The sequence below is a fragment of the Cupressus sempervirens genome, chromosome 6 (genome assembly GCF_028749045.1).
Source record: "Cupressus sempervirens isolate cs-2001-9-10 chromosome 6, ASM2874904v1, whole genome shotgun sequence".
Classification (NCBI taxonomy): domain Eukaryota; kingdom Viridiplantae; phylum Streptophyta; class Pinopsida; order Cupressales; family Cupressaceae; genus Cupressus; species Cupressus sempervirens.
Window position 1 is genome coordinate 399,983,673 of NC_143123.1, and position 144,179 is coordinate 400,127,851.

The 144,179-nt window shown below is 34.5% G+C and overlaps 2 protein-coding genes and 1 non-coding gene across 4 annotated transcripts; 2 read left to right on the forward strand and 1 right to left on the reverse strand.

Moving 5' to 3' along the window:
* Nucleotides 1-64,519: 64,519 nt before the first annotated feature.
* Nucleotides 64,520-104,110, reverse strand: LOC149552747 (V-type proton ATPase subunit D-like). Its single transcript, XM_089788291.1, has 2 exons — nt 103,187-104,110; nt 64,520-64,935 (listed from the first exon to the last, which is right to left on the reverse strand). The coding sequence occupies exon 1, from the start codon at nt 103,977-103,979 to the stop codon at nt 103,191-103,193; it is 789 nt and encodes a 262-aa protein (XP_089644417.1). The 5' UTR covers nt 103,980-104,110; the 3' UTR covers nt 64,520-64,935; nt 103,187-103,190.
* LOC149552748 (uncharacterized) lies at nt 69,851-72,230 on the forward strand. Of its 2 annotated transcripts, XR_016352966.1 has the most exons (3): nt 69,851-70,041; nt 70,242-71,990; nt 72,087-72,230. XR_016352966.1 is itself a non-coding variant. In XM_089788292.1 (2 exons), the coding sequence occupies exon 2, from the start codon at nt 70,267-70,269 to the stop codon at nt 71,053-71,055; it is 789 nt and encodes a 262-aa protein (XP_089644418.1). In that variant the 5' UTR covers nt 69,851-70,041; nt 70,242-70,266; the 3' UTR covers nt 71,056-71,996. The 2 variants fall into 2 exon arrangements, 1 of the variants encoding a protein (XP_089644418.1); XM_089788292.1 differs by lacking the exon at nt 72,087-72,230 and having other exon boundaries at nt 70,242-71,996.
* A 2,938-nt stretch (nt 104,111-107,048) lies between the features above and the next one.
* Nucleotides 107,049-107,143, forward strand: LOC149552749 (small nucleolar RNA Z152/R70/R12). The gene has a single exon (XR_016353510.1). It is a non-coding gene; the product is annotated as a small nucleolar RNA Z152/R70/R12 (small nucleolar RNA).
* Nucleotides 107,144-144,179: the final 37,036 nt, after the last annotated feature.

Sequence of the window (144,179 nt, forward strand, 5' to 3'; positions counted from 1 at the left end):
GGACCAGCTTTTCTCATCCCCCATTTTTTGGCTATGTACAAGGCCATTTACTACCCCATATTTGACTTTGAAGTGCTCATAGGATGTCTCCAAGGAAATTAACACTGCAATAACTTTCTAGTCATAAAGCCTTTTGACCTGATTCTTTTTCTAGAGTGCTTTGAATTAAAAGTATAATCATCCCTCCAAATTAAACCCTCTAAATCATCATAATTTTGATCTATTACAAAATAATCCATTTTTTGCATTTACACGTATCCCAAGGTGCTTAAAAACTCTAACCTAGAAAACTAATAGTGGAACTGTGATAGTTGGAACCTTTATTTGACCCAAATGGGTATCCAAAAATAAAAACACATGAAATAGAAACTATCTCTAAGAATTTTTTTTTGGTGATACAGGATTTCCCTTACACAAGGTAGAGGTTAACGTCTTATCATAATTTAATCCTTAGCAATTTCCAAATTGTTACCATGATTAATTTTCTATTATCTGTTTAGGGTGTTCAATTCAGTTTTTAGTAAGTAATAATACTTATTACGAGTTGATTTCCTAGGAGGCATATCTCCTTTTGAAATGTGGTATTATGATAACTTAAAATTGTACATTCTCTTTATGGATTCATTAACACCCAGTATTGTATAACCTAGGGCTCTGATACCAGAATTTCATGCCCTAATTTTACCAAGGCAAAACACTCTAAAAAAAAAAATTATCATATTATTATTATTACCATTATTATTATTAGGATTATCTTTACTAACTATAACCAATTTGATGTCTTTTGACTTAGCTTTTCAATTTATTGAAAATTACTTATGTCTCTAAGTTTTTATAATGCTACTCTTAGATAACCCTAATATTTTATTTAATGTGTGCTTAATTTTCATCAAATAATAAACATATTAAATTGATCTTCCGCATGTCTCCACTTAACATATTATTATTCTTATTATTTATGATTATTAATATTATTACTTAAAATCACTTATACCTACCATTTTTAATTTATATCTTTTATTTCATCATTCACATTATGATTATTTGTTAACATATTAAAATTACTATATTTACTAATAACATATAATTTATTATTTGATAATACTATCATATAATCCTATATCTTCCTCTCCTATAAGACATCCCATCTTACTTGTAATGCATAACTTCATTCTACTATTATAAAGTAATGGTTATTTAAAATGAACGAGATAGATGATTTCCACAAAATACTTAATCCCTATATTTAAAATTAAATTCTCCCTTATCACTTGATAATTATTAATTGCATAAACTAATATCATAAATAAATATTTCAAAACTTAAATATGAGTCAATTCCTTAACATAATTTGTTAACTTAAATATGATTAAATTATAAATTTGAAGTATTAATACTAATTTTCTTAACCCCTCTTCATTTAATTAATTTTAAATTTTATTTTTACTTTTTTCATTATTTTGTTATTATTATATTTACCACTTTATACTTTTTTTTTTAATATTTTTGTATTTTTTTATTCTTTTTAAATTATATTTAATTACTAATCATGTGTTATTTATATTTAGACAAGGCTTCATGGCATCCTAATCTACCACCCCATAACACTCCTCTAAATTTGTTTAAATACACATGCTTAATATATATATAACAATCTTAAAAAGAATTAAATTAGCATCCCATGAAGAATTATCATGTTCATATGCAAAAACAATATTCATAATAATAATATTAACCCCACAACCTATATTTATAAACAAGCCCCAAAGATAAAACCATTTACTAGTCTTAATCTTACAACTTGCTCTTGCAATAAGTCAAATCATCTCTTCCCAAAATGGATGCCTAGAGAACATATCTGACATCATGTCAGATGCTAAACAACTTCCTAATAAAAAGTTATGCCTAGCTACCCTTTTAAATCCTTTGAAACTTGGACATCATCATAACACTAAGTCCAAGAAACAACTTTGTTGATCTAAGGTGGGAGCTCTTGGGAAGGTAGACAACATCAAGTCATAGCCCTGATAGTCACATGCATTTTTCCCAAGTTATGAAGGAAGAGTGGACGTGAGGAGTTGGGTCCACTATCCATTAGCCTCCCTTTCTTTGCAGTTTATTAATAAGGAGGGAAGGCCACCTAGGTTAATGGGAGGGAATAGGTTGGGAATAAATTATATGGGTTTACTTATTTTAAATTTCTTTTTTTGTCATGTATGGATGCCTTTTATAAGGTACTTCCTAGTTTTCGTATAGGGAGTCTAGGATTATAATTTTTGACTTGACATTTCTTTTTTTGTTTATATTTATTTTATTTTCTTGAGTCCTATCCCATAACCAAGGCATTGATTAATGTATTTCTTATGCTCAAGTATACAAGAATATTCTCGATCAATTAAATATTGAACTATAATAGACATCTTCACATTTTGGTCCTCCTCATACATTTTCCAGAGAGTTAAATAGGCACCTAGAGCAAGTTTATACTTATACATTCATTTCAACCATTTGATTTTCTATCCTTATAGTCTAAGGTATACTCGATATTTTATTTCAATGATAATTTGGAGTTACTCAATATACTATATATGATCTAGATTGTTGAATTTACTTAATCATTTTGGCCTATAGATTCAATGTAAGGATAAATAAATATCATGATAGGATTATATATGAAATTAATTGATTAATCTTATCTATGAATAATGAATTTTAGATACCATTGGCTCAAGAATTAATATTGTATTCTCATGCAGATATTTAATTCGAATATGCATATACATCTACTATACAATAGAGTTGAGATGATAAAAATGTTCAACAAAGAAAATCTTCCTATCATTATAGTTTCTTCTAAAATAGTAAATTTAATTTGGAAATCTTTTGCATGCAACTCAAGAATCACCAAGTATCCTTCCTTAGCTTCCATGATTCTTCCCTCAAACCCTAGGTGTCTCTATAATTAGAGAGTGGGTGAACAACCACTAAGTTTAGCACAAGCTCCCTAAAAGACCTCCACTTCTATCCTCGCCTACCCCTCTTACACCTTTGTACCTATCTACCAATAGGAATTTACCCAAGTGGAGGAATGAGAACAGAAATCATGTGACACTCAAATTTCGAATTGGCTTGCAAATTGCTAGTTTAGAGGGTCTCCTAAGTCCCCTAGGCCAACTTATGATTATATTTAGACCCCCAACCTATACTACTACCATTTGAGTGGCTTATTTTCACCAAAATAACACTTGGGAACTGCTTTTAGACTCTCTAAAGTTCCTATCAAATTTAACTTGAATTCCATCATGAAGGTGACTCATCTAACACTCTCCAAGGTGGATTAACTTAATTTCATAATCAAATTAAGTTTAGTTTAAGTGACATCATGCCCAAAAATCCTATATGACATGTCATTTACACATAGACAACACAACTGTCAAATCACACACACACACACACACACAAAATACTTTACACATCATGATGACATGTCACTAATTAATCATGATCTTTAAACTTAGAACACTCATTTGCAGTCACATTATGAAATAAACACAATACAATGAGGTTTTGAATCTTCCAAAGATTCACCTTGGCTTTATCGTGTTCACATATGTTTGAACTTTGTTTCCCCAAATAATTTCCATGGTTCAATTTTCCTGCACACTCAACTTAAAGATCAGCAGCCCAATGAAATATTATAGAAATACATACAGATAAGTGCAGAATGATCCAATATCACATAATTTGCATTAACATATGCATTTAACTTTCATCTAATTATTTCCATAAAATATTCAAAACATTTCAATATCAAAATATGGGTATCAACATTTACCTTTCTTAACATAATGAAATTACCATTCTAATCACTGTTACAATACTTGTCTATCATAACCATGAAACACTGAGGTCATATCTATTACATCATTAAAATAAATAAATGGATCCTAGTATATGTCTTAAGTGGTGATCACTAATATGGGAACATGTAACTAATGTCTTTTTAGTCAAGTTAAACATAACAATATTCCTAGCAATACCCCCTTATTCCATTACAAGGGTATGTGTGTTCTAGGGTTAATTCCTCAAGCCATTAGAATGTTCCAAAATTATTTCATCATGATTTAAAACAATCTACGAATGCAATCATTTATGTTTTGTCGTTGTTATAATCTACATCTATTGTTATTTCTTACGAGATAAAATTTTAATTCATCTTTCCGAATTTGGCTAGTGAATCATTCTATGAATCCCTTGATCGAGTCCCTAGCTTGAACATATCAAGTTTTATTTTCATATGATCTTATCTATTCAACCTAATGTTATTCAATAGGTATTACACTTATAATAACCAAAATTTGCTTTAGTCTCTAATAGGATCTCATAAATCATTATTAGTAACAAAAATTTCAATCATAACTTAATTAACTCCTAATCATATTTATTTCATCAAGATCTATAATAGGGTACTAGTGTGGGCCTTACGTAGATAGGCAAACAACCCCAACTCACATGCCTTGTAACTTAATAGTCATCAATTCAATATTTTATCACTATGACAGGAAATAGATTATGAGGTTGTTCAAAATGTTAATCTAATCATGTTTCATAAGAATCAATATTGATATGTAGGGATTGGTATTTTAATATTTTGAAAGTTTTATAAGAAAATGATTAGAAAAGGGAAAGTTAATTGGAAATGATGAAATATGCAAGCCTAATGTTGAATGTGAAAGTGATTTATTGCATTTATTTATATATTGCTTATATGATTTTCTTGGACTATTGATGCTCAAGTTTAGTGTATGGGAATTTGACCATGGCATTTTGTTGGAAATAGAGATGGAGTAACTGAGAGGGGAGGGGTGAATCAGTTACCACAAAATATTTCTACAGACACGTAGATGTTTTTAAAATACAACTGTTGATGACACTCGGTAACCACACAAATAGATGTTGAAACTTGATAGATGTTCTGTTAACTTTATTAAGCATTTAAAGTGATTAACATGCATGCATAAATAAATAACATGAACACAAGAGACACCAGATTTAACGTGGAAACCCAATTTTGGAAAAAACACCAAGTAACTAGTTACCAATTTTCACTCTTCTAAAGTGAGCCCTGTTAGGAGCCAACCCTGTTAAAAGTTACAAAACACACTGTTATGTGTGACCCTGTTAGAGGATTTTATCACCTTGTTAGAAGTGGCCTTGTGAGAGGTCTTTAAAACAATTCAACTGAATTGTCACATTGTTAGAGGATTTACAAAAATGGCTATCAAACCAACTTTGTTAAGAGATTTTGAATCACTGTTACAATTATTAGAAAGAAACAATGAAGTGATCTGAGATATATGCAACTTATCTTTTCTGAATACAAATCTCTATTCTGCTTCATTAAATCCTTACTAATCGAATGCAACTCTGCAGCTTCATAGAGATGACAAGTTCTTCCTCAACATTCGCTCATGTAATTGCTTATACATTCGCACTTTTATGCATCCACACGCTTCTACATCTTTTGAATTCACAACTTGACCTTTCATATATACCTTACAGATTGTCAAGTCAGCTCAATTACAAGTTTACAAAAACTAGAAAAACATAAATCAGTCGGCTGCACAAAACAATTAAACTTAATTCTTTAGAATCATAAAATTCTTTGTTGCTTGACCCAGCTCGGTGACCACTGCTTCAAAATGGTTTCCCTGTGTTAACCAAGTGAAGCTCGATAAACACTACAAACCTTGTAACTTCCTTCGGAGACTAAGTTAACTCAATAAATACTAACCTTCCTTTGTTTACCGAGTGAGCTTGCTAAAAGCTAACTTGCCTTTGCTTATCGAGTGAGCTCGGTAAAAGCTGACTTGCCTTTGCTTACCGAGTGAGCTTGGTAAAAGCTAACTTGCCTTTGCTTACTGAGTGAGCTCGGTAAAAGCTAACTTGCCTTTGCTTATCGAGTGAGCTTAGTAAAAGTTAACTTACTTTCGTAATGTTTAGGAATGCTCGATAGTCACTGTAAATTGCTTTGCTAACCATCTGAGCTTGATAGACTCTGTCTGATGATTGATATGACATTTGTGTAACATCAAAGACAATACACAATTAACAATTATATCCAACAATCTCCCTCTTTGGAATTGATGGCAACACAACATGTCATAGTAGAAATGAAATCTAAAAACAAGTCTTTTACTTATATGGCAACACAGCATGTCAATATGACAATTCTCCCTCTAAGATAGAAAACTCTTCCTCTTACAGTAATCTCCTTTTGTTTTGAACAAATTTCAGAGAGATATGACAGCAATAAACTCTCCCTCTTTGACAACACATGCCAAAGACAATTCAAACTCAAATGAATTTTAGTGTACCTTTAGTACTGATTCATATGTAATGTTTCCTAGTTATGTTGCATCAACTGATAGATCTTCAATCTGGTATGAGTTGATGCATCACTAGAACTTTATTTTAGTGAACTTTGGATAGGGGAGTGACCCTTACCTTACCTCTTAGATACAAGAATGCATCCTTAGGTAATGGTTTTGTGAATATGTCAGCAATTTGGTCCTTTGTATGAATATATTCCAATCTAATCTCCTTATCTTGCACCAATTCTCTAACAAAATGATATTTTATTGCAATGTGCTTGGTTTTGGAATGCATCACTGGATTTTTAGATATGTTGATTGCACTTGTATTGTCACAGAACATAACAACAGGTTCTTTGATTTCCATCTTCATGCCTTCCAACAATTGTTTAAAGCAAACAATGTTAGAGCAGTTTACTGCTGCAGCAACATACTCTGCCTCTGCTGTTGATTGAGATGTACAATTTTTCTTTTTGCTTGTCCAAGAAACCAGCCTTTTTCCAAGAAAGAATGCACCTCCACTTGTACTTTTTTTTTTCATCAAGGTTTCCTGCCCAATCAGCATCAGTAAATACTTTCAAATCCAAATTTCCTCCAAACTTATACCATAAACCATACTCTTCAGTTCCTTTTAAATATCTCATTATTCTTTTGATTGCCATCAAGTGGTTTTCTCTTGGTTTTGCTGAAAATCTTGCTACAATACCAACTGCAAGAGCAATATCTGGCCTTGTATGAACTACATACTGCAATTTTCCAATCATAGATCTATACAATATTTGATCTACTTCCTTTGATTCATCTTCCTTGGTAAGTTTTAATCCGGTACACATAGGAGTCCCAACTGGTTTACAATCTTCCATTCCAAACTTTTTCAATATATGTTTGATGTACTTTGATTGAGTAATGTAGATACCATTTTTATTCTGTTGAATTTGAAGACCAACAAAGAATTTGATCTCACCAAACATGGACATTTCAAATTCCTTGTTCATTTGTTCTGAGAATTCTTTGCATAGATCATCATTCCCTGTGAAAACAGTATCATCTACAAATATTTCTGCCAAGACAATCTTATTATCTGGTCCTTCCTTAATATACAAGCTACTATTATCATTAGTTCTTTGAAAACCAATCTGAATAAGATAGTTATGCAATTTTTCATACCATACTCTAGGGGATTGTTTCAGACCGTACAATGCCTTGTGTAATTTGCAGACCATGTTCTTCTTATCTGGATTAACAAAACCTTCAGGTTGTTCAATGTAAACCTCTTCATCCTGTATACCATTGAGGAATGCTGATTTGACATCCGTCTGATAAACTTTGAAACCCTTGTGATCAGCATATTCTAGTAAGGTTCTGACTCCTTCCAATCTTGCAACAGGAGCAAAAGTTTCTCCATAGTCTATTCCTTCTTCTTGAGCATATCCTTTGCCTACTAGTCTAGCTTTGTTTCTTGATACCTTACCATCTTCATCCAACTTGTTTCTGAATACCCACTTAGTTCAAATGGCATTTTTGTCTTTAGGTTTGGTTACAAGAGTCCACGTCTTGTTTTTCTCTATTTGCTCTATTTTTTCATTCATAGCCTCAATCCAACTATCATTTTCCAATGCATCTTTGACATTTCTAGGTTCAAAATCAGCAAGTAAACAAGTACCTTTTATCTTATTCCTTTTCATGGTTCCTTCAGATTTATCTCCAATGATCTGATCTGTTGAATGATGTCTTCTGACATACTTGGCTAATATAGGTTCCTTTCCTTTTGAATGGATTTAATTATTATCCTTTTGCATTTCAACTTCAAGCTCTTTCTATTCTGGCTCGATAGATATTTGCTCAGTAAATACTTGCTCGGTAGATACTGAGTTTAACTCAGTTTGTTGTGGTTCGATTTGAACTTCCTGTAACTCGGTTACAGATGACTCAAGAGTAGAAGTTTCCTGATTCTCTTATGTAATTGGTACTATATCAGGTTCACTGAAGACAAACCTTTTATAATCTTTTGGTTCCCTTTTGCTTTCTTCTTCAGTCCTTTCTGCAAACTCATCAACTTTCACATGTGCACTTTCTATGAATTTGTGAGTAGACAAGTTTAAACATCTATATGCCTTACTTGTGCATGAGTATCCAAGGAATATACCTTCATCACCTTTTACATCAAATTTTCCTTTTCTAGATTCTTTCAAAATTTAACATTTACTTCCAAATACTTTAAGATAACTTACATTAGGTTTATAGTCATACCATAACTCATAGGGGGTTTTGAATGAGTCTTTCTTCAGCTGTACTCGATTCAAGGTATAGACTGCAGTGCTAATTGCTTCCTTCCAGTATTTAATAGCAATGCTCTTTTCAATCATTAATGTTCTTGCACAATCCATGATGGATATGTTTCTTCTTTCAGCTATTCCATTCTGTTGGGGTGTTCCAGGTGCTGATACATGTCTTTTGATTCCTCTTTCAATGCAAAACTTATTGAATTCTTGTGAAATGAATTCTCCACCTCTGTCTGATCTCAAGCATTTTAATCTTTTTCCTTTTCTACTCTGGCCAAATACCATTTGAACTTTTCAAATGCTTCTGAGTTATTTCTTAGATACATGACTGCCATCATTCTTGAGTAATCATCAACAAAAAGAATGAAGAACTTTTCTCCAGTATAGCTTTCAATTCCAATAGGTCCACATAAATCAGTATGCACAATTTCTAATATGTCTTCAGACTGATAGTTTTTACTTTTAAAACTAGTCTTTCCCATCTTTCCAATTTGACAATTTTTGCATAGACCGACCTCAAGTTTCTTTATGTTGGAAATGCCTTTTACTTTTTTGAACTTGCTTATCTTTACCAGATTATCAAAGTTTACATGACACAACCTTTTATGCCATAACCAACTTTCTTCAACTTGAGAAATGAAACATAAACATTCACCTAGTTCAAGATAGAACAAGTTACCTTTAGTTTGAGTGCCTGATCCAATCAGCTTTCCTTTCCCATCCAGTAGTCTTGCTTTACCATGCATGAATTCTACTTTGATTCCATTATTGAGTAGTTGTGCCACACTTAATAGATTATGCTTTAGCCCTTCTACCCAATAGGCATTATCACATATAAGTTCTTTGGTTAGAGGGATTCTTCCTCTTCCTTTTATACAACAAGGTTCATTGTTACCAAATCTTACACTACCACCATCATAGTCTTCAAAGTATTCAAACTTAGTTTTGTCACCAGTCATGTGATGAGAGAAACCACTATCTATGATCCATGTATCATTTTTGCTCATATGAGAAATGAGTGTCATTTCTTCATCACTATCAGATTCATCTTTCACAGCAATATAGACAATCTCATCTTCTTCTTCATCATTAGAGTCATTAGAATCTTTAGCCATAAAACATGTTTTCTTACCTTTGTCCTTGAATGATTTGAAATCTTTCTTGCCATTCCATTTTTTATCTTTCTTTTCATCTTTATTCTGCTTGTTTGGACATCTAGCAGCAATATGACCAACTTCTTCACATGAAAAATAGATTAGGGGTACTTTACCTTTGTATTTTCCTCTGCCTCTAGAATATTTCCTTGCTAGAAGGGTTTCAATTACTTCAAGATCACTATATGAACTTTGGTTTGATTCATCTTCACTTTCTAACTGAGATTTCTTTTTGCCTTTCTCCTTGAGTGAGAGTTTGGCTTCAAATGTTGATTCAATGTTTTTGGAAGCTGAAACATAGTTATCAAAGTTGTCTAGTTCAAATGTAGTCAATCTTCCAACTATAGCCTCTAGATTTATCTTATGATTTGCTTCACATCTTCTTTCCTGAATTGTAGAGACTCTGATTGCATAAATGGGAAGGAGAGTTATGAGAACTTTGCTTATAACTGTCTCTTCACTAATATCTCCACCAGAAGCTTTGATTGCACTGACACGTGCTTTAACTCTTTCAACATATTTTGCAATGTTTTCATCCTCTCTCATCCTTATTTGATCAAATTGTCCTCTCAGACTTTCTACTTTGGCTCTTCTAACATTATCATCTCCTCCATATATCTCTTTCAACTTTTCCCACATTTCAAAGGCAAATTTGCAGTCCTTGATATCATTAAATTCTTCATAACTCAGAGAAAATGCTATATCTATCATCATAATGTTGTGAGTCTTATTTTCAGCAATATCATTGACAGATAGTGTACCAGCTGGTTCTGTATATTTTTCATCAAGGTACTTCAGTCTTGTATCACCAATGGATGCTAGGTGAAGTCTCATCAGTCCTTGCCATGCTGAGAAGTTATTTCTGTTAAGTCTTGGGATTTCCCTTTTGTAAGACATCCTGATCTTTGGCTTAGATCCTTGAAATCTTATCCTGCAAGCACAAAAAGCTCCGATACCAATTGTTGGAAATAAAGATGGAGTAATTGAGAGGGGAGGGGTGAATCAGTTACCACAAAATATTTCTACAGATCCTTAGATGTCTTTAAAATACAACTGCTGATGACACTCGGTAACCACACAAATAGATGTTGAAACTTGATAGATGTTCGGTTAACTTTATTAAGCATTTAAAGTGATTAACATGCATGCATAAATAAATAACATGAACACAAGAGACACCAGATTTAACGTGGAGACCCAATTTGGGAAAAACCAGCAAGTAACTAGTTACCAATTTTCACTCTTCTAAAGTGAGCCCTGTTAGGAGCCAACCCTGTTAAAGGTTACAAAACACACTGTTAGGTGTGACACTGTTAGAGGATTTTATCACCTTGTTAGAAGTGTCCTTGTGAGAGGTCTTTAAAACAATTCAACTGAATTATCACCTTGTTAGAGGATTTACAGAAATGGCTGTCAAACCAACTCTGTTAAGAGATTTTGAATCACTGTTACAATTATTAGAAAGCAACAATGAAGTGATCTGAGATATATGCAACTTATCTTTGTTGAATACAGATCTCTATTCTGCTTCATTAAATCCTTATTGATCGAATGCAACTCTACAGCTTCATAGAGATGATAAGTTCTTCCTCAACATTCGCTCATGTAATTGCTTATACATTCACACTTTTATGCATCCACACGCTTCTACATCTTTTGAATTCACAACTTGACCTTTCATATATACCTTACAGATTGTCAAGTCGGCTCAATTACACGTTTACAACAACTAAAAAAACATAAATTAGTCGGCTACACAAAACATTTAAACTTAATTCTTTAGAATCATAAAATTCTTTGCTGCCCAACCCAGCTCGGTGACCACTACTTCAAAATGGTTTCCCCGTGTTAACTAAGTGAAGCTCGGTAAACACTGCAAACCTTGCAACTTCCTTCAGAGATCAAGTTAACTCGAAAAATACTAACCTTCCTTTGTTTATCGAGTGAGCTCAGTAAAAGCTAACTTGCCTTTGCTTACCGAGTGAGCTCGATAAAAGCTAACTTGCCTTTGCTTACCGAGTGAGCTCGGTAAAAGCTAACTTGCCTTTGCTTACCGAGTGAGCTCGATAAAAGCTAACTTGCCTTTGCTTACCGAGTGAGCTTGGTAAAAGCTAACTTACCTTTGTAATGTTTAGGAATGCTCGGTAGTCACAGTAAATTGCTTTGCTAACCATCTGAGCTCGATAGACTCTATTTGATGACTGATATGAAATTTGTGTAACATCAAAGACAATACACAATTAACAATTGTATCCAATAGATTTAACGAGGGACCAAGGCTCAAATCCATTCGAAACATGACATGGCCAAGGTTGGATCTATGCAAGGATTCAAACCTCTTTGTAATGTGTTTTATTTTGTTATGTGAATGGCATGTGGGTGATAGTTGAATGCATGTATTATTGGAGATAGGTCATTTTAAATGTAATATGTTGTGTTTGTGTCACTTGACACTTGTTTTGTCCATGTGGAAATGACTTAGAATTTAGGGTTTTGGGAAAGTAGCCTAACCTAAACATAACCCTAGCATAGTATCCAAGTTAACCCCACATTTAAAAGTGTTAAGATAAGTGTAAGGCCCACACTCGTACCCTATTATAAACTATAAGGAATGAATATGATTAGGAGTTAGTTAGGTCATGATCAACATTTTCATCATTAACAATGATTTATGAGATCCTATTAGAGACTGATGTAGATCTTGATTATTATAAGGCTGATACCCCATCCAATAACATTAGGTCAATAAGATAGGACCACATGATAATGAGACTCAATATGTTCGAGCTGAGAACCTGGTCATGAGATTTAAGGTATGATCTACAAGGAAATTAGGAAAGATAAATTAACATTCACTCTTATGAGAACAACAATGAATGTAGGACAATAAGACATATGGTTACATTTGGAAATTGGTTTTAAAGTATGATGACATAATTATGGAAAAATTCTAACAGTCTGAGGAAGTAACCCTAAAAACTCACACACAAACCCCTTGTAATGTGATAAAGGGATATTGCTAGGTATGTCTCTATGTTTAACTTGATTGAAAAGTTACTAGTTAACTAGTCTGCACATTAGTGATTTTCACTTAGGACATATATGTTAAGATCCATTTTATATGTTTTCATGTTTTACCAAAGAGGACTTTAGAGTTTCATTGTTATGTTAGAAAGAGTTGTGATAATATTTAGAATGATAATGAGTTATGTTAAGAAAGATAACTATTGATACACATATTTGATATTTCAATGTTTTGAATATTTTATGAGAGTTATTAGATGAAATTTAATTGTATATGTTATGTGAATTATGTGATATTGGATTATTTTGCACTTATTTGTAGGTATTTTTATATTATTTCATTGGACTACTTATGTTTAAGTTGAGTGTGTAGGAAATGTTCAACCATGGAAATTATTTGGGGAAACAAGGTTCAAACCTATGTGAACATGGTAAAGCCAAGGTGAAACCTCGTTGTATTGTGTTTATTTTGTAATGTCATTGTGCATGGGTCTTATAAGTTTAAAGATCATGATTAATTAGAGACATGTCATCATGATGTGTAAAGTGTTTTAATGTGTGTGTTTCATTTGACACTTGTGTTGTCTATGTGTAAATGACATGTCATATAGGGTTTTGGGAATGAAGTCACTTAACCTAAACTTAATCCCATTATGAAATTAAGTTAACCCACCTTGGAGAGTGTTAGAATGAGTCACCTTCATGATGGAATTCAAATTAAATTTGATCGGAACTTAGAAAGCCTAAAAGTGGTTCCCAAGTGTTATATTGGTGAAAATAAGTCACCCGCATGGTATTAGTATAGATTGGGGATCTAAATATCACCATAAGTTGGCCTAGGGGACTTAGGAGACCCTCTAAACTAGTCATTATCAAGAAAATTCGAAAATTAGAGTGTCACATGACTTTTGTCCTCATTCCTCCACTTGGGTAAGTTCCTATTGGTAGAAGGTACAAGGGTGTAAGAGGGGTAGGTGAGGATGGAAGTGGAGGTCTTTTAGGAAGCTGGTGCCAAACTTAGGGGTTGTTCACCAACTCTCTAATTATAGAGATACTTAGGGTTTGGAGGAAGGGACTTGGAAGAAAAGAAGGAAGATCTTCATCACCATTTCCATAACCATAGCTTAGAATTAGGTTAGTGCTTCATAATCTATTTTCTCTCATCTCATGAAAGTTGAAGAATGAAAATTGGAAGAGTGTTCTTGTAAGATTTATATGTTTGCATTTGGTGAATGTAGTAGTTTTTGTGTATGTAAATGAGCATGTTGTATTTACTTACATTTGATTTTGTTTCTTGATTTTGTTGTGGTGGATTGAATGTTGTGCTAGGTGTGAAGGCTTCACTCACCCTTGGGAGGGAAGAGAAGCCTTGGGGTGAAGGGGTTAGTTGGGCTTGGCATTGGAGTTGAGAAATCCTTCTCCTGGAGAGGGGATAGTTTTTTTCTTATGGAGTATGGGCTCCAATGAAAGCCATATGCCGTTCTATTGTTCTATGGGAGGTATAAGTGAGGATATGTGAAAGGAGCAAGTATGGATAGCCTTGTTGAGGCATGTGATTGTTTATATCCTTGTATGGCATGTGTTTCTTGGAAGCCTTGTTGGGCATATTGCAATTGCAAGATTTGTTTATGCATAAGGATATGGCATTCTCCTCCTTGGTAAGCCCACCTTCACCCAATGTTTATGATTCCATTTGTGAATCATTGTGCAAACTTTGGTTGGGGTTGTAAATGTGTTTCAAAAATGTTGTGTTAATGTTGGTGCTTGTTTGAGATGTTGTTTGGATGTATCCCATCTGAGCCTTGTTTCCCCTAGCACAGTGAGTGGCCTCCTTGAGGCCTAGGTTGGGAGGTGAGCCTCCATGGTTCTCCATTGTTATCTCTCAAATATAGGTCTTATTTGATGATCTTGGAAACTTGGAGCTCTTGTCTTTCCATGTGCATAGGAGGAGAAGACATTATTGCATTGTGATGAATTAGAGACTAAACTCCATCTTGTTATGTCAGTCTAACCGTATTGTAAGAGGAAGCTACTGTCTAGTATAACTGTCAAGTGGAGAGGTTGTGAGTTTTCATGTGTAGTAATGAGTATTTCCAATGTGTATATTTTTATATGTTGATTCCAGCACCTTTTTTGTATCATGAGAGTGTCATGGAAGAGAAATTATTGTAATAATATTATTGTTTCAATGTCTTGTATAAGAATATAAATAAGAGATTTTTAAAAATATTGATGCTACATAATGTGGCCCCCATTTCCACTAGGCGACCTTCATTCTAGTCCCCACCTTGGACATAGAAAAAATAAAGATTATGACTCCTTTTCTGACTCATGTCAACAACTCTCCCCTAGGCACCTAGTACTTGGAAAATGTGAAAAGTTTTTAAGTTACATTCTTCACCCACCTTGGGAAGAGAAAAGGAGTACACGAGTTCAAATGGAGGGAGTAACATACAAACATTAAAAATATATAAAATCATCTTGAAATTATAAAGAACAATTTTGGTTAGTGGGTTTTCTTAAAGGAAAATGGGTTCGTTGTTTGAAAATGCTCCCCCATCCTTCTAGGCATGTATGGAAACTTCAGCCATGCTTTATGGTCTAACACACTTCCTAGTCAATTTTCCTTTGAAAGGAAGTATGGAGGATACCTTAGTTTTAGTGTTTGGGGTGCAGAAGTCATCTTGGGGTAGGTGTTAGGAGGGGACAAGCAAGCATGAGGATGTCTTGTCATGGAGGCTAGGCATCTTGTCTAGGTAAGGTGTCATAATGGTTAGTGTTAAGTTTGGGGTTGGTTGGTAGTTGTGATAGGTGTTGGGAGATTGGGATGTATATGTCAAGTTTGGAATGGGTACATATGTTTTGTAAAATTATAGTGATAGGATGAAAGGGGGAAAACTAGGCTAGTAAATATCTTGGGCTTAGGATAATGATAGTGTTTTGTATGATTATTTATTTATGTAATTTAGTTTAGGTTTGTATCAAGGTGGTATTGGTATTAGTGGGCTTATTTAGGCATTTAAATGTTAAGGGTAAAGAAGCATGTGATAGTATTGTGGAGGGATTATTTGGAAGTAATGACTTGAAATGTGTGTGTGGTTTTTTTTTTTATAAAGAATTAGGATATTTAGGGTAGATTTTAATATGATGTTTTAATAGTCACAAAATAATTTAAGAGGGTTGTGTTAATATTGTTTAATAGAGATTGGTCATGAATACCTTGTATAAACTTTGGATTAGAGAATTATATTTTAGACTAAACTTAATAATACCGTATAGTAGGGTTTAATTTAGAAAATTAAAAAGGATCATAATAATCATAATAAAATGATTAGAAATAAATAAAGACACAAATGATATATCAGGAGTTCATTTAGGGGATACATACATACATACATACATACATACATACATACATACATACATACATACATACATACATATATATATGCAATTATTTGCAAATGGAAAATAAATGAGGAAGGAACATATATGGAAGGGAAACTCCTTTCGAACCACATTTAGACAATTTAGTAAACATCTATGCATTTCTAAAACTTAGAACCAATGATGCTACATCAGTACGATAATTGAACTTCACTTACCTTTGCGAAGTGCTTGAATTAAGAGTAAGGAAGGTGAAGGGGATTATATCCAATATATCAGTATTGTGACCTTGGAAGTCATCAAGGTGTTTCCTCATAAAACACTTATAATCTAAATTTTGATTGAAACTAATTTTGTCTCATCGACTAACTCTACCATATCCAAATTTAGTGGAAATACACATTGACTAGTCACTGCCCAATAAGAACATTCTTAATTAACCTTAGATATTTTCACAGAATGTATAGTATTCCTTAAAAGATAATAATAATAATTTAAAAAAAAAACAAAAAACAAATTGTAGTTGTGTTATTGAATGTAAGTTTAGGCATGACAATAAGTCACTATACATTGAAATTCGAATTCCAACCTTCCATTTACTTTTGGGGATCAAAAAGTGGTCCTAGGGGGTTACCATGGTGAAAAATAAGTGCCCACATGATAGTCGTATGGGTTGGGGGTCTAAATATAACTTTTAGTAGGCCTAGATGGCCTTGGGAACCCTCCAAACAAGTCACTTTCAGAGAAATTCGAAAATTGGAGTGTCACATGATTTCTTCCACTCTATTAGTTGGTCAAGGCTAAATTTCTTAGGAGACAAGGGTGTCAGAAAAGGTAGCTCATGTTATGACCATTTTTAGATAGTGGGAGTTTTGGGATCCTTTTTAGAGGATTGGGGATGAGATTAGTGGTTTGTCTACCCATTCTCTAACTTCAGAGACTCTTAGGGTTTGGAAGCTAGGAGGGAGCTCTTCTACAACCTTTCATGTCCATTTTTCAAAAGGGTTCAAGGTTGGTGTTATTGTGATGTAGATAGTTTGCTTCTATTTTGAAGTTGAATCTTGGTATTGCATTCATGAGAATGTAGATAGGGAGAATGTCATTGTAAGGTAAATGTGTGGTATTATCTTGTATTATGTTGTGTTGTTTTGTGATGAGCATGAAGTTTAGATTTCCATTGTTTTCCTTTTTTTTTTAATATTCCATTATTTTGTGCATGAGTGTTGTTATAGGTGTGAGGGCTTCACTCACCCTTTGGGAAGGGAAGAGAAGTCCAAGGTGAAGGGGTTAGTTGGGCTTGAAAATGTATTGAGAACATTGGAGTATAGGCTCCATTATATTCCATAATCATTCATATCTTGCCAGGGTTGATAAGGGAAGTATGTTGAATAAAGAAATTTTTGGTGGAGTATGGGCTCCAAGAGAGCTACAGCTAATGGTAGTGTGTATGAAAGATGTTGTGAAATCCCTAAAAGGGCATTAATTTTTTATGTGGTGGAAGCCCTAAAAGGGCATAAAAATTGTTTATTGCAGGTATTGTTTGATATGGCAAATCTCCATTTTAGAAGCACACCTTTTCCCTATGTTTATGGTTCCATAGGTGAACCATTTTGATTTATCCTTGGGATGGGATTGATCAAGCTTTGAGATGTAATGTATATATTCTTGTCAGATTGTATGTGAATCTTGGTTTGAGCCTTGTTCCCCTAGCGCGGGGGTGGTCTCTTTGGAAGCCTATAGTTGGGTGGATAGCACCCATGGTCCTTGTTGTTTTGTTTAGATGAATTTTCATATTTGTGTTCAAGGGAGCAATGGAGAAAGGCTTGGAATGATTATCTTGTAGATTGTTGCTTGAAAGAGAAAACTTGTCATTGTGCATTACACTTGTGATGGAGTATTCTCCATATTATTCATGTTGTTTTGATACATGATTTGCATGGTAGTGATGATGGAATATTGAAGGCATCATATGTAATTGTTCCATTAATTTTCATTGGATGTACTTGGATGTAGTGAGCTTGCAAGCTGAAGCTTTAATATGGATAATATTGGAAATGTTCATGGAATTATTTTAGGCAACTATTCAATAGAAGCTAATGTCGATTGAAATCAATGTGAATTATGTTTTGGAAGCTAAATTGTACTCATATCATGGTTGACAATGTCGATGTTTTCAATCAAGTAATTAGTTCAATATTAAAAAGTTTCATTGTGAGAAGAGAAAAATGAAGTTAGTAGATTTCACAGTAGATCTTGTTTAGGTAAAACAAAAAGGGGACTTAAATTGTGTTGATGACAAGTGAGTAAGCATGTAGTAGTTCCTTAAGTTCATTTTTCAATGAGTTTCAATGAAATGATTCTTTGGATACACTAATTAAAATGTTAGTTCCCCATTAAAATCAACACTAGAAATAGAATTCATGTATATAATAATCTAATTTGAGTGAAACCAAATAGGTTTAAATCGATGCAAATATACATACTTGAACCAAAATAATAAGCTAAGAGAGTGTATTTAACTCTTTGGAAAATGTATGGAAAAAGAAAATAATGTCTTTCCAAGAATATAGACTAATAAAAAAATAAGTAATATACTTGATACTGTAATCAACTAAAAATGGTCATCTAGACTTGATGGGGACACAACCCAAGAACAGAATGGACACAACAGAAAAGGGAAATTTTATTAACTGAGAAAATAAGCTAGTACAAATACTACAGAGAAAATAAACTTCAAAACATGCCCTAAGGGCTTTGAATAGCATAATTCTGGAGATAATTTCTCCTTTCAATACCTCCTCTCAAACTCCACTCCGAACTGCCTTTTACAATGCCAAAAATCTCCTTAAATAGACCCTAGAGGAATAAGGACTAGGAGTACATTCTAGAAATTCCTAGTAGGCATCCACCAACCAAATAGAAGGTTCTAGAAGCTGCATTAGAAGTTGGTCCAAATCTAGAAGAATCCAGAAACGATAACCGAACTTCTGAGAGGCATAACTTTTGAACCGTAGCTCCGATTGATGAACCGTTTACATTTTTGGAAAGCTCTCAAAGTGCTCTATAGCCTTATGGATGAGCTTTGCTTGTCCCCCATTTTTTGGCCCTTTTCAAGGTCATTTAATGCCCCTCACCTGACTTTGAAGCATTCTTAGGAGGTCTCCAAAACCCAAAAAACTACAATAACTTTCAAACTGTGGGGCCTTTTGACCTGATTCTTTTTCTGGAATGCTCTAAATCACAATTACATTCATCTGGCCAATTCACACCTTCTAGGTCACCAAAATGATGGCCAAATTGCATGCTCCTATTTTTTCAAGATTTTCTAGCACACTGATAGTTGAACTTTGAGAGTTGGAACCTTTATTTGGCCCAAATGAGTATCCAAAAATGAAAACACATGAAATAGAAACTAAGTCTAAGTACATTTTTTTGGGTGACACAGGATTGCCCTTATACCTCTAGATGCTCCTGCATCAGACACCCAGGGTAGATTGAAAAGTGACCCTGTCACTTTATGAATGGTAGAGGAAATCCCAAATGGGAAACCTTAGCTGCTGAAATCCAAGTTGAGTCCTCGAACGGTCATCCTTTCCATTTGACCAAATACTCTTCATACTACCTGTTTCTGGTACTCCTACCCACATGATGATCTAGAATTTCTTCTATCTCCTCCTTCTTAGAAGTAGGAATTGGACATGGCTCTAACACCAGCTCCTCATCTGCACCATCATCATGATATTATGTTAAATCTGCAATGTTGAAAATGGGAGAAATGTGAATACCATCTGGCAGCTCCACTTCATATGCATTTCTTGAGTCATGTTTCTTCAAAATTTTGCAGAGGCCAAATTTCTTCATTTTCAGCTTGTTGTAAGTACCGGCTGGAAATCTTTCTTTTCATAAGTGCACCATGACTAGATCTCCTACTTGGAATTCCTTATGTCTTCTCCTTTGATCAGCCCTAGCTTTATACTCTTGATTCATCTTGGTAATGTGTTCATGAACCTCCTCATGTAGATGCTTGATATGTTCAACAAATTCTTCTGCTTCAGCACTTGTCCTCTCCCCTTGCTCTATCTTCCTCAATTCTAGTGCAGTCCTTGGGCTATTCCCATAGACAATTTGGAATGGTGATTTTCCAGTACTCCTATTTATAGAGTTATTGTAAGAAAACTCTGCTTGTGGTAGAATCAAATCCCACCCCTTGGGCTTATCCCCAACTAAACATCTCAGCAAATTGCCCAAACTTCTGTTTACCACTTTTGTTTGGCCGTCAATTTGTGGGTGATGTGTGGAACTGAATTTTAAGTCTGTTCTTAACTTTTTCCACAATGTCCTCTAGAAATACCCCACAAATTTAGTATCTCTGTCAGAAACTATACTCCTTGGAAGACCATGTAGTCTTACCACCTCTCTGAAGAACAAGTCTGCAATATGGACAGCATCATGAGTTTTGTGGCATGGAATGAAATGTGCCATTTTGGAGAACCTATCAACCACCACGAATATTGAGTCATTACCCCTTTGTGTCCTTGGTAATCCAAGAAAAAAATCCATACTTATGTCCTCCCATGGCTTTGATGGAATAGGAAATGGTTGATATAGGCCAGTATTGTGACTAAACCCCTTGGCAACTTGACAAACCTGGCAACTCTGTACAAACTTCTTCACATCTTGTGAAATTTGAGGCCAAAAATAATGTTCTCTAAGAATGGAAATGGTCTTATCTCGACCAAAATGTCCTACCATACCTCCATTATGTTTCTCCTTAATCAAATTTTCCCTCATGGAACTTCTTGGAATGCACAATTGACTACCCTTGAACAACATGCCATCCTGAATCAAATAGTCTAACCACTTGGTTCTATCTACAGCAACGGGCTCTTTACAAGCTTTCCATGCTTCAGCAAAATCAAGATCCTTGGGGTACAAATTCTTGAGTTCATCAAACCCAACTACTTCAACCTGCATTACTGTAAGAAACAACTGTCTCCTACTTAGTGCATCTGCAACCCTGTTAGATTTTCGACTTCTATGCTTCAACACAAATGTATAACTCTGTAACAACTCTACCCACTTCATATGCCTCTGATTCAATTTACCTTGACTATTTAGGTACTGTAATGCTTGATGATTAGTATACAAAACAAATTCCTTTGGCAATAAATAATGCCTCCATTTCTTTAAGGCCTGAACTATTGCATAGAACTCTTGATCATAAACAGAATACTTCTTCTTTGCATCGTTCAATTTTTCACTAAAATATGCAATAGGCTTACCTTCCTAGCTTAATATAGCCCCAATAGTGCTACCACTGGCATCACAATCCACCTAGAAAACCTTTCTAAAATCTAGAAGTACCAACACATGTTGTTCTGTCACCTTCTTCTTCAGCAATTCAAAACTTCTCGTAGCTGCTGCAGTCCATTTGAACTCTTTTCTATCCCCTCTTATTGTATCAGTTAGGGGTGCACATATGCCACTGAAATTCTTAATAAACTTCCTATAAAAACTAACCAGACCATGAAATGATCTTACCTCAGTAGCAGACCTTGGAGTAGGTCATTCCAAGATGGCTTTTACCTTCTCCAGATCCATTTTGAGACCATCGGGTGATATAACAAACCCCAAATAGACTAACTCCATTTTTGCAAAGTTAGACTTCTTCAGATTAATTAACAATTTCTCTTCCCTTAGCCTTTCAAGGACACTACGAATATGCAATAAATGTTCTTCCAAAGTCTTGCTGAAAATTAAAATATCATCCAAATAAACAATAACAAATTTTCCTAAGAACTTCTTAAGTACCTCATTCATGAGCCGCATGAAGGTGCTTGGGGCGTTCGTCAATCCAAAGGGCATGACTAACCACTCATAAAGACCCTCCTTGGTCTTAAAGGTTGTTTTCCACTCATCTCCTTCTCGAATCCGTATCTGGTGATAACCACTCTTTAGATCTATCTTTGTGAAGTATTGAGCTCCACTCAAGTAGTCCATAATATCATCCATCCTTGGAAAAGGAAATCAGTACTTGATGGTGATCCTATTTATAGCTCGAGAATCTGTACACATCCTCTACTCTCCATCCTTCTTTGGTGCAAAAACTGCAGGTACTACACATGGACTCAAGCTCTGTCAAATCAAGCCCTTCCTCAACAACTCCTGAACCTGTCTATTTAGCTCCTCTGTTTTAGTAGGAGTCATCCTATGAGCAGCCTTGTTAGGCAAACTAGCTCCTAGAATCAGATCTATCTGATGACTGATTTGCCTTACTGGTGGCAATCCATCTGGAACATTATCAGAGATAATATCTCCAAATTCCCTTAGTAAATTTGAAACTTCAAATGGTATTTCACTACTACCTTCTTTATCTTTCTTAGGAATCAAAGCATAGCACATATGCTGATGTTTCATGCCATCTAAAAACTTTCTTCCATCAACAAGACAAATCCTAGCACTGCTACATACCTTTTCACCTTCCTTTTTCATGGGCTTCAATTTGTGTCAAACTCCATCCTTTTTCAGAGAGTATGTGTTTGCATGTCCATCATGCACTGCATGTCTATCAAACTGCCATGGTCTACCCAACAATAGATGGCAAACATCCATCGAAATAACATCACAAAGAACTTCATCATGGTAACTCCCAATTTTGAATTTCACTAAACATTGTTCACTTACCCAGACCTTATGATCATCTTTTACCCAAGCAATCCGATAGGGTTGGGGATGTTTCTCCCTCTTGAGCTTCAGCTTAGAGACCATCTCTTCTGATACCAAGTTATCAGTGCTACCACCATCGATGATCACATCACAACATTTATCCTCACACTTGCATCTGGTATGGAACAAACTCCTCTGTTGTCCTGGTTCAATCTCACCACTTAGTAGGACTCTTTCATTTACCAAGGTCTCTCCTCTTTCTGCATCCTCTGAATGTGATGATTGTGCATCCTCATACACATGAGCAACCCTAGCTTGGCCCTCAGCTCTCCTATCTATCCTTCCTTATCGTTGAGGGCATTCAAAGGCACGATGACCTTCTTCATTGCAATGGAAACAGGTACCACGGAAGCCTCCTCTTCCTTGTCCACGTCCTCTACCTCTTCCTCTTTTATTTCCAAAGTCTTGATCATGGGAGCGGTTGAAACCCTCATTCCTCTGGTTCCTGCTAGTACCCACATCTTCATTTTTCTTTTGGGTTTCATTGCGGCCTCCAGATGATCTATCGCTTCCCCTTCCTCCTTGACCACGCCCTCTTTTGTCTTCCTTCAAACCTTTTATTCAGCTTCTCTTCAACTCGTAGGGCAAACTGGTATGCCTCTTCAATGCTGGTCATTCTTACCAGACTTAATTCCTCCTGGATGCTAGGTCGCAACCCACTGATATAATGAGCAACCTTCTCCTTATTTGCTTCTGCATGTCCCGCTCTAATCAAGAGTTGGTAAAATTTCTCTGTATATTCTTGGACTGATCTTCTTGCTTGCTTTAATCCATGCATCTTCTTAAACAAATCAAGCTCGTAGTCTACAGGGATGAACTGCTTCTTCAATTTGTCCACCATGCGATCCCATCTTGTGATCTTCTCCTTTCCTCTTCTATTTCTTTCCAATTGGACCTCTTGCCACCAGATTTTGGCATGGCCTTTCAGTTTGGCTTTTGCAAACTTAACCCTATCTGGGTCCCTGATATCCTCATACTCAAAGTATTCTTCCAGTTCATTGATCCAATCGATCAACTCATCTGGTTTCAGATTTCCTGAAAATACACCCACTTCAATTGTGGGTCTTTTCCCAAACTTAGTAATGGCCCTAAAAAGCCTTTCCTTTGCATGATTCAGAACTTCCCCATCAAATTCCCCTTTTGGTTCCATTACTTCTTCTTCATTTTCATCCTCACTATCGTCACCTGCGGCAACATTTTCTCCTCTATGGAGCTCCTCTTGCAATGCCTGCACCTGCCTTTGGAGGGCTCTAACCTCCTCAGGATTAATAGCTCTGGCCCTTCCACTACACTCTCTTTATGGAGGCATCTTCTTAACTCAAACCCACAACCACACAGTCCTGGTGCAAATTGCCTCACAGTCGGCGTTCTATCTACACACTCAGGAAAACCAGCTATGATACCACTTGATGGGGACACAACCCAAGAACAGAATGGACACAATAGAAAAGGGAAATTGTATTAACTGAGAAAATAAGCTAGTACAAATAGTACAGAGAAAATAAACTTCAAAACATGCCCTAAGGGCTTCCAATAGCATAATTCTGGAGATAATTTCTCCTTTCAGTACCTCCTCTCAAACTCCACTCCGAACTGCCTTTTACAATGCCAAAAATCTCCTTAAATAGATCCCAGAGGGTTAAGGACTAGGAGTACATTCTAGAAATTCCTAGTAGGCATCTACCAACCAAATAGAAGGTTCCAGAAGCTACATTAGAAGTCGGTGCAAATCTAGAAGAATCCAGAAACGATAACCGACCTTCCGGGAGGCATAACTTTTGAACTGTAGCTCCGATTAACAAACCGTTTACATTTTTGGAAAGCTCTCAAAGCGCTCTATAGCCCTATGGACTAGATTTTCTTGTCCTCCATTTTTTGGCCCTTTTTTAGGTCATTTAATGCCCCTAACTTGACTTTGAAGCATTCTTAGGAGGTCTCCAAAACCCAAAAAACTGTAATAACTTTCAAACCGTGGGGCCTTTTGACCTAATTCTTTTTCTGGAATGCTCTAAATCACAATTACATTCATCTTGCCAATTCACACCTTCTAGGTCACCAAAATGATGGCTAAATTGCATGTTCCTATTTTTTCAGGATTTTCTAGCACACTGATAGTTGAACTTTGAGAGTTGGAACCTTTATTTGGCCCAAATGGGTATCCAAAAATGAAAACACATGAAATAGAAACTAAGTCTAAGTACATTTTTTTGGGTGACACAGGATTGCCCTTATACCTCTAGATGCTCCTGCATCAAGACTATGAGCCCCCTTTCTAGCATTTTTCCATAATTTATCTAATGGTTATTTTTTATCAAATTCTCAAAAACCTATTTATTTGATTATAACCTATGGTATGACCACTTTATCCCAAGTTCATATTTAATTAAAAGAACATGTCCCTCTTTTTAATTAAATAAAATTCCCCACTCATCTCTTATCCTGAGTGTGCACACATAAAGCATTATTCCTATTTTAGAAATAAAAACAAAAGGCATTTTTGTCTACACATGAATGCACAATTTTCTAAATGAGTGAAATCTTCTATTTTTAAAATAACTTTAATTCTCCTCCACACATTTCAAACCCTCTCAAAAGTCAACCATTAATTGTAATTGGTTGAGATGCTTGCACACATGGATCACTCCCACTTTCAAACTCCACCCTTGATTATAGTCATCTTGCCTCTTAATCTCTACCATCTATTTTTCTTTAAAAGGGAGGGCTCTCTTCTCATTCAAAAAATCTTAGTCTCTCATGTTATTGTTATGCTGCAGGTTTTCTTGGTGATTTTGGAGACTTGGAGCTTTCTTGCATTTTTGCATTTTAGCTTAACTCTCATTCTACTTACATTATGGCATAATTTTTATCTTAGTTTAATTTATACTTTAGCTTAGTTTTCTTTGCTAGCTTGCATTGCATTTTATTCTAGATTCTTAGATATTGGCACTCTTGCCTCTACTCTTTCAATCTCTCATTCTATGGTGCACCTTGCAAGGGTTGCATAGTTTGATTCATTTGAGAGTCACCATCTCATAGCCTTTACACATCATAGTTAGAGAGCTATAAGCTGGCTCTTGAAACTCCCTCTTTCATGGGTTCTCTCAAGAATAATAGTTTATAGAAGTGTGACACTTTTATGCACACATTTTTTGGCACCCACCATGGGGGTAGAACAAGTTTCTAGATCTATTTTCTTGCTTGCATTTTGGTTACATTATCATTTCTAATTTTTTTACAGAAACTTCTTGGATCTAATCAAGTGGTTCATTAGAGTTCTCACTTTGGTTTTAAGGCTAACCCGTATGCAAATTGGTTTGAAGGCCAAAATCCTAGATTTTTGAAGATTTGATCATATCTCCTAAACCACTTATATTTTGGTTCTAAAATTTATTTTGTAGGTTTACTATGTGTCCAAGATGTCTCATTCTAATTTTTAGATAATTTTGACTTGATTTGCATTAGTTATGAAGTTTTCTTTTTGTTTCATAAAAAGTCTTTTTTGATCATAAATCAGTGAATTTTTCAGAAAAGATTACATTTTCAAAAAATTTATTGAATTTTATATGTGGTAATTTCTTTGTGTTTTTAATTTTGAGGTAATATTAAGGATCAAAAATTTGATTTGATAAATCTGGTATGTTTTGACAAAATGGGTCCCTAGGACACAAATAAAGAGATTTTTTTGAATTTATTGCATTTTTGAAAATCTCTCTAATTTTTACTAGGGGTATCTTCTTTCCATTTCTATTTTTGGATCCAAAATCATAGGAAAAAAATCCAATCTTGTTGACTAGGTTAAAAGGAAAGAGTAGAAATGAGAATATTTGTGATTAACTTGCACTTTTTTGCATACACTTGGTTGGAAGATAACTTGAATATTTGAGGCAACTAACCACTTTTTTTTTGTAAGTCTTACTTGGTTATCATTCCCTAACCTTGGTTTCTTTGTAGGGAGTTTCTCATTTTCATTGCTAAAAAGATCGCATGTCAAAGCTTCAAATGCACAAGGGCTACTAACAATTCTTTACAGGGCTGCCCAATGCGTAAGAACCCAAATTGATTTTTATTTTTTTCATGTGCAACATCTACTAGTTTGTTATTTTTTTAGGCACATTAAACTTTCAATTGGAATTCTTTGGTGATAGGAGAGTATGCTCTTCACCTTTGTAGTGAATCAAAAATCTTGACCCACCTTTGGATTTCAAAAGCAAGCAAATAATTGAAGCTTCTTGACATGTTTGGGGGAAGCAATCAAGATAGAAAAGTATTCTCTTCACCCTTGAGGTGAATCAAAAATCTTGACCTTGAGAGTGGATCCATTTTGTGGCAATTAGGATCCTTTAGAGGGCTTGCTCTCGGACAACTTGAGAGAAACAACCCAAGTGGGGACAAGCAAATTACTTGGCTCTTCCAAACCACTATAAACTCAAGGCTATCAAGGACACAAAACCTTGGTAGACACAGTGTTTGTCTTCACTTAGTGTGATTGCTTATGGGATTTTGACCATAAGGAGATCACTAGGCATGAATGCTTAAGGTGCTCTTGTAACCACGAGGTTTGCTGCCCACTACAAGGTGGAATGTCCCTTAATTGAGTGAAAGAGGAACATTATGAATAGAAGCCCTTTCTAAACACCCTAGGTTAGTATCTACCCTATTTTTTCACTCAACTTCTTGGTACTACCCGGATCACCCCAAGATCTTACACTCGCCATCTGTGTTCCCTTGGTTGTGCTTATGGCACTTCTATAACAAAGTTAATATCTCTTGTGGGCAACCACTTGGTGTGAGGTGAAGGAGCATCAAGCGTGGGCCAAGTTTTTGAGTAATGAACCATGACTTTTGGGTAGATATTTCTTGATGTGTTCTCAAAAGTGCTAGACTTGTGAAAGTCTTTGGAAGATAGACATGAAAATAGTTCTAAGGATTTCTTTTAAGACCTCACATATGCTTGTATCATGAAAGGTTGCTTTGTCTCTTGTTTGATTGCTTGAAGACTACTCCATGTGTCACTATCTAGCTTGAAAAAAAAAAATTAATTTTGAACATCAAACTTGTTGTGCTATCAACTATTTTCAAACTTTGTCAACCAAGTCAAAGCATTAAGTCTTAACATTTTTCTTATGGTGCTTGCTAAGAGGAGTCTCATCATTTCATTTTTATTTTCTATGTCTCTAGTGCTTGAACATGCTTAAAGTGGCTCTTTGGTCTTAGTGCTCTTGGTCTTTCTATCTTCATGGTCTATGTCCTCTTGCTAGTTATCATTTTGCTGAAATGGTAACCTTGATTTCTTAACTACACTCTTATGTTGGGAAATTTGTTCACTTGTCACCCCACTTGCTCTATATACTTGGCTATTTGGATTCTTTCCTAGATCTTGACTTGATTCACTAGTGTTGTAAGTTTCTTGGACACTTTCTTGACAAGTCACTTTACTCTATCTTTACTATTTTGGCAAGTGAACACTCTACCTCTTTAGTTTGGACATCAAGTTATCTTGTGTCACCTTATTAGCTTCCTCTAGTCTCCATCATGCTTGATTATCTATCTACCTCTATGGAATTAAAACCTTGTGCTACCAAATCTAGATGATCATGATATCCTCCATGCCACTAAAGAGTTTCAAGATCTATATGCTCAATACAAAGAACTAGAAGAGACAAATGATCTTTCTTACCTTCATTTCTCTAAGTGCATGATAGAAATGAATTCTAAACTTGAGAAAAGGTTAGAGGAGAAGATTTCATTCTTAAATGATTCTCCCTTAATACCTTTACATACACATGGGTCATTTTCTTCAAGGTCTACATATTCTACTCCAAGACATCAGATGTCTACATCTTCTAGATCTAAAGACCTCCTTACATAGAAAGAAAGTGATACCTGCTTTAAGCCTATTCCAAGGAATCATGATGGGCCTATCTTTGACCAAGACAATGATGAAGACATGGATTCATACCATTCACTTGAGAAACAACAAAAGGACTCTAGATATACTTTTGATAGAACTTTTTCTCCCTTAGAAGATTCTTATGATGACACTTTGTAAACACTTCTTGGCACCAAGCTCATCATGTTACCTAAGTCTAGCTCATATGGAAACCTATTTTTGGATATCTATTGTGCTTATCATCGACATAATGAACATAGTACTTCAGTATGCATTGAGCTAAAACATAAAATCTAAGATCTTATTGATAATAGAATTATTGATACCTCTAATGACTCATGTGATGAGGATACTTTTTTTGAGAAAGATCATATTATTAAACCTATGTCTAGTGATGGTTTCCTTGATACCTCCACTTCTCAACACTCATACACCTCCCAATACTCAAATCTTTCCATCATGCCTCTATCAAATAAAGAACCTAATGCTTTTCATGTACACTATGCCTATCCTCAAGGGCTACCTCTAAAAGAAACTCAAGCTAACCTTCACTTGGCTGCAAACCTTTTCCATGCTACTGAGCCTAAAGATCCAAGCACTACTCCATTCACTCTTCATTCTTCCTTGTCCTTATAAGTGGCTCCATGTCAAGAGGAGTCCCAAAAATAAAAAGCTATAAATGTCAAGAAAGATTAAGATCAAGCACACTTTCATCTCCTTCAAAATTTCACCCCTCTGTATCCCATGTCTTTTCCATCCCCCAAGTATGATGAAGATGCCACTTCCATTATCTCCCTTGAGCTTACTGAAAATTATGATAAAAGTTCTCTTCATATGCTATCCAAAGCTACTTGTCAAGATCAAAGCATCCCCTCATGTTCTACTTCTCCATATCCACTTCAAAATTATGCTCAAGCTTCAAGTGCTCCTATTAAAAATGTTATTCCTATCAAAGCTACTTGTGAGTCTATTGATGGCTTTGACCATGTTGCTCACTCTAAAGATGTTAATATCCCTTTCCATTATCCATTTACATATCCTAATTCTATCCTTGGTCCTCATCCATCAAAGCTAAAGCCTTCAAACCTTCCATCTATATTGGAACCTAATGTTCCTTCATCTCCTACATTTTCCACTCCTAGCTCTCCCATCATACCTAAAGATCAACAAATACATTCATCCTTGATGAATTTCCACCCATCTATCTATCTAAACTAGTCATATCGTCCTTATTCATTCACAAATCCCAAGTCCTTTGGAAGTGAGAATAAACATAAGAATCCATTGAAAAATAAAGATCACTATGTCCCATCTAATCGACATGTGAATGCAAAAAATAAATTCAATAGACCACAAAGGTCCACAATTAAAAAAGCTAAATCAAAGAAAATATGGGTTCCTAAACCCATTATTGAAGAAATGTGTTTTGAAGTATCCAAAGGAAAATCTAAAGCTATATGGATTCCAAAGTCTCTTTTAAAAGACTTGAATATTGAAAATACTTCAAAGTTGACATTAAAGCTTCCAAAGGCTTCCATTTCATCTTCTTCCAAAAAATATTTGTAAAAATATTGCAAAGCCTTCCACTCCACTTTTTGCCAAATCTGTTCTAACACCTCATACATCTAAACCTCAAGCTATTTCATCCATGATTCTTCCATCATTCCAATACTCTTCAATGTGTGTGTCAACATTGATCTTGTTCAATATTTTAGCTACCCTCATGAAATCCTCTAAAGCTTACACTTACTTTCTATACATGAACTCTTATCCTCAATATATTCTTCCTACTACAATTTCTCTTTCATCACCCTATCAACATCTTTGAGCATACCTTTCTATGGTCTTGGCTTATCATGACTTATATTTACTATAGGAGTACTATCTTGGGCTCTTTCTTAGAAATTAAAAAGAAAAAAAAATTTTAAAAATAAAATAAATGAAAATGTGCCTTGGTGAAAACCACTTCTTGTGGCACCATGGTAGCAATAGTAAAGAGAAATAAAATTCATCCTATGGTGGAAACCACTTCTTGTGGTACTTTGGATAGGTACTATGATGAAAACCTAGAAAATAGGCATCATGTGTAATTCTTCCATCATCCATCTATCCCCTCTTCTCTCTTTGATCTTGACAATGTTGAGCTATCTTTGCATATTGGCTATCTTATCCACAAGATTTTCTATTGTGCTCTCTCATTCACTCATAGCCTCCATCTTGAGCTTTATTCTTATTTCTCTATCCCATTACTATCCTATCTAGTTAACCCCTTATTCTTGATCACAATAAATAAAACATGGTTCTCATAGGTGTCTTGATATGGATACTCTTTTGGACTACACGCTTCATGCTATCTCACTTGTTGGCTTCACTGCTTATCCTACATGCTATCTTTCTCATTACTTCCATTGTTTATCCAAAACATACTTTGTCTGACTATTTTACCTATTTCCCCAGCTTGGGTACTCTTGAGGAGTCAATCCTTCAGGATCACTTTCACTTGCTTCATACTCCTTTCTTATATGTCTTTTCTTATCTACCATCTCGTTGCTCCATCATGTCCTATACCTTGCTAGACATTGGAAGAAAATGATATGATCTCACTTGAAATCTTTAAAACATTCTAAAAAATCCAACAAATCATATATGATGCTGAAAAAATCCTAAAAATTAGAAAATGCCCTAAAAAAATGATCATCTTAGTGAAAACCTAGCAATAGGCACTTTGATGTATCACCAAAAAAATACAAAAAATATTAAAAATTTGAAAAAAAGTATTGAAAAAATGTGCCAAGTACTGAAAACCTAAAAACTAGCTTGGCTTGAGACCCTTGCACCTATGTCTATCAGTCTCAATCATCCACTTCGCTACACATTTTCTAGCTCAGGATTGTTCCTTGTCCTCATCTCAAGGGCATAGCTACTTAGTCTATTGAGGTTTTCCTTGTGCATTAGGGTTTCTTTGTAAACTCACAAAACAATGTTTCTCAACACTACCCCTTTGACATCAAGTGTTATTAAACACTTTTCAGATAGTTTACCTATAGTTTAGGGTGCTACAATATTTCTCACTATTAGAATCAAGTCTTGAAGAAATGGCCAAGTGACTTACACACATGCGCTCAAACATTTAAATGACTGAGATATGATGGACTTTATCTTCTTTGTGTGTTGTCTATGATGATTTCTTTCCTATGTGTTCCCTCCCTAATAGTCTTTCAAGGATGTCATAGACTAGAAGACTGGGGACATGGGGCATATTTTCTTGATTTCTGCTTGTGGGTATAATTTATTTGTCTATAGTATTTTGAGCGTTCATGCTTATCCTACGTAATACTTTGGACTTACAATGTATCATCCTTGTATTTTTTTGCAAGACTACACTCAGGGGTTATCGTGGCACTTATGCCTTGATACAAGTGTAATCTTGCTATACTAAACTTAGGAAATCTAATTGTATAAGTGATCTTGACTTACATGTCTCTGGTGCTTAGGTTGGATTCTCATATTTCTATCTGACATAGATCATATTCATATTGTCATAGTTTTACTAGTGATGATTGTATGATCTTATGATGTCCCTAATAAGACTCGATGATAAAAACTAGGACCTACTTATGTAACCCTTGCAATTGCACCTTTTCATACTAGCTTGCATTCTAGGGTTCATTCTAGCTTAGGTTTGCATTTTGCATGTTGAGAGAGCTCTCTTCTTTATCTTACATGGACGTGTTAGCTAACTACATTCATCCTTCTCTTACTTCTTCTCGATCTTATCTTATCTCTTCTTTCCTATTTCTCGCATCTTTTCTATCTTACCATCTTATCTATGCTTTTAACCTATCTTTGCTAATCTTGACATGCTGGATCCATTTTCGAGATTTAAAACCAAATTTAGGTTCATCTTACTACTCAAAATTTCTTCCTTCTTCTATGTAGTTGGCTGACCTATTGAGGCTTAATCTTTGAATATTGTTGGTGAAATCATCATTTCTTCATTTCTACTCTCTTCCATTTGACCTAATTCTTATGCTTTATCTTTCTTGGTCAAAGTTAGTCAAACTGGGGCATATCTTCATTGCTTGGTGGTCACTCTTTGGTTCTAATCCTCTATCTATCATCTTGGACATTGTTATATATTGATTTTCTCATATCTTTCTCATTTTTGCATCACCTTATCTCATTTTGATTTTGATCCCAAGGGGGCAAAAATATTCTATCATCACCTACTGCAGCTATCTATTTCTTAGGAGCATTTTTTTGATCTATTCATTTTCTCTCGATCTATCTACTTTGCTAGGTGTTAGCATTCTTCTTGAATTTTGACATCATATTTTTTCTAATGTTTGGTACTATCACTATTAGGTTGTACATTCAGGATGTGCTATCTCTCTCTGTATGTTGTTCTTTGGAATTAGATATCTATATCTATCGTTGCCATCTTGGCTTCTTTATTCTTTGACATCATGTGTCCCTAGATTGATCACACATTAGTCAAAGAGGGGAAAATGTAATCAACTAAAAATGGTCATCTAGACTATGAGCCCCTTTCTAGCATTTTTCCATAATTTATCTAATGGTTATTTTTTATCAAATCCTCAAAAATCTATTTATTTGATTATAACCTATGGGGTGACCACTTTATCCCAAGTTCATATTTAATTAAAACAATATGTCCCCCTTTTTTAATTAAATAAAATTCCCCACTCATCTCTTATCCTAAGTGTGCACACAAAAAGCATTATTCATATTTTAGAAATAAAAGAAAAGGCATTTTTGTCTACACATTAATGCACAATTTTCTATGTGAGAGGAATCTTCTATTTTTAAAATAACTTTAATTCTCCTCCACACATTTCAAACCCTCTCAAAAGTCAACCATTAATTGTGATTGGTTGAGATGCTTGTGCACATGGATCACTCCCACTTTCAAACTCCACCCTTGATTACATTCATCTTTCCTCTTAATCTCTACCATCTATTTTTTTTAAAAGGGAGGGCTCTCTTCTCATTCAAAAAATCTTAGTCTCTTATGTTATTGTTATGATGCAAGTTTTCTTGGTGATTTTGGAGACTTGTAGCATTCTTGCATTGTTGCATTTTAGCTTAGCCCTCATTCTACTTACATTATGGCATACTTTTTATCTTAGTTTCATTTATGCTTTAGCTTAGTTCTCTTTGTTAGCCTGCATTTCATTTAGAATAGCTTGCATTTTCATTGCATTTTATTCTAGATTCTTTTATAGTGGCACTCTTGCCTCTACTCTTTGAATCTCTCGTTCTATGGTGCACCTTGCAAGGCTTGCATAGTTTGGTTCATTTGAGAGCCACCATCTCATAGCCTTTGCACATCATTGAAAGAGAGCTATAATCTAGCTCTTGAGACTCCCTCTTTCATGGGTTCTCTCAAGAATAATGGTTTATAAAAGTGTGACATTTTTATGCACACGGATACTCCTAATAGGCCCTATAAGACTTAGGGGTTATACTAGAGGTTGGTTAACACTAGGTCTACGTAGTCTTTTCCAAAGTCACAAGACTTCTACAAGAGACATATATACATTGGTACTAAATCAAAGTAGGGTACAAATAAAATAAGAAAAAATAAATAATAAAAACAAGGTTAACACACTAATAAACAATTAATGAAAATTCAAAACATAGGCAAGGGATGAATCAAATCTATATATATATATATATATATATATATATATATAATAACCTTGGAATGGGGTAGTGGTCTCCGCAAAATGCCCCCTTCCCCCCTTAGAAACTTATGTTTAAAATGCATATAATTATGCTTGATCTGACCAATGTCAGACCTCCCCTATCTTGGCGCCCATCCCTTGAGAAGGGTGAAAAAGTTTTGTTGCAAACACATTTAAGCCCCCCACTTATCCTATCAATCATAGCATGCCGAGGAGGGAGGAGACAAAAGTTTTGGGAAAATTTTTATGTCTAATTTGGGATGTCTCAATCACCCAACATTGGGATTCGTGATTACCACCTTGTCATAATGACTTCTAGGTGTCTTATCTTACCAAGTCTTGGGCTATGCAAAAAGAAATGATAGAGTCCTTTTGTTCTAACATGGAACAGACCCTTGTATGGCACCTAGCAAGTTTTGAAAGGGATGCAAAAATAAAATAAATCATGCCTTGACTTCAAAGAGTAGTCAGACATTGGGAAGCTAGCCATGTCAATGTATGCCTAGAATTAATGTTAGATTAGAAGGAGAATGGGATAAAGTGGTTTCGAGATAGGTAAAGCAACCCCACCTTGGGAGAAGAGATAGGACATGTGATTCTAGGGTTTAGGATTGAAGAGAATTCTCTTGGAGAGAGATAGTGAAGATTTAAGGTGTTAAAAGTGAGTTTTTTTTTTTTTGTTTGGTTATTTCATGTGCAGTGTTAGGAAGGTGGCTTAGTCAAGCTTTGAACCTAAATATATGTAGGTGTGGTCATAGGTACTAGCTAGGTTTACAATGTTAGAAAATGATTATTACATGAGTCAATGATGTTAGAAAACTTGGACAAATTAAATAGGATTATGGAGGTTTAATAAAGCAATGATGTTGGGATTAAATATAGGATTATTTAACATTAATATTGTTAAGATTAAATATTTCTGATTTGATTTAAATTAAATAATTAATAAGGGTGGTAATGGGATTAGTAAGTATTACATAGAATTTAAGTATTAAATTTAATTTGAGTAAGTTTTTAATTAGTTCTTTATCAAACAAAAATAATAAAGTTAGTAATAATTAGAGGTTAGTAGTATTGTAGTTAAGGGGTGAAGTATTATAGTCAAGTATATTATGATGTAACAAATGACATCTATAATAAGTATATCTTAGATGTGATTTGTTATATGAGTGTTATAATATTGTAATAGCATATATGTAGGTTAATATAAATATACTTATATCATGTGATTTAGTATTACGTGAATTGAATAAATATATATACTTAGATCACATAATTATAGTCGACATAGATCTAGGTAAATTTCAATATAAAAGAAGTGTTGTATGTTAGAGATTTGTATGAAACACAATTAGAAATCAGCGGGTTAAAGATCCCTTGAAAGAGAGGTAAAGATAGTTGTTACCAAATAGTTAAGTTATGCAATGTGAGACTAACAACAATTTAGTAATTTAAAATAGGTGGTGGTAGGAATTTGTTCATAGATTAGTTTGGAGATATTTGATAGTTAAGACAATTGAACCTAGTAATTACAAAGCATTAAATGAATAGTAGGTACTTAAAATGGTTAGTTGATAATTTCATATAGTTAATGGACCATGTTTTAGAATTTTGGTTAGTAAATGGGAGAACAAATGATGGATAGCTTGGAAATTAAAATAACCCTATTAATCTATGTGTTTAGTTATAAAAGTGAGTATTAGTAAAGGGGAATTTGGTGGTCGTTGCTCATTTGAAGACATGGATAGTTAGTTAAAGGTGGATTATCTAGTATATAATTTATGGATGGAGTAGCTTAAGTATCACATGTAGTTCCATACATACATACATACATACATACATACATACATACATCTTTATATATATATATATATATATATATATATATATATATATATATATATATATATATATATATATATATATATATATATATATATATATAGAAATACTTCAAAATAACTAAGAGGGGGGGTGAATCAATTATTCAAGGTCCAAATGTCCTGATAAAGCTTTCTCATCAAGTAAAGTGACCCCATTAAACTGTTCATGCATCCAAGCTTAAACTTTCCTACTTAGCAAGTTACTAAAAATCAATATACAAGGATAGCACATGAAAGATCAACACATAACACAATGATTTATGTGGAAACCCAATTTGGGAAAAACCACCAGTAACATGCTACTCAATTCTCACTCTTCTGAAGTGATGCCTTATAAAAGGCCTACCCTGTTAAAGGCTACAACACACTATTAAATGTGACCTAGTTAAAGGATTTAACCACCCTATTAGAAGTGGGCCTGGTTACAGGACTTTAGAACATTCACTTGGAATGCCACCCTATTAAAGGATTTATAAATGGTTGTTAAACCAACCTAAGTCCATAGGATTTTACCCTAACTACTGAAATTGTTAGAGAGTAACAACAAAGTCTTTTGACCTGATACAACTCACAACTTATCTTGCATATTCCAGATCTCAGTTGAGCTCTTCATAATTTTCCTGGCTTGCAGTCTCTATAGCTCTGATAGCTTATTCTCCTTTCAAGCTTTGTCTCCTTGAGTCTCCATACTCGATGTACCAATGCAATCTCCTATATGACCACTTATCAAAGTAGAGTCTTTGTGCTCTATTCTTCCTTCTCAATGCCTTCTGCTTGACACCCTCCAATAACTTCACAATTTGGCACACCAGCAACTCTAGCTTCTTTCCCTGTAACTCCTTAAATAGAAGTCTAGAATCCTCTTTCCCACTCAATTCTTCCTTCCTTTAATTTCAGTTTGAATGGATTAGGTAGAATTTAATGAATCTAACCCATATCTTGTCTCTTCTATAAACATAATGAAGAATCCTCTTGAATTCGCTCAAAAATGGTTTACCTAAAATTTTGTGCCACTGGCTCAGTATCCTTATCCTCCATCTAGCTCACAAAATTCAAAGTAACAAACTTGTCAGCTCAGATTTGGCAAATCTTTGACTTTTCAAATAATACAGTAGCTTGGCACTATTGAAATTTTGGTGCTCGACACATATTGTGTTACTCCTCACCAACTACATTTTACTGATGCTCGACACCTACTATGAATTCACTCAACATCCACTAAATATTTTGATGCTCAGCACCTATTACTTTACTCGGCTCCTTCTATATCACTCGGCACACACTAGATTTTGCATTTTCTCAGCACTAACTAAAAATATGCTTGGCATGAACTAGCTTGCTCGACATCCACTAATGAACTTAGTCAAACTTTGCAGAAATCCTTGTTACAATTTATTCTTCCAGTGTTTCTAAGTGTGGTCAACCTTTGTATCTTCAATTATATTTTCAATACATCATTTTACCAATATCTTAACTAATCCTTGTACTTCATTACAAAACCATAACTCAACCTTTCCCTTAGGTGCTTTTATTACATCTTGTTGATTAAATCCTCTTCATCGATCAACTAAGTGATAGTACTTGGATCTTATAAGTAATTGTCATTCTAGCAAATAGCAAGTTTGACATCAGTGACAAAAAAAATGATTGAAAACATCTTTTATCAGCAATCTCCCTTTTTGCAAACAATCTTTCTCCATTGCAAACAATGTGATCTTTTCAATCAGATTTCCAACAATCTCCCTCTTTGGCATTGATGGCAAACCAAATCAATCAACCAAGTTATCAAAATTCTAACTATGTTAAAATAGTAAATCAAATGCCAAAAAGAAATTGTGTTACCGTCAATTTTCACATCTCACATCTCCCTCTTTGATCTACTATCCTGATTTCTTTGCTTATGCTTCTCCCTCTTAGTTGTTGTTTCATTTCTCTTTCCTTTCTACAATTTCTTATTCTTCTGCATGTCTAATTAGTTCCTGTATGACTCCCATAACTCCCTTTGTAACTTACTATTATTTCTCCCTCTCACATTTTATTCCTTTAAATGTGCCTGTGGCATTTCTCCCTCTGCACAATATTTCTTCCTCTGTATGAATTGATTAGTTTCTACTATTTCTCAATTTTTTCTATTTCTACATATATTCATCATTTTCTATAATTCTGGTATCAGCTACTTCTCTATCTATCCATTTGATCTTGTAGATTTGATCAGTTTCTACTATTTCTCCCTCTTTGACAACAATGCCAAAGACATATTATTCTAGCATCTTATCATGTAAGTGTAGAATTTGCAGGTACTCCAATTTCTCCCTCCATCACCTTGCTTGTAATTGATTTGGAACTTCATCACTTTGATTACTTTAGGAAAAATTCTAAAGTAAATATCCTCTACACCAATTTGCAACATTTCATCATTCTACTCATTTGATGCAAGGCAATTTTGTTGTTGCTCAAACAACCTTGGCTAGGGGTATCACCCCTAACTTACCTCTAAGATAATCAAATGCATCTTTAGGTAATGCTTTTGTAAAGATGTCGGCAATTTTTTCCTTTGAGCTAACATATTCCATACTCACTTGCTTATCTTCCGTTAATTCTCTTACATACTGATACTTAATTGTGATATGTTTTATTTTGGCATGCATCACAAGATTCTTTGATATGTTGATGGCACTTGTGTTATCACAATAGAGTATCATAGGTTTAGTTACCTCTTCCTTCATACCTTGCAGTAGATGTTTGATCTATACAATGTTGGTGGAGTTGATAGCAACAGCAACATACTTAGCTTTTGTTGTGGACTATGAGGTACAACTTTGCTTTTTACTAGTCCAAGTGACTAACCTTTTGCCTAAAAAAAGTGCTCCTCCACTAGTGCTCTTTATGTCATCAATATTACATCCTCAATCTGCATCAGTGTAATATTTCAACTCAAACTTTTCACTCCTCTTGTAGTATAAGCCAAAGTCATATGTTCCTTTTAGGTACCTCAATATTCTCTTTATTGCCATCAAATGATTTTCTCTTGGGTTTGCAAAAAATCTTGCCACTATTCCAACAGCTAATGCAATGTCTGGTCTACTATGCACAACATACTGCAACTTTCCAATCATAGATCTGTACATTGTTTGATTTACTTCAGGTGATTCATCATTCTTGGATAACTTATGTCTTGTTACCATTGGTGTACTGACTGGTTTTGAGTCTTCTAAGCCAAATGTCTTGACTATCTCCTTGATGTATTGTGATTGGGTCACAAATATGCCATGCTTCAATTGATGTACTTGCAATCCAACAAAGAATTTAATTTCTCCAAACATTGACATCTCAAACTCATGTTTCATTTGATCAACAAAATCTTACATAGGGCATCTTTTCCTCCAAATATTATATCATCAACAAAGATTTTAGATATCAAAATGTCTTTACCTTTTCCTACCTTGATATATAGGTTGTTGTTGTCATCTGTTCTCTCAAATCCTATCTTCACAAGATATTTGTGCAGTCTCTCATACCATGCTCTAGGTGCTTGCTTCAAACCATAGAGTACTTTATGCAATTTACAGACCATATCCTTGTTGTTGTCATCAACCAATCTCTTTGGTTTTTCTATATAGACTTCCTCTTGTAGTATACCATTTAGAAAGGTAGATTTTACATCCATTTGGTAGACTTTGAAACCTTTGTAAGTAGCATATGCAAGTAGTGTTCTTACTCTTTCCATCCTTTCAATAGGGGCAAATGTTTCCCCATAATCCAATCCTTCTTGTGCATAACCTTTGTAGACTAGTCTGGCCTTATTTCTTGTGATCTCACCATTCTCATCTAGCTTGTTCCTAAACACCCATTTGGTAACAATTACATTCTTATTAACTGGTCTTGGAACTAAGGTCCAAGTTTTGTTCTTCTCTATCTAATCTATCTCTTCTTCTATAGCTTTATGCCAATTATCATCTTGTAGTGCATCTTTCACTGTTTTGAGCTCAATCTTGCTTAGTAGACATGATTCATTTCTTAGTCTATTCCTTGTCATTAATCTTTCTTCCTTGTCACCAATGATTTTTTCTACAGGGTGATGTTTTCTCACATACTTGGATAGTCATGGTTCTATCCTTCTTTCTATGTTTGATCCTCCAGCTTCAGAGTCACTATGCACATCTCTTTCTAGTATTTCATCGTCTCTCTCATGTGTACTGAATTTTAGATTCAGAATATGCATTTTCTTCATTCTACAACTCAGCTTCTGAATGCAGCTTGGCATTCACTGATTATGACTTGGCTGATACTAAAATTTGTTGTTGATTCCTAGCTTGATTGGTAGCTTCTTCTTCAGTAGGCATCCCTTCATAGAAATATATAAAGGATCTATACTCCTATGGCTTCTTAGATTCATCAGTCTGAGCTTTTGCATAATCATCAAAATTCACATTTTCATTCTCCACAATCTTGTTAGTGTTACTATTCAAACACTTATATACTTTACTTCTAGTGGAGTATCCAAGGAATATGCCTTCGTCACTTTTTGAATCAAACTTGCCATTTCTAGAATCTTTAAGAATATAGCATTTACAACCAAACACTTTGAAATGTTTTACATTAGGTGAGTGACCATACCATAGTTCAAAAGGTGTTGCATTTGTACCTTTCTTGACTTGAACTTGATTCCAGGTGTAGACAGCAGTACTTATTGCTTCTCTCTAGCACTTTAGAGCAATATTTTTCTCCATCATTAATGTCCTAGCACAGTTTATCACTGATCTATTTCTTCTTTCTACAATGTCATTCTATGGGGGAGTTCTTGGTGCTGATGGTTATCTCTTAATTACTTTGCCATTGCAAAATGTCTCAAATTCTTTTGATGTGAACTCTCCTCCTCTATCTAATCTAAGGCACTTTAGACTCTTTCTTGTTTCCTTCTCAACCTTGGCCAAATACCACTTAAATATTTGAAATGCATCAAAAATTTTCTTTAAGAATATGATAGTCATCATCCTAGAGTAGTCATCCACAAATAGCATTTTTTATATGTCTCTTTGGTAGCTTTTCACTTCTATTGGGCTACATAAATTTGTATGGACTATCTCTAATACTTCTTTTGAAGTTTAGGTTTTTCTTTTGAAACTTGACTTGGTCATCTTTCCTAGTTGACATTGTTTACACATTGTATTTTCAAACTTCTTCAACTTGGGAAAACCTCTGACTTTCTTCTTTTTGTTGATGCCAATTAGATTATCAAAGTTGACATGACAAAGCCATTTATGTCATAGCCACACATCATCAAGTTTTATAATAAGATAGGTTGCATCTTCCATATCTAGGTAAAATAGATTACTCCTAGTTTAGTGACCTTTTCCTATCAAATTTCCATCTATGTCATAGATCTTGGCAGTTTTGTTTTCAAATTCTAGTTTGCAACCTATATTACTTAACTGTGACACACTTAGTAGATTGTAGTTTAATCCTTCAACATAGTATGCATTATCACATGAAATTTTCTCTATAAGTTTAATAGAACCTTTTACTTTGATTAGACATGGAGCATCATTTCCAAATCTAACACTATTTCCATCATATTGAGTAAAGGTAATAAACTTACTTTTGTCTCATGTCATGTGATGTGAGCATTCACTGTCTATGATCCACTTGTCATTTTTGTTTACACAAGTTACCAGTGTTGTTGCCTCATCTTCATCTAATTCATCCTTTATGGCTACATAGACTACCTCATCATCATTTTCATCAGAGTCTTCTTCTTAAACAATGTAGCACGTTTTGCCTTTGTCTTTGTAATCTATGTTATCATCTTCTCTTATGTTCTTGTTCTTGTTCTTGTTCTTGTTCTTGTTCTTGTTGCCTTCTTTGTGGTTCTTTTTCTATGTGCACCTTGTAGCAGTATGTCCTACTTCATTGAAATTAAAACAAATGATAGGGAGCTTACCTTTGAATTTACCTTTGCCTCTATGAAATCTTCTAGCTAGCAATGCTTCCAATTGTTCCACATCTTCTTCATCTGTATTATTGTCACTAGATGCATACTTTACCTTTTTTTTTTTATTCTTTGGTTTCACCTCCTTAGTGTCTTTTAATGATAGCTTGGCTTTGAAAGTAGATTCAATATTCTCAAGTCTGTAGTTATCAAAGTTGGACAACTCAAATGCAGTGAGTCTTCCTATTATTCCTTCAAAAGTTAGCATGTTTCCTGGTACACATCTTAATTCTTGTATGGATGAAACTCTAATAGCATAGATGAAGAGCAAGGTTCTTAAGAATTTTATATTAGCAGTGTCATCTTCTAAATGACCACCCAGACTTCTTATTACACTTACTACTTCTTTCATTCTAGAGGCATATTGAGCAGCATTCTCACCTTCCTCCATTTTCATGTCATCAAACTTTCCTCTGAGGCTTTCTCTTTTTGCTCTTTGAACATTTTGATCTCCTCAATAAATATCAGTCAAGGCTTTCCACATCTTGAATGCAAAGTCACATCCTTTGATGTCATCAAATTCAGCATAGTTGAGGGCAGAGGCAATCTCCAGCATTGCCTGATTGTGCTCCTTTTTCTTCATATCTTCTATAGTGGGTACAGCTGGGTCAACATGTTCTACTTCAATTGAGGTTTGTGCATGGTCACTTATTGATCCAAAGTGTAGCTTCATTAACCTTTGTTATACAATGAAGTTATCTCTGTTGAGCTTGGGAACTTCTCTCTTGGACATCTTGATCTTCCTGCTTCTAACACATTTAAACTAAATCAAAAAATGGCTCTGATATCAGTTGTTAGAAATGCTTTAGAATAACTAAGAGGGGGGGTCAATCAATTATTCAAGGTCCAAATGTGCTAATAAAACATTTTCATCAAGTAAATTGAGCCCATTAAACTGTTCATGCATCCAAGCTTAAAATTTCCTACTTAGCAAGTTACTAAAAATCAATATGCAAGGATAACACATAAAAGATCAACACATAATATAGTGATTTACATAGAAACTCAATTTGGGAAAAACCACCAGTAGCATGCTACTCAATTCTCACTCTTCTGAAGTGATGCACTGTGAAAGGCCTACCCTATTAAAGGCTACAACACACTATTAAATGTGACCTTGTTAAAGGATTTAACCACCCTATTAGAAGTGGGCTTGGTTAGAGGACTTTAGAACATTCACTTTGAATGCCACCCTATTAAAGGATTTACAAATGGTTGTTAAACCAACCTAAGTCCATAGGATTTTACCCCAACTATTAATACAACAAGGGCTTTTGACCTAATACAACTCATAACTTATCTTGCAAATTTCAGATCTTAGTTCATCTCTTCACAATTTTTTTGGCTTTCAGTCTATGTAGCTCTAACAGCTTGTTCTCCTTTCAAGCTTTGTCTCCTTGAGTCTCCATGCTTGATGTACTAGTGCAATTTCTGATATGACCACTTATCGAAGCAGAGTCTATGTGCTCTATTCTTCCTTCTCAATGCATTCTGCTTGACACCCTCCAATAACTTCACAATTTGGCACACCAGCAACCCTAGCTTCTTGCCCTGTGAATCCTTAAATAGAAGTTTGGAATTCTCTTTCCCGCTCAATTATTCATTCCTTTAATTTCAATTTCAATGGATTAGGTAGGATTCAATGAATCTAACCCATATCTTGTCTCTTCTAGAAACATCATGAAGAATCCTCTTGAATTCACTCAAAAATGGTTTACCTAAAATTCTATGCCACTAGCTCATCATCCTTATCCTCCATCTGGTTCACAAAATTCAAGGTAACAAACTTGTCATCTCAGATTTGGTGAATCTTTGACTTTTCAAATAATGTAGTAGCTCGACACTATTGAAATTTTGGTGCTCGACACATACTGTGTTACTCAACACCAACTATATTTTACTGATGCTCGACACCTACTACGGATTCACTCGGCATCCACTAAATTTTCTAATGCTCGGCACCTGTTACTTTGTTGGGCTCCTTCTATATCACTTGGCACACACTAGATTTTGCATTTTCTCGACACTAACTAAAAATCTACTCAGCATGAACTAGCTTGCTCGGCATCCACTAATGAACTTAGTTAGGCTTTGTAGATAGCCTTGTTACAATTTATTCTTCCAATGTTTCTAAGTGTGGTCAACCTCTATATCTTCAAGTATATTGTCAATACATCATTTTACCAATGTCTTAACTGATCTTTGTACTTCATTACAAAACCATAACTCAACCTTTCCCTTAGGTGCTACTGTTACATCTTGTTGATTAAATCCTTTTCATCAATCAACTAAGTGATAGTACTTGGATCTTATAAGCAATTGTCATTCCAGCAAATAGCAAGTTTGACATTAGTGAGAAAACAATGATTAAAAACATTCTTTATCAACAATCTCCCTTTTTGCAAACAATCTTCCTCCATTGCAAACAATATGATCTTTTCAATTAGATTTCCAACATGTGTGTGTGTGTGTGTGTGTGTGTGTGTGTGTGTGTGTGTTTGTGAATACATCCATGGCTATCCATGTATGCTAGCATTAAAAATCTTGGAGAATTGAATTTTCTTTTATATAGGGTAGTATTCATCTGAAGTATTCTTTGACTTTTGATACCATTTCATGATGCACCTTCAGCCAACTTAGTATGGACCACTTTGGTTAGGGATTTCATAGTATGTTGCAACACCTTAAGCATGACATATATTCATTCACATCTTATGTAAGAGTATCCCTTCATCGTAACCCTACCCTTGATGCAAGATGAAGTTCATACTAAGTAAATGACATGACTTGATAGCTAGTTAAACCTAACATATATAGTGGCATCAAGAGCATAGAGGAGATTTATTTTATCTCATATAATCATGATGATGTATCTGTAAAACTACTCCCCTTTGTCTTGAAGAAAAGTAGAGATGAACCTTCATTCTACCTAGCAAGGATCACTTCTGTTAGGAAATGGTAAGTATGTTGCAACCTTATGAAAATGAATGTTAGATATTTTGCACTCTTGGTCAATCACTAACCTAGTTGACAATGTATAGTCCTTGTGAGAGATTCTTAAGAATTACCTTTCAAAAAAAATTTATAGTTGTCTTTTGCCCCAAAATTTGGGCATGACATGAACTAAACAGAGATCTAAAACTGCAGAGTGAGTTCTAATCATATAAATCAAACCCTATTTTTTTCTTTCTAATCATTGTAAAAAGTTTGTATTGAAATCCTTTTAATCAAAGGTTGACCTAACAGTCAATAAGGACTTAACACTCTATGTAAATCCTTTAACCGGGTGACATTCTAAAAGAATGTTCTAAAGTCCTCTAACAAGGCCACTCTTAATAGGGTGATTAAATTGTCTAACTATGTCACATTTAACAATGTGTATTATAACTTTTAATAGGGTTGGCTCCTAATAGGGCTCACTTCATAAGAGTGAAAAAGTAGTGACATGTTGCTAGTGGTTTTTTTGAAATTGGGTTTCCACGTTAAATCCTAGTGTCAAACTTGTGTTGAATTTTTTTATGGTGTTTTACATTTCAAATGTTTACATTCATCAAGTCTATTATATTAGGATAGTAAATATTATTATTCAAACTACAGTAGAGACTGAGTTGTAGCATAAGAAGAATAGAAAAGTGTTTGATTGTTTGATTGTTTATGATACTAATGGACCTTGGGTAATTGATTCACCACCACCCCCCCCCCCCCCCCCCCCCCCCCACTCAAAGATAAATATTATGACTCACAAAAGGGAGGTACCAAATTTGAACAAGGAGAACATTCCTACATGCCAAATGTTGAGGAGGCTACATATATCTAGTATTGGTGATGCTCCAATAAAATTTGTGGACAGTGAATATGTAAAGATAACAATTGTTCCTCTGACTTCTCAACAAATAAATGAAAAGAAAGAACATAATCAGACAATGTTGGAGATTGCTTCATCCCTAATATATGTTGATTTTGATGACATAAAAGATTGTGATAGTGTAAAATAGATGTGGGACAAACTAAAGACCATATGTGGAGGAGATGGCAATGTTTTGAGAGCCAAATCAGAAATCCTGAGGGGAAATTTTGATGAAATGAGAATGAGGGAAGGTAAGAACATAGTGCAGTATTGGAAAAGAATCAAGGAAGTTGTCAATGTTATTTGAAGTGTAAATGGAATGAATGAGGATGAAAAATGATAAGAAAGGTATTGAGAACTCTACTTCTTGTATATGCCATTAGAGTTTATGCAATACAAGAGTTGATATGCACTTTAGGTCAAAATTTGAGTTTGGAAGGTGTAATTGGTAGACTTACTATGTTTGAGATGTCTAATTTTGATAACTACACACCTGCTACCATTGAATCTACTTTTAAGTCATAATTGGTTCTTAGCAAAAGAAAAAACAAACTTATGAAGAGTGACAGTGACACTTTTGATGATGAACTTGAAGCACTTATTGCAAAAATATTTGGAAGAGGTTGAGGTATATACAAAGGTAAATTACCTATAATTTGTTTTTCATGCAACAAGGTTGATCATATTGTTGCAAGATGTCCTAACAGAGAAGACAAGGATGAGAGAAAGGAAAGCAAGTATAAAGGAAGGAGACATGACTAAGACTACAAGAAGAACAAGGATGACAAAGGTAATAAATCTTGTTACATTGTTGAAGAAGAAACTAACGCTGAATCTAAAAGTAATGATGATGAAGTTGTCTATGTTGCTATGAAAGATGAGTTTGATGAAGATGAGAAAACTGCTTCAATTTCATATGTGAACAAAAGTGACAAATGGATAATTGATAGTGGTTGCTCTAATCATATGATAGGTGATATGTATAATTGATTTGTACACCCAGACAAGAAGAATATGATATGTAAATAGCACAAAGCTCTATATGGATTGAAACAAGCTCCAGGAGCATGGTATGAAAGACTGCACAATTACTTGGTGAAGATTAGTTTAGAAAGGACAAATAATAACAGTAATCTATACTTGAAGACTAGTAAGAACAATGAGATATTACTATCTAAAATTTTTGTTGGTGACATTATATTTGGAGGAAAGGAAGCATTATTCAAATCATTTTCTAATGAAATGAAAAAGGAATTTGAAATGTCAATGTTTGGTGAAATCAAATTCTTTGTTGGCTTACAAGTATATCAAATGAAATTCGGTATTTTTATTACTTGGTCCAAATATATCAAGGAGATACTAAAAACTTTTGGAATGGAAGAATCAAGACCAGTGAGCACACCTATGTCTACAAGACATAAGTTATCTAAAAGTGATGAATCTGCTGATGTGAACCAAACACTATACATATTAATGATTGGAAAACTTCAAAATGTTGTTCATAGTAGACCTGATATTGCATTAGTTTTTGGGATAGTTGCTATATTTTTAGAAAATCCTAAGGAAAACCACATGATGGAAGTGAAAATGATATTAAGATATATGAAAGATACAGAAGACTATGGATGGTATTACAAGAAGAGTGGTAGATTTGAACTGAAGGTATTCACTGACTCTAATTCGGCAGAAAATATGGATGCCAAAAAAAGCACTAGTGGAGATGCATTCTTTCTAGGAAAAATATTGGTGTCATGGACAAGGAAGAAACATAATTGTATTTCCCAATCAACAACTGAAGCTAAGTATGTGGCAGTTGTAGTTAATTGTTCAAATATTATGTGGACCAATAAATTATTGAAAGGATTGAAGGAATAAATTATAGATCCAGTGGTTATCTATTGTGATAACACAAGTGCTATCAATACATCAAAGAATCTTGTGATGCACACAAAAACAAAGCACATTGCTATCAAGTATCACTACTTGAGAGAACTAGTTCAAGACAAAAAGTGAAGTTAGAATATGTACACACAAAAGAAAAAATTGTTAACATATTCACTAAAGCCTTATCTAAAGATGCTCGTGAATATATTAGAGGTAAACTAGGGATAATTCCCCTAAGAAAAGAAACTTAAAGAAAGATGGTGATATGCATCAAATGTGCTTTTCAGGTTACCTTACACATTGATGTAGATAGATCTACTTTAGGAGGTGCCTAAGATAGTCAAGTAAAGTAAAGAAGAAGAATAACATAATAGATTAGTCATAGATAGATGATAGATGATAGAATTCAGCCCTAACATGTAATTATCTACATAATCAAGGTTTATGAAGAAAATCAAGCCAAGAGAGATAGCATCTTTTGCATTGTTTTTAAAGAGGGAGAGTATGTATAAAAGATAGATGAGGAAGTATATACATAAAGAGGGAGAGAAAGATATAAAGGAGATTGTATACAAGATATAAAAGGGAAAATTTATAAATGTAGACTGGCAGAAATATCTATGACAGATGGAGTTTCTAAGATTGCATGGATGAGAATCAGAATGAAACTAAGGATGTTGGTTACTCGTGGAAGTGAAATATTCTTTTGGATTGCATGGTAATGAAGAGGGAGATTGTATTCATAAAATCAAATATTTGAGGATTTGTATCAATGCCAAAGAGGGAGATTGTTGGAAACTACAATTAAAATAATTGTTATGTTGTCATTGATGTCAAATATACTAATGAGACATGTTGTCTAATCTAAATGTCATATCTATTTGATTGATGAAGATGATTTGAGAAGTTTCTCATAACCAAAGCACCTAGAGGGAAGGTTGAGTTATGAAAAGGAAGCTACAATGGATGTTTGATTAGTTAGACTTTGACAAGATAATTTGCTTGTTTACATTATGAATACATGAGAAGAGATTGACATATTGCATAAGCTTGGTCGAGGAATATAGTAAAACATTTAGGAACTTGAATTTCATGCCCAGGGATGTTACTGCTAACTAAGCACTAGAACAGAGAATGTTGAGTACAAGTACAAGTTGAGTGAAACTTAGTGTTGACTGAGCATTAGTATTGACTGAGTAAATAGTGTAAGTGTCGAGAAAGTGATCCACTGATGACCGAGTGTCAGATTATAGTAATGACCGAGTGATAGTATTTTGAATGTGTATGAGAAATTGTGATTTCTATCTAACTCAATTAATTTCTTGGGATGTGGAAATTGTGTTGAAGATAAGGATTGATGCATTGGATCATTTAATTCAAGGAGAGGATTAGGTAAGATATCTAATGAATGAATTCCATGAGAATTTTCTAGAAGAAAAGGAGATGAACAAATACAATGAATATGTTGGATTAGATCACAAACCCTAAGATCTACGGTGATTATGAGAAATAGAAAAGGACTAGAATTATCTATTTAAGGAGGCACAGAGGATAAATTTCATTGTGAAAACAGAGATGTGAAAAAGAGAAGAATGTAGAGAAGTTGTGCGTGTTTGAAAGATTTCTAGTAAGATGAAACAAAGTTGGTGAGGTTGATAAGCAAATCTAAGCAGAAGGCTTAAGTTTGTTTTGAAGAGAAGGGTGAATGTTCGAAGGGTTGCCAAGCAAATCAAGGATAGAGGTGACAAGGAAGGCTTATCAGGGAATCAGCACATGAACTAAACAAAGATCTGAAACTGCAAAGTGAGTTGTAATCATATAGATCAAACCCTACTATTTTCCTTCTAATCATTGTAAATAGTTTGTATTGAAATCTTTTTAATCAAAGGTTGACCTAGCAATCTATGTAAATCCTTTAATCGGGTGACATTCTAAAGGAATGTTCTAAAGTCCTCTGACAAGGCCACTCTTAATAGGGTGATTAAATCCTCTAACTAGGTCACATTTAGCAATTCGTATTATAACCTTTAATAGGATTTGCTCCTAACAAGGCTCACTTCAAAAGAGTGAAGAATTAGTGACATGTTGTTGTTGTTTTTTCCCAAATTGGGTTTCCACGTCAAATCTTAGTGTCAAACTTGTGTTGAATGTTTTTATGGTGTTTTACATTTCAAATGTTTCAATTTAGAAAGTTTTTTATATTAGGATAGTAAATATTGTTATTCAAAATATAGTAGAGACCGAGTTGTAGCATAAGCAGAATCGAAAAGTGTTAAAGTGATTGGTTGTTCAATTGGTACTAATGGACCTTGAGTAACTAATTCACACCCCTCCCCCCCCCCCCCCTCATCTCAGTTACTCTAAACATTCCAAGAATTGTATGTATATACAATGTGGTGAATTGTGTCATTGTTGAATATATTGTATAATTTAATAAGGTGGCCTTTTCAATAATGTATAACATCGTTGGTTTCCATAAAATGAATCTCTTTAACCTTTTCCTCTATCAATCTATGTGAACCTATTATACTCATTCTCCTCAAAAAAAATTGCATTGAGCATCCTTTCTCTAATAGGATGTTCTTTGGTCACTTTACCTTTACATTCTTGGTCTAACAGAGGTATTTTGATTGGACAATGCATGTAACTATGGTCACACATCAATAGATTAGAAATTGGGATAGCTTGTTCATTTTGTTTAGGTGCAAAGAAATTATTAACTTTAGTTAGATGTGAATAAGAGTAGTCTCAATTGATGGGATAAGTATTTCTAGATGAGAAAGTGAGTGGATGTATTGTCATTTAAATAGAATAGATAGTGGTTTTATTTATTTAAGATGTTATAGCTAATAAATAGAAGATATTATGGGTTTAGAAGCATAAACTAAAGCTCAATTAAGATATATGTGTATGTTCTAATCTATCTACATAGAGAATTTTTATTGTGGTTATGATAATTATAGATTGCATCTTTCAAAGGAGTTAAAACTTATGAAGATCCAGGATTGATATAAAAAATGAGAAAGGATATTTGGGGAAAGGTCAAGGTAGACTTTTTAGATACATAAAGGCTTGATGATGAGTAATTGAATAAGACTTTGCAATAGGAAAAAATTCATCATTTATAATGGATGAAATGTAAAATGCTTATGATCTACCTTGTGGACAACAGGAAGTTTGTAAATATTAAAGACTATGTTTATCTTATATATTTCTAGGGAAAGACTAGAGCTTTTCTCTTCTAAGCTTTTTCCTACTGATGCCCCTAGTGAGTTAATCTATAATATATTTTCATTGTTAATAAAATTATTTGTCTTTGACCTATTACCTATCAAAAAAAAGCATAAAATAAATATTATTCAATTATATATTTTAAATATTTTATATTTAGATTACATTATACATAATTATTATTACTATAGTGATGTTTGAGATAATAGTAATGTTTAAGAACAATATTGTCTAAAGAATAATATAAAAGTAATATATATTACTATTCACAAAAATATAATAAGTATCACTAGGTTTCTCCCACGATCAAGAAAACTCCTCTTGCAATTAGCGTTTACTCTCTAAAAACTTTGCTCCTTGCAACATTGTGCATTATGTTGGCAACAGGCTTTGATTAGATCCTAAGACTAGTGGAATTGATGTCCCGGTGTCTTCTCGATTAGCATATGTAGGATCAAATGGCCGTTTACCTTTGGCATGTTCATGTTGTGTCTTGTTTTCCCCTTGCAACTGCTACTTTGAATGAGACACATGCAACATCTCTAGGGCCCTCTATCTGTGTTCGCTTGTCATGGGGGGATCTTTGGAGGTTCTGTGTGTTCATAAGTTTTCTACTAAGGTTGCAGATTTTGCAACAAGATAGCATGGGGATCTTTGATAGCGTGATTATGAAATAGTTTGTTGATAAAGGTCCTTTATCTATCTCAAAATCCATAGCCATCACATTAGAAGTGGAGAGATAAAAAGAAAATGATCATTATATTTCTCTCTTTTTTTTCCTCCCATGGTGTGATTTTCTAGTCTAGGGGTTTTTGGCCTAGTCTTTTGGAGCTACATGTATGGATCTCTCAACATTGGGAAACCACCATTACTAGCATAGTTCAGAGCTCCTATGACAAAGGGTTTTTTTATTAGTAAATTTGAGAATTCTTAGGATAGAAATAAGATTTTGTGTGATTATTTTCTTAATTTGGGAAGATAGTGTTAGCTAATGGTTAAACCGTGACACCCTAACTTCATCCATTCTTCTAAAATGTTGAACAAGGTTCCTATTTGGGTTCAGCTTCCCTACCTCTCCCTTAATCTATAGGTTGGTTCTCTTTGGGAGGAAGTGGAGATGTTATTGGGGACTTTTTTATGGTAGATGAGGAATCATCTAAAATTTGTTATTCCACCTTTGTTGGTACTTTTTGTGGATTTAGATTTTTCTAAGGGGCTACCTATGCAACTTAAACTAGAATCTTCTAAGGGTTGTTGGATTTAATCTTTAGACTATGAAGGGATTCCTTTCAGGTTCAAAAAGATGTTTTAAAATGTGTCAAATGGAAGATTTATATGGATTAGAAAAAATGAATAAGTCTTCTTCATTGTGAAAAGATGCTCCAATTTAGCATTATATGGTTGAGAATAAAATATTCCAAAGTAGTTTCTCCCAAGTGGTTACACAAGATCCTCTTTGTCATGTATCTTATTCTTAGGTTGATATGTCTTCTAATACTAGATGTGTTTAGGCCAATTGTCACAATATTTTTATAGTGAGGTTCCTTGCTAATATGTGGAATTGAGGTGGAGGCTCATTTGCAATCTCACTTCCTTCATGTTATTTCTTCAAATGTGTAGAACTAGGCACTTGGTGACTACGCCATCTAAAATTTATATGGTTGTCAATTCTAGTGACATCCTTGGTCAAGTTGTGACTATTAGCAAGATATGGGAAGATGATATTGGCCATTTATCTCAAGATAGTGATGTTCCAATTTTGGGCTTGTTGGTTTGGAACGATTCTTCTAGTAATGCAGAAGAGGATTGGATTACTATAAAAGGAAAGAAATCTAAGATGTATATGCCCTCTTTTGACATGACTCTCAATCCCACGAGGGTAGTGCTAAAGGAATTTTTTGCTAGCTCCTTGTTGAGGCTATTTAGACTGGAGTTCTCTTTGGTCCTCTCTTTGGTTTTTGGTAGCTTGATGGCTTTTTGTGCAATTTTTGTCTTAGTTTGTAAGTTCTGACAAAACCCCTTTTAATCTTGTTTCATTCTTTTTTTGTTGAGTGTGCTTGATATTTCTTGTGTAATTCTTTTGTAAAGGGTTTTGAGTCCTTTCAATCCCTTATTTTTCCTTAGTCAAATAAATAAAAACATGACTATTATATATATATATATATAAACAAGTAAGAATATTTTATATTATATTGTATATTAACTACAAATCATTTAATTTTTAATTATAAAAAAAACGTGCAACTGAGTATGGTTTCACCTACTCATGAATTAAAATTTATAAATTATTTCTACAAATGTTCCCAATGTTCTTCTAGTATTATATAGCTTCTAATGAAATATATTTTATATTTTATATTTTATTAATTAAAAAATATTGTATATAATTATATTATATATGTTTATTATACAATACAAATCTAATAAGGAAGCATCACATTGCTTTAAAAATGAAGCACTCCTTAACTTTTACCAACTATGTTGTCTAGGCTAATTTTAGGAAATCGGTCATGATTACAAATTTCACCTATTAATTACACATAAATTAATAAAACCTATTAATATTTTCATTATAAATTCTAAACCAATATATATATATATATATATATATATATATATATATATATATATATATATATATATATATATATATATATATGTTGGTGTAAATAATTATTCACTATTTACACTTACTTAAATCTACTTAGGTTAACGCATATTTTTTATTATTTATTTATTAGCCACCTACGAGTATTCATACTCTTGTGAGTTGTCATGTTGACAACACAAGAGTCTGCACCGCTTTTATGCACATGGTGTCTACAACACAGGAAAGCACACTAATTAAGCACATGGTGTCTACAACCTTGTCGCTCTTATCCACTCATCTAGAATGATGGATAAGGCATGTGCTTAGTTGTCATAATTCTTATCTTATCTCTTGGTTCTTTCTAGAGACATTCCAAGTGCTTCCTAAGAGGCCTTTATATACAGGCACTCCTAGTGTGTACATACATCACATATTGAACTAAGCAATGTATTAGGGCATACTCTGATTAATTGATCATATCCATTTTTGGTCTACAGTTGTGCTTGTGTTTGAGTTCTTAGTTCCTAGGTGAATTTTTTTCCTAAGGCAAATTCTTACATGGTGTCAGAGCTATACCAAATTCTTACATGGTATCAGAGCTCTTGGAGATTTTCTCATCACATAGTCGTTTGAGACCATTGTTGTTTTAGCACCTCAACCCAAATTTGAAGTACTATAGAAATTAGGAGCATCTAGAGCCAAATCTGACCTCGCCATTCCGTCTGAAATGCTAATTCGGTGAAAATCGGCTATAAAGTTGCCTACCCTAGGCCAAAGTTGATTGTGAGGCAAAAAAAATTGCAAACTGGCACCCGAAGGACCGATTTGCAGCATTGGTATGATCATTTCAGATCTATACATTTAATTTTCAAATCTGCATTTTTTCATCTACAACTCTGCCTTGTTTTTTGGATCTACATTATTTTTCTGAAATTTTTTGGCCATCGAGCCATAGGAGAGATTTTTTGCAGGTGAAGATTGAAACTTGCTAGTGCAAGTTAGATATTTGCATCACATTTAGAAGGTCCAAAAACCCCCAAACTAGATTTTGTTTCATCCAAATTGGACATCTGAGGCAAATTCTAGAGCCATTTAATTTTTGAAGGCACGGCAACGATTCAAAAAAAAAAACAGCAGCAATGATTTTCAAATAGCGATATCTCCCTCATACGGACTCCTTTTTGTGAGCAATTTTTTGTGTTTTGGGGTAAGATTTCATGATCTACAAATTGGTGTAGGTGGTTTGAGATCTCTATTCCTGAATTTTTCTACAACTCAAAAATCCCAATTTTTGCCACTTCAAATGCTTGGTACGAGCTCATCTAGAGTCCAAATCAGGTTCCGTGTTTTTTGAAAGTGCATTTTTTTGTCTACTTTCCAAATCTGCAATCAAATTATAGGTTATGTGGACAAAAATACTATTTTCAAAAATAGGCCCTAAATTGGCATGTGGCTATTGCTCTAAGTGCCTAAATAATACATTGGGGGGGGTTCTCTAATTCTTTGGAGGTTACATTGATCAGTCCATCATGGTATTGTTTCACATGTCAGCATGGCATTAGACCCAGGTTGACAAATTACAACTATTAAACATGGATGGATACACTTCTTGATCATCTTAGAAGAGAGCACAAGGAAGTATTTCCTTATTTATGTTCCAATGACTTGATCATTGATTAATCAAAGGAACCTATTGGTAGACTGATTTGTATCATTCTTACCTGTCTCTCTTCTTCTTATTATCGTAAGCTGGTTGCCAAGATATGGCCTCCACATGATTATTGGATGTATCTTTGGGAGAAGTATGGAGATTCAAACATTCCTCCATTTCTAGAAGATATCTTACCTCCAGTTGTTGTTGCATCCTCTTTAGATGAGATCACACCTCTAGCTCCTATTGCTCCTATTGATCCTGTTCTAGCCTTAGATGCTTCAGATTTAGTGCAGCAGGACCCTTTATCTCTTCCTACACTACCTTCATGTGATGACTTCCTTCTTGCCCTTGCAGGCCTTTTCATGGAGTCTCAAATTGAAGATGTGGGAGACACTCTTGAGGATATTCGTCTTCTCTTTGAGGCAAATAATTCATTCCTTGCCATAGTGACAAATTCATGTACTTCAACACAACAGGATATACATTTTCTTCCAGGTGATGACTTCTTGACAAACATTTCAGCTCTGTTCATGGAGTCACACACAACAAATTTGGAAGACTTCTTTGATGATCTACCGCTTCTCTTTGCGAAGGATGACCCTTCTCCAGTTATTGTCCATGCTCTACATGATCAGTCTTTCCAGGCTAATGTGATTGTGGATACTTATGTACAACATCTGCAGGAGGTCTCTTTGTCATTTGAGAAGACTGTTGGTTTTTTGAAACAGGTTCTACATCATTCCTTGTTCGATCTGCACTTCTTTCTAGTAGTTTTGGAGGAAGCCACCATCAGTATCGACACAGGGACACTTGAACAGGTTTCAGAGATACCGTTCATCATAGAGATTCCTTCTCCATACATGGGACACATATCCTTTGCACCCTTACCTTTGTTTCTTTCAAAGGGGAGGAACATCATTCAAAGGTCATGGATCAACTTCTACATTGGAGCATTTCTCATTGATCAGCATACTACCTTTAGGGGGGGGACTACCTCGTCTCCTTCTTCTCCTTTTTTGGGGGGGACTTTTTCCTCTTAGGGGATTTTTTCCTTCTCCTTTTTCCTCTTGTATATACTTGATGTATGTCATAATGGAGGGGTCTTGATTACTCCATCCATCCATGCATCCCGTTTTATCTCTCTTTTTGGGGGAGGGTTTTTCCCATGAGGTTTTCCCTCTTTCTTTTCCTTATGAGAGATTTACATCTTCATTATGTACATAGGTACCTAATATGGCCTCGTAGCTGGGACCCATCATGCACTTCATCCTAGTTTTCGTAAGCTTAAGGGCATTCCCCTAAGTTGCACTTAAGGGGGGGTGTTGGTGTAAATAATTATTCAATATTTACACTTACTTAAGTTTACTTAGGTTAATGCATTTTTTTTTTTTTAAATTAGTCACCTAGGAGTATGCGTACTTTTCTGAGTTGTCATGTTGACAACATAGGAGTCTGCACCTCTTTCATGCACATGGTGTCTACAACACAGGAGTTAGCACACTAATTAAGCACATGATGTCCACAACCTTGTCATTCTTATCAACTCATCTAGAATGATGGATAAGGCATGTGCTTATCTCCTGGTTCTTTCTAGAGACATTCTAGGTACTTCCTGAGAGGCCTTTATATACATGCACTCCTAGTGTGTGCATACATCACATACTGAATAGAGCAATGTATTAAGACATACTCTAATTAATTGATCATATCCATTTTTTGTCTACAGTTGAGCTTGTGTTTGAGTTCTTAGTTCCTGGGTGAATTAATTGAGGAAGAGTGCATAGTCTAGATTTGTGAAGAAGGATAGTCTAGATTTCAATCTGTAATGATTCTTTTATGCCTATTCTATAAGTTTGCACATTGTTAACCAATTTTAATTGAGTTCACGATAATGCAAACATATGATTTTGCATTATTTCGATTCCTTATCTCTATTGTGTAACTCTCGCTTCACGACCTAGACTGTTCTCATTGAGGATCCTCCCACCACGATTACGTCAAGTGGTATCAATGCAAATTTACATTCTTGAGATAGAAGATTTTCATTCCTCAGACTATGAAGCCCTAGAAGTGTTTCTTGTGGGGTGGTAGAGTAAAGATGTAACCTTCTATTGTAGAGGACTTGTGCAAAGGCGTCTCGAAGAGGGAATGCTAGTAGTGGAGCACAGAGAGTTACAGATCCAATCGTGATGGATACATTGAGACGGATTATAGCACAATTGGAAATTGTTGAAACGGCTCGAAGAAGAGGTTTGACATGTTGATGATATGAGTGATAAGAAGAAATAATGGAGGAAGAACCAGAGCTCGAGTAGGGAGATGAAAGACTCCCAAGATCCCTAACAAGGGTAAATATCAAACCACAATTTAGTCCACTTGACTATGATGGTAAGTTGGATTCAAAGAAAATGCTTGATTGGGTTACAGAGATGGAAGGACCCTTTGGCTTTGAAGGTACAATTAAGGATAAGAAGGTGAAGTAGGTGAAGTATGCCTGCACAAAGTTGAGAGGGCATGCATCACTATAGTGGGAACATTTGAGGACTAATGGGCAAAGAAAAGGAAAAGAAAAAATTAAATATTTGGATAGGATGGTAAATAAACTGAAGGCAGAGTTCCTACCTACAGATTACCTAGTAAATTTGTTCAAGAAGTTGCAAAACCTAAAGCAGAAAGGATCTAGTGTGAAGGATATACAAAGAAATTCTACAACTTTGACATCAAATTCAGACATACTAGGGGTGATGTTGAACAAGTTGCAAAATATCTTAATGGTTTGAGAATGTCTATATAGGATGAGACTAATGTGATCAAGTTGCAGAGTGTGGAAGACATTTATCAATAAGCTTTGAAGGATTCAAAAAATATGATCAAAAGGGATGAGCAAAGACAGAGAGGAAGAGGAAGATATCAAATAGGTGGATCCTTTGTTCGAGGAGGAAGGTCTTATATGAATTAAAACAAGGGCAAAGCAAAAAATTAAAGAGGATAATTTACACCTAAAGGGATTTTTGAAATTTCCATAGGGATGGTGGACAAATGGCTATAGGAGAGATGATAAGAGGATGTTTAGAGGGACTTGTTTTAAGTATAGTGGAGAAAGAGACCAAGCCTTTAAATGTACTTTAAGGGAATTCAAATAAGAGGATAGATATCAATGAAAGGATTGTATTTGATGAGAAAGGACCTACTAGAACTCTAAACCAACCTGGAGCTAGAGAATCTTTAATGATAAGGAAAGCTCTATGTCATAAAGAGATGGAGCAAGAGCCACTACAGAGAAAAATTTTGTTAAGATATCAGATTGAAGGTAAATATTGCAAAGTGATCATTAACAGTGATAGTTTAGATAACTTAGCCTTAGACGAATTGGTGAACAAGTTGAAGTTGCAAAGATTTTAGCACACTAAGCCTTTTCAAATAGCTTTAAATCAAGGTGATCTTAAGGTACAGATAAGTAAACAATGTTTGGTGAAATTTAAGACCGGACCTTATCATCATAAAGTTCTATGTGATATTATGCTATGGAGGTATGTTATATGTTGTTGGGTACACCATAGCAATTAAAATAAACAAGCATTCCATTATGGTAGAAAGAACATATATACTAGTGTTGCAAAATGAAATGAAACAAGTGTTGTTGCCTTTGGAGGAGACTCCTAAGAGTGAGGTTTGTACATGTGTTATGAATGCTCGTCGAAGGAAAGAAATTCTTGAATGGTTTGAGAAATGAGAGTATGTGTTTGCTTTAATCTCTAAGAAGTCTTATTTTGAATCAAAAGAATCACCAAGAAGATAAAGGAGTTGTTGAAAGGATACCAAGACATAGTTTCTGACTATGTGCTTAATAGATTATCACATGTGAGAAGTATTTGTCATTGCATGGATCTATAATCACATAATTTTGGTCTAGAAAACTATATGCACGTGTCCTTGAATAATTAAATTAAATAAATGCTAGACCCAATTATGCATTGGAATTGAGTTTGCATATGCAATTCATCAATTAATCTGCAAATCAAATGTATCCTAAAGTTTGATCACCTAAAGTCTATTACTTAGTTAATTAAAAGAACACTCACCTTTCAATTAGACAAAGCCATCACCTAAATGTGCACACATTAATCAAATTTCTAAAATCAAAAATAAAAGAAATTAGGCTCTACCCAAAGTGTGTGTATCTTTTGGGAAACTTCTAAAAATGAGAGCACAAAGATTGAGAATGAAAAATCTCCACCATTACTCAAGTTTGCATCTCAACCATATGTCTAATTCTCTAAAGTCTATATAATGAGGCCTCTTCCCTAGTTCAAAGGATCGTGACTTTTACATTATTGTTATGTTGTGGCTTCAACTTTCGAGCATTCTAGTATCTAGCATTTAGATTTATTTGATCTACTCTCTCATTTTAGCTTAGTTGCATTTGCATGTTGAAGTCCTTGAGAATCTTGCAAATCAATTGCATTATATCTTATCGAATCTTTCATTTTGTTGTGCACCTTGTGAGTCTCATTGCTATTATCTGAGAGCGAATAAGCATAGAACTCACACGCTTCAAATAGGAAGTTGTAAGTTAGCTTTTGGGTTCTATTTTATAATATATTAGATTTATTTTGGTCCTAGATACAATGGCTTATAGAAGTGTCGGTAACCTAATTAATATCACATTATACTAATACAGGATCTAATTCTTGGAGCTAGTCTTCCAAATAATGTTGCACACCAGACGACACCTACACAAAATGAAGAGTCGAATAGATAAGTACAAGAACTATTAAGGAAGAGTTTGATCAATAAGAGTCTAAGGCTTTGTGCACCTCTAGTATAAGCATGTACAAAAAATGGGGATTGGAGAATGTGTCCTAATTCTAGAGTCATAAACCTTATCATTGAGAATTATAGATTTCCTTTACCTATGATGGATGACATAATAGATTGTTTGAGTGGAGATAAATTGTTTACAAAGATAGACTTGAAAAGTGGATATTATTGTATCGCGATCAAAGAAGGTAATGAATGGAAAATTGTATTTGAGACAAATAAAGGCTTGTATGAATGGTTGGTGATGCCTTTTACACTGACCAATGCACCAAGCACTTCCATGAGATTGATGAAGTATTGAAGAAATTATTGGGTAGGTTTGTTATTGTGTATTTGGATAATACTTAGATTGTTAGTAAAATAAAATGGGATCATTTGTTGCATTCGAGGCAAGTGGTGCAAAGGTTAAGGGAGAGAAGATTTTGATAAACAATACGAAATATAGTTTCATGGAGAAAGAGATGGTTTTCTATGATTTTTGATATCTATGGATGGATTGGATATGGATCCTGAGAAAGCATAAAAAAAAATTGTTGAATGGCCTACACCTAAAAGTGTTGGAGAGACAAGATCACTTTATGGATTGGCTAGTTTCTACCAAAAGTTTATTAGGAATTTCAATTCAATTTGCAGCCCTATAATTGTGAGAATGAAAATGTGAAGAATTCAAGTAGACAAATGGAGCACATGGAAGCTTTAAGTTGTTAAACATAAGGCGCTTGAACAACCAAAGTTAGCCCTACCTAATTTCACTAAGGTATTTCAAGTTGATTGGGTTGCAAAGAAAAGATATCAAGTATATGATCAAGGGCTATATGTCATCATTCAAGTCTTGAAGTGGAGATTTGTTGCCTAAAGAATTTGTGTTGTATGCAAATTGTTAAGCATTGCAAAATTTCAACAATCAAGATAAGTTGAATCAGAGACACGTGAGATGGGTAGAGTTCTTGCAAAGTTCTTTGTTCTAAAGCATATAAGTGGGAAGTCAAGTAGAATTTGTGATGCATTGAGTTGCAGAAGGAATTTGTTGACAGATAGGAAAATTGATGTGCTAGATATAATGAACTATAGACCTTGTATAAAGACATGACTTTAATTTTGTTAAACCTAGTAAAGCTTGCAAAGAACGTCTTGTAATGAACTGAAGCAAATGGTTGGTTTATATCATTCAATATGAGTTGTTATTTAGGAGAACTCAATTGTGTATACCTAGATCAATGAAAGGCAATCTAATTTAAAAAGGCATTGTGAGAGATTAGCAAAACACTTTAGTATTGACAAAACAATGGCTTTCGTAAGTGAATTATTTTTAGCCTCAGATTCATAAAGATGTAGACAAACTTGTTTAGAATTATAAGATTTGTCAAGTTGCAAAAGGAAGTAATCAAAATGTGGGATTGTAAGAACTTCTAACAGTACCAAATAAACCTTAAGAAGACATAAGCATAGATCTCATACTTGGATTGCCTAAGACACAATGAGGGAATGATTTCATATTTGTGGTAGTGGATACATTTTCTAAAATGACATTTTATACCTTGTAAGAAGATAGTGGATGTAGCACATGTACCAAACCTATTGTTCAAAGACGTGAAATTGCATGGATTACCTAAGAGTATTGTTTTGAACGAAGATACTAGGTTTGTAGGTTACTATTGGAAACCATAGAAGAAGATGAAGACTAGCATGAACCAGACGTGTAAGGGGGGAGTGGTGGGGGGGGGAGAGAGAGAGAGAGACTTTCAAATTGGGGATGAAGTGAAGACATATTTGAGAAAGCGAAGATTCACAGTTGGAATACAAAACAAGTTGAAGATGAGTATGTTGAGACCTTGTAAGATCTTAAGAAAAATTAATTTAGGATAATGGATATGATGTTGAGTTACCAAATATGGATATATCACCCATATTCAACATTGCAGATCCATATCCTTATCATGAGACACAATTAAGTGATGATAGTGAACTAGATTTGTAACATCAATTTCACAAAAAAGCAATTGGATGACATTGAAGACACTGTGGATCACAAATTTGTAAAAGCATAGGAGTTAGACAGTACTTTGAATGTCTTGTGAAGTGGAAGAACAAACCAATTGAATATTCATCTTAGATATCTCAAGCTAAGTTAGACCATCTTGGTTTTCCTTTAGCCCTAGCAAAGTGAGGGACTCACTATTTAAATAACCATGAGTGTTTGATGGAGGAGCATCCTTCGAACTTGACAATCTTGCATAATCCCTTCACTATAGGAGGCAACAACTCCCCAAAGGGTATCCAAAACATCTTCCGAAACACACCCAATAAGTCAGAAAGTACCTACTATCTGCCCGAGCAAGTTTTCTAAGGTCGTGCAATACTTTCACTAAGGTCGTGCTATAGTTTCACTAAGGTCGTGCAATACTTTCCAGTATTGTATAGTACTATTCACTACTACCCTACGATACTTTACCAATATCGCGTGATACACTTTACTACTACTATGCGATACTTTCCAATATCGCACGATGCTTTCCACTAGTATCATGCAATACTGTTAGAATAGTTGTTCTTGGGTGTTCCTATTTCAGTTCAATTTTTATGTTTCTTTTGATATATTTTTGAGTTTGCTTGTTTGCTCTTGAGAACCTTACAGCATAATCTTAGCATCATGTGTTGTCTTAATCTTTTGCAATCTTGTTTGGACTTGTTTGATGATCATGTTTCATGAATAGTGAGTTTTCCAATCTTGTGAACCATTCTCATAGTTTGCAAAGTTAAGTGGCTCGATGTTCAATGTTTCTAAACTCTTGGCCGACCTACCTATGGCTTCGCACTTCATTTTAGATCATGGTTGAGTTTTTCATGATTTGGTCTCTAACTAATATTTGGTAATATATTTTCCTCCCCTTGGAAAATGTGATCTTCCTTGGGGAACTCAAAAGTATTTGAATTCTTTATACGGTGATGTAATTGATCTTTGTTTGGTATCTTGATGGAAGAGTAACTCTTGAAGGTTTGTAGAAGGTGGTATGGATTTCAATTTGTAATTAGCCATGTATGCCTATTTTGTAAGCCTACATGTTGTTGGCCAATTATAATTGAATTCATGATGATACATTGAAACTTTCATTATCTAGTTCCTTGTTTCCATTGTGTTAACTCTTGTTGCACAGCCTGGACTGTCCTCATCAAGGATCCTCCTATAATGAACGAGACAAAGTTCAGTGATGACAGTGGACCAAATTTGGAATAGCAGTTTCCTAAAAAGCAATTGGATGAGTTTGAAGACATTTGGATCACAAAGTTGGTAAGCACATGAGGTAGACGATACTTTGTGCATCTTGTGAAGTGGAACAGCAATTTAGTTGAAGATTCATCTTGGTTATATTAAACTAAGGTAGACCATCTTGGTTTTCTTTTAGCCCCAGCAAACTGGTGAACTCACTTTTCAAATTACCTTGGATGTCTGATGTAGGAGCATCAAATCCTTATCCTATTACTCTTTTAATAGTGACCATTAAATATCATCCTTTTGAGATTTGAATTTTAGATAGAGGCAACTAACCACAACTTCTCATACAACATTTCAGATGTAGCTAGAATCAATCTAAATACAAACATGACTGCGTTACTGGTGAACGAAGACATTCAAATGTAGGATGAAAGTACAGTTTGCAGAGTTCTTTGGGGCAAACAAATTAACCAAAAAAATCTGCAAACAGCGATAATAAATAAGAAAAAAATAATCCACATGCATTTTGTGCTTTATAAAAATAGTTTTGGTGGATTTTATGGCTCCTAGATTTATTCTTCATTTAATGTCCAGAATATTTATGGCCACGGATTAACATAAAGCAGATCAAAAAGTGTAGACAAATTTAAGAGTAGTATAAGGGTTGGTGGCTGCGATTGTAAGGAGAGTTGTAGGCAACACTAACACAGTTTCTACAGTAATGTGTACAGCCCATTAGGAATTGTCTTCATCGCCCTTGGGTTATTAGAATTCTATATATCGTATATCCCATTGAGAAACAAAATATAAGGACAAAAAGAGGGGCAACAATTTTATTTCTGAATGTTAAACTAACAGAGCAACACAAGAATGAAAGGTTGGCATTTTATTTCTAAATGCAAGATCAACAACATCCAATCTTCCCTGGAAAGGCAAAGAGCAATAAGCTAGCATAAGACTAATTAACACCAAGTTCAAAAGAAACAAAATAACAATGGTTATAATGAAAAATTACATATGAAATCGGTCAGTCACTCTCCAGGCATCATGTTCTTGCCAGCATATATAGTTCTTGCCTGCATAGACAGCTCATTATTCGGTACCTGTGCTCTAATGAACTGCCATACTACATCTACCAAATGCTTTCCATTAATCATGCTTCAAGAGCTCTGCGTCCTTTTACACAGCCCTAACAGCTTTTTAAATGCAAACATCTACATAATTGCCCGCATAGTTGTGGAGGTGTATCTGAAAATTGAACTCAGAGGGTGCATTATCTGTTTTAGAATGCCACCAAGAAATGATCCATTAGAACACAGAAAAATCAAAAATCCATTCATAAGTAAAGATTTCCCATCAAGCTCAACTTCTCATGCAGTATGGATATTTATTTCTATGTTAATTTGTCAAATGCTAAAATGAACTTCACAACTAGTTGCAAGCTCAATCTTCTAGAAATTATTTAATGCAAGATTTTTACTAGACTGATGATCACATACAAGTTTACAACCAACACCATTTTCAAATTTGGCCACTTCAGAGGAGACCCAAAAAAATCAAATATTATTAGAATAGTTCGCTTTATCAATCATTGCAAGTTAGATTGGATAAAATGTAGATGTTAGATGTTAAACAAGATGTGAATTTAAAGTCGCAGGGGAAGCAGAGCATTAATCAAAGCTACTTTCATAAAACTAAGTATTTCAAAGAAAGGACATTTTACTTGGAATTGACAAATTCTTTCGATACCCTAGCTCAGGCTCAGCCGTTGAATAAACCAGCACCTTAACAGACAATCACTTCGAAACCTAAACCACGTAATAAATAAAGCAGCAAGGAAAATGGCTGGATGTTGGTATGCAAGCACTGAAATAGAGCCCTCATCCCCAAGCCATGGACGAAGCCAAACTCTGGGAGAAGAAATACAAGTGCCACAGAAGCAAACACAACATCAATAGGCATACATGATACTTTGAAGTCAAATAACCCAGAGAAGGCGATAATCTCAAGCCTCCCTCCTAATGTACAAAACAAATTTGATTTTCTTATCATCAGCAATGCCACTTGTAATTACCTATGGGAAAGCTGTAACAATTTCGGGTTGATTGCATTCTGGAGCGGTAGCCAGGTATCAAACTACATTCTGGAGCAGTAGCCAGGTATCAAACTACGACATCTCTGACTGGTTCTCAAGAACATTTATAGGTGATGTATGCACCACTAACCTTCAAAACGGCTTTACTTTTGTTGAACGCTTAGATCACAATCTGAAGAATAAATTTCGTGATGGCTCCACTCTTTTTGTTAAAGGTTTCGAAATCTATTTTTTTGCTCGGAAAAGAAAATTAATTTTTTGCTAGCTTGCCTTCCATCTGTATATTGGTGGATTGAGTTTCCTAACTTCCCAGTCGAACTTATGAATAGCGACATTCTAGGCCAAATTGGTGATTCTCTTGGGAGCTTTAGAGGATTACCAGAAATTTTCCTTACCTCCAACTCTGTTAAAATTGTGGTTGATTCCCTGCAATTAGGGCCCTTGAACCAATAAAAATAATATCAAATAACTCAATCAAAGAATTATAACTGTTCTTCACTGGCAATATTCAAGCCAAGATCCCTTTCACAGATCCTAAGATTGCGGAAGAATTTTACAAAGATTCTAATGTCACCAGAGTTTATGCTAATGAAGATTTTCAAATAAAATTTCTTAGCAATGGTGGTTTTGGTTTTTTCGATCACGCTCCGCCCATAGAGATAGAAGAAGATGAAATCCCCAGCTCCACCAACCCCATTATACTCGACAATCTCATTTCACCAATTGGGCATACTGTTGTTTCAGGTCAAACCAATCCCATGCCACTGCCGGATATGCATGTCTCCATCCCACCAATCACCTATAACGAAACCAAGATCAAGCCGGTGTCAGGATCTTTTGTTCCATCCAGTAGCATTCCTAGTACATCTGTTATTCCATCTACTAGTCAGGAGGTTCTTTTGCCTGTCAAGGAACTTATAGAAAATATAAAACTTATTAAAACTACAAATAAGAATGTTAAAGCAACAACAGATCCTCAACCAGACTCAGGGCATATAACAATAAACGACAACATAATTATGTCCAAACTGCTAAAGGTACAAGATAGATCATCATCAAATAACATTCAAGAAGAAATTAAGATTGATGTAAATACTAGCACCAAAATAGCAAGTAATTGCATTTCGGTTAATGAGACGCATAAGAATATTAAAATATCAGTACTTAAATCTGGTCTGGTCTCATATTCTCTTTTGGATGAAACTGTCTCAGATGAAAAAGACTTCGCTGAGAAAATGGTTTTTGAATCAGAAGATGAAGAAAATGAAGAAGCAATAAGCGAGAAAAGATGGATCATAGAAAGAATCTTGGCAAGTGGATGCTGAGGAATAAGCCGACGATTAACTCTATCTAAGAAACTTGCAAATATTTATTAACAAATATTTAAATGATTTCCATACTCATGAATATAAAGTCTTAATAACATAACAGTATCATATTTTAAAACAGTATGTAATTATACTTAGACAGACGTTATTCTCTAAGTTGCCAGTTCGGGTTCTGGTTCGGATGCAGGTTCGACATTCGGGTTCGGAATCCTCCAAAAACAAATTGGGCTGGTTTCAGGTTAGAAAAATTGGGCTGGGTTCGTGTTTGTTTTGGGTTCGTCCGTACGAGATTTTTTTTTTGTTAAATATTGTTTATATGTATGTAAAAATATGCTGCAACAAGTAAGTTCATATGCCACTATGCTAATATAAAGCAATTTAGCAAAAATACAACACCACATATATTAATGATTTTGTTTGAATGGGAAGATAAAATGTCAAAATACACCACCATATGAATGTTTTGGTTCAAAAACTTTAAAACACCAATGTCAATAATACTAATCAATCATCAGTCATAAGTCATAGACTCATATGTGATCAAATATCAATGTACCATCAAAAAATCATCGAATAATATCCAGACCAAGCCAATAATCGGGTACGAGCTCCTTCCAATGGGGACCAGACCAAGCCAATAATCGGGTACGAGCTCCTTCCAATGGGGACCAGACCAAGCCAACAACAAACATACGCATCTAGACTGCCGCTGCCAAACATCCCAAACTGTCACTGCCAAACAGTGTCGTTTTAGGTTTTAATATGTAAATTGCTACCTAAAACTAAGTTGACAAGTAAATAAGATGACGTGACCTCAAAATTTGCCCAAATTCATTTCACATTCCTCCCGGGCTCTGCTGACGGCAACCAAATTCGCTCAAAATTCCTCCAAATTTGACCAGGGTTCGAAACTACAAATTTACAGGGAATTCTGATGGTAAGAGGCGAATTTGTAACGATTTCAAACCGACTTTGAATTTGAGCGAATCGAATTTCGAATTTCCTGGTTTTTGAGCGAATATGGTAACTTAGGTTAACTTATTCTCATCAGTTTTTTCTATAATAGTAATTATCGCAGGAACTTAATTCGGATAGGTGAAGTCCAAGGTAAAGATTTTTCAATTTTCTCATCCACAATTTGATCTGTTTTAGGAGCCATAAAAATTCTGATATAGTTGCTTATCAAAGTAATGGTATGATCTTAGTTGGCCAGAGCGAACTAAGATGTTATTTTCAGAAGAGAGATATTAGCTGTTCTTATTTTTGTATCTCCTGTCATAAAGTTGAAATTATTTTAGTAGTCAGTTGCATTAAATATCAGCAAACAAAACTAAGCAAGTCAAGAATTTAAATTGAAAATATATTAGGAAATTTCCTTGACCAGGGGTAAAACTATTCTTATTAATTAACAAAATTAAAGGATTCAAACAGCAGGCATATCCATTGATTTTAACAGAAAGGGGATCAAAATTTCATATACATACCTTTCTAATAGAAATTATCCTAAAATGGAAAATGGAACGAGATACTTTTACAACACTGATAAATAGAAATGCTCTAACTGATTTATTTTTTATTTTTGAATTGGAAAAGTCTACTAACAAGGATCTTAGCTGAAAGAGATATGCAGGATCAAAGATTTGACGATTTGAAAGATGGTTTCATCAATTGTGAGGGCATGACAAAGTGGGAAATGAGAAAGCAACTAAGATCAAAAAGAATATGAATATAATTTGCCAGGGCGCATTTTAGAATCCACACCTAAGATGATTCCTCAAGCTGATGCTATGTAATTCACATTCACGAGAAATTGATGCACTGAATTTGATACAAATGCAAAAGAAGGTATGCATTCTCAAAGACCTCTGTTAAAAAAGAGGCAATTGTATTATTAAGCAGACAGGACGTCTCCGTCTCAGACTAGTTTGGGGGTTTTCTTCCCCGTTCTTTTTTCCCCAGTGCCCGCACTTTGAACATGGAAAAAACAATAATGAAGTTTTAAAATTTTAATGAAATATTGGCAAAAGCCTTTTACCGATCAAAAAAAAAAAGCATGAATATTCCAAATTTAGAAAACTGGTGCTTTTTTTGCATCAGCTCAGGAGAGCTTGTTTCATAAGTAGTGCAATCAATCAAGAGCAACCATAGCTTCACTTTTCAAAGGGGGAAAGGTGCTTGCAACTTACAGCACAACTCGAGTCTTCTTGAGGGCCACGAAACTCATAGGTGACTTTTCTAACAGTGGGCCTATCTCAGATAAGAGTGACAGATCAGTATTTTATTGCCAGACAAAGGGAATAAGAGGGGTATGGGAGGGCCCAAGATACAGTGAAGAAGATAATTCCTATAACCAGATGAATAAGATATGCCAGCTTACAATACAGTTTGAAGATAATCTCCGAGTGAATAAAAGAAATAGAATAAGACAGTCCATTCGTTGTTATGTGTGAGGACAGTTGGTCAAAAAACACTGATTATGTGGTGACATCACAAGGACGAAGTGATGGTCCAAAATAGTGTATGTAATGATGACAGGTGAAAAACATGGAGAATCTTGGGCATGCTTGTGATGATATAAGGTAACAAAATAAAAGGCACCTGAATGCATAGATGGAAGACTCGCCGGTTACTCAGTGAGTTTTTAAAACTCGCCGAGTATTTTGGGACGGCGGGTAAATCGCCCAAAAACTCGCCTGCCACAAAACTCGGCGTGAGTCCAAAAACTCGCCGAGTAATCGGCGAGTTTTAATCAAAAACTCGGCGAGTTAATGTAAAAAACTCGTGGTTCAGGGAACCCGCGGCCAATGACGCTTAAATAGGTCAAAATGCATTGTTTTTTGCATTGTTTCTTTCATTTGTGTGGAGCAAAGAAGGTTTTAGCTGATTGCAAGTGATTAAAGGCAGATTGGAGTGGATTTTGGAGGATTCTAACCGAATTTAGAAGAGAAATTTCTTTCCAGGTATGTTCATCTTATCATTGTTTGAAAACTTTTTATAGTTTTAAGCAAAGCTTTTATTGTTTTTGTTGTTGTTTGTAAATGATTTCAAATCATTTGAAAGTTGAAACCCTAGTTGTTCTAAACTTCTAGCTTCTAAGTTCTAACTCTAAGTTCTAACTTTGTTTATTCATTTTTCTATAAATTTAATTTTTTATGTGTAGGGCAGCGGACAAGCATTAAGAAAACATGACAAACCCGCAAGAAGAGTGGCCACAAACACCATGCCCATCTGGATATATAGGCACTCGGCCTAAAAATGCAAGAGATAAGGCATGGCGGTATGCCTATGAAGCTCCAAGTCCAAATGATATTGGGAAGGTGATATGCATTCCCTGTGAGAGAATTATTTCTGGAGGCATAAACCGCCTCAAATACCACCTTGCAGGCATAAAGAAACATGACTCAAATCCTTGTCTCAAGGTACTTGATGAAGAAAAAAGATCCATCCATGCCCTACTTGCAGCTGCTGAAGAGAAAAAATTGAATAGGGAGAGGGAAAAATTATCTATGAGGGCAACCATAGCTGAATCTGAAGGAGCTCCTTTTGATATGCAAGAGGAAGAAAAAGCACTTGAGAACATACCAGGATCTCTTCATGGCCCACGGATCCGCAAACAAAATTTCTCTTTTACCGGTTCCACTTCTTCTACATCTCTTACTTCTTCATCATCACCATCCGGATCCCCATCAGGGATAGGTGGTTATTTTGTGCCCAAGAACACACCTGGAGCACAGCCATCATTAGAGGGCACTGCATGGTTTAAGGAGGTGCATGAGCAAATTGATATTGCAGCAGCTGATTTTTGGTTTTTCAACAATATCTCAATGAATGCCACTGATAGTCCCTATTGGGTCAATATGCTGAATGCAATGACAATATCAGGCAAAGGGTACAAGCCGCCTAATCGCAAGGATATGAGTGGAAGGTTAGTATTTTACTATTTAGTAATTGTAAATAATTGTGATTCACTTTAGTTCATTGTTATATTTTAAATCTTAATTGTTATAACTTATTTCCTAATTTTTTACTAACACTTACACTTTATTTAATATTACACCTAAATTTTGTAGGTTGCTTGACAAAGTGGTTGGTAGGGCAACATTGTTGATAGAAGACCAAAAGAAAGAGTGGAAGAAGTATGGCTGCACCATTTTATCTGATGGGTGGACAGATGGAAGAAGTAGAACCATTATTAACTTCTTGATTGCTTGCAAAGATGATGTGGTGTTTTGGAAATCTGTCGATGCCTCCAACAAAGTGAAAAATGCAGCCACATTGGCTTTAATGTTGGAGAATGTTGTCATGGAGGTGGGAATAGAGAATGTGGTGCAAATAATCACAGATAATGCAGCAGCATATGTGGCAGCAAGTAGATTTAATTTTTTATATTTGAATCAATATGAATCATGAATGTAATGCTATGGTATTATTCAATTTAGATTTGATGTAATTTGTAAATACTAAATATGGAAAGTTTGTTACTGATTATTGATTTTTTGCTAATCTTTTAGGTAGAATCCTCCAAGAGAGGCATCCCACACTTTTTTGGTCACCTTGTGCAGCACATGTCCTTGACCTTCTTTTGGAGGACATCAGAAAACTTGATTGGGTGAGTCCAGTTGTGGAAGATGCTAGGCGAGTCACGAAATATATCTATAATCACCCATGGGTTCTTAGTTTGATGAGAAAAGCCACTAAAGGCAAAGATTTGATGAGACCTGCTATGACAAGGTTTGCAACGGTCTTCTTGACGTTGCAAAGTATTCTTGACCACATATTGGCTTTGAAGCAAATGTTTGTGTGTGCTGATTGGGTTGCTTCACCTTACTCAAAGAAGCCCGAAGGAGAGGCTATGGCACGAATAGTCTTTGATGATAGCTTTTTTGCAAAGGCTAAGGAGATTGTGGAGGTAACTTCATTATATTTTTAGTTTATTCAAGTTTCATTATCAATTCATAACTTACTATGTTATTACTAATTTGTATTTTTCAAATTTCAAATGTAGATGTCTCTGCCCCTGGTTCTAGTCTTGCGCACATGTGATGGGCAGCAATCCCCAATGGGAAGTCTTTATGAGGCCATGGATAGGGCAAAAGAGGCTGTTAGAAGTTACTATCACGGGGACAGTCTCAAATTTGACCCCATTTGGATAATTAATTGATAGGAGGTGGAACAATATGCTCCACCAACCTATTCATGCAGCAAGCTACTTCCTCAATCCCAAATTCAGGTACTATGATAATTGATTGTCCTTGAAGTTGGAATTTTAATAAGTCTTTATTTTACTTTACTTTTTAAGGTTGTGTAGTAAGACTTGATATCATTTTCTATTTGTTTTAGGGCTGATGATTCCTACTCAGATTCTAATGGAGCGGTCATGGAAGGTCTCTCTAAATGCATTGAGAGAATGATATCAAGTGAAGAGGAGAGAGACCTTATTGTGACCGAACAACAAATCTATTTGGAATCAAGGGGTCCTTTGTTCTCTTCTATGCTAGCAAAAAGAGCAAGATCTACTCAAGTACCAGGTAAAGCATCAAACTTTAAAACTTTTGCTAATTGATAAGTTGTGCTTCTGATTTTTTTTTTTTATTGCTTTATAACTTTTTTAATTTTGTTTTGCAGATGCTTGGTGGGCAAGTTGGGGTGGCAATACCCCCAATTTAAGGAAATTTGCTCTCAGAGTCCTATCCCAACCTTGTAGCTCATCCCATTGTGAGCGCAATTGGAGCTTATTTGAGTCCATCCATACAAAGAAAAGAAACAGAATGACTCAAAAACGGCTTAATGATCTTGTTTATGTGCACTATAATCTTAAGTTGCGCATAAAAAAGGCATAGCTCTTAGAACTACCTGGTCCGCTTGATCTAGATGAGATAGATCCTTATTCTGATTGGACAACACAGGAGCCAAGTCCATTGTTTACACCAGATGAGATCACTGATTTGGAGAGGCAGGCCATGGAGGGGGACGCTAACACTGATTTTCAGTTCACTATGGATGACATTGAGGATGAGGACGAGGATGATGATGATTCAGGCGAGGATCAAGCATTACCATTAGGAGGAGATGCATCCTCTTCTAGGACGCCGAGCCAGTCAGTAGGGACGTCGAGCAAGGGGGCACAGCCACAGAGTTCACAGTCACGCAGCTCACACCCTATCCCAGTGCGGGGCACTTCTTCTAGGACTAGACCCCCTCGCTTTCCTGCTAGTGCAAGTGGAAAGAGGAAGATGTGATTGACATTGTATTGATGTATTTAGACTTTTAGTATTTACTTCTAGTTTGACAGATTGAAACTATTTAGTAATTTACTATTTTGCTTCTTACCATGAGCATTCTGCATGAGAATGCAATTTTGTACGCATTATGCATTTATATATATCTAAACTTTGTTTCTTTCTTTTGTATTGTCTTTAATTAACTTATTAGATTCATCTTCTAATTAAATTTTGCAAAATAAATGTATTTTTAATTAAATTTCAGCGGTTTTTTAGGTTCCCGAGTTTTTTTTTTAAATCGCCGAGTTTTCCCCGATTAAACTTTTGGGGGGCTTGGCGAGTTTTTGCATTTGGCGAGTTTTCCAACTATGCCTGAATGCAATTGGATTGAAGGACAATAAATGTTGCTTTTGTGTAAAAGACAGATTACATACTAGCTAACATTATATCGTCACTCTTCAATCATCTAATCATAACTCGCCAATACCTTGAACCATCAAACCAAAGGAATTCATTCACTCAATCTTTCATTCAACAACAATCAGCAGCAGGAGGAGGGAATATATATATATATACATACAGCGACTAGCACAAATCAAGTTAACTGCAACAGCGCATACAACGGCAGGAATTATCTTTAACCTCTAGCTGTTATGCTATTCCAGTTGTGGTCTGCTCCAAGAATGTCATAAAGTAGCCTTGCAGAAAATCATCTGTTAGTTTTGATGAGAATCCTCGTAAATTTTGCATAGAGAATGTTGATTTTCAGTGGATTTGAATATCAGAAGTTGAATTGCAGCATCAACTCAGGCATGAGTTGTTTGGCATAATGCCAAAAGAAGCTGAAGTTGTGGAGAATGCATACAATCTGTTTGCTAAAATGTTAAAGAGATTTTTTAAATAAAACATCAAGTGCATGCTGTCTGAGTGAGGTTTATCTATGAAGAGAGAGCCTTCAATTTCAAAGTCCAACAATCACATTCTTTGTGTGAACAAGAACAGCAGGAGCCTCATATACAACAAATTGAGAGCTATCTTGTGGAATCTAATTGTCATGCCAAAGTATCATTTCAGCCTTCAACTGAGCCGTATGGCAAAAAATGTTTTTAATGTGAAGATGGTTTAAAGGCTAGTCATGTACATTTTTGATATCTGGTCAATAAGATACTACTCAAGGATCTATGCAATCTGGTGACTGGTCTGTCAGGTCACTTGCCATCAAGTAGAAGGGGTAAGTTGAAGTTTCTGTTATGGAAGCATATCAAGCTTTGACTGCAAGATAATTCGCAAAGCTTCAGCTGAGAAGGGAATTGCTTGGAAATTGAATTCCACTGGATATGGTTGACCATATAATCAATGATCCTGAATCTGAACATTTATTTCCTCTCCAACTAGCTGTAATTCTGTGTAGTCCCAGGTGCATCAGTGCAATGTTCCCTACAGACAAAATAAGGAATAGAACCAACCCTAAAATGTCACTGTGGATTCCTGAAAAGGAATTAACTGACAATGTGGAAAAACTAGCTCAGGAAAGTGCTTTTTAATGCTAGTTGTAGAATTGTTATACCATATATGTTTTACACCTTGCAATGGCATACTTGTGATCATCATTTCTCCAAATCGAGGGCTTGCCATGCAGATATATATGGCAGATGTCTTATGAAATATCACAAACAAAAACATGGCTTAGTCATCCAGGTGCTAAACAGAGTTCAACTGGAGAGTGTGAAGGACAACTAATTTCATTAAGATAGTGAGGAATTTGAGGCCAAAAATTTTGAAAAGTTATGTTTAAACGTAAACACGGTAGGAACACAGGCAGAGATATTTAAAGCTATACAACTCAAATAATGGCTTCGGCCTCAAAGCTGGTCAGTCTGTTGCATCCATACAATGTTGCGCCTAGAGAATATACTCCACTTTCAACGTGACAGGACTAGACAATACTCTATCAAATAGGAGCCATAATGCATGTATTTATCGATAAATTTTGGCGAAGATGTTGCAGCTCAATATGCACACCATTTTAACTATGAAAGAATTGGCCATTCTATAGTCACAAAAGGTATATGCCAGGTCATGACATGAGAGATATAGGCTCAAGTAGAAAGGAATTGAACCTCAAAGCCATAACATTAACAAAATACAAGAGATTAGCAAAAGATAGTCAAATGAATAGACATGAAGAAGCAAAGTATAACAATTCATCATGTGGCTTCCAATGGAGACAGTGATCAATGTCAAGACAGCTAAAGGAAGGAACAGATAGGAAAATTTATAGTTGCTACAATCTGATGAAACATATGAGCTTCCTGAGGCATCACAAGGATCTGAGGCACAAGAATGTGTACCCATACCCTTTATGCAAGCTGATAGCTCCATTCCTCGTCAATATGGCAGAACAAGCATAGGCTAAGTAGAAGCAGACATCTGTTGGAACTCGTGGGTGGAAGAATTGGCATATAGGAAGCACATTCACATTCACTGCTATCTATAGGAATGGCCGTGCATGGCCACCAGATATGTATTAAGTCATAACGAAGTTTTTAAAAGCCATGACAGCATTAGTGGTTAGTATAAATCTATTCAGGCTGCAGTGAACAAGTATAATTTGCAAATGCTCGGTATACTCATTGAAATAGCAACTGAACAGGAGTTGGCAATTGTAACAGTCCAAAGAAGGTGATGATTCATGCAAGAAGACGTCAAAAATACATGAAAAAGTAATGTTTGAGTTCAAAGACAATAGACATGTGAGTCTGGTTAATCATTCACGTGATTTATAAAACCCGAAGGCATATCAAATAAACAGTTAGAAGGCCAATGTGATGGATTGTGGAATACCATACCAATCATAACAGTTATTGAATGTTAATAGCGTCATGGCAATGGCAAAGTTTGGGTTTCCTATAGAATATCAAATGGAGATATTTATGAGGAAGAGGATTGTTCTGCGAGAGAGAGAGAAGTTGTCAAAGGCAGTTAGAAAAAGGATTTTTGGATAAGATTACGGTTTCTTGCAGCTTGTTTTGGGTCACACCAAGGGTTTCTATGTCAAAAGGTATTCTGCAAAAAAATTGACAATTTTTTTACAAATTCATGGGTCTTGTTACCATTGATGATTTTTAGCAAAATCATTGTTTCTCAAAATATTTTGCTTCTCAAAACTATAAAGTTTTTTAGGCAAGAGCCTACAACACAACAGTAACTCGTGAGCCTCTCATCTAGGAGGTCTTGGGTTCAAGCCTATTAGAGCTTAATAGATAATAGTAATTAATCTTAACAAATTAATAAAAATTAATCTATGCTACAACCCATTACCTGTGAAAAAAAACCATGAAGTTTTTTGAAGCTCTGATCTTCGCACCTCTAGATAAAGGAAGGATAAGTGTATTACACGACATTATGTTGGAAGGATTATGGTAAACTTGGTCGTATCCAAAAGTTCTATAGCAACAGGGAGGGCCTCAACAGCAAGCTCATGTCGCAAAGCCTTCTTAAAGAGAAGGGATCAGCTTCCTATGTGTTCATGACCAAACAACCTACAAAGTATGCCAAGTGTTCTACAAGTAGTTAGAAGGATGACCATTAAGAGAGGGTATTTCCCTTTTCTCAGTGAAAGTAGTAGTTAAGCTATGTTACCCAAGGATGCATTTCCACCCCTAAACCTGAAGTTTCGGAAACAAGGACAGTTTCGGAGACGGGGGGACGGCAGGGGACATTTCCTAGACGTCCCCACTTAGAGAAGAAAACAGGAAACGCATCCCCGAAACTTCGGAAACGGTCAACGAGTTTCCGAACCATGTTGACCGTTTCAGGGACTGTTTTTCCATTTCCTAACATCCCGAGGACTGCATAAAAAGTTTCCTATTAAAATTTATTAAACTCAAAAAAACCATTAAAAAAATGATTTTCCAGTCATCTGCAGGCCCGGACATGTAGAAGTCAATTTTTTTATAAAATATATTATAAAATGAGTTATTAGGGGCAACTATCATACTATCTTTGTTTTCATTTTGAAGCTCAGGATGATAGTGATAGTGACTTTGATATGGATGATTAGGGGCAGCTGTTTTAGTATCTTTTGTTTTCATTTTGACTTTGATGTTTCAGACTTGGAGTGTTTTGTCTTGACATTATAATATTATATTATCATTGATACACTATAGTTGATACTTCAAAAGTTTAAAACTTTAAAGTTTGAGTCTTTATCTATTCAATGTTTCCATTTTATTGAGAGTTGATGTTTTTCATTCTCTTATTTGACTCATTTCATTATGTACTAATGGTATCTTAAGTACTTAAATGATGATTGAAAATGATGCTATTTAGAATTTTCTATATTGATTCGATTAGATGCTGATTGCTATGCTCTATGATCATTGATGAATCATTATTTGATGAATGAAATTGATAATTTTAAACTATGTTGCTGTGATGAATGTAGAATTGATGAATATATTTGAAAATTCAGATAAAATTCATATATATATAGCCATCCCCTGCCGTCCCCTATTTCGGCAAAAAAAAAAAAACCGTCCCGGAAACCCGTTTCCCCGTCCCCCCATCCCCTCGTCCCGGAAACTTGGGGTGACATAGTAGTTAAGGTAAGGAATCAATGGAGAAAAAGTTTTATAACTGAAGGTTTGGTCTAACCATTGAAGCCCACACTTTGTGAGGCCATCCGAATTTTTCATTAAATGATTCAACCAAGTACAACAAAAGTGCACTTTCTAGTGATAACATGAATACAGAGGAGTAAAACCCTCGTCAATCAAATACACACTCATTAAGTTGGTTGTTTGTGGGCCAAGGGGTCGGATAGACTAGATTGGTTGTTTGATGCCATTGGGCTTAATTGAAGAAGATAGTCTCTAGACATCCTAACACAAATATAAGATTAGTAAATATTTATCTCATTGTCATCAAGTAATCATATCGCGGATTGGCAAGGAAGCCTAATGGGAAGAGGTGGAAGTGCAAGTTCCCTCAATTAATTGGAGACTCATTGAGTTGGTGTCACACCCCTTTTTGACACTTCTATATTTCTCTACATGTATTGTTTCGTGTCCTAGATAATTGCTTTTACATTATACAATGGTTTTGTCAATATGCCCTACACAGTTTACGTTACTTTACCAATTGGTTTTGTGCCCTAGGTGGTATTGGTTTTATATTATATAATGGTTTTCCTATGTGCCCTAAGTGTTTTTACACAGACTAATCCATGGTTTTGCAGGTTGTGCCCTAGGCATATTCCGGTATTGGGTTTTATGAATAGTGTATAATAGAAAACATTTGAATTAAACCTAAAAGATGTATTAGTTACCATTATCAAGGTTAATAACTATTTTTAATTTGCGCAATGCATTAATACTTGTTGAAGTACCTCTTTCAATAGAAGCAATTATAAGTTGAAAGCTTTACTGTTTAAGTTTTACGATAATGGTCTAACTACGTGTTCTGGAATTGGACGTAGGAGCATGGTGGTCAATCCTAAATGCGGTAAGGTATCATTGAGAAAGAGGAATGAGGTACAATGATCTTATGAGGGAACAAGTTCTTTGGTACTAGTAAGACTGACTTGGCAATGAGACAGTGCAACCTAGTAGGCCTAGGTCTCCTAACCATGATGTTAACACTCTTAATCCTAAGTGTACCAACCTGCATAGTTCTTCTCATCACTCAATAAAATTTTACCATAGACATCATAACCCTTACAATTTTGTATTAACTATGCTCAAACCATATTGATTTCCTACGAATGTATATAGCCTATATATATAGACACTAATAATGCAAAGCACAAAATTGTCTTGTAATCATGTGTAAGTGATTATAGATATACAAATTTCAAATTGACAATAATCACATTTTATAAATGAGCAATACAGATTTAACAAATTTGAACATAGATAAACGAATATTTTTAAATATGATAATATTTCAATTTCAATTTCATTTTCTAACCTCCTACCTTGATCATAATCGAGCGTACATGGTCCTTAAATTATAATTCTTCAAACATTCGTCACCGCCCAAATTATATCACAATACTTAATTAAATTGTACCACCTTGAATCCACAAACCTCCTTGTCTAAGACAGTTTTGGTTTTAGAGAGGAGAGTAGTAAAAGGGGGGTGAGAGGGGATTAAAAACTACTTCGGCAACCTTTCTTGGCACAAAAGGAGAGCAACCTTGGAACCTTTTTTGCAAGAACAGTATCAGTTCTTAGCCGAGCTTATTGAGCTTAGCAAATGCGAAACAGTCTAGTTGTTAGGAACAGCATTAAATCTTTACCTCAATCTTTAGGAGGGATGGCATAGAAACTTAATTCCAGAACATTGTATCTTGCCAGAACCATCACTGGTAAGAAAGCTAGAAGTAATTGTCATTCATAGTTAGCCATAGGAAAGTGAAACTCGTATTGCTTCAAAGAATGCCACCTCGAACTAGTCATTGTGAACAAGTGCTTCTACAGGCAACACTCAAGTTGTTTGCCATTCCAGATACCATCTGCTATACAGTGTTTGCTTCTTGCTGGGTCTGCCGTTGTAGCTCAACAGTTCTTGTTTCCAGCGCTTACCTGAGGCTTGCCAGGCACATAAAATATTTCTATGTCCTTAAATAGTTTAATAAATCTTTCTTAGAAATCTTGTAACTATTGGCGCTCTTGATAGGTCAGGGATATGTTGAAATATGTTAAAGAGTTTTGCTTAACTTAGCACTTCAGAATTTAAAAATAGTTACACCTAACTAGCTTAATATGTAAGGCATGATTCTTCCATCAATGCCTTGGAAATGTAACATGCCAATTTTTCCCACTTCTAAATAAACAATTAATTATGAACAAAATAAGCAATACATTTTATAACAACTCTACGCATTCAAATGAACGGGATCAATGGCTATAACTTATTACAGAATAACAAAATTCCTACTCCATGGAAAGAGACTAACCGAATTAACAATATTAACCATCTAACATATCTTCAACCAAAAATGCAATACCTAAAAGTAAAGTGCCCACTAAAAGAGGATGACTTGAATGTAGATCATACCCCTGTCTTGTGCAAGTCTTGGCATCTGGTGGGAGGAGAAGCATTCTCAGGGGCCTAACCTCCCAACCGTGAATCCTTAAGTATCCCTACACAATCTCAACCGAGAAAGGCCCTCCCTACTTGGGATTAGGCATGGAACACCCCACTCTTGCCACTAAGCATCTTGGTGTTAGAGTGTTGGCTAGGCTGTCGCGTCCTTCCCATCAACCCATTTGTCCAACTGCTAGCAACCCTGACCTCTAGCGATCACAGAAGAAAGCATGCCACTAAACCTATCCTGGCCCATGATTTAAATGGAACACTATGTGCCCAATCACCCACCACTTGATTGACAACAATATTAGTACCCCTTGATCACCATGAGCTGACTCAGTCTACAATACTTGTTTAATTCATTTACTGTTTATTTTAATTTTGATTTCTTTCTTTTATCTTGTAGGTATAACTCATTGTTCATATATTATCAGCCCACACTATTCATCTCAACCTTGCTAGTCATCCTTGATGAATCTCAGTATGGTTGTCTATATCCTTGAACAATCACTGTTTATCACAGTCAACTACATTCTGCCCAACCTAAGCTTGTGGCTGATATTTACATAATAATTTCATGTTGTTTATTATCAGTCTCCTCAACTCACTAAGAGTGCTTCCTCTAATCTCAGAGGCATATTGAAGATGCCCTTGTATAAGTATTGCACAGGGTTAGAGATCCTTCCAATTCTGTTTTAAGTTCTAAAAGAACAATTCATAACAGTATGCAATAATTAACCATGAACCTCATGCATGCTTTATGCAATTAACTTATGTGAACAAGGCATTCAATTCTAGGCTGGTCCATCTGGCTCTATCTAAAACATATCAACGTTTCTTTCAGAATTCCAAACTAGAACTTTCAAAGCCTTTTATTATAAACAAATGGCAAGAAAAACTTAGAAACAATGCACGACCTCACAGCGGTATTATCACCCTCAAATGCGATGAAAATTGGATTGCCTGGTATGGTTCCTTGCCTGTAGTTTTTAGCAATACTAGTACAAATGATCTGTGGTCAAGGAGCAAGCTGATTATGCAGGAAATCACATGCGCGAACCCACGACATTGTAGGTGCAATCTCATAAAAGGCCAACGAGATATGAATGCTAGTAACAGTGAGAAGCACGCACTGAAAGTGCAATTTGCAGCAAAGCTAAGTACTGTGAACATGCTAACGCAATTATGGTGCACAACACTACAAGTATAATTTTGCAACAGAGTATTATGAAATGCTATAGAAGACGTGGAGAACAGAATTATGAATGATGTCTGCAGAAGATAAAAGAAATCGCATCAAAGGCTAGCATATGCGAATGCCCCACTAATATATATGAATCGCATAAAAGAGAGATTGTCTTCTTGCTCTAACGAGCATGCTCAGTTACAAGCAAGATAAGAAAGGTGGCAACATCATGAGTTACATTCAAGAGCCTCTAAAATGACCGATAGCACATGTGGCTATTTCAAAAAGAAAGATAATATTAAATAGGTCGCTAGAAAAAATAAAATAAAGAGGGCCAATGACATGAAATATTATTAAAACATAGCCAAAGGTTGGAAATAATAAGTCCACTCTCAAAGTGTTAATATAAGGATACCATCCTACATCTACCTATACTCGTATACTATGTCACAAGGTTCGCCGAATTTTCGGCTTCAGGTTCGAAAATCGGCGAACATATAAATTTCAAAAAAAAATCGTATAAATTCGGCCAAAATTCATACAGCTCAATGAAACAACAGCGTCTGGAATGCGTTTGTTTATTCTGCACAGTTGTTTGCCATCGTCACTGCAACCAGGGTTTTTCCTGTTGCCGCCCCGAGAATGGAATGGAGGCCATCAAAAGTATCGTTATGTTATTTAATTTTGGTTTATATGGTTCGTAAAACTACAGTATTGCTTTGTTATGTTTCATAAAGTCAAAATAAAGTTATGTTATGTTATGTTTTATGTTTCATAATTTTATACTTTGTTTAAAGTCAAAATAAAAAAATCAATATATTTCCATTTTATGTGTTTAAAGATAGAGTTTAGTGATTTGTTTTGTATTAAAAAAATCAAATTGTTTATGCATAACTGAAGTATCTCTTTGTTATGTTATGTTTTATGTTTCATAATTTTATACTTTGTTTTATAAAGTCAAAATAAAAAAATTAATATATTTCCATTTTATGTGTTTAAAGATAGAGTTTAGTGATTTATTTTGTATTAAAAATTTAATGTTCATAAAACTAGCATTATTTTTAATATTTTGATTGAAAAGAGAAAATAAAAATAAATTATTACATATATTATATTTTAAAGAAATTCTCTAATGCGAATTTAATGCCGAATTTTTCTCGAATTTTTTGTCGCTATCAAACTCCATCCGAATTTTATAGTTGTCGAACTCGAACTCAAACTCGAACCTTGTGACTTAGCTCATATATGCATGTACACAGGCATATGTACATATATATGTGGCATTCTAAGCATACATATCTTGGGTATACATCTTATTTTAAGTGCGTATATGCTCATGTATGTCTCATGTACATATATCTATGTACATGGATGTAGAAGTATATATAGGTACCATGATATCGTTATATTAAGACATGTCAGTTATCACAGGAAGCTCTGAAGTTCATATTAATATATAAAGGTAACAATTTTGTTATATTTAATTATTTAATCATCTTATTAAATGTAGGAGTTTGAAGCTGTGAAAAAGACCTTTATCTGCAGAAATATGGACATTATTACTGTTATGGTCATCTTCAACTAAAAAGGACACATGATTAAATTGGAATATTAAGTATACTGACATGTCATACAACATACATTAAGGCATGGAAATACATAGAGTTATATTTGAAAATAAAGATTTATTGAAGAGACCTTCGATTGGAATGTGAAGAGTCTCTCGTTATGTTATATATTTCTCTTCAAGTGAAAGACATTGTACACTTAAACTTTTATGATCAATAAAATAATATTTTTGTTGTGTGGCTGAGTTTTTCCCTTCATTCTAGAAGGGTCTTTACCAGGGTATTTCTGGTGTTTACTGTTTCTGTTTAGTTTCTTCTTATTGTTGTTTATCATTGATTTTTGGGTTAACTCCAACATGGTCTCAGAGCTGGTTGGATAACAAGAATAAAAGAGAATGTTAAAGCCTGTTGTTATTTGTTTGGTAGCTGCGTGAGATATCTTTCATTTCATATTGTTGAGTAATGCTCTAGGTTGAGCCCAGGCTCATCATTGCATAGCAATTTGTTGTTTCATATGTGATTACTTGCCATCTTGATTTATCGAGTATATGTCTCGTGCTTGATCTTTGCATAGTGGCTCAAGGAGTTTTTTTCCTGTGTCATTTTCCCGCTTGTTAAATCCGGGACTCCATGATTTGTTATATTCCATATCTCTCCTTGAGATTTCTTATTATTAACAGCCTGCAGTGGTCACTCTAAATACTATATTTCACAGATGGTTTAGTTCTTATCTTTCAGTTCTATGTTTGTTGAAATTTCTACCAAGTGGCATCGACTCTATCATATTTCAGTTGTCTTCCTTCGTATCCTATGGATTGCACATGATTCGGCTTTATTGTTGTTTTGTTTTTGTTTGTTTTTTTTTTTTTGTGGGGGGCGGGGGGGGATCGGGTGTTACCAATTGTCCATATTTCTATCGACTTCAATATATGTGATTGGAGCAGCAATTTCTTCATTGTGGATAGTGACCTGACGCTCATATGTTACCGACCATGTTGAGGTGAAATCAATGTCAAGCATTAAGTTTTTAATTGTCGTGTTTGTAGCCAATGGTTTGGCTCTTTTGTTTGTTCTTGGCATCGTGTCTTGTCATTGCTATCGTTTGTTTTCGGAGTGTTTGTTGTTTTTACTTGGCATTAATGTCACAACACCAATTTACTTTCTTGTGGCATCATTGGCATATCTCCTAATGCCTCCATCAAACTTTATCTTTGTTACCTTTGGTTATTCTTTCCCTCCATTAGATCAGTTACTTTAATCGCTCTTGTCAAGTAGTGCAAGCTCGGAGTTGTTCATGATCTTTTGACATTTGAAATGGGAAGGAAAAATCACTTGAAGACACTTATTTCTTTGAGTACCTTCGAGCAGATTTATGTTAATCTTCTGAGCCTGTTAGATCTCATTTGTATCATGTATTATATCTTGGATGATCGTGATCCTGTCATTAACATCTACTTCAGTAATTTGACTTGCTGGTAATGTTGATTCATTCATTGGCTTCAAGGGTTATGTTGTGGACCCCGCATATCAAACCTGGTCTCTTCAGCGTTGAGTGTGTCATGTTCTATCATCAGGAGGTATGTTTTTACTGAATTTTGCTTTTCTTGAGAAGCGTTTCTCCTATTGTTGGGATCATTTGTTCGTATTTTTTTATCGTCGTTGTTCTGTCTTGCCGTTTCCATGGTTCATGGCGGGAGATTATTTTTTTGGACATTAATGATGATCATGACCTCGCTATTTTTATCTAACATGGCACCTTAATGGCTCCAGTTGGTATCTTTGTGTATCTAAAATTTGTCTTACAGTGCATGGTAAAACAATTGTTCAGCCTTGAAGCTTCATCTTTGTTCTCTATCAGTTTTTATCTTAGCTGGTATTGGTGTTTCAATTTTTTTATACCTCTGTATTTGATTTAATATACAAGATTCTTCTGTGTATACAGGAGTATCTGTGAGATACTTGCAGCTTTTATGCTTGTAGATAATTGAACTATGTGCAGTGAGAGAACTTTTGTTGCTAGATTGGAGGCTTCAGTTGTATAACAACCTGAGCACTTTGTATAGCTTCCAAGAAGTTTGGACTTTAGCAAGTAATCAGAACAAGGAATCATAGGTTTTCATATTACTGAATATTGATCATAAACTACTATATGTATTTTTTTATAATGGGTTAATGTTAGATTTATCTCTCTTGATTTCAGGATGCAACAAGAATTAATGAGACAAGGATGTTGCTTACTGAATTGAATTAATGATACATATTTGCATTCAATAGGAGCTTGTGATTCAGAGGTAGATGCTTAGCTTCATTCGGAGGCTTCATAATTAAGAGGGAAAGCTTATGGAATCCCATCATTCTCATATATACTTGCAACACTTGAGGTAATTGTAAAATTTGAGACTTAAATGGAACAAAGTCTTGTTTTTATTATGCCTATTTCTATTCTTGTGTGAATAAATAAGATTGTAAAAATCAACTATGATAAGTCTTTTGCTCTGGGAGTGATCATCATGTGAAGAGAATCCATAATGATATTATGTGGAGAGAATTGGTGATGGGAGTTGGATGTCATGTTGAGCAATTCAATGAAAGTTCATGTGAAGAGAATCTGTGGGTTTTCATGATTGAGAGATTCCATGAATTTTATATGATCTTTAGCTGAAATGGACACTTGTAATTGAATTGTAGTATTAAGTATCATACAACATGTGCTAAGGCATGGAAATACATGAGTTCTATTTGAAAATAAAGAGTTATTGAAGAGACCTTCAATTGGAATGTGAAGAATATCTCTTTATGTTATATATTTCTTTTCCAACAAAAAGACATTGTACACTTGAACGTTTATGATCAATAAAATGATAATTTTTGTTGTGTGGCTTGGTTTTTCCCAGGATGTTTCTAGTGTTTATTGTTTCTGTTTGGTTTCTTCTTATTGTTGTTTATCATTGATTTCTGGGTTAACTCCAACATTAAATACCTAGACCAATTTAGCTATTGGCGATTACTTAGTACCCCCTTGTTGCCCAATTCAATTTTTTGAGCCAAGTTGATATCAGCAATGAGGGAGTCTACCTCTAATGTTTGTTGTTAGATCTCTGAAATTGATCTACTGCACGTTCGTTTAGTTTTTGGTTGTGCCTCCTTCAGTTTTTGGTCTTCATCAGATGTCTATGTTGCTATTTTTTAAAATTGCTCTTATGACATTCAAGCAATAGTCATGATCGTTTCTATTGATTTTGGCTCATATTATTATCTTCATGATGCTGGCTTTTGTGACTCATGTCTTTGTTGTTGAATTTGCTTCCTACTCGTTCATATTGCTGTGTGATAGTGATGATGTGTCTTCAGTGCCAGCTATTCATAAGATATGCGGTTGTTTATTTCATTTGTTGTTTTTTATCATCAGGCATCACTGTTAATGAAGACATTGATCTTTTAATATGGCTGATGCTTCTCATTTCTTTGCCTTTATGAAAGTTTGTCACGAGCAAAGTCTTTTCATGTGCCATGTTTCTTCCTCTCGGATGCTGCGTTTATTCATTTTCTCAGCAAGGATCGGAGTTCAATATATTTCTTTAAAAACGGCATATGCAGAGTTGTGGTTATTGTCTCTATGTGTGAACCAGACAAAATAGTCAGTTCTGTGAATGAGTGTCGCATCGTGAGTGTTGTATTCTCTGTGTATGAGTAGTTATATGAAGCATATGTCCGATGTGCTCAGTTGTGGTCTCACACCAGCATAGCACCTCTCAATCTAGTCAAATGTAATACGCAGCAGGCTGCTCATTCTTAGTAACAGATTTCCTTTGTTGCCTGTGCTTCTCTACAGAACATGGTCTGTGGACCTTCAAATTTGTCGCATCTGCTTCATAACTTCTTGGGGCGTCATTTGTGTTGGTTCTTGTATCCATCTTACTTCATTATTGTCATTCTTGTCCATGCCTTTGAGGTTATGTAAATGGAGTTGTTGTATTGCTGTTACCAGCTTCTCTGCCTGTGTCATTTCATTTCTTGGCAGAGCTCTTTGCATTTGATATTCTGGATCATCACATCTCTGTAATTGTCACCATCACTCATTTTTTTGTTTGAAGCGTAAGCGTCATTGAGTGTAGAGCATTTTGTTTTATCATGCTTTCTGAGAGATGCTCAAGGTTGAGTGTGTGTTCATCTTTCAACAACATTCATTATGTCTTCCCAGTAGATTGATCTTCTTTGTATCTGCATGGCCTTTATGTCTTTTGGAATTGAAACGACATGTTATGTAACTTTCATCGGTTCATTAAAAGGTTTTGTTCTTTGTGGTTTCTTATGCCTTCAAAATTTTGCATGTTTTTTTTTGGTAGGTGCAAGATTTCTTTTTGTGATGAACACCATGTTAGTCTGCTGATATTATTGGGTCAGTAGTTTTCTTAAAATATATTGTTTTTTGTAATTTGGTGAAGCACATTTTTGTTGTGTAGGAGTTTCTATTGATTCTTACAAGGTGTAAGTTTATCTCAGATTCATTAAGGGATATTATATTGTCTAAAAACTCTCAATCAGATTGTACACGTTATGTTTGACAAAATGTCTAATCTGTGTAATAGAAGAAGCCCTGGTCAGATTTGTGTGGGTGTTTGAATATGGTTGGAGGTGCTGATCTGTGAATATTGTTAAAAGAGATTATTTGTGTATTAATCCATATTTGTGTGCATGTTGAGATTCTTCTCAAAGAAGATTAGACTACAAAGTGATAAGTATTCCATGATTATGAATTTTTTGATATATGAAGTGTATGCTTTTGCATTGATAGATTGACTTTATTAGTTATTATTAATCTCTCTCGATTGCAGGATGCAATGGGATGATGAGAGATTATACAGACTGTATGAGGGCGCTGCTTGTAGTCTTGGACTGAATTGATGATGCATATCTTGATTAAGAAGGAGAACATATATAGACTGTATTTGCACTCTGTTGCCTTGGTATCAAATCTGGCCCAAATTTTCAAAAAAAATCATCATGTTAACTAATGTTTCTTGTGGAGGAACAATACCTATGTTGTGGCCAATATTTCCCATGGTCTGAGCGAGTAAAATGTCTAAAATCCTATCATTTTGAGTCAAAAATAAGCCAAAACATGTCCAACTTTGAGCCCTAATATGATAAATCTTTATCAAATTTATGATGAGTCTCTGGCTCATTCTCATCTCTGTCCAGCACTTCAAATTTTCAAAGTCCGACTCCTGAGTCAAAAGTTATGCCAGGTAAATTAGAGCCTCCAAAATACATATTTTCAATCAATTTATTAATCTCCCCCGCAAAAGAGGTTAAGAAATGCTCTCAAAACGCCTATTTTAATTGAAACTATTATCCTTCTAAAAAGAAGGAAGTCAAGCAGGAAATCTGAAAAATTTATTTTTCAGCAAAATAATAACCTCTTAAAAAGGGAAAGTTAGGCAGGAAACTTGAAAAACGTATTTTGAAGCAAAATGTTGAACTCTTTATCAAATCAAAAGAAAGAGTTTAATGAACCTCAATAAAAGATAGTTATTCTCTATGACCTTGCTAAGATGCAGACATCCACCAAGATTAATTAATGGGAGTGCTGGGATAGTTACTTTATAATGATGATAACCCATGAACAAGGATGTGTGGTTCAGTTGGAAAGCACTTTCAATGGAAATATTAATGACAGTGGAGCAAGTCATAAATTTTTCAGCAAAATAATAACCTCTTAAAAAGGGAAAGTTAGGCAGGAAACTTGAAAAACGTATTTTGAAGCAAAATGTTGAACTCTTTATCAAATCAAAAGAAAGAGTTTAATGAACCTCAATAAAAGATAGTTATTCTCTATGACCTTGCTAAGATGCAGACATCCACCAAGATTAATTAATGGGAGTGCTGGGATAGTTACTTTATAATGGTGATAACCCATGAACAAGGATGTGTGGTTCAGTTGGAAAGCACTTTCAATGGAAATATTAATGACAGTGGAGCAAGTCATCAATGAATTGTGAGCAAGCGCTGTTCACACCCATAAGACTTATCCATTAAAGCCTAGCAAGTAAGAGTCTTTGCCCAATCCAATGAATGATGCTACAACTTATGACTTATTCACTGGAATAAATGCGAGGTGAACATGGAAAAATCAAGTTCTCATTCATCAAAATATGAAAAGAAAGACTACTTTTCTCAGATTTTAGAAATGGAAACGATGTATAAGAGATTTCTGTAAATGTAGAACCACAGATAATGCATTTATAAGGCCACCAGACCACTTGAATGCCAGTCAGTCACATTATGTGCCAATGCAAACTGCTTGAGACATTGAATTACCAACTAGATGGTTTTATGGATTGTAACCATTTCTGGATATATGCAAAATGAACAGGCATACGAGTCTTTATAGAGTAGCAAATTGTTTAACAAAATGAGTCAGACAAATGCAGGCAAACTATTTTGATAGGATGCTAGATATAATATATGTCAATCCACCAAATACATAGTTGCACAATTTCCAGTGGGTGAACATGCGAAACAAAGAAAAGATATGAATGTGTGAATAAGCATATCATAGGAGGGATTTTTCCAGCATTATAATCTTGAGTCACAAATGTACGAAAACTACTGAAAATTGCACAATGCCTGTGACTAAGGTGTAGTTTTGAACTCCTTGTCAACTTCACAATTTTTATCAAATGTAGCATTAAAAGAAAGAGGTTTCTTCATGCAATTACCATGTCATTGTTGGAAGCATGAATGCTGATGATATTACTATGGGGGATATTGTAGAAACATGATTAAATCATTATCATGATGATATGTTACATTCATGACTATGTTCATCATTGATGTCGACATAGCAGTTTTCTGTGGTATCTGACAGAAGAACAGCAGAAAGATCAAGTTGGTATAGATAGACAGTTGAGCATTTTCACTAAGCAAGGTTAAAGGGAGACACTACTAAGTGTCTAGTATATGTAGCTAGCCTCGGAAGCACAAGATATTAAGTCTGGAAGAAGTTATGCAAGTTTCGGTGAAGACTGTTCTGAGATAGAGTTTACAAAGGCATGTTCTCGTAAACTTGTTATATCTAATAGCAGAGTTGCTATTCTGAGAAGCCGAAGTTAAAGATGTGAAGAAGACATTTTGGAAATAACGTAGCTAAGCTCGCTCGTCATAATGTTACATGTACGAAAAGTTATTCAAGTTACAAGGCAGAAGATTAATGTTATCGCTAAGTGTAATGTGTTCTTAATGAGGTCCTATAATAATTAATTGAGAAGGTGTAATAGCCGACTCAGGGAAATGTTGTATGGATTCAATATAAAGAAAGGACATTTTCCTTTATCATGTATGGATGAAAGCGAATGATTGTAAGCAACACAAAGAGCGGAATGCGAAGATAAGTAGAGCAAAGCGAAGGTGAAGGAAACTTCGCTACCAAGTTTTTATTGTGTGATCCGAAGTTTAATACTTGGATCCGAAGTTCGTGACCTAGTCTACAAGGTCTAACAGTAATTGGTCCGATCGACAGGACAGAGGAAAGAAGTTATAGTACATACAATTATTCTGCAAGGAATAGTTGAGAGATCAATTGGGCAATGAGTTAGGTGATCTTGTCCTATAAGCTGATTGGACAATGGGTCCCTTTGTCTTCTACAACTCCTAACAAAGTTGGCACAACTCCTAACAAGGTTGGAATCTTCTATAAAGGATTCGATGTCTCCTAACAAGGACTTATATGCACTAAATGTTGTAATAGACTCCTAATAGGGTCCATCCTCTAACAAGGAATATTTATATTAGTACATCATCCTGTGGGCATCATTCCCACCAGGGTTTTCCCTCTGATCAAGGGTTTCCCTAGTAAACAAATCTGATGTAATTGTGTATGTGCATCTTTGTATAGTTGTTGTTTATTTTGGTTGAATGGTTAAAATTATTTAAGGTGGATAAATGTTTTAACTTCCCCCCCCCCCTTAGTTATCTTGGTGAACTATTGTTTCTAACAGTTGTATTATTTGTATTGGTAAATTTGCGAACAACATAGTGGACTATGTGAAAGTTAGAACTTTGGAACAGATTTTGGGCATCCCTTCAAGAAACTAGAGGCTTGCGAGCTATTTGACAGAATATTGCCACCTCCCAAAGGCACATGCTACATGTTTGACAGAATTGCATAATAGAAAGGCTCTCTCATGGTCGAATCATAGTCATAGCACGTGAACTATTTGACCAAGTTCCACAAAGGTACTTTACCCCACAAAACGGAACAATTGTAGAATCTGTACAGAGAACATTTGCTGGCAAGTTTTTAGAAAGAGTTATGGAGTGCAATCGGCTATTGTGAAAGTTGATTCCTCAACCAAAGTCGCAACTCATATCTCATTTATTAAGTTACCGGTACTCCCCTATTTTTCTTCAAATGCTGGTAAGGTATGTATCGAAATCGGATACATTCAAAAATCCATGTAGAGTTGGACTGGGTTCAATTTTTTAAAGTCTGAAACGTATGTGACTTTTGCAACCCGTATCCGGACTTTTTTATGCTTAATGACTTCGAATCTGGGTGTTGACATGGCGTTTCAACTTGGTGACAAGTTTTTAAAACTCTTTTTCCATCCAAAAACCCTAAATCTCACATCTAAAGCTCATTTGAACAGAAGCCTTTGTAACTGCAAACAAAAGCCTTTGTCTGCTTTTTGCCCAAATGTAAACAAAAACACCTGCCATTTGAATCTACGTCCAAATGTTTGTTTGAAGATCAATTTGCAACAATGTAAAGAATTTGTTGCAAACAGTGCAGACAATTTGTTGCAAATGACACATTGCCAAGACGATGGAGCAACCTGTGTTGTCAGGTATGAGTAATTTTATTTTTTTCACTTGAAGTTCTTACTTTATAAAAGTTTTACAATGCTAAAGGTTATGGAATATATTTAGAAATTTTATAAAATATATTATAAGTACTACTATAGTGGATGTTACGGGGATACCGATACTTATACTGATTTAGGATTCTTATTTTAAATTTATTATAAATATTAAACTTCAAAATACTATATATAAATAATAATAATAGCAGATTGTATTTTTTATTATATGTTTTTAAAGTTTCTAAAATAGTTGAACTTCAAATTTAAATTGAAAGTTTTTTTAATGTATAGATATTATAATATTATATTATTAATAATTATTTTTAGCATGTTATTTAGTATTATTAGTTAATATTAATATATATTTTTTAACTTGTTGGCTCTTGTAGATAACATAATGGCAGCTTCTATTGCTCTACCCAAATTCAAGACCAACTCAATGAAACACAACCGATTGGCAGCAAGTAAAGTAGAAGAATTAATTTATGTGCATTCCAACTTGCGCCTTCTTACTTATAAACAAAATCAGAACAAGGAAGGGGGCACTTTATCTTCTCTGGAGTCAAATAGCAAACATGCTTCTAGGTGTGCAAGTGATACTGGGGATACGTGTGGATCCATTGACCTTGATTTTCTTGATGACCCATATGACGCTGATTACTAATTGTATTATTTTAAGTTTTAAGTTATGACATAGTACATCATTATAAATGTGCCAGTACAATATTTATATTAGTTGTAAGTTATGTTTAACATATTGATATCTTGTATTCTAAATTTAATTTTTGTTTGTACTTTTCAAGCTATATGCATCATGCATACATATATATTTATGATTTTTATATGTTTTTTGTACAGACGTATCCAAATGTACCCAAAACCCCCTCCCAAAAATTGTCATACCCACGTATCTGTACCCATGCCCATGCTAGCAACTTAGCTCATTTATATATGCTCGCAGGTCTCTACAAAGGCAATGCTAGCACACGCTAAATATGAAGGTGCTCTAGTAGACTTGCGGCCAAGATGTGGTCAAACACAAGAGGTGATGACTATGAAGCTAACCTACCACCTTGCTACAGCCTCTGATGCCTTGATTTGAAACAACACAAGGATGCAACCTCTTTGACCAAATGCCTCAGAAAGGTTGCATCTCAAGGAACAAGTTGGAATGATTGCGCAGACATAGTGAGGCACGTGTTTGACAAAATCCCATCGAAGATGATATATCATGGTGCAAAGCCACACTCTATTCATGATTCAGAGCCTACTCCAACACGCTACAATGGGAAAGTTCTGCAATGAATAGAATCATCGGAGCACAAAATGTATTTGATTTTCTTTCATTAATTATTTTGTGATCAGCGGACTCGAGCATGGGAAAATGTTTGAAAAATGCTTCATTCAAATCAAAGCATATGTTGGAGTGAAATAGTGTGGCAATTGTTTGACTGAATGCCTCAACTAAATACAGAGGCGGCAAGCATGGAAGCCATTAACTGTTTCACAAAATGTCCAAAGATGTCACCATAATATGTGTGAAACATGGGATCATACGCAACAAACACTAAATGTTCGAGTCAATATCAATATGAGAAGGTGGCAAGGAAAATCTTGGTACAGATACTTGTAATTGTTGACTGTGAACGCACATTCATTAAAAGCATGTGTAGTTTGACCAGCCACCTCAGTATACAGGAGGGTGTCTTCCTTAGCAGGACACATACGCAAGATTTGGAACCATGGACATATATTTTAGACAAAGCCTGAGAAATGATTAACGAAATTTCTCAAAGAAATATCAGTGATAATAAGACTCTTAGAAGTCCAAAATTATTAGCAAGTGCTCATCAAAACTCACTGTAAGAACCAAGACATGGCAATGCCTCATGAAATGAGATGGCCAATGTATCCATTAACAACACTTTGAAAACATCCAAGAAAATCTAATTTAGCTATCTATTTCCCCGAAAACATAACTTCACCAACTGATCGTGCAAATTCAGACTCACGTCATTGTCATCCTGATCAGGCTCTACTTCCAAGCAAATTGCAATTCACAGCATGGCAATAGAAAGAAGTGGTATATGTACACTCAAATGAGTTGTCCAATACCTTAAGAACACACAGGTTGGGCATGATATGATAATTGTTGAGCAACAATATCAACGCATGAAGGTATTCCCATAACCACACCTCATTTCAGATATCAATGCGAATGCATCAAATGTTCCAAAGTTCTATTAATTGAAATATGAAAACATCATCATCCCCAAACCATGCAATACCAAGACTACTCTTGCGATTTCTGTCGTAGCTATCGATATTGAGGAGCAAGTATTTGACACGTTGTACATGAGAGATGATTCATTTGTACCATATATGTTCATTATCCGACTATCAATCCATCTTATTTTCTAAAGGGGCATGAAGCAATGAAGATGTCGGATAAGAAGTTGGAACTGTTTCAAGTTCATACTGTATACAAGTTGAGAATAAATTCACAAGATTTTGACCCTTGAAGGATACATATATTGTTCACTAGTTCAATTGATGGCAAGGCATACATATGGGATTTGAAGAAGATGAAAAAGATCAATACTGAGATTGGCAATTGTGTAACATGTGAGAGCAGTACAATCAACTTACTTTTCTATCAATGGGGACATCCTATAGCCTCACAGTGTTTTTCTTCAAATGGAAAGACATTATTTTATGTTCTCAAATGGCTAGATGGAAAAATAGCTACATCAAAAGCACCAAAGATCAAGTGGATGATGTAAAAATTGTTTCAGCTAAGCCAAATTCTTCTTTCTATTTTATGTTATGGGCTTCAAATTTCCTTTTTGTAACTAGTGACTATTATCACTTTTGGTCAAGGTTAAGAAGTTGACTACTTTTGTGTGAAATTTTGAGGTTAATTAATCCCTCCAAAAACCGTAAAAATGGGTTAGTTATTAACCTAGGAATTTAGGTAGTTATTTGGTTAAGCCTATATATGTGAGGCATTTTGTAATGTACGAGGGAGAACTTTTGCAAAGAGGAAACTCTACAGAAATATAGATAAACATTCAATAAACTATGATCTCGTATTATGTGTTAAGGTTTTTGAGTTGGTACTTTCTCAGAATAATAAAGAATGCATTTGTTCATATGTCCAAATGTATCTCTAAGTTATGATTACTAATTTATCATATGTTAATTAGTTGCTACTTTATACATTTGTGGGGATTATGTAATCAATGCAAAGAAAAAATATCCATCTTTTGGTATTTTGATGTGAATGCACTAGGATAGTTTATCTTTTCAAACGTCAGGGTCAACTATCCATTCTTTGTCATTGTTGCATTTGGTGCTAAATAAACCCCTTGTAAATTTTTATCTTTTAGGAATCCAATTTGATGTTCGTATGTATATCTTTTGGGTTTCTGTTGATCATCTTATTTAGTTTCATGCTTTACACTTTTGTACTTTTAGGTGAAAAGTAAAAATCACAAATATACCTATCATACGAGGGAGTTACCCCTCTCAAACATGGAGGAAGATAGCAAGTTGATAGAGATGAGTTGTAATCTCTCCAACTATTGGCACAATTGTCACTATTAACTGGGCAAACAAAGTCAATTTCGAAGATAATTAATTTCACAGTGACAAATCTGTTTACCAACACATTCAAAAGAAGAAATGAGATTCAAAGGTAGCTTGTGTGATAGAGGGAGATGTTTAATTCTTTGCAAGCTTACGTGACAATTGGAATCAGCCATCTTATTGTGGTGATCAATGTTGTCCCTACCAAGAGGTAGTAGGAATCTCTGTTGAGCGAGAGTCTCAACCATTCTTATACATCTTGTTAATGAGTTCTTCTTTGTGAGAGAAGTTCAAGGTGCAATCCCTTTTAATGAGTTCTTTGTGAGAGAAGTTCGAGGTCAAATCAATTGTTCCACCCTCTGCAATGAGGCTATTACAAAGTAATTGGTAAATATTTGCTTAATATTAACAGAGAAAAGGTAGATTGTGTCTACTTAGTGTGCCCTGCACTGTTCATTGTGAGTTACGAACCAAATTGCTTAGATAGGGCAGCTAAGTGCTTCCGAGACTCAACCTTCATGTGCCCATAATTGTGGCAATAGTTGCATTGAATGCTCTTTTTCTTGGAGCCTTCTAAAGCTGAAGTAGAGGACCTCTGCTAAGAAGACTGTTGTGAACCAGAACCACCTTATCGTTGTCGCGATATTCGAAGATGGTTAGCATCTGCTATTTCCACATGCCATAATTGCAATTTTTGAACTTCTGATTTCCCTCGAGCAAAATATTAGTTAGAGATGCCATAGCACGTTTTTCAGTGAAAAGAGTTAAAATCTATAAAGGCATGTATTTTGAGGCAAAAAATGGAAGACCCAAAAAAATTGAAGGGGTACCCGAAAGAGAGCTCGAAAAACCTAGAAAGAATGTTGTTGGTTTCCGGATCCATTGGCTCAAAAATTGAGGCACCCAAAAAAAATATGACGACAACCCAGTTAAGCTCATATTCAAAGATGGTTAGCATCTGCTATTTTCACATGTCATAATTACGACAGTTGAACTTCTGATTTCCCTTGAGCAAAATATTAGTCAGAGATGCCATAGCACATTTTTCAGTGAAAAGCGTTAAAATTTGTAAAGGCAAGACCCAAAAAAATTGAAGGGGTACCCGAAAGAGAGCTCAAAAAACCTAGAAAGAATATGTTGTGAGTTTCCGAACCCAGTGGCTCAAAAATCGAGGCACCCAGAAAAATCTGACGACAACCCAATTGAGCTCTCGAAAAACCCACAAAGCTTCTATGATCAAAAAAAAATTAAGTCCAAAAATTATGGTTTCATTGAAACCCTAGTTGGTGGCCATGGAAGGTAGAAGCTACAAAAAATGGCGATTTTTGGTAATGTGGAGTTTTTTTTTAGAAATGGTCGTGCATGGACTAACATTGCTAGAGAGGGCAAAACCGACACCAAATAATGGTATAACAAGTGCATGTTTGGAGAAATGAATGCAGAAAAACGTCTGCAAAAAATGATGCTTGATTCAGCAAAAAACAACTCCAAAAAATGGCTCATGTTCACGCCTAATGATTAGATTATGAATCGTGTTTGAACTCACTCTAGATCGCACAAAAAACGCTGAAAATCGCATCCAAAGAAAAAACGTGGAAATAGGGCAGAAATCACATCTACCAGAACACAAATATACAGAAAAAATTGGACCTAAACCCTACTCACGATTTACAGTCAAATCTCTCAAAACGAAAACCTTGGTCAGATTATAGAGAGAGTTGGAAGCAAATATGCATGTAAATAATTTCAAAAATAAAAGACAAATAATTTCAACCAAGAAATTATAATTATTTTCAAAAAAAAATGAAGTATTGGCCCTGATACCATATTACAAAGTAATTGGTAAATATTTGCTTAATATTAACAGAAACTAAGAAATCAATATATGCAAAAGAATAAAGCAATGTTTCCTTAAGAAACGATCATAAAGAATAGAAACATTATATTCTAGCTAAAAGAAAGCTAAAGAAAGCTAATAGATAACTACAAACTAACTAATATTATAAACATTTTAATGGAAATGCTTTCTTCTCAAGGAGAAATATGAGGTGAAAACCCTTGTTACCCTCTGCGAGTAGGTATGGTGGATCCACCCTCTGCAATGAGGTAGGGTGGAAATGCATTCTTCTCAAGGAGAAGTCTGAGGTGAAAGACCTCATTCCACCCTCTATAATGAGACATGGTGGAAATGCATTCTTCTCAAGGAGAACACTGAGGTGAAAGTCCTCGTTCCACCCTCTGTGATGAGGCATGGTGGAAGTCATGTGTATGACCATGACGTTAACTTCATGCTACTGTGGTGAATTATGTTATGCTAAGATAACATTTGTAATGAGAATCTATGAGATGAGAATTTATCATTGACATCTTTGGTTGAAACTATGTGTGTCTGAAACATTCTAATATTTACAATAGATAACAAATAGATAACCATTCACTAATAATAGAAGCTTATCTATTATCATAATAGAAGCATCGTGGAAATGCTTTCTTCTCAGGGAGAAATATGAGGTGAAAACCCTCGTTACCCTCTCCAAGTAGGTATGGTGGATCCACCCTTTGCAATAAGGCAGGGTGGAAATGCATTCTTCTCAGGGAGAAGTTTGAGGTGAAAGACCTCATTCCACCCTCTACAATGAGACATGGTGGAAATGCATTCTTCTCAAGAAGAACACTGAGGTAAAAGCCCTCGTTCCACCCTCTACAATGAGGCATGGTGGAAGTCATGTGTGTGACCATGACGTTAACTTCATGCTACTATGGTGAATTATGTTATGCTAAGATAACATTTGTAACGAGAATCTATGATATGAGAATTTATCATTTACATCTTTGGTTGTAACTATGTGTATCTGCCATACTAAAGATCTCTCTCTTGCTAAGAGGGAGTGTTGAAGATTGTAGCTACAGTAGAGATCTTTATCTCTAATTTTGTCATAGAAATAAAATCGTCTCAACAGCTGGAGATTTATTTATGATAATATTTGAGATAGTATTATTTGGAGAGAAGTCTCATGCAAATAGTTGTGCGTTTGGAAAGATGCAAAATCTTGTATTTGAAAATTGAAGAGAGCTTTGAGTGTAATATGAAAAAGTCTATCATTTCAGTTTATATATGTGATTGCTTAGTGTAATGGCATATAACGAATCAAGAAGAAAGCATTTTACTTGAACATTTTATTATTATCAATGAAAGAGATATTTTTCTAGTGTGGCTATGTTTTTCCCTTCAAGATTAAAGGGTTTTTCCAAGATAAATGCCTAGAGTCTTTTGTACCTTTTTTGTTCTTTATATTGATCATTATTTTTACTTGAAACTTTAACACACAAATTCCCATGTCAAAAGGAAAGTTTAGACAAATATCTTATCCAAATCTTGACAGGCTAGTTTCACAAAGATATAGCATGTGCATGTTAATCACCTTCAAACTCATGTCAAAAGGGAGTCAAAAGGGACCAAGGGCTCAAACATTCATAGCTATGTCTATCACAAGCTTAGACAAGCAAGGACAAGCTCAATAGTTACATCATTAGGAAAACCCAAGATTTTATATGGCTTTCAAGTCATCTCCCATGGCTAAAGCTATATTGTGATATCCCCACACATTTCACACTAATTTTGTGAAGCCTTTATGAGGCAAATTTACAAAGTGACAAGGAAAGAAAATTGGATAAATAGTTATATAAATCAATATAATATATTAATGATCATTTATTCTATGTCATTATGGTAAGATATAATACATAATACAATATATATCAAAATAATTATAAATATTATATATACGTAATAAACTATCATATATGTATATTTGAACTATTATACAAGACGCACTATCCCAAGCTATTCCAAAAGTTTTCTTCCCCGTTCTTTTTCTCTCGGTGCCTACGCTTTGAATGGGGATAAAAGTATTTTAACTTTGAATGGGGATAAAAGTATTCTAAATTTGATAAAATCTAAGGCAAAAGCCTATTACCAAGCAAAACAAAATACCATCAAATATACTATATTACCATATATTATATAAGTATTTAATCCCATCAAATATTACAATATAAATATTATATGTCATCATAATATAAAGATTATATTTAATATATAATGTATTATACATCTGAAATATACATTATTAATTAATAACATACTACAAATCAAAGACATGTCATAATAATATAATATATATTAATAAAACATACCTGTGATACATGATCATTTCCAAGATAAATGCCTAGAGTCTTTTGTACCTTTTTTGTTCTTTATATTGATCATTATTTTTAGGTGAAACTTTAACACACAAATTCCCATGTCAAAAGGAAAGTTTAGACAAATATCTTATCCAAGTCTTGACATGGCTAGTTTCACAAAGATATAGCATGTGCATGTTAATCACCTTCAAACTCATGTCAAAAGGGAGCCAAGGGCTCAACCATTCATAGCTATGTCTATTACAAGCTTAGACAAGCAAGGACAAGCTCAATAGTTACATCATTAGGAAAACCCAAGATTTTATATGGCTTTCATGTCATCTCCCATGGCTAAAGCTCTATTGTGATATCCCCACACATTTCACACTAATTTTGTGAAGCCTTTATGAGGCAAATTTACAAAGTGACAAGAAAAGAAAATTGGATAAATAGTTATATAAATCAATATAATATATTAATGATCATATATTGTATGTCATTATAGTAAGATATAATACATAATACAATATATATCAAAATAATTATAAATATTATATATACGTAATAAACTATCATATATGTATATTTGAACTATTATACAAGACGCACTATCCCAAGCTATTCCAAAAGTTTTCTTCCCCGTTCTTTTTCTCTCGGTGCCTACACTTTGAATGGGGATAAAAGTATTTTAACTTTGAATGGGGATAAAGGTATTCTAAATTTGATAAAATCTAAGGCAAAAGCCTATTACCAAGCAAAACAAATACCATCAAATATACTATATTACCATATATTATATAAGTATTTAATCCCATCAAATATTACAATATAAATATTATATGTCATCATAATATAAAGATTATATTTTATATATAATGTATTATACATCTGAAATATACATTATTAATTAATAACATACTACAAATCTGAGATATGTCATAATAATATAATATTTATTAATAAAACATACCTGTGATACATGATCGGGAATCAATGGAACCATATTCTTTTCCAATCGCCGACTGTTAGTTGAGAAACCAATGAAATTAAGACAAATAATTAAGATGTTTTAAGATGTCTGATGGCCTTAAGGAATATTAGCGTGATTACTGGCATTAAGAATGGTTTGTGAATAGTTTGGGGAAGAGACAGGACTCTTGCAATGTTGACTCCAGCAGGGGGGGTTTGACCATACGTCTTCCCCCTGAATATATACAGCTCGCCATTAAAGAAGTGGAGGTATGGAACAAGAGGATATGGGCCACACATCAAAGGGGAACATTGACTAAATATCAACAAGGAAGAGAGGAATATATACAAGCATCGTAGGACAACATATATATCAGCAGGGAGCACATAAAGTATAAGCGGTAGTTATATTCCAATCGGGTTACCACATATATTACAGTCAACAAAACTCAATGCAGTCAGCAAGGCTATATAGGGATATAGACATCGAATAAGATCTTCAGAATATTTATAATTGTGGTATTACATCACTTGAGATATCCAAGGAAGAAATACTATACCATCATATCAAGTCAGAACATTGTACAATCAGAGTAACAGGAAGAGGAATCACCTTAGAGTGTGCTGATCCTATAAAAGATATAGATAGTAGATAATTATTTGGTAAGATCGGCATAAGAACTTATACTCAAACCAATACAACATATAAGGATCCCTCTATAATTTCATATGGATAATGAACATACATCTGTTGCCTGAAATATTTCAGATATAAGGTTAGATTGTCAATATTGATTAGCCAAAGGCAATGTCTTGTAAGGCAACTATACTATCATCAGCTAGGCCCATTGAATTGAGATCAAAGACTCATATCAGCAGTATAGTTTCACGATATAACCAATGCAGACTGGACAAAAATTTGCATTAATTGATTCTTCTATTGATTTGATTCGTTAAACTAAGGATATTAATATCGTACACACTTATCATATTCAATACAAACATCCACAACACATAAATCCTCACAAGCAATTGATAGAGAGAAGTTGCTTACAATTTTGGATTACATCGGTAAGAAATAGATCCAAACACTAACCAGTCCCCAAAAGGGGGCAATACACTTCATTTTTTATCAACCTTTGGAATGCATGGCATCATTGGAGGGATGTCCTCAGATAATTACTTGAGACTTGCATGATTTGTGGATGTAACTTAGTCTTGCTACTTTGATTGGAACTTACAATTTGTTAGACTAGGCTGAATAATTAGTCAGACTAGACAAATGTCCAGTCAAACTGAGCATAACTCCAGGGAGTTCTAAGCTTAACTTGGATCTTTACTTGACACCTCATTGTCGTTTCTCTTTTTAGATTCAGTTCATTTATCCATTTCAAAAACATTTTAATATTAACCATGGTAGCATGTATTTTGTTTTAGATTCAATGAAAAAACAGTTACAGGTTCAAGACTTCAGTAGTGGAATTCAACATTCACATTTTCAGCAGTGTGAATTTGTAGATTAGCATAATCAGTTATGTTAATTTTTTATTAAAATTCGTGTTTTGAGCTACCCGGTTTTAAGGAAGTAAATTTTCCAAGTTCGAAGTCTGTCTGTCATGGTTTGAAACATAAGGATACGGATCTAACATAATGGTAGAAAATTTATGGGGCTTCTACTGCATGTGGCCAGTCGCAACCACTAGCCCACATTTTATAGTAAGTTATCCAGTTCTTCTACTTGGAGGAGAAAGACGAGGCAAACATAACACGATCCATACTAATAGTGGGAATCAATTGGGGATCAAAATCATCTCAGAGCTTGAATTTATCTAAAACAAATTACATATGCTTCCACACTCGCAAATTAAGATGAAGCGTCTCCCTTAGGATAACCAACATTTAAATGGGATCGCGTAAACAGTTGGTGATGTTAATGATCATAGATGGAGAGGCAAGGACAGTTGAGTATTTTTCATTTCACCTCTAAGTTTAAGTTCTAAATAATTCGTAATTTCATTTTTGAAAACATCACTATCAATTCAGAACAAAAGGAAGCAAAATAAATCTCCAAAGAGTTCTATGTTCGCAAAATGCATCTCAGCTGGAGAAACTTTTGAGCTTACCAAAATAAACCATTTAAGAAAAGGAAAAAAAACGGACAGAATTTTACAATCGTAAAACCTACGATCAAAATTTGGCCAACGTAAAACCTACGATCAAAATTTGGCCAACACAGCCATGTATACACAATAGGGGATAAAAAATGGCAAATATAAGTTTAGCAATTAATGGATATTCTCAATTTGTTGGTCTAGCAGATATGTGCTGAAAGCATTTAATACAAGAGATACAGTTGGCCATGGCATCTAAGTTAAAGGGCGCCACAAGGCAAGAGAAAAATTCAGCAAAAAATATAATTGAAAAATTACCACTTCAGAAAATAATATCCTCATCTTTCTCAGTCCCCATGGATAGCATATCATGCGCCTTCTGCATGGAAACGCCCTTGTGCAGCGCAAAATTCTCAACTTGCTGATCCTCCGCAAACGACTTGGCACTCTCCATCTGCCGCTCAAGCTCCCTCTTCTTATACCCCTGAATCTTCTTGAGCCTAAAGAAATCCTCCCTCTCCAGCTCATCAAGTTCCCCCTTAATATAATTAATAGTATTCTCCAGTCTTGGCTTCACCACATTCTCCAGCGCATTGACCCTCCGATTGGTCGCCTTGATGGCCTCGTCCAGCGTCAAAAACGAAGTCTGGAGCGACGCCAATTCCACGAGAACCTCAATAGCCTTGATGTAAGCAGATCGGCAGGACTGGATCTGCTGCCCTCCACGGGCCAAGCCCGTCAAATCGTTCTTAGTCGCTCCTTCCTCTGTAAAATACTCGAATTTGGGCAATTTGACGCCTGCAACATTTTCCTGACGGGCACGGACCTTGACGGTTGCGGATTCCACGTTTTCCAGGACGATATGCTTAATGTTTTCCCCTGCCACGTATTTGGCTTCAGTTAGGGCAAAGGCAGATGCTTTCATGGTTTCACCCATGGCTTCTTTCGCTGAAACGATGCGCTTCAAGATTTGTCGGAACTGGACGGTAAGGGCATCACTTTTCTTCTTCAGCAGAGTGTGCCCTCGTGTAGCGCCAACCAGCCGGGCTTTCATCACGCCCAGCATCGTTGTCGTCGGCACCACGTTCAGCCGCTGCCCCTGCCCAGACATATTTCGCAGCTTCTGCTCGACCACAGTTCGAATCCCTCGGAGTTGCAGAATTCTGTAAAAATCCCCGTGCCCAGATGACTCTTTCGAATCCTTTCCTCTGATTCCTCACTCGGATCTGCAACTAATGGCCCGGGAAATCTTTGCCTATTGTTTGTTTTTTGTTAGAGCGTATGGACCCCAATTTGTGTTTCTTGTCCCTGGTAGGGCACGTGTACCAATGATTTTTTTTACTAGACGTTGATGTGTTGCATTATTATTAGTAACTCTCAAAGAACAAATAGGCAGTAATTAGTGCCTGCCATAGCGGAAATACTTATGGATTCATTCATGTGATTTATAATATGACATTAACACTGACCAATCAAATCAAAGAATTGAAAATGTTATATGCAATTTATATATTTTCTAACTTTTCATTATTTTATCTATCACATTTTTCATCTATTCTATTGATTCATACTATTTTTGATGGGGGAGAAAATTAATTTTCTTTCACAAAAATATAAATATTTTCTAACAACTTTTTTGCATTAATGAATGCATTAATTACAACTTTATCTTTTCCACATTTAACATGTTGATAAGATTTTTTTTCAATCATTTTATATTCCACCTAACATGTTTAATCAATGTTAAATATAATTTCAATATGTTATATCTTTGTATTTGAATTTCTAATTTTTTTAAAATTTTGATTTTTTAATAAAAATAGTTAAATTATTACTATTATTTTACTTTTGTAAAAATAAATTAAGCAATATTTTTTTTAATTATATTTTATAATAGTGTTTGTAATATGTATAATCGATAAGTATTACAATTTATAAATTATATCATTTCTTATTATTTATATTTTATATTTAAACAATTTATCATTTAGTTTAAATATATTTAAAACTTAAATATATATTTTAATATTAAATTAATAATTATATTTTATATATAAAAAAAATGCTAAAGGAAATAACCACAAAAAAGAAATAATCTAATTCTAAAAGATATGTAAATTATTATTAAGTTTTTATAAACTATGTATTAAAATTAAATAGTTATATTCTATTTCTTATTTATTACATCATATTTATTCATCAACATCAAATTTATATTTATTGATCGTTGGGGGAGTTTTCCCAACTACTTATGGTTCTCTAGTAGCATGCATAACATGCTTAAACATATAATGTGATACTCCAAATGCTTCATCACTTCTTCAAGTTCTATAATTTAGATATTGGTATGGATAACTTTCCTCATTGCGCATATTTTAAGTTGTCAATGTAGAAGGTGCAAATTTGTCTAAAGCGTATGTATTGATCGTAGTATGATATTAGGTAGTTAGTGCCATATGGGGTACTTTGGCCTCTTATTCTTGGGCTTAAATGCCCAAATATATAATAATATATATATATATATTGTTTGGACGGAGGGTCCCTTAGGCTGGACTGCCTAGGTCGACATTCATTATTATGTTCTCAGCTAGATTGTTGTTCCTTCTTGCCTCTCTTTTTATGTACAGCTGATACCGTTCCGTCATAGTGAGGCTTTGCCTCCTTTTGTACTCCCATGATGAAACTCTGGGGACTCTTGATTCATTTTTTTATTCTCTTATATCTAATAGAAAATATATATATATATATATATAATAATATAACACAAGAACTTAACAACAAAATATGAGCCATCCTATCAAATCACAAGTGCATTTCTAGGCAAAAATTAATGCATTCACAATGTTAATTTAGAACTATTTAACCTACTCTCACTCATCTACACCTCTACAACCATTATGCGTTAAGCAGGAACTATGACGCATCGCGTCTCTTGTTGGTAAGTGTGCTTTAATAGTAATTTATTAGTTCTTGCCTTTGGAGGAAACTAATGGAATCATGAGGTTCCATATTAGTTAACACAATCTAAAAATTTCAAGATATACTAATGTTTGCAAAAACTGTATTAATTTACATGAATTTTTAGAATTTAAAAATACAGTTTTTAAAAAATTGTATTGGCTCATGATAAAAAGGCAATGAAAAAATTCAATTTTCTTCAACAAAAATACAAATACTTTTTTCAACACCTCTATTAATGAATGTATTAATTGCAACTTTATCTTTTCCACATTTATGACAAGTGAATAAACTTTTTTAAAAATAATCATTTTTCTACCACCTCTATTAATGAATGCATTAGTTGCAAGTTTATCTTTTCCACATTTGTGACAATGGATAAACTTTAAAATTTTAAAATAAAATAAAAAGACAATCAATTTTAATTGATGTTTATTTTTAGTTCCTGCCTTTAGGCAGGAATACTTATGCATTCAGTCAAATGCTATTAGTTTGGTTTGTTGGACCAATCAACTTTAATTATTTTTTCCTAACCTTAAGTTCTATTAGAAGTTTATCAATTAAAATATTCTTTAAAAATATTTAAATACAATTTTTTTACCTTGTCATTGGCTCTCAGCAATTTAGGCAAGGAATAAAATATTTTTCCCAACCAAAATTAGGTTAAAATTAAAAGCTAAGGCAATGCAAAAAAGCTTGATGGTTGAAAAGGTTGTTGCATGCAATAAATGTTCATTAATGTGATGCTTATCTAAAACTTTATGCATAGGCATTGTCGTAGTTTATTGTCTAGTTCGTGCTATTTCATCTATTGCTCCCTCTCTGCGCTCTGCTAGGGCTTCCATTACTTCTACAATTTCTTGGTTTGACGACGATCACCATAGAGAACAAGTCTATAGTTTAATTATATCTACTCTCTATTGGGTTTTTCAAGTGCTTTCATGGAAATAATTTTCAACAAGCCTTTTGCCTCTGTATCCTTTTCCGATGTCTTAACCTCTATGTTCTCCATGGTCGAGTTTTCGACACTCTGTGGCTCCAAATTATTCACTTCTTGCCCTCTTCCAATAGTATTTCAGCCACCAAATTCCCGGTGTAGACTTGAAAATTTGTTGCCTTCAGTGTAGCCGGCTGCATTGGTCTGCACAAGCCCTTACATGCTATGCATGAACATTTTACTATTTCCTTTAATCTTCTATTATTATTATCTTTGTTAGTTGAAAACGCAGTGATGAGTTTAAACCCCTTTTGGGTGTGAGCAGTGGTGGGATTTCCTGTCGTGAGCTTCTCTAAAAATGACTTCTTCTACTGAGCATTTTTTAGAATTTTTTTAGCATTTCTAGTGTCATTTGTCTAGAACACGTAAAATTTAACGAAGAAGATTCGCTTCTCGTCTTGTTCCAGTGTCATTTACTTTCATTTTTTATTAGTGAATGCCCTGTCTATATTTCAAAAGACAAACTAGGTTAGTTTCAACTTAAATTTTTTTATTTGTTTTAAATATTGGCCTATGGTTAGGTATTTTAGTGGAATGCTTACAGTTGCTTTTCCTTGTTTGGATTTTGTCTATACCTATATACGGAATTGACGAAATGATGAATTTGTGTTCGGAGAGCCTAATATTGGACCTGCTACTGAATTCGCTCCTAATTTTAGCAAATAAATTTACAAGAGAACATTTTGAAAAAACTACACTTGGAATATATGCCAAAAGAACAAACCACACCTAAGAATTTTATGTAATTTGGCTTCCCTTCTGGGAAAAACCAAATGATTGCCTTATAAAGAAAACTTCTCCAGTCTGGTTGCTAGATTACTATGGCATACACAACTTACACAAAGAAAAAATATAGCACACGGGGCAGTTGGAGCATGTTGATTGAGGTGATTCCATTATTTAGAACATGACACAATTACACAGATGAAGGAAATAAAGAATCTCAAATAGGGTCCTGCAATAAAAACTGTGGATTACTGACTTTGTTTAATCATTACAAAAGGTTCATCTCAAGGGCAGATTGACCAATACCTTTTCAATGAAAACCAACCAAAAGGATATATGCTTCCAATCAGTCCTTCCCATTTTTCGGTGTTTGCAAAGCAGTCCATGAGTTAGAGCAAAAAAGCCAATTTTTATATTCTCTCTACTAGATGTATCATGTAAGTATTTTTTAGGTTTCACAATGTACATTTTTTTTATTAAGGATCACTGTTAGATTTTTTAGATTCCTCTCATTTCTTGATTTTTTCCTAGAACGAACGTGAGGGTAGACCTACCAAGCCATAGGAAGCTTCACTTTTGTATCATAGAGCCATTTGAAACTTGAAAGAAAAAGTGTTTCTCTGAGGAAAAGATAGTTCTGTTAAGTTTAATCTCCAAAAATGAATAGCTAATATTGAGGTTAAAAACAGTGCAGAGACTTGATGCAATGATTTCAACCATACTACTTTACCAGATGTATTTGCTTTTGAGTTTTGATGTGTTTAGTAGTGTGCTAAAGTTATGTAATTCAACCACTATTTTACATGTTTCTCTTGCAATTTTGTTTTGTTTTTGTCATATCAAAATAGTGAGAACTTTTAGTACATCTAGCTTACTAAATGGGATTATTGCATAATGATTTTGGATAATTAAGGAAAATTTGTGCACAACCAGAAAAAAGAGCAATTGTAATATCCTAGTACCAAGAATTGAACTCTTTCTTGAGGGCTTCTTCTCTTGCACAATAAGATCCATTGGTCTAGATACACTAGTAAATTTAGCCCTAAATTTTGACGAGAAAAGGTCAAATAGATGACTAAAATTGTCGTCAGTCTTTTTTTGTCAATTTTTTGTCACAATAATTTTTTGTCAAAATTTTGACTTTAAAAAGGTCGACTTATTGACGAGAGGTTCGTCGATTTTCTTAGTCCAGCCTGAACTCTTATTTCCTCATTTGCGTCCATTGTTGGTCAAAATTTTGACCAATGTTTTTGGTTGAAATTTTGACCAATTATGGCAAAAATAAATAAATAAATAAAATTTAAATATATTGGTAAAAAATATGTGTTTTAGATCTTTGTAATATCCAATAAATTCAATTTTCACCCAATACAATTCTTTATTTTAACTTTTTTTAATACCAAATAAATTCAATTTTCACCCAATGGACTAGGAGTTATGACCGCACAAATTTGGGGTACCAATATTAAATAATTTCCAACTTTTCTTTTTACTGTTGTAACTAATCCTTCCTAATCCTAATGTCCATTTAAACTTCCAAGGAGGCAACATGTGGAAACTCTTTGGATTCTGACAAGAACCATAGTTTAGAAGTTGACTAAGTTTTTCTAGTAATGTACATACAAAATTTGAATCAATGAGGCAAAGTTGAAGACATGCATCTCTTCCACAAGGTTTGTCAATTTATATCTTAAAATTGTATCCTTGTAGCTACATGAGTCTTAAGACAATCCAAATATCAAAATAATAACAAAGTAATCATAAAACATATGATGCTAACTTGTAAGACATCACATTGTCCAACAGTTGCATAAATTTGATGTGACTTCCTAATAACAAAGGGAAAATGGAACTAAATATATTTATTGTAGAAATGTGCATGTATTCTGTCAAACTGATGCTTTAATTCAACTGCCCATAGCCTACATCAACTCCATAAATAAAAGATGTGCCATGTTGAAGCAAGCAATCTATGAAGCCACCTGTGGAAAGACCAGAGTCTAATGCAACTTTTCTAGTAACATCAATATTTAATTGCTCGAGTGCTCCCTCCAACTTGTATCCTGCTCTGCCAATGGTTTTCTTGTTACAAGGGTGTCTAATGTAAAGAGAAAATCCCATGGCATATACAATGAAAATATGTTGTCAGCTACTACTAAAGTCAAGAGTATTAAGGATAATCACCTAAATAAGTATTTTGGAACTTCAGCAGTAATTTCAATGGAAGCCTTCTCTGAAACAGACATCCCAGCTTTGCTTGCCACTTGCCCATCAACTAAAACCTTGCCTGCAAAAGATAGAATATTACAAAGTTTAAGAAGACAATATATTAGGTTGCCAATTCATGTTAATGGAGGCTACTGTAATATATCAAATCTATTAAGTATTGATTCCAGCGTGGAGAGTTATTCATATTAATAGAACTAAAGAGGAGATAATATTAAGTTGTAGATATTTGATTTCAAGGTGGAGGACAACTTATGCAAAAGAAAATTACATATTATGACTTTACTTCACCTTACCTCCTGAGTATAGATTTTAGATAAAAGAAGATGTATTCTTACAAAGTTAAAAATTACCATCAAATCATGTTGCATTTGTGAAACTGATGCAGCTTGAATTGCAACTTCCTTATCAATAGTGGTACCAAAGAAGCCATCGTTGTTCACCTACAATAAATCATTTGAGAAGGTCAACTAAAAGTCCTATATTCCTAAATAAGTGGGCATATTGTCTGCTGAAAAGTAGAAACACAAGTTTGGTGTAATTTGAGCTTCTAGATGACTAAATAGAGAAGATAATGAGAGTTATTTAAGGCAGAATAATACCAAGATGTCCAGATCATCATAATTATCTTTGAGCCATATTGAAAATTCTGAAATACTCTGCAAGCTCTCTATATCCAGCTCACGGAATACAGCATTGTTGAGACCCTCATCATGAAGGGTTTTGGTGGCTCTCAATCCTCTGTTGAGATCTCTTGAAGTGAGAACAACAGTCAAATCATTTTCTACCAACTGACATATAATTTCAAAACCTATTCCTTTGTTTGCCCCTGTGACCATAGCTACAGTATCCTTAGTCCACCATCTGCATTCAACATTTATCGTCCCAAATAATTCTTTCAACTTCCAAAAAAATGTTTGTAGAACATAATGAAATGTGACTACTTTTTCAAAACCATTCTGTAACATCTAAAAAAGTTTAGAGAATGTAATGAAACATTGTTTCCCATATCATTCTTTTGACATCTAAAAATGTTTGCAGAATATAATGTTTCTTTTAACATTACCATTACATTTCATATCATTCTTTTAACACGTTAGAAAAAATAATGAAGCACAAGTTTTCTATCCATATCATTGTGCCAACATTCCAAAAAATTTGAAGAACATAATAAAACAACTTTTATTATTTTCATATCATTCTTTTGACAATTAAAAACGTATTGCATAAACATAACTATTTTTTTCAATATCAGTTTTATGAACTCAACTATTCTTTTCCAAATCAATTTTCTAAAACACCTAAAAAGTTTTCAGAAGATAATGAAACACAAATAGTTTTTTACATAACATTTCTTTAACACCCTACAAAAAAATTAGGGAACATAATGAAACTTAAATATTCTATTCCCTATGAACACCCACAACATCCAGAGCATCTGCCCTGTGGAATCACGATCATCAATAATTGCATCACGATATTCTACAAAGGAATTCAAGTGTAGAGATTCTACATATTTTAGGAAAAATCAAGGAAACCCTTACACCATGTTTTAATTTTTGTTAACTTCATCAAAAGTTTATTGTCGTTGTCTATTGTTTTGTTGCTAAGTTATGCTGTGTGTGGCCTGTGGTCAAATGAATTCTTTCTATCATTTCCTTTTTTAATTGTTCTCTATTGAAACATCTTTGGAAGTATTTTCTTCCATCTATGATGGCATGCTTCAACAAGACTACTATGTAATGGTGGGATATTGTGTTTGGATCTATTAATTCTGATGATAAACTTGTTTTTGCCCAAACTGCAGTTAATTCTCTCCACTGAAATCTGATTGTTTATTTGAATGGAAAGGATTAAATATGTGTTATAGGACAAAAAATATTACTGGCTAACTTCTCCAGAGAAGTTATCATCTCCATTATGTCTTTTTAGGTAAAAAGATGCGAAGAATTTTGTTAAAGTGGGACCCTTCCATTCCAAATCTCATTCCTAAAGTGTGGGGCAATGTTGAGGAGCTGATTCTTAGAACATAAGCCATGAATCAGATGGATGGCCAATGCATGAAGTAGATCTTGAAGATAAAAGAACTTCCAATAGTTTCACTCCAACATATGTGGATGCAATTTGTTTAAGAGAAAAACAAGAAGGCTCCTAGTGACATGGGTATTCTGGATGCAGCTAAGTTTCAGCAGACTTTAGTAGACAGCTCCTCCGACAATGGAAACATAAATGATGCATCTACTCTATTTTCAAATGTTATTGTTAGCAGTTAGTACCTATCCTAAGAGGTGGGTTAGGAAGTGTAAAGAGTTCAGAACCAAATTTTTGCAGAAATGCTAAAGTTACTCAAACCTATTAATAAGAAGGCAATGAAAAATAGAAGGGGGAACAATTCTTGTAGTTACTACTTATGTTGTTCTTCTGTGTTGTATCTTGGTTCATAGTTTCTTACCATTTGTGTAAATCTGCCAGATATGTGTACTCAATCTTTTTTAAGCTCTCTAAGACCTGGTCTTACTGGTCTCTCTACTATTATTTGAACTTATGCTCTATGGGATAAAGTTTTCCAAGCAAATGGATAAAGATCATAATGACATGTCAACAACGAGATATCCTAATCCCTATAGGAGCATTGTTCAAATATAAGGTAACCAATATACCATATGAAGTGGTCAAACACAAAGTGGCGAAGTCTAAAAGCCATGTACGAAGATGATATCCCCATCGGATCATTATGGCGTCAAAAGCTAATATTATTACTCAAATTCAAGAAGACAATGATGATACCAAGTATTGAGGACCAGCGATCAGTACACTACTTGATGGTCAACTAGCACATTGATCCCAATCAGTTTGTTAATCAAATATTAATCCCCTTGACCCCTTAATCAATGGATAGAATAATCAAAATTACACAACCAAAAGTTGATAGTGAACAACAAACATAAACCAATTAGACACGATGCTAGGCCATTGACCAGCAAGTACAAATTGGAAGATTAATTGATATCTAAAGAGACATGTCTAGACAATGATTTATTGTCTTTAGTCAACAACAATATACAAGAAGAAATAAATGGTGCTTATTGTGAACAAACCAATCTGGATCATAAGAGAAGTGATTAGAGATTATTATGAAAGGGTGCGACTGAGAAGAGATATAACTCACATAATTTACAACATGACTAATCATTTCTAATGCAAGCTGTAAAAAGGCAGTTCTATCATTCAACTCAGGATGATTGGAAGAACTTATTATATTTTGGATCACGCAATGATTGTAGTCATATTTTATGGAAAAAATATCAAATATGTAACATGTATCGCATAAAGGCATACATAAAGGATCACAAGATTGTGTGCTTCAAAGAAAACGTAAATTGTTTTTTAAATGCATACAGAAAAAGAATACATTAAACATAATGAAATATAATGTTGTCCAGAATTGCCTCAACTTCAAATAGGGTACGCCTCTATACCTTTTTCATAGTGTCCTCTTTAGGTTCTTCAGAACTACTGCTATCCTTCTTTTTTGGAATGGCTTTAACTGGTATTGAAGCATTTTGTGAAACACAATGATTAGCAACTTTTTCAAAAACATCAATTAACAAAAAATAATATTAACAAGAGAAAAGTTATAAAAATATGAACTGGCATCATGGATTTTGTCGAGCAAACAAATTAGGATGTTATACCTTCTTAGTGCCTGAAATAAGGGTGTCAGTTTTTGCTAGAAAGATCATCCACAAAATAATTTATACATCCTTGAAAGATCATCCACCTGCACCAAAAGTCAGAAATAGTAGAAGATTGTAAGCAACAAAAATACTAAAAAGCATGGTCACAACTCCCACACAAGTAGCAATATTAAAACTCATAAACCAAAATAATACCTTGTCATCTCTTAGCAATGCATGGCAGCCTGAATGTTCCTTCTCCAATAGTTGACTCTCATATTGAGATAGTAATTCATTTTGTACTTAAGACCTTTTTCTCTATAAGAATTATGCAGGAGATTCATAGTAAAAATAGAGTTAAAATAAAACAGAGCACACTGAAATAACAAAGACAATCATCAAATCTGCGACAACATAATTACATTGATTCAACATAAAAAATAACAAACATGGAACTATGCAGATACACATGAATATTACAAACATGCCTCTATATATAACCATAATGAGGTGGTTGAGTGACTTGCAGTACATGGCAAGTAAGGATAAAATAGACTTTGATTTTCTACAGATAAATACAAATTAGATTTGTCCAGCTAGACATGCATCAGATTTTATGCACTAGCAGTGGGAGCAAGTCGGTAGACAAAGCATGTGAGAAGTTAATTCCAACAGTACATCAGTCCACAATGTTTCATTATGTAGAAAGATAGAATCCATTGCTTTCAATGGTAAAATCTTATATAGCTCTATCCTACTTCCAATTTCCCAAAGTTTTGTATAACTTAAGCTATGACATTTTTTTTCTTAAGAGCAAACATAAACACACAATAAATTTTTTTCCAATTTTATTATATTTCCTTACATACAAAGAATCTAATATTTTTAATATGAGTGCATGCTAAAATCCCAAGACGTGCAATTTTAGAAACCCATATCAAAATATACAGCTCTCATTTTCTAACTAGTCTCATGGAACTCTCAAGGGTGCTATAGCATTGCTAACATTGTTAAATTGAATAAGCCAAAGGTAGGGAAATCTCATCAAAGTAAATGAACAATTTGGTTATTCGACAAGAATTAGAAAATTTTACATGCATTTTATTACTAATTTTGTGCATTACATGTTCAATATCTACATGAGGAAAGGAAAAAAGGGATGATGTAATTGTAGTATCTTACAACCTCTACCCCTCAATGATTATTAGATAAGTTCAAGAGATACTAACCAGTGTCAGATGCCAAATAGATGATCGCCATAGCAACATCCCATTTTTCTCCTTCTTTATAAAGAGGTTGGTTTTTTCGAAGATCACCTAGGAATTCCTTGGGTGAAAGTATGTCCATTCCAAGAGTACCTTCAATTGGACCAGGTGTAATACCATTTACACGTATTCCATAATTTGTCCCCCACTCTAAAGCCATAGATCTTGTAAGACTATCAACAATTGCCTGTAAACAAAACAAAACTTTGCTAGATAACTTGTTTTAATTATTATATAAGTAAAATAACTCTCATGTTTATGCCAAAACATTTAAATTTATTAAATAGTTAATTCAAATCTTAATCCAAGAAGAATATAATGATTAAAAATGAACCTTTGCAGCAGAGACATGAATTTGATACCAGAAAGTTGAGTACTATATTGTAGCACTTAAGTTTAAAATAACACCAGCCTCTAAAGGAGGCTTTCCAATTCTGCCTTCCCTCAAATGCTTTAATGTTTCTTGACTCATTGTAAATGTGCTAACAACATCAATATCCAATACTGAAACCACATGTAATTTAGCTAACTTCAAGCCAAAGTTAGGGGGAAAAGCTAAAACATCTAAAAAGAGTTGACAAAAACTTAACACTTCCTCCATCGACATACATCATAATGAACTAAAAAGTATGAGTCATCTACACCCTTCAAAAACAAGTCCTTAAGAAATTATGCTTCAACAGAGAGATCAATTCAAACATCCAAGTGACTTGGCACTATTCCTCAGAACATCAATGTCAAAGCCATGCATAGAATTCATCAATGATTTTCTCTAGAAGCTTGACCCAAAACTCCTTGTGCAAATCAACACAAAATGCTTTTCCACCTACACTTCAATAAATCACTCAACCTCGTAAGGAAACCAGTTTGAATTTCTTTTCCCATCATTTGCCACAACATAGCTAATCAACAACATGTGTGCTTAGACAATGGAAAATACTCAAGTTGTAGTCTCCCTATGTGTGCTCCCACGAAGCACTCAGTCATTTCTCATCCACAGGTTTCAATACCCTCATTAGATCATCCACGTTCGAGATAATAATTGCAAAAGACTATAATGCACAATAATTAATAAATATTATACATATTATGGAAAAACTTAATAAATTTCTTGTGCTACTCTTTTTTTGAAGGAATTACATCTAGGGTTTATAGCCACTTTATAAGTTATCATCATATAAAGGACTTAAATTGGATCCTCCATGGCGTGGATCACAAGGCACATTCCAATTAACCAAGAATATTATGCCTACGATATTGTCGTGTCCCATGAGAAAGAAGACAATAGAAACTACGGGTAGAACAAGTAAATAGAAATCACCCTCAAAAAATAAATCATCGAGTTCCAAAGGAAGCTTAAAGATCAATACAGTTTAGCATTACCAAATGAACTTCAGGATAAAATCTCAAAAGAAAACAGTCAAACCAAACCTTGTGTATAGCAAGAAAAGAAAATTATATTAATGTCCACAAGGGACTAGAGATAGCAACAGTTAAACAAAAGTTGTAGGAAGATGAAAATATTGGAAATATAGATGAAGTAACTGAGAGGGGAGGGGTGAATCAGTTACCACAAAAACTATTCCAAAAATCCCTTAGATGTCTATAATACTTACTTACTGCTGATACTTGGTAAATAGTGCAAGAATATTGTAACTCAGTAGCTTAACTAATTACTGATCATCTATCTTTCATTGTTCTTGATGTGCATGCAAAGGTTAAATAAATGAACACAAGAGACACCAGATTTAATGTGGAAACCCAATATGGGAAAAACCACCAAGTAACTAGTCACCAATTTTCACTCTTCTAAAGTGAGCCCTGTTAGGAGCCAACCTTGTTAAAGGTTACAATACACACTGTTAGGTGTGACCTTGTTAGAGGATTTAATCACCCTGTTAGGAGTGGCCTGGTTCGAGGTCTTTAGAACAATTCAATTGAACTGTCACCTTATTAGAGGATTTACAAAATGGTTGTTAAACCAACTCTGCTAAGAGATTCTAGATTCACTGTTACAATGATTAGAAAGCAACAATAAGGTGACCTGAATGATATGCAACTTATCTTTTGCTGATTACAGATCTCTGTTCAACTTCACTGGATCCTTATTGATCGAATACAACTTTGCAGCTCCTCTAGGATATCTAATCCTTCATCAGAATTGGCTCAATATTCACTTATTCCATCCTCATCCATATACTTACACACACACACACACACACACCTTTAAATCACAACTTGAACATCTAAATATATACCTTTTAGATTATCAAGTTGGCTCAAATATAAGTTACAACAACAAAAAAAATCATTACATCAGTCGGCTGCATGAAACAATTGAGCTTAATATCAAAACAATAAAATCCTTTGCTGACCGACCCAGCTCGGTGACCACTGCTCCAGAATGGTTTTCTAGTGTTAACCAAGTGAGGCTCGGTAAATACTGCAAACCCTACAAAAATCCTTTGGAGACCGAGTGAACTCGGTTAGCACTGACCTTCCTTTGCTGACCTTGTGAGCTCGGTAGAAGCTAACTCTCTGCCACATTTCCTTTGATAACCGAGTGAGCTCGATAGACGTTAACTTTTCTTTGTTAACCTTGGGAGCTCGGTTAACACTAACTTTTTGTTACAAAATCCTTTGATGCCCAAGTGAGCTCGGTAAATATTAACTTTTCTTTGTTAACCTTGGGAGCTCAGTTAATACTAACTTTTTGTTACAAAATCCTTTGATGCCCGAGTGAGCTCGGTAAATATTAATTTTTCTTTGTTAACCATGGGAGCTCGATTAACACTGTAAATTGCTTTGTTGATCACCTGAGCTCGGTAGATTTTGTTTGATGACTGGTATGACATTTGTGTAACATCAAAGACAATACACATTTAACAATTGTATCCAACAGAAAATAAAGCACCATGCCCCTAACACATAGAAGTTAAGGATGAATAGAGCCCCTATGTGCATTTGAAATTGAGGAATAATACTAGCTAGAATGAACAAAGCTACCATGCCTAAGAGATTAGGCTGAGGAATGTGGTCATAATGTGAAGCTACCCTTTGGTCTTGAGCTCAGCTCATAAGTAGTAGATTCATATCATTGGAATGAGACCAGTAATGCCAATGAGATTAGGTTGAGGAATCTGAGTAGTAATGTGAAGCTACTCTTTGATCTAGGGACCCATGTCATCAAAATGGGGTCAAATAATGCTTGGCTGAGGAATCTCGGTCCTAATGTTGTGCTACTACAAGTGGCACCTAGCTTATAAAAAAGAATTTTCTAACAATTACTTCAGTTATATTTTGATGAAAATTAGATGATTTAACCAATAGGGAAAGTTGACTAGAATGAAGTTTCAAATTTTTGAGGAATAAAGGTGCCAAATTTAATTTTGACCTTTTAAACAGGTTTCTATTCAGTTCAACTCCTAAAAGATCCTCTTCAAAATTGAAGCAAACACAATATTTGTAGAATAAAATTCCAGATAGTTCACAAAAGAAATGATTAGAGAAAACCATTAACAAATGTATAGGACAACGAATCTTATTGAAAAATCAATAGAATTAAATGAAGCAGAACTCAGGGCTTTAGTGTGCATGTACATATTAGATCTATGAAATGAAGCAGGTAATAACCATAAGGATTCTAGAAGGATTGCTAATGGAAAATTATGTGATGCAAGATATTAAAGATTTACTCAGAGCTCTCTTCTTTTATTGAGTTGAGGAAAACCATAGACGAGGTCACACAAGTAGAACTTTAGGAGGAACTGGAGAAATTAGGAGTTCCAAGGATATGCAAAATAAGTGTAAAACTCACAACAACAAAGTTGATTTCCAGGCACATATAGATGTCTTTACATACCCATTATACAGAACTGCATGCTGTATAAATATAAAATATGGGTAGTGGTGAATAACTAAAAATCTTCAAAAAGAGGTAGGGAATGCTAAAATAGAGAAAAAAATTTAGGAAGTAAACCTAAAATATTCCATAGTTGTATTAACCCTCCTACCTACTTTAATTCTAGCCAAAAATAACTTGATACCAAGCACAACCTCCATTTCCACTCATCAATTTCAAACAAACCAAACACCACAATCAAAAGAATAAACACAACTGCAAACCCAACCTTCAAATTCATCCAAAAGAAAAAATTAAGCACCAATTACAAATTTCATACACATGTTAAAAAAAGGACGGGGAGCATCACCTTTAAAATAGCTTGCTAAAAGGGTACAACCTACTATTCATGATCATGTAGTAGCACCATAAGCATCAATCAGAATTTGAACTTAGATAATGTCCCAAGAACAAGAGAAGGACATCTTAACAGGTGGCTAATTGAAAGGCTTCAAAACAAGGCAAGGAATGCTAACACAGCTAAGAAAGGGAATGAACCAACTAGTATTTCTAGTATGAATGAACAAAGCCTTCAATCCACACAAATTCAAATAAATTATCACATCCAATCCCAAAGTCAAACAACTGGAACACTGCTTCTAAATGATACCTACAAATTTACCCTCTAAGAACAAAAGAAGAAAAAAATGCACCGAAAAATATAATCCATGTTGAAAATGTTCAATGAAAGAAACGACCACTTTCAAAACACTTCCACAAATTCAGAGGCATCAAACACCAACTTTAGGATGCAACCTCAAAATTCAAAACAATAAAACATAAAATTCAATCCCCTAAAAATTAGACAACACATTCAAATCTATTGCCCAAACTTTAAGAAATTAAGTACCACCTTCAAATCTAATCCCCAAATTACAAAATAAATCAAACACAATTTTGAAACCAATTCCAAAATACATCCATAACTTCAAAAGCTCCAAACACCTGAGTTGAGATGTGAAATCCAAATTTAAAATTCTAACATAAAATTCAATCTCCAACTTAAATGAAAATTAAAAATAAAAAAACAACTATCAAACCCAATTCCCAAACCCAAGAAAACCTAGACATAATGCCTACAAATCCAATCCCCAATTAACAAAATATCAAACACCGCCTTAAAACCCTACTTCCCAAGCTCAAAGATTTCAGACTCCACCTTCAAATCCATCAATTGAACTTGAAAATAATTGAAAAAGCACCAAATAGACTGCACAAAATCACCTTAAAAAAGAAACGATCAATTAGGTTGGGGCATTGATACGAAACTTCATATTCAAGCATATCACAACCATGTTAGTGTGTAATAAGGAGCAACATAGTGCATCCAAATGTCGATGCCCTGTTACAACTGTCCAAGGCCAATATAGCCAAGGTAAAGCCCTTGCAATGGTTAAAAGGGAAACAAATACCTGTTGCAAGAATTTCAAATCAACAAACAATGAAAAGAACAAAATCTAAGCAAATATAACCACTATTCTAAAATTTGAAATTTCAAACACCACGTTCAAATCCAATCTCCAAATTCAAAAACATCAAACCACACTCTAAATGCACTCCCCAAATATAAAACATTCTAGAAGCAAACCAAGCAAAGTAAATCTCATACACCACCATACATTTCCCTAATTTTAATCTTAATTTTTTTATGTCATTATAAAATTTATTGAATAAAATTCCCCAAAAATATAAATCTACCGCATGAATTTCAAAGAAAAGAGGCCTTACATTGACAAATTCAGGATGGTAAACGACTTGGGCCTTATCGTGGAGGACTCTGATAGTAGCATCCTGGATACCAGGGAACCTCTTCACCCCTTTCTCAATGGAAGCAACACATGCAGAGCACTGCATGCCTACCATCGTGAACATGGCACAAATTGAGCTATAATTTATCAAATTTTAAATTCCAATTGCTTATACTTACTAGCTTTTGTACTAACAACTGCAATCTTTACCACAAGAAGCAGAGCATAGATGCCCTCAACTCTTTGTGCAGGATTTGAAGCACCACTTTTAACAATTTGAAGTAGAGGCTCCACCAAGGGTTGCATCTATGCAATCAACCATGTAATCTAATATCTTCAAACTCATATCCATAACAGATGTGATAAATCTCTAAAAATTGATCTATAAAATATTAAAATCATTGTAATGTAAAACTTAACCCAAAGAGTTTGACCAGCTAAATTTACCCGTATCAAAATCTCCATGTTCTTGCATGCCATTCGTAAACAATGAAGATGTCCTCTTTGTAGGGATTCCTTCTCTTTGAGTCCACTAATAAAGAATGATGCAACATTATCTACAATGCTTTCTATTGATCTTAGAATCCAATAACCCAAGGCTGACAATAGTGAAAGATGAACCTCCTCATTACCGGCAAATTTCGTCCAGCAACAAGCACATCAGATATAACTAAATTCAAGAAAATATTCTACTTGCCAATATTAGGAATAATTTTTTTAGTGATTAGTAAGAAGTAGACCATCTTCTTTGTAAGTGGACATCAAGAAGAGGGATATGGAGGTGGCCAAAGTGTTTAAGGCTTTGCCAGGAGGTGCATTTGATAGAGCTTGAATTGTGCTAAACATTCTAACTCTTTGATAAGGAAATGCTAATTTCCCTTCTGATCCTGCAAAGGTAAAATTATATTTATAGAGAATTAAATTAAGTTAATAGTTCAATTGTAGACCATCAAAACTGTATTGCTTATCAATGCATCCATCTATGGACCTGATGCATTTCCTTTTTTTCAATTAAGTAAACCATCAAAAGTGTATTGCTTATCAATGCATACAACTATTAAAAAGATAGGAGAGTTTAGAGATGGTTACAAAGAATGTTGGTTCGCTTTGTAGTAGTGAATCACCAAGAGAACGACCTTCAATGAGAGACAAACATGTGCCATCATGAGAGAACATATACAACTTTCAAACTACATGAAAATCTGCATAGAGGCAAACAAAAATCAGAGGAAAAAGAATCCAAGCACCAAAATTTAGTGCTTTTTCACAACTCTCACCCTGATCAGTAGACAATAAATAAAGTGGAGATAAAATGGTTGCATAATAAACATAAGGCTTTAACATGGCATGAAAAATACTTATTTTAATTCTTATGGAAATTAGGAGGAGGGTTACAACTTACAATACCATTGAATTCTATGTAGCAATGCTGGAAGTTAATTGAAGCTGGCATCTACCAGTTCAGCTTCCTCCATTCAGCTCTCTAGTTTCCAGTCTTTGCCATTTTCTTTAATGCGATCCTGGATAATTTGCAATAGAGCCATCTTTGACTTCCAATCCCTTTCTACTCACGAATTTTGTCATTTCCAATCCTTCTAGTAGAGCTAATAGCTTCATCCTCATTATTAGACTTGGTGCCAAAAAATTATGATCCTCCTTTTATGAAGGAGCCTAAAGGATAGTGAATAACCATTCCCTCTCCCATTGGTCTAGGGTTTCCTTTGGCAGCCCCATCAAAATTCAACTTTAAAAACCATCCTTAGGTGAAGACACTTTCTTGCCAACTGATAATTTTTATTCTTCACAACTATTCCAAAAATGGGAATGTGAGTCTTACTATTATGCATCACTTAATTTAGAGCTAACTACAATTAGTTAGGGTTGGTAATTAAACTATGGTATTAAAGTGGGTTAAGCATGAGTGGAAAATTGTCAGACCTTTTATTGTGAAAACCTATATTCAAATCCACAACGAACATTTTACATTTTCATATGCCAAATTACACCATCCAATTATGGGTGTTGTGGAACTTGAGGGGTGAAATGAGGTGCAAGTCTTGCATCTTACGTGGATCTGATGCAAGGTTACCACTTGGTTGTGGCATCTAATCCCAAAGACTCTGTGCAAGGGGAAATTACCAATGGAAAAAAAGTCAAATTTAGTTATGTTTTCTGAACTCTTCTTACTAGAATTTCAACAAGAGAAACGAGCCAATTTTTGCCATCTAGAGCTTGGTTTTAGTCAATATTTTTTGGTTATAGAGATTTATACCTCAAGTTTTCCACATTGATATTGTTAAAAATCAATCTTAATTTTTTAATTAGTGAAACATCTATTTGATAATAGGGGCATGTAAGAAAATCCAATTTGTTTGATGTGTTTGATATAGATTTCTTTTAGAGCTAGTAGGTTGTAAAAATTGGCATTGCGTTGAGGGTTGCATAAACATATTTCAACATCTACTGTTTTATGGTTTATTGTAATTTTGTATGTGCATTTTAGTTTAAATGTGGATTGAAAATTAAATTAAAATATGGGAAAAATTTTTTAAAAGAGAGAAAAAAATTAGCACTTTTCTCATGTATAAATTAAATTTCATCATGAGTTTTGTGTTGATATAAATTGCTTATATAGTTTTTTCTACATTGATATCCACAACAAGATCATTTCACACTGTATGTGTATGAGAGATGCAAAACCTTTTTCAGATGCACTTTTGCCAAGGTTTCTAGTCTACATGTAGAATTGGTAAGATGGATTTTGTTACTATGATATCAATGATAATAAATCCAGGCTAATGTACCTATGTTAGAAAATGGTGCTCAGAAAAATTAGGCCTTCACCACTATGATTGCATGTTTGGTTTATCTCTAATTGTCTTTCCCATTTATCAAGTTATGAGTGTTTTTATGGAGTTTCAGCACCCTGATACATGCTAATATTTGCAGGATGGGAAGGTTGTAGATACACTGGAGGGTGCAAATCCATTATAATTGGCCAACAAAGTGGCCAAGGTGTTTGGTTCCATAGACATTGCCGAGACAGCTAGTCCTGCTAGTCTTGGAATATCTTCTAGTTCTACAGTTATCGAGACAGTGAAACAAATATATGTCACCTCAGACTGCTAAAACTGATATAGAGTCTAGTGATGCAATTAAGAGCAAACTGCAACAACTTGTGAATTCCAAACCAGTCATGTTGTTTATGAAAGGGACACTCATGGGAAGTTGAGGTTGATAGACAGTACATGATCCTTAATGTTTGGCAAATCAAAAGTCTAAGTAACCTGGATAAAGAAAATCAATGATAGATGCCTACATAGATATTTATTGAAAGGGGACCAAGCGAAAATATAAATAATGCAGTACTTAGAATCCTTAATGTTTTGCAAATCAATAGTTTAAGTAACTTGGATAGAGAAAAATTGATGATATGTATGCCTACACAGAGATTTATGTAATATATGATCTTGATTCAAGGGTGTGTGTAATGGGGGAGTAATTGTAGAAAGAACATCCTCTACAACCTTTTTAAATTATCTGACTGTGACTTGGCTAACTAGGCTCTAGTCCTTGTTGGGTTTCACATGGAAACTATTCCTATTCTATATTGGCTACCTATATAGAGTATGGGGGAGAAAATAGATAGTTGTTTGTCCTGTGGACAACTATACTACTGCTCTACTTTCTCTACAACTATAGAATTTAACAAATAAAACCCTAATAATGTTCATCAATTATCTAACAAATTGTTGATATATTCATCCTAGTGGTAACGAAAAAGCAATATATAGTCAACTCTCAAGGATTGAAGATTCAAAGAAGTAATTCCTACAAATACAGGGGATGGTAATTCCCTTTCCTATTTCAAATATATATTCTATATCAACCCATAGATGCATGTGTTTGTCATGGAATTCGTAATAAAACATTGAAGAATCCATTAACTACTAAATCTATGATTTAATTTTATAGAAATACTCAAGTATTTACTTAAAACTTCTCGGAAAGAATAAAACAAAACAATATTTTCTTGGTCTGTATGCAGTTGGGAATGGGCAGTGTACTAGAGACTCTTGTGGTGCAGGACAGATTCTCATGCTTAGAGTTTATATGCTAACATAGCTACGAAAAGTCATGGCGATGGCTTGAATTGCCTTGATGTGATTGATCAATGTTTACTTTCAGTTGTATTAATATTCAAACTGGGTTAGTAATCAATATTTTTTTAGTAGGTTATATTCAAACTGGGTTTTGGATTGTTTGGAGTAGTTATCCCATTTGATGGATTGTTTGTTCGCGTTTTGAGATTTATGGGTTTTTTCTCGATTTCAATGGCTTAAGCTATCATCTTATCTATAGCAGGCCCTAGTGTGATTTCTCTTCTAAATTTAATTTCTGGTAAAAAAAAACTTAACTCAAGAGCAGCAAATAATGAACTAGGTGCCGCCAAAATTCTTTTCCCTCATTTTAGCCATGAAAGATGATTTTGTCCTTTTCACAAATAGTGAAATGGTCATGGAAAAAGTGTTAAACATAGCAAAAATGGCTTTCCATAGTGTACAGCTGGTTCCATAAGCCAGAATATAAATTTTGACATAGATGAAATCAAGCTTTACATCACAGCTAGATCTATTTGGTCGAATGTATGTTTTAATTTTATAGGTACACTTTTGTATCAAACTGATCAACTAAGTTATAAATTCTATTTTTAAATTCTATGTTGTCATCAGATGCACATTATATTTATTTCAATAAATTCCCTTAACGACATGGATGAATTTTCATCTTCACCATTGGCTACAAGCAGTTGTTCCCCAACTATTTCATCTGTGTATCTACTATGTAGAGATATCATGTTGAATTTTTTTAATTTGGCTACTTATGGTATTGTTATCCAATGTCTTCAAAATTCCTTTGTAGTTTCTAATGTAATACACACAAAATATCATGAATATATGTTTTATTGATGTTTCAGTTGCATTCGTGTTTTTGCATCTCTTTCTTCATTCTTCTGATTTTTTACATAGGAACCAAAGGACTTCCCATCTAATATCATTTTTGTATTAGAGGCTGGGTTGATATTAATTAAGCATCCACCATAATACATTCTGATATTGCGAAAAGCTCAAGTATTGGCTTTTAAACAAGAAATAATTGTCGAGTGGATTGGCAAGGGGATTTAAATTCTAAAAATAGTAAATAATGTAGTTAAAAATAGGAAACAAAAATCTCTTCAATTAACGTCCCAAGCAATAGAATAAATTTGCTTCATTTCCCTTAAAACTATCCAAACTTGGGTAACAGGCTCCACTCGCTTTGCTACTTCACCAGATCAAACCGAGAAAAATATGTGACATTATGCCCCAAACCAGCGGCCATATGGTTACTTCTGCCTAGCTCCATCTTGTCTGCCTCGATGCCATTGTTTACTAAGGCGCCATGCTCAATGACCAGAAAACCCTAGGCTTGAAACCCTCAAAAAAGTGCAAGGTGGCTGAAAGGTAGTTGCAAGACAATATATATCCCCTAAATCATTTCACAGTGCATATGTACACTTTGAAATGTCTTCTTAAACAACCAGGTCCAATGTCCTTTCTTGTTCTTCTCTAGGCTCTGCATTTTCACTGTGTTGAGGGTGCTCTTGATCCTGTGGCACATTCCTAGTCTGTGATTTGGAATCTGCGTATTCCCCATACAAATACGATGTAAAACCCCACAAAGCCATAATGAGAGCCATGCCCTTTTCCCCACTGAATTTCTCATTGTAAAACACTACTGCAAGCAACTCATTGTATATAGTTGGTAGATGGCGGCCCCTATGAGCAATCTTCTAGGCAAATACCATAACCCAATATCTTCCTCCCACACAATCTGTAGGCTCCAATCCATTATCAAGATAATCATCTAGAGCACAAAGTGAACACCAATAGCCTCTACTCACGTAGCTCGCTCCTTCTGCCCTGCCACTCCTCTTTGCATTTGCATTTGTTGTCCTTGCTCAACCCGCGAATGGATGAATTTTTTTTAAACCCACGAATGAGAAGCTTTTTCTTTTTTTTATTAATAACATTGAGTTGGTCGAAATTAAACTTGGGAAAACATAGGTTGGTCAAAATTTCGACCAAATCGGCTATAGAATTTTTATTTTCAACCAACACGGGAATGAAAAGGAAAAAAAAAGAAAAAGGAATTATAGCTTTGGTTGAAAATTTTGGTAGAAAAACAAGTCCAAATGTACTAGTGATATGATCAGGGGATGCTGTGAGTATGTTGCCTTCCTCTTTCACCGTGCTCAGCAAAACATCAGTATTGCTATTATTGTTATTATTAATAATAATCTTCTCTTGTTTGGTATTGACAATGTCGGACTCCACAATTGGCTCTATTTTTACACTGACACTGGCATTAACAGCTCTGAGGTTAAAATGCTTTTTAGGGGCTTATGTGTATGTTGTTTCCCTACTTTGGACTACCAATCAAGGAGGCCAAACCCTTTGCCATCAAATGATTTAAAAGTCATTCTTTATCACTTAATTGAAAACCTCTCAACAATTGTCTTGTAGACATATTCATATCTGGAAGCAATTTTATTGCTTCATTTCAATTTTCATTTCTGGTGAAGGCTATTTGATCATTTATTGCCAAAAACATTTCTGGCCAATCAGGTTCTAAACAAGTTTGATAAATTGATCTCTGAGAATTTTTTTAATGAGAATTTTTGTTGTGCAATTAATATTAGAACTTAAATTGTAACCTGCTAAATCTCATTTTCATATTCTTTATGCATTTAATTTAAGTTATTTCATGATGTTCTTAAATTTTATGGCTCTTATTATTGTCATTGCCTTTTTTGCTATTCACATGCATTTATTTTTTGAAACACAGATTGCACAGTTTCTTCATTCTAATATGTGCTTGCTTCTATGAATGCAGTTCCCACTTCAAAAAATGGAAAACCAATGCAGATTTTTCATTATCAAAGTGCACGGGAATATGAACCTCATTTTGATTTTTTCCACGATAAACTTAATCAAGTCATGGGTAGAAAATAGAAGTTTCCTAAAATTTAATTTTGTCACCAAATTTCTTCAGTAGAATCACAGATTGTTTGCTGGAGTTAAGTGTGTAAGTGTTTTTGTCTTCTTTAGTTGATATTTAATATTCAGATCTCTTGATGTGCATTCCTGTATATTCTTGTATTGAACTTGTGTATACTTGAGATTTTAACCACTGTATTAGACAACTGTGTTAAATGCAAGCTTACTATGGGACTTCTAACATTACTTACAAGTAATACCTTTTGTTACCAAACATTGTAAAGTTTCAAAGTCTGTTAAATGGTTAAATGCAATCTTCTTTGTTGTATGCTGAAGACCAGTTAATAGATGTGCACTGAGCCCTCTTTTTAATTTTTAGATTGGAGCTGCATGCTAATTTATATTCAATGTAGTATTCTTGTTCATTTCCATTGTAGACTATTCTAATTTCTTCTATTAGGTTGTGCAAATCTAAAGTTGATATCTCTTTTAGCACAATCGATTAATTTTTCAAAAAGCTTTTGCGCAATTTCTGAATTGCATTGTTCTTGTAACAGCAACTAACTTCCACTATTTTCCATGATATCTATTTCTTTAGTTCATTAGCTTTATAGCATATGGCAAGAACTGTGACGCAACGTATCCCTTGTTGTAATTTGTAAAATGTTATTCAAATATAGATATCTTAATCAAATATAGAGTTAAATATATTTCTTATTTTAAACACATTTATTATTTAGGATAGTTTATGAAGAAGAACTCATATAAATTTAAGTGATAAAAAATTAGTTCATACATCATTATTTGTATTATTCATATACGACATAATTAAATACAAAATAATAATAAATATTACTTTCTTTTGAAATCTACAAAAAATTATCAATTTATTTATAATTCAAAATTTCCTACCTTCCATAGTCCATTTATCAGTCTTGTATAGGATGAATCAGGGACATCATATCCCAATACAAAATCTCCCTAAAAATATTTGCAACTGTTAATAACTTGCTCCCCTTGCAAAAGTGGGTAATTGAAATATCCCGCGTGCCTTTGAATTGGTGTGTCATGGTTAATTAAAGGCCCTAAAGTACTAGTGGCCTGGTTTACATAATTATGTTGGTTTCAAATTTAATGTCAAATTTACAAATGATGTCAAATGGATGCAAAACACAAAGTCACATATTAATAAGCAATTTAAACTTAAGAATATTGTCCATGCGACCAATATTGAGAGAAGAGCTTCTTGAATTGGATGAATTTACAGCTTAAACAAGATATATCAAACAATTTAATAATTAAAATTAATCAATTTAGCTCTTATAAAAAAAATTATATAATTTTATCTATATCTTATATATAATTAGTTGGTAAATATCTTCGGTATGATAAATGTTCTTTAGGATGTCATCTAATTTTAATTTAGCATGATACTATAATGTTTATTTACATATTATTTTAAAGCTTTAATTAATATATATCATCGCAATTATCTAATTTAATAATATACTAACTATATTTTGTAATTTAATTTAGTTTAGCACTATAATATTACATTTTTCATTAATAGTTATTTGTTATATTTATTAAATTAAATACATTATATTTTAACCAAAAGCTACTTCAGTCAACCATAAAAACATTAAGGTAGGAACTTTGGCGCATGTGCCCCTTGTTATTAGGCGACTTATGTTTTCACCTAGATTATGGGCATTAATTTTTTTCTTCAAAATAGTGAATATAGGATATAAACCAAAGTGTTTGTCAATATTATTTTATTAAAAGCAATTTTTGAATAATTAAAAAAATCTGATTGGCCCTATCGACTTTTCCTAGTGGTTTAAATGTTTTACAAAAATGAAAAAATATCAAATTTCTACCTTAAGCATTAATGTTGCTGCGTTGGCCTCTACACTGAGCATAGGAAAATGGGCAGGCCTTTGCAAGTGTATGACGATCATCACTAAATGCTTCCTTTTTCACCTACTCCAGGACTATGATATTGTCATTAAGAGTTTTTTATTGCTTTCATTTGCCAGAAGTTTACTGTCGCTACATTCTCCATATTCAAAAATGCTGCTACAATCTTTATACTGAGAAACAAGATTTCAGCAACCATATCAAGCATGAGGGATTAAATATTATTTTGTTCTTAGCATCTGTTTTATTTCATTTCAAATTTTGCGCTAAGATTAATTCTTTTGCAAATTGTAAAATAGGTTATCCTCAATGTATTGTGTTAGAAACTGAAGTTAAGCATGTCAGTCAATCTTTTCCTTTCTAGTGTTGTAGAAATATTTCATTCTCCGTCAAATCTTTTTCCATTTTTTTGGGCACAGACTAATAGGAACCCATAAACAAAAGTTATGGACTGTTATTGTATTTTTGGTTTGTGTTAACCTAATTTGAAATTTGAAGTAGGCTTCATCAAACTCTTACACAAGGCCACCACATCACGTCTACTCCCCTAATTTGCAACTGTGTAGAGTTTATTTTGGAATGGTCAACTAAACTCTAAAAGAAATTGGTTTTTTGCTCGGCTATAACCTTCCCACTACTATTGTAGAATTGTCACCCTTCCTCTATCCTCTCAAATTTTAATTCATATATTGAAACTAGGATATACTGACTGAAGAACAAATGGAGTTATGGAACAAATGGAGTTATGTATGATGTATGATCTCAAGAAGTAGGCGATGACTATGGCGATACACATCCATATGAAGCTATTTCGTATTAACAACAAAAAATGGACCTACAAAATTTTAATAGAATTTAAAATGCGCTCAATAGATTCTAACTAAAACTTCAATTTCTTAGATACATGATTTCATTAATATCATATGCGGAGGAATTAAAACAAATTTTTTGGCTGTTCGTTTTAATGTAAAAAGACCACACCTATATTTATCATTAAACAAAACTTAATCTAGTGCATATATAGCTTGTTAGAAGTGCCCCAGAATTCATAATTGTATAGTAGATAGCATTTTGGAGTAGATATATGATTGAAAACACTAAATAAAGCTTGTCTTTTGGAATATACAAAATCTCGTGTTGCAAATAGAGGAAACTTCCAATTGTTGGTTTGGAAGCTTCAGGCTAAAATATTGGTCCCATTACTACCTTGAGAGATCGCTCATGGTATCCACATGAGATCATGTAGTAGCTCTTCACCACCATGTCATTAGATGTCAGTGCCAATATACTTTGTTTCTATTCATTGCCAGTGGTGGCAGAGTTCTGGATTTGATGCAGCTCTCAACCAATGCAACAATATCCATCCATCTTCTGCCTTGCAATACTCATAGCCACCTTATTAAAGGTGGTGATCTTGTATTTTTTAGTTTTTTTTTCCCTTGCTCCAACACAACTACGCTTGAAACAAATTGTATGATCAATGAACATTTCTTTTGTATTTAGTTCTATAGGCTAGTTAAATGTAGATTAAGGTGGTGTGCCATAGGATGTATTTCTGCCACTGCTTTCATAAACTATATCTTGTTTAAGCTTATTTGACTTTTTTTATGTTTTCAAAAACTATTTTCTGGCAGGACATTCTGGCATGAGAATTTGCAGGAAACTCTAGATTTGGGGAGGGTTATGTGCTCTGTGCTTGTGCTCACCAGGGCTTGCCCTATTATGGCTGCCAACTGCAAAGTGTATGGTTCTCGACATGTTCGACCTTGTTAGGCATACTCATCATCTTCAATGTATATTTTTTTGCAGAACTTTTCTTTTATCATTTGTGGTTTTAGAAGAATAATATATTATGTGAATTTTTTTTTCAATGATGTATGATCATTATATTCTTGATGAACATGGTTTGCATTGTGTGAGTATAATATAGCATTGTGTTTCATTCCCAAAAACAAATTAGATATACTAATTTTTTTGTAGGATTATACATTTATTGTTTCCAATTGGATAGACATTTTGTGTATTTCAGGTATCTTTTATTTAGCATAAGCTTCATTGTTGAGAAAAAAGCACTTGAACCTAGGTCACATCTCACAGGATAAAAAATGAATGTTGAGACTAACACATTCAAGGACCTACCATCTATATTTTCTCTATTATTTCTTATATGCAATTGATTTATTGAACCCCGTGTATTCTATTGGGTGCTATTGAAAACAACTCTTATAACCATTTTGTATTAATAGTATATTAAAATGTATAGCCACTTCATTAAATAATCATTCATTTGTAAATTTTAATTATCTTACATTCTTCAACTTTAGAAACACACACACACACACACACACACACACACACACACACAATCCTAACAAAATGCAACATAATTTATCGAGAACACAATTTTCATCCTTATTTCCACTTTAGACTTCATCCGCATTGCACATAAGGTAGGGACTCTTGCTACACACATCTCTTGTTTTGGAGTGTAATGTGTATTATGAAGAGTGAAGAGGTGTGAAAGGATAATTAGAGATTTTAATTTTAATTTTCTTATATAGATTTGTGTAGTGCATGAGGTATAGGCTATTTAGAAAATGATGATGTTTGTGAATGAGGGGAGAAGTGATAACTTTGAATAAATTATGTATCACTTTGCAAGGATTTAGTCATAACTGTAATAAAAAAAATTAAATTAGGAAGATAATTAAGTACTATTACTAATAGGCTTATTGTATATTTGCAATAGGATGAGAGTGGGAGATCAATATATGTAAGGATAGAAAGAAGGGTTTAGAGAGGGGTTGGGGGTGGGGGTGAAGAGATATAGATGGAGAAGGGGATAGGGATATAGATGGAGATGAAGATATAGAGAAGAGAATAAGATGGACAGAAGCAATGAGATGTAAAGAGATGAGACAGGAATAAAGAGGGGGTGGGGGTTGTCTAAGGACATGGAGGAAAGAGAGAATGGTAGAGATGGATGGCCAGAGAGAGAAAAGGTGGGGGGACTACATCCCTAATCCTAGAGTGTATGTATGATTATGAGTAAGAAGTCTATGACTACCTTAACTTCTTGTTGAGTCTATTGTCATTATTGAATTGTCATTTAGTTAGTTAGCTCATTCTAGACCTAGATATTGTCATATTTAGGTTGAGTTAGGTTGTATCTTATGTATAGATAAAGTATATATACGAAGTAATGAGTCTTATTTTTATATTATATTATGAAGTCTGTTCTTATTAGAGATATTTGAAAGTTTGCCTCAAAATGGCTTATTAACTTTTTATACTATAAGTTATTCTTAATAAATTTAATATTATCTTCCACATTTGTGCAAAGTTATCTATTACAAGTGATATAGGTAGAGGTGAGTGTAGATGGACATGGGGATGTAGGAAGAGCAATGAGAAAGAGTGAGAGGGAGATAATGAGAAACATAGATATCATACAATAGAGTGAGAAGGTGATTGAGACAACTAATCGAGAGAAGGGCAATAAGAGAGAGGGAGAAATAGGGAGTATGTGTATATACAAGATAGAGAGAGAAGTAGAGAGATTTAAAAAGATGGAGTGATGGGGAAGGAGGTAGAAAGGGGTAGAAATAAGGATAGAAAGGATAGATAGATTATATATAACTTACAAAACATAGAAGGGTGAGAGGAGGGAGCAAGAGAGGGGGAGAGAAATAAATAGATTTAGAAAGATGAAGCGATAAAGTGGTAGAGTGATAGATATAGTAGGAAGGGTGAGGGGAGAGAGAGAGAGAGAGAGAGAGAGAGAGAGAGAGAGAGAGAGAGAGAGAGAGAGAGAGAGAGAGAGAGAGAGAGAGAGAGAGAGAGATGTTATATTAAACATAACTCCCAAATGACACAGAGTAATCAAAAAGTTTTGACACGCTGATGGCTCTAGTTCAAATTCCTTCCTCTTAACTCAGATATGTAACTAATGGTACAAGAAATATTTAATTATTATTTGTTATTTTAGAGTGCTTGGACCCTACTTATGTTTCTTATTGTTGATCGGGCATGTAGAACAATAAATTTTCTTATTAAATTATGGTGTCTTGTATTATTAATTAGTCTCATAGAATTATCGGAGGGTTGTATTTAAGTAGTTACAGATAACTATGGTTTAACAAATTAGTAGCTATCAATTGTATTTTGGATTGGATGTATATTATAAAGAGGTGTGAAAATAAAATAGGAATATTTTATTTATTTATTTTTATAAACTTGTATAATACACGAGGTTAATTGGTAGGCTATTTACAAAATGATGACATTTGTGGATGAGTATTTTAGTGGAGAAGTGATAACTTCAAATAATTATTCAAGATTTAGTCATAACTGGGAAAAAAAATAATTTAAAAATTAAAAAAAAAAAAGAAGAAGAAAAAGAAAAACTTACAAATTAGGAACATAATCAAGTTATATTACCAATAGGGTCATCATATGTTTGCAATAGGATGAGAGAGAGAGAGAGAGAGAGAGAGAGAGAGAGAGAGAGAGAGAGAGAGAGAGAGAGAGAGAGAGAGAGAGAGAGAGAGAGAGATGTCTAGATATAAAATTTGAGAGATGAAGATAGAATATGATGGGAAGAAGGAAAAATAATATAAATATAAAGAGAGGTAGAGGTAGAGAAAGATATGAAGAGGGGGAGGGAGTGGTGCTACATCCCTGATCCTAGAGTATATGTACACTTATGAGTAGATAGTTTACGACTATCTTATCTCCTTATTAATTCATATTATCATGATTGCATTGTCATTTAGTTAGTTAGATTGGCCTTGGGCCTAGATATAGTAATATTGATGCAGTGTAAGACATGAGAATACCTAAAGGAGATGTCCTAGCCCCCAGAAAACAACCACACAATGAAATATAAACAATAACATAGAGATTTAGATCCACATAATGCCAATTCTCATAATAATATTTTCATCCAACATGCTCAGCTATAAAGTCTTCTGGGTTACAACCAAATACATCAACAATTACAATAAAAGTCCAGCAAGATCTCGCAAGATCCAAACCATTAGCTAGCCCAGATCTACAACTTGGCAGAGAACTCCAAGAAGAATCTAAACTTGTGCTCACAGTGTTAGGATTAACCTCAGACAGAAATAATAGTTACATGCAAATATAACCAGTACCAAAAAATAGTAGATCACAAAAAAGAGAACACAAGGCACTACGATTTAACGTGGTTCACCCAATCCTTGGGCTACATCCACCAACAACAAGTCCAATATTATTATTATCTTGTGATAACAATCTGATTACAATATGTAATCCCTTACAACTCAATACTGCCACAAGAAGCTACGATATCACCATTCATAATGAAATCCCTAACCTTAACCCTTTTTATAGAAGCCTTTGTCACTTACAAAATCAGGGCTATCTATAATATAAAAATAGTAGTTGTCACCTTTTACAATATAAGGGAATTTTTTGCTTCGGGGGTGCTACCCTTGAAAAACCCCCACAGGGGTGTTGCCCCTTGACCCCACCCTACACTTGGTGCACTGCCCCAGACCCCGCAGGGGTGCTGCCCTTTGACCTAGTCTTGGGGGCACTTCCCCCAAACCCTTGTAGAAATAATCTAGAGGGAAATCATGCCAAATAAACCTCTGAGTCTAATTGGGCTCCACATCACAACAATCTCCCACTTGGAGACTGATCATAACATTGCTAAACCTGTAGCTCCCACTAAAATATATCAAACCACCCTAGAGTCTGTTGTTCTTTTATTCTGTTAAGTCGAGAAGACCAACCAAAGATAAAGAGGAATTCAACTTCTCCCTTGTCACGACCATTGTAAACATATCTGATGGATTATCATTTGTATATATCTTCTCCAACTTTAATTGTTCATCATCCAAAATTGACTGAATGAAATGGTATCAAAACTGTATATGTTTTGTCTTTGAATGCAGAGATGAATTCATAGCAAGATGAATGGCACTTTGACTATCTATAAACAAATAATTATCCTTTTGAGAGTGCCCTAATTCTTCCAAGAAGAACTGAAGCCATATCATCTCTTTAGTTGCCTCTGTAGCAGCAACATACTCTACCTCTATAGTGGATAAAGCATTAACCTTTTGTAACCTAGAAACCCAACTCACTGCTATCCCACCAACAGTAAATACATAACTTGTAGTACTTTACTTGGTATCAATATCCCCTGCCAAATTTGAGTCAACATATCCCTGTAAATCAGTAGTAGAGTCCCCAAAGTATAAACACTTATTGGATGTTCCTCTCAAATATCTCAGAATCCATTTAACTACATTCCAATGCTCAAGCCCTAGATGAATCATATACCTGATAACAACTCCCATTGCATGTGCAATATCTACTATAGTACATACCATAGCATACATCAAGCTTCCTACAGCTGAAGCATAAGGTACCTTAGACATCTTGTCCTCCTCTTCTTGTGTCTTGGGACACATCTCCTTAGTTAACTTCAAATGACCAAGTAAAGATGTGCTAACAGCTTTAGTATTCTCCATAGAGAAATGTTGCAACACCTTCTTAATATAATTAGTCTGAGATAATGTCAATTTCTTGTTCTTCCTATCTCTACAAATCTTCATACCAAGGATTTCTTTTCTTGCCCCCAAATCCTTCATAGCAAATGCATGTGCTAACTAGCATTTCAACCCCTTAATATGATCCATGTTAGTCCTAGCTACAAGCATATCATCAACATATAAACATAATAGTTGTCATCATCCAACCTCTTAAAATAAACATAACGATTTGAATAACACCTGCTATATCCATGCTCATGCATAAACCTGTCAAATTTTAGATACCATTGCCGAGGTGCTTGCTTTAAGCCATATAAACTTTCCTTCAATCTGCACACTAAGTTCTCCTTACCTTTGACCTCAAATCTCTATGGTTGAGCCATATATATCTCTTCATCCAAATCACCATGAAGGAAGGTTGTTTTAACATCAAGCTACTCCAAATGCAAATCTTCAGTAGCCACAATACTTAAAACAATGTGAATAGAAGTCATCTTAACAACATGAGAGAACATCTCATCAAAATCAATACCTTTTTTCTATGCAAATCCTTTTACAACTAACCTGGCTTTAAATCTTTTCTTACCTCCATCCTCTTCTTTTAACTTGTAAACCCATTTATTCTATAAAGCCTTTTTACATACAAGCAACTTGCATAAATCCCATGTCTTATTTTTCAGCAAAGAGTCCATTTCTTCTTTCATTGTAGACTCCCACTGAATCTTTGTATCCACCTGCATAGCTTCATCATAACATTCAGGTTCACTAGCATCAGTAAGTAAAATAGAATACAAGGAAGGAGAAAATCTTTCTGGAGGTCTACTTATCCTTATTGACCATGTAACATTCACTGGGGTGTGTGGTATTTGTTGTTGCAATTGTTGCACATCATGAGGAATTGCTAGAACATCAGCTTTTGGATTATCATCCAACACTATATAATCTATAGTGCCTCTCGTGTTTGTAGTTTGTACCTTGTCTATTTTGATTCAAGAGATACTTGATACTCTTATTGTTATTTATATTTTGAGATGACCCAAGGGTTGGATGTTATACTTTGATTCAGTACCATTTATGCTTTAATGCTATGTTGTTTAGTTATCAGATTCACATGTTGATGCCATTTTGAGAGGACAACAAATCTATGATGATATCTGATTATCTGGTATTTGGACATACTTTCTGATTATGTTATGTGATGGATTTTATGTTATGGTTATTTACTTCATTCTTGTATCTTTATGCTTTATGCAAATGTGAGTGATGTAAATGGATTAATTAGGTATTTAATGCATTTTGCTTCAGCTATGATATTATATGCATTTGCATTTGATCGTGTGTTTTAGTTTGCAAGATTTATATCCTTGGCATTAGTACATGGAGTTAGTGATTCAACTATTCATATTTTACCAATGTCATCCCTATATGGTCGATGTATCCTTATTTTATTGTTTTAAATTAAAACCTTTTGGTGATTAGTAAATCTGAACTCATCTGCATTATGTAATTAGACCTGTAAGTGTGTCTATGCATTTAGAGGTTCGCATTGTCGTGAAAGTTGTTTAGTGTTTTTCTTTGATTTTGGGTTATTGGGCTTTAAATCTTCTTAAATTTTTGGTAGCTTTGCCTTGGGTGAATTCTCGTTATGGAAAATAACCTATTTTCAATTGGGTCGATTTAGAGTTTAACTAGTCTAACTAGTTGTTTTCCCTAATTGACTATTCACTTGAAAAGTGAATAAGTATTGAAAATGAATTTTTATTATTCACTTCTCACTTTTTGAAAAGAAATTTGAGAGCTCTTTTGAGAATCCTCTTTTGAAGGATCCAATTTCTCTTTGTTCTGGGAGCTGTGAGCGTGGGTTTTTCATGAGATCAGACTCATTAGATCCGACTCAAGGAGTTCTTGCTTTGCCATCACTATTAGCAGTTTTGGCAGGATATTTATTTTATCCTGCGAGTTTTGGTTTCTACCATTTTTGTTGTCAAGTAGGGCCTTCCCATTTTATTGTTTTTGCTCTATTTCAACTTCTATTTCTTGTAGTAGTATGTTAGGAGGCTAAGGGCTAGTGTTCCCCTTTGCTTCTGTTTGCTGGTTCTACCTAGTTGGTCGGGTATGAACGTTTTCCTTATTTTTAGGATGAAGATTTGGGGTTTTAAGCCGTTATGCTGGTTATTTTTGCATATGGTATCCGAACTCTTTATTTTTTAATTTTTGGAGTTTTTGCACCCAAAGGCCAAATGGGTTTTAATTTTGAAGTTTTTCCAAATTTTGCAATTTTTACCTCATTTTTTGTGTTGCCTTGTTTTCTTAGGTTTTCTTGGCACAATGTGGGTCGTGGACCTAGATGATTTATTTGGACATCAGTCAGACTACTATTGCACTTTTACATTGCATTGGGATGCATGTTGCATTCGTCCTCTCGATTATGTTTTTGGTGGAATGACATTCTGCTTTGTGTTCTCATCTAATCCTTGTGTTAAGATCTTCATGAGGGCGGTGCACCACACATGAGTATGTGCACGTACATCTGTCGGGTGACTTGCGAGGCCTGATCTGCCATGGTATTTTCGAAAGTTATGATCATTGGGTTTCAGATGGGGATTTGCATGCCTACGAGAACTCATTTTTGGATGAGCATGGGTAGGGTAGGGTAGCATATGGAGGGGGATTCTATCTCATAGCTCAGTGTTCATGCCATCAGAGGTTGGAAAAGGAACCTTTATATAAGTGATAACTAAATAAAACACTAGGTGGTAATAAAACTTAAGATAATGAAAAATGTTATGTGCACTAGAGCCTTTCCGTTGAGGGAGTTGAATTTGCACGATTTGAGCTTAGGCTTGTTAATGTCAAGCGACTCTCCATGATGTTAGCCCCTACTTAGTAGCCCTTTGAGTATCTGACCAGGACCTATAGTTTATGCATTGTCTTTGCCTTGCTTTTAGTCATCATATTGTCTGGCGTGTGTGTTAGCCATGGACATTTTCTTTGTGTATGTTTGTGGTTGGATCATTATCTCCATCAGCATGGCGGATGTGGACCTGTGGGTACCATATGGTTGGGAGGTGTAGCTACCTACACCACTACTAGGGGCCGGTGTATAGAGACGATCTTTTATCCTAGTGCGATCGTTGCTGGATGTTTTCACTTGGTGCTTTGGCTTCCAGAGTATGCTTTCATTGAAATGCTTGTATATCATGTTTAGATGATGTTAATTATTGACACATTTCCTTACTTTGATGATTAACATGTGATAGGTGATGTTATCTACTTGTAGGATTATCTTATGCTTTACTTCTAGCATGTTAAATTTCTTTATGCTTATGTTGTAGCATGTTTAATGGTGATGTCCCTATTATGATAGTATCGACGATTTAATCGATGGCTTGGGATGTTACACGTGGGGGTTGGCTAGGGCCCATGATGGTCTTATGATGCTATTGACGGTTGGGAGGAACTACGTACTTAGCTTGGTTGTTTTGTACATTGCAATGTTATTTCTATTCATTACGATATTGATTTTAGTACACTATGATGTTTTCTTTTGTACTTTCCCTTTGCTGCTTGTTAGATGGTTAGATGTGTATGCACCCTAAAATCATTGCCTAGACCATGGGCCCCCATTATTCAATTTATCAATTTATCAAATTTCCTAAATCAATGGTGTGTAATACTTTATTAAATCAATTCAAATCAATTTCCTTGATCAAGTTCAATTTTTTTTTTTAAGGTTGATCATTTTATCCTAAGTCTTATTTAATTAAAAGAAAATCTCCTCTTTTAATTAAATAAAATAAGCCCCCATTTAATTAAAAGAAAATCTCTCTTTTAATTAAATAATTTATCCACATTTAATTAATTAAGAGAAAAACTCTCTTTTAATTTAATTAAATATCTCTTATTTAATTAAAAGAACTTGCTCCCTTTTAATTAAATGAAAATCCCACTTAAATATCTATTTTTAATGCAAAATGAAATAAAATAAATTCTTTTATTTAATTTCTCTACACTTAAATGCACATATTTCTAAGTGGGACTTATCTTTCCACTTTCTTCTCAACCACTCCTCTTTTCTCATTGGTGGATCCTTATTTCACATGGATCATTATTTCTCCACCCTTGATTAAATATTTTTTCCTCTCAATATAGATCATCCAATCTTCTTTATAAGGGAGAGCCCTCTCCTCATTTTGGATACCCATGATTATGCTATTGTTATGCTGTAGGATTGGAGAGCAAATTTTGAAGGAGTTTTGAATGCTAAAGCTTTTGTGGAGAACTTCTATCTTCTTGTCTCATTCTCTCTTGCACCCATGGCTTTCATCATGGGCTTTTATCATTTCATTTGCATATTAGTTTAGAGTCATATTTGCTTTCATAGATTAGATCTTGCTTTCATAGATTAAATCTTGCTTTGTTTTGCATTGTTATCATTTAGATTAGCTTGCATCTTCATTTTCATAAATATTTGATGATCATGGAGACTAGCACTCTTTTTTTTCCTCTTTGAATCTCTCATTTCATGGTGTACTTGCATGGGTATGAACTAGGTCAAACTGAGGGCCTCTATTGCAAACCCTTGCACTCCATGAATAGAGAGCTATGAGTTGCCATTCGAGACCTCACTTTTCAGAAATCTTGGACATAATGACTCATAGAAGTGTGCCCACATTTTAGGCATACAAGATGTAGTTTTTGTCTTTCAATAGTGTGTTTGAGTATTCACGCCTTGAATTGTGGATCCGGTACTCCCCGGTGTGGAGAATTTGAAACCTTATTTAACCTCTTTTGTTGTCTTTATGTGTTTTCTTTCTTTTCTTGGGTGACCATGTGTCGACATGGGGCAACACAATTTTATGTTGCATGCCCATTAGGATTATGTCATGTGATACTAGAAAGTATCACACCCCTTAGGGGGATACTATAAAGTATCGCACCCTCCTTGGTGAAGAGTCGTTGATACTGGTAAAGTATCACATGCTCTTAAGAGTAGTGTCACCCTATTCCTAGAAGTGTCACCTTGCTTCTTTAGAAATGTCGCGCGATATTGGAAAGTATCGCCCAGTGTTGATTTAAAGTATCACCTGGAAATTACAAAAACCTGTGTGGGCGGGCAATGGGCACTTTTTGGTAAGACCCAAACTTTTTGAGAAGTGTTTATGGTACCCTCTTAAGTGTTCTTGAATCCTTTGGTGTCACATTTTGGATTCGATATGATTTGATTTGAATTCAGTTGTGCATCTTCTGTTGTCAGTCATTTTGGTCAATAGTGGCGTTTGGAGATATGTTGGTGTCAGTGTGTTTGGATAGTCTTCTATTGTGATCTTTGTGATTTGTGTATGTTGTTGTCTTGTGCACTTACACTTGTTTAAAAAAAGTATATCTTGGCTTGTATTTCATCCTTGTTCCAAGGATCTTCAGGTGGGGAATTACATAATTATTTTCTTTCTTCTCATGTTGCTGCAACAAATCTTTGTACAACACTTTCTCATTGAATGTGACATCCTCACTTCTTACAATTTTATGATTTTCAAAATTTCAAAGACTATAACCAAATTCATTGATGCCATATCCAACAAATATACATTTCTTTGACTTAGCTTCCATTTTGGTTCTATTTTTAAAATCTATATGAACAAATGCTTCACAACCAAAGGTTTTGAGAAAAGAATAACTCACCTTCTTACCAGTCCATGCTTCCCCTGGAATATCACAACCCAAAGGAGTAGAGGGACCTCTATTAATCAAATATACAACAATATTGACAGCCTCCACCCACATGTTTAAGGGCAGACCTACATGCAACCTCATGCTTCGTGCACACTCCATTATAATCATGTTCATGTGTTCAGCCACTCCATTTTCTTGTGGAGTCCTTGGAACAATTTTTTGTCTATGAACACCATTAGTGGAGCAATAATCTTCAAATTCATGACTGCAATACTCACCACCATTATCAAATCTAAGACATTTTAATTTCTTGCAGTCTCATTTTCAACCAAGCATTTCCATTTTTAAAAAAATTAAATACATCAGATTTCTGTCTAAGGAAATAAACCCATAATTTTCTAGTTGCATCATCAATAAATGTAACATAATAATGAGAGACACCAAGGGAAGATACTTGAGTCAGTCCCCATACATCTATATGCACAAGCTCTAACTTCTCACTTTTATTTTCCTTCCTAGTCTTCACAAAAATCACTCTCTTTTGTTTTCCATACATATAACTTTCAAAGAAATCCATATTAACACATTTTAGACCTAGTAAAACATTCTTTGAATGAAGTACTTTCATACCTTTCTTACTCATGTGCCCAAGTTTGTTGTGCCACAACACTGCATCAGAATCTACAACAACTATTTGTTCTCCCTGCTCAATTGCAACAATTGTTCTTGAATATTCATTTTTCTCTTAAACAATCAAAGTAGAAGGAACAATATGACCTATACAAAGATATAAGGTTCCTACTTTCAAAACTTTTGCTACTACAAGGGAACCTTTTGAAACCTTTCAATTTTTATCATTAAAAGTAACTACACAACCCTCATCACTAAGTTGTGCTGCTGAAATTAAATTCCTACTCAGCCTTAGAACATGTCTTACCTCATGTAGTAGCCAATGGTTCCCATTCTGCAAGTTAATCTCAACTTTTCCCTTTCCAACAATTTGATAGGGTTCATTATCCCCCAAATAAACAAGCCTAAAATCCCTTTGGACATAACAAAAATAAACCTCTATGAGGTGCCGCATGAAATGAAGCACCAAAATCTAAAACCCATGAATTATCAACACTTTTTAAAGATAGAACCAAAGCATCCTCTTCAGATTTGTTACTCACCACATTTGCCTCCTTGTTCCCTTATGATTTATCTCCTTCATTGTTCTTTCGAGTCCAACAATCTTTCTTCTTATGCCTTGATTTCCCAAAATACCAGCAATCTCTTGGTCCTTTGGATTGAGAACTTTTCCCCTTTGAGTTTCCTCTTGATTTCCCATGATTTCTATAATTATTTCCTCTCTTAGTTATTTTACCTCTGCTTTGTGCATTCAAAGCACTTCCTAATGTAGATCTGGCTGAGGTTTTTCTACAAGTTTTCTCACTCAAAATAACACCGATCACATCATCCTTTCAGTCTTCTTCTTGTTGCCCTCCAACTGACAATGATGCAGGAGCATCCAGAGGTATAAGGGCAATTTTGTGTCACCCAAAAAAATGTACTTAGACTTAGTTTCTGTTTCATGTCTTTACATTTTTGGATACCCATTTGGGTCAAATAAAGGTTCCAACTCTCACAGTTCAACTATCAGTGTGCTAGAAAATTTCAAAAAAATTAGGAGCATGCAATTTGGCCATCATTTTGGTGACCTAGAAGGTGTGAATTGGCCAGATGAATGTAATTATGATTTAAAGCATTCCAGAAAAAGAATCAGGTCAAAAGGCCCCACGGTTTGAAAGTTATTGCAATTTTTTTGGGTTTTGGAGACCTCCTAAGAATGCTTCAAAGTCAGTTAGGGGCATTAAATGACCTCGAAAAGGGCCAAAAAATGGGGGACAAGAAAAGCTTGTCCGTAGGGCTATAGAGCGCTTCGAGAGCTTTCTAAAAATGTAAACGGTTCGTCAATCGGAGCTACGGTTCAAAAGTTATGCCTCCCAAAAGTTTGGTTACCGTTTCTAGATTCTTCTAGATTTGCACCAACTTCTACCGCAGCTTTCGGAACCTTCTATTTGGTCGGTGGATGCCTACTAGCACTTTCTAGAATGTACACCTAGTCCTTAACCCTCCGAGGTCTATTTAAGGAGATTTTTGGCATTGTAAAAGGCAGTTCGGAGTGGAGTTTGAGAGGAGGTACTGAAAGAAGAAATTATCTCCAGATTTATGCTATTGTAAGCCCTTAGGGCATGTTTTGAAGTTTATTTTCTTTGTACTGTTGTAATAGCTTATTTCTCAATTAATATAATTTTCCCTTTTCTGTTGTGTCCATTTTATCTTGGGTTGTGTCCCCATCAGAAAAACCTTCTCTCTGACCTCTTCTAGCTCATGGTATAGCCACTTGATTGATCTAAAATTATCAATCATGTTGTTACGAGCATTGTTCAAAAGATTCAAACCCATCTCCCTAACATTATCAGTGATGGCCAAAATAACAGGGTCAATGAGCTCCTCAAGCTAGGGTTGTTCCTGGTTTTCCACCAAAATCTGAGGATTCAGTGCTTCTCTATAAATTTCCATCATTGCGATCCTAAATGTTGAAATTTCTCCAAGCTTTTCTCCTATTTTTGACAAGCACTTCCCCCTCTTT

What these genes read in the sequence shown, in the direction of transcription:
- LOC149552747 (XM_089788291.1), bottom strand. Translation starts at nt 103,979, where the DNA reads ATGTCTGGGCAGGGGCAGCGGCTGAACGTGGTGCCGACGACAACGATG.
- LOC149552748 (XM_089788292.1), top strand. Translation starts at nt 70,267, where the DNA reads ATGACAAACCCGCAAGAAGAGTGGCCACAAACACCATGCCCATCTGGA.